Source organism: Emys orbicularis, chromosome 4 (assembly GCF_028017835.1).
Source record: "Emys orbicularis isolate rEmyOrb1 chromosome 4, rEmyOrb1.hap1, whole genome shotgun sequence".
Taxonomy (NCBI): Eukaryota; Metazoa; Chordata; order Testudines; family Emydidae; genus Emys; species Emys orbicularis.
In genome coordinates this window covers 98,780,452-98,902,347 of record NC_088686.1, presented here as the reverse complement: position 1 = coordinate 98,902,347, position 121,896 = coordinate 98,780,452, and the positions used below count along the sequence as shown (strand labels likewise).

General features: G+C 40.5%; 1 protein-coding gene across 1 annotated transcript; it reads left to right on the top strand.

Annotated features, from left to right (window-relative positions):
• Positions 1 to 2,533: 2,533 nt before the first annotated feature.
• On the top strand, positions 2,534 to 87,462 carry PARVA (parvin alpha). Its single transcript, XM_065402394.1, has 13 exons — positions 2,534 to 2,672; positions 60,557 to 60,646; positions 60,745 to 60,815; positions 61,968 to 62,070; positions 64,690 to 64,830; positions 67,126 to 67,241; positions 74,177 to 74,235; positions 75,332 to 75,351; positions 76,769 to 76,830; positions 77,759 to 77,827; positions 79,997 to 80,098; positions 80,946 to 81,018; positions 87,386 to 87,462. Exons 1-13 carry the CDS (start codon positions 2,534 to 2,536, stop codon positions 87,460 to 87,462), a joined length of 1,122 nt encoding a protein of 373 aa, XP_065258466.1.
• The last annotated feature ends 34,434 nt before the right edge of the window (positions 87,463 to 121,896 follow it).

The following is a 121,896-nucleotide window of genomic DNA, read 5'->3' as shown; positions in this document are numbered from 1 at the left end:
GTCTTTAAGATGGAATCTGGTGGCAGAAAGGCAGCCAGACCTGCACTTGAAAAAAATCTTTTTAATCTCCTGTGCCCATAAGATTTACATCCATAAGCATGTATTTACATGCATAAATTAGGTATAAATGGGAATCTAGCTGTGTAATTATGTGTAAATATCCAGTCCTCCTTTGTGTGCTCATATGAAGGTCTTGAGGCTATATTTATTTCTCTCTCCTCTTTTAGAAAAGTCTCTAACTACATCCTTAAAAAAAAATATTTAAAGCACTTGCTGACCTGATCCACACAGTGTCTGAGTAAACAAAACATCTGAAAAATAGAGTTGATTTTAGTAGCATGTGAAACCCTGTAGAATATGCAGATAACTGTTCAAAAATACGATAAATGTTATGAGTCAGAGAGAGCAAACATAAGGAAATGTGATATCCTGCCAACCCTCAAGCCAATGCCACTTTTAGAACAATGGCACTGTATGGCTGTATAATGTTGTTCTCTAGGGCATGTGCAAACAGTATACAGTAAATACTCATTTATGTCTGTCTCTTATCGGATACTCACCGTTACTGACTTGTAAACACAATTATTAACTGATTTAGCAATATCCTCATGGTAATTTCATTTCACTTATTATGACTAATGGATAGCCAGATATTTGCATGAAGTGTGTGTGGCTTTTTGCCTAAATTGTTAATCAAGTGATTAAGTGGTAAGTGAAAGTAGCACATCCAGATGACACTAATGCTGTCCCACTCCTGGGCCTCTCCTGAACAGACTGCCAATCATGGTAAACTGTGTGGTTTTTATTATACTTTTCTTCCAGGCTACTTGTTTACAAATCAATTAAGAAAACAGGGACCCAGTGCTTCTCCTTAATGGGAAATATACTAGAAAGCGGTGTGTTTTTTTCATATACATATATTTGTCACATTACTGACTTTTCTAGTTTTGTTCTTTTTCTTACTGTATATGTAATACATGTTGCAGTTTTATGTTTCTTTCTTATCAGTGAAGTATATTGTACCCACATGCTATGGTGATGGATGCAACAGAGGGGAGTGTGTGGAGAAATATAGTTTACGATAGGGCTAGGCAACCTAGGGTGAGCTGATTTTCAGTGGCACTTACACTTCCTGGGTCCTGGCCACCGGTCCGGGGGCCTCTGCATTTTAATTTAATTTTAAATGAAGCTTCTTAAACATTTTAAAAACCTTATTTACTTTACATACAACAATAGTTTCGTTATATATTATAGACTTACAGAAAGAGACCACCTAAAAACGTTAAAATGTATTACTGGCACGTGAAACTTTAAATTAGAGTGAATAAATGAAGACTTGGCACACCACTTCTGAAAGGTTGCCAACCCTTGGTTTATGAGATGAAAGCTCATTTGGAAACTTGAGTATTAACTTGCAGAAAGCTTGATAGTGTTTTCTTATTAGCTTGTTGTCTTTCTTGGTCAGATATCGTGGAAACATTCACCTTAAACTGTAAGCTTTTCCACCTACTTTCAGAATTTAGGAATACTTAGAGTAGCATTTAGTAATCTGGACCATGACCCTGCAACCACTTCAAGCAGCTGAGTAGTTCTTTTGGTTTAAATGGGACTAATCTCATGTCATCTGTAAAGTTAAGCACGTGTATATGTTTGAAGGATAAGGGTCTGTTTGTGGCCCAAATCCCAACCTGATGAGCACAGTATAAGGATCTAAATAGGCGGAGGAGTACTTGGTGCACCTTTGAGTAGGAAAGAAGGGCATGTCAAGGTGGCTTTTAGCTAACATTTTGTGCCCACCAGCCTTGGGGCCATGTGGGTACTGGCCCGGACCAAGTGTTAAATTAGAGAAACCTGGCCTGATCTTGCTTTGAAAGATCAGAATCTGATCCCTTGGGGATTGTCATAAATTTATTATTCATAGTGTCAACATCTCTACAGAGAAGCAAAAGTAAGTCCCCTGCCCGTAGGGTGACCAGATGTCCCTATTTTATAGGGACAGTCCCGATTTTGGGGTCTTTTTCTTATATAGGCTCCTATTACCCCCCACCCCCTGTGCCGATTTTTCACATTTGCTGGCTGGTCACGCTACCTGCCCGGCTGCGGGCACAGTTCATGCACTTAATATCAGCCGGGTCCATCTCAAGTAGGATGCACCTGCCTGGAAGAGAGGGGTGTGGTAGATCTTCCCCTCTTCTGAAAGCTAAGCTCCTCGTGCAGAGCCTGGAATCCCTACTGTAGTAAACAAGCCAACAGCCCGGCCCGGCCCGGCCTGCTGCCCCCAGGAGCTGGGTTGGCATGTGGCAGTACACGGCGGGTAGAGGCTGAAGTTCCTGGCGTGCCGCAGGGGCTGAGTGAGCGGGGAGCGCACAGAGCGGCCTTCCGTGGCGCAGTGCGGGAGGGCGGGAGGGAAGGAGAGAGCAGGAGCTGCTTGAAATGCTTGAAATAATTCCGCTTCCGTTTGGAGCAGGGAGCAGCCTCTCGCTCCAGCTGGGTTTCAAACCTGCCTCCCCTCAGCCCTGAACTCGGGCGCGGCATGGCAACCTCTCCCCCGAAATCCCCCACCACCCCCAAGTCCCCCACCACCCCCAAGTCGCCCCCGTCGCGGAAGAAAGATGACTCCTTCTTGGGCAAACTTGGCGGGACCCTGGCCCGGAGGAAAAAAGCCAAAGAAGGTAAAAGGGCCAGGTTGGCCCGGCTCCTGGCAGCGCCCTGGCTGGGCGGCCCTGGGGAGGGGAGAGGGGCTGACTCGGAGGGCTCGCTGGGGTGGGGTGGGGTGTGGAGGAGAAGCAGGAGGGAGTGGCCGCGCCCCCCACCCACCTCCCCGCGCGCTTTGCCCTGCGCTCCCCTTGGAGCGGAAGCGGGGCGGACGGGACCGTGGCGCTCGGCGGGCTCTGCCCCGCAGCGGGGCGGGAGGCTGCGGCCGGGCCAGGGGGCTGAGGGGCTGGGTGCGCCCGGGCTGCGGCTCGCGCTGTTTTTTCCTGTGGAACACGTCACGCTCCAGAAAAATGCTGGAGCCCCAAGCGGGGGCGGGGGATCGGCTCCTCTAGGGCTCATCCTCCCCCCCCCCACCTGAGCGCGCTCCGAGTGCCCTCCCCCCACGCCAATGCCCCCTCCCTGCTCCTGCCTTCTGCACCTCCGAGCGCATCATCGGCTCCTTAACTATGCGTAGCCTCTGCCTTGCTTTGCTCGCCCTAAGCCGCTGGGGCCGGGCGGTCTGGTTTGGCGGAGGCTGGCAAGCCGGTTAAACTCGTGCTCTGGCTAGTAAGACAAGGGTTGTCTTTAATGCAGACTCTGGGGTGACAGGGCCTCTTTGCGCGCTCCTCGGTGGTGCTGTGCTGGGAGGAATTTCTTCCCAGAATGGGTATAAAGCAATGAGTGTGTGTGTGTGCGCGTGCATCTCAATTTATGTTCCCTGGGAAAATGTGCAGTTGGCAGCTGGACAAGGCAAGCCTAGAGGGCGATTTGTGTGTTTACATTGCTGGAGCTGCTTGCGGCGTTCAGGGAGTGGAATTTGTAGAGTTTTTGAAACGTACCTTAAGCTTCATTTTTATCTTCATTTCAGAGCTGATTGGAGAATCTAGCGATTACAATTACGAAAGAATAAGGAGCCAAAGGGGATTGTGTGAGGGGATAATGTATTTGGGCTGAATAACCAGTTTCCTATAAAAACAGAAGTAAAAATCATGAAAAGGATGGCAAGGACTTCTCACTGAGCTTTCTTACTAATATTCTAATGAAATGATTCCTAAGTGGCTGTTTGGGAGATGCACAAATTAAAGACTTGGGGGTGGCGGGGTTTTCCAGGAATGTAGGATCAGATTTAGGTGGAGCAAGGGAAGATGTTGGATGAACACTTAGGGAATTTATGCCATTTCACTAAAAGAGATGAAGTGCCAAAATAAAAATAACATACACATAATGGGTCTGAATCAGGTATATGGCCACATTCTGCTATGCCACCAGTGTGAAATGGCCCTAAAGCTGTCTTTACTAGTGCATGGAGGATACCTTTCTCTGCAGATCTGTCCTGTTTATGCAGCTATCCAGCTTATACAACTCTTCTCACTGTAGTTCTTGTATCTACTCTGGTATAAGGGTGATCCCCCCATGGCTTAGAATTAGTTTTGCTGGAGGAAAAGGTGCATTGGCAGGTTGCCCCGGGCCACACCAAATCTCTGCTTTTGGTTTTGTTCCCTTGTAGCAATCTGGCATAAGCTGGAGCAGACCTTAGGCATCTCTAACTTCTTGCAGGGCCCCAGCAGGAATAGTGCAAAAGTCAGTTTTGAGCACCCGTGCCCTGAACTGTGCTCTGTGCAAATCAGCCACAAACCAGAATCTGGACCAGTATATTTAAAATGTAGGTTGTAACACTAACTGAAAAAAGCAAGTTCAACACTAAGGATGATCATACCCTCCTTGACTTGCCCTGTTATGGCAAGATGTGGCAGCACAGATTACTTTATGTACAGTTGCATGTTGATCTGAGAGGTTGGTGGAGTATCGAAGCATAACAGGAGGAAATAACAGTGTTATACTTAACATTTCTTTGTTTCTGTTGCTTTATGTCAACAAAATTATACAGTTAATTTCCTTTATTTTTCTCATTTATTAAAGAAAAATATTTAAAGAAATGCATGAGATTAAAGGACCTACATATATTTGTGGTATATATTGTACACACGAATGATTCTTACTACAGTGGGGATTTTTTGTCTGAATCATATTTTTCACTGTTTACAGCTTTACAAATGATTTCATTTGACATAGTGCACATTTTACTAAACATGTTTGATAATACTGATCTCAAAACAAAGTAAAATATTTTTCTCTCTCTAAAGTTTTCTTGTAGTCTGTGACCCTCTCTCAAAGTAACTCATGATTAGACTGTTTTTTAAAAAGTCTAGAATATTAAAAGAAGAGACCACCTTTTCCACTGTCAGATTTTGTATGAGCCTGGTATAGTGATTAAAGCAGGGGTCTGGGAGTTTTGAGTTCTATTTCTGACTTTACTGATGAGTCACTTTAGCCCAGATCCACAAATGGATTCAGGTACCTACCTCCCCACTTGGGAACCGAAGCCCAAAATTTACGTTCCATTGAGATCCTCAAAACCCCTGCTTGGCTGTAAACCTGGGATGTGGGAAACTGAGATTCAGTTTTGCCCTTTGCCTGATGAGGAGAAAGAATTTAAACAGGGGTCTCCCACCTCTCATGAGAGTGCCGTAACCACTGGCCTATGGGATATTCTGATGCAGGTCTCTCTGTTTCTCCTATTGAAGCTGTTCCACTTTTGCTAAATAATTAAATAGTCATTGGAGTAGGGGAACTGGACTCTGGGTCTTCCACCTTCTAAGTAAGTACCCTAAACACCAGGCTGTAGAGTCATTCTCACTCTTTCTTTCTGTTAGTTAATGTTGGAATAGGAAATATTTCACCCTCAATATATGACATGAATACGATATCCAGCTTTGTTCCAAATACATCTTCGAAATATGTACTGAATTTTCCCTCACCATTATGGGCAATTTTACCATCTGCATCTGTACAGTTAAGACTCCCCTTTTTCCTGATAATTTTTTTATAATTCCTTATTTTCAGTAACCCTACTGGCCATAGATGTTTAGCTGTTACATTTAGCTTCCCTTATCAATTGCCCACATTTCTTACTTTCTGACTTGTTACTTGCCATTAACTGCAACTTTTTTTCCCCATTTGTTATATATTGATTTGTAAGTGTTCTGAAACGATTGCTAATTTTCTGTTTAGATTTTTTATCTCAATCAATTCTGCTCATAATTATTTTTAGCTTTAGTAATTGGACCCCTTTAAACCTCCAAGTATTTATATTACTGGCTGGGACTGTATTCTGTTTGCACAAAACAAATGTAATTAGGTTACAATCACTTGCACCTAAGCCATCACTTTTATTTACTTGATCAAGTCATCTTTGTCAGTCAAAATGAGGTGTAATATTGAAATACCCTTTGTTGGGTGCAATACTACTTGTATTAGAAAATTCCCTATAATTTATAGAAAATCCAATGATTTTTTTTACTGCTGGCAGCATGAGACCTCCAGCATATGTCCCCTAAGTTGAAGTTCCCTTTGATTACATGTTTTTTCTTTCTACACATTTGAAGTAGATTCTTAAGAAGCCATTTGTCCTGTTCTCTAGTCTGATTTAGTGGTCTGTCAAACACTCACCAATATCTCATTTTGTACCTTATCATTTAAAACATTGATCCATAAACATTTAAGATCCTGTGATTCCAAGATGTCAATCATCTAAAACAAGTAATGGTATCTTTGCTGGAGAGCGCCACCCATCTCCCCTTTTACCCTCTCTAAACAGTGATTTTAACATTCCAGTCATGCAAATTCTCCCACCAGATTTCTGTAATATCAACCGTGTCAGTTTATTCTCATGATTTAACAGTTCTTCCACTTTATTATCCAGGCTTCTAGCACTAGGATACAGCAGTTAAAGAAAGAGTTTATTCTCTTTAAGTGTCAATGGGACTTCTGCTCACATAGATGCTTTTGAAAATCACACCCTTTATCTTTCTTGTTACATAATATGTTTATATCTTTGTATACATCATATTGTTACATCTAGGGCAAGACATTTTAAATTATTTCCCCTGGCTCTTCACAATAAAGATTAAAAATGAGCAGTAGTTCTGAATGATTAAAGAAAATATATTTTACCTATTGTAGGTATTATGATAGGCTGTTACATATTAAGACTTTTTGTATTAAGTGTTTAGATAACGATTGTAAATAATACATCATACATATCCAAATGTGACTACACAATTGTGTCATCAAAAAGTCCTTTGACACAGTCAAGACAATATTGAACTCTTTTACAAATTATAACAATAAAGGCAATGCTCAAATAGTCTGCCAAATTAAAGTCCAGTTGGCATTTAAAATGTCTGTACGGTGAAGAGTTATATAAAAATAAACTAAGGAAACTGCTTGTGAAAGCAATAGTAAAACCTACATCATTCCAAATGCAGGAAAATAATTTGTTTAGAATACCAATATAAAATTCCTTTATATGAATATTTTGCATTTAGTGAACTTTTCCTTCAAGGACTCGAAAGCTCTTTGCAAAGGTTGGTATTATCCCTATTTTATAGATGAGGAAACTGAATGAACTAAACAAGTTAAGTGGCTTCTCCAAAGCTACACTGCAAGTTCAGTGGCAGAGCAAGGAATAATACACGTTATTCAAAATAAAGAAATACTTGACAGACTATAAAGTACCATGCCAGGATCAAAATCAAGAGAATAACCTGAGATGATCCTACCTAATAAAGCTGATTTCAGCTATGGTCTGAACAGATGTTAGTGCCGCAATAAGGAAATGTTTATATGTAAAATATATTGTCACTGAAATAATTTTTAAAACAATTTTACAGCACCTAAATTTTGGAGATGAGAAATGCAGTTTGCTTTATACAATGTGTTAACATCATTTCCTCTCACATGGGCTCTTGTACTATATTTGACTGGCAATTTGTCATTGGCCATTGGTGTAGCTTAAGGATGGATAACTAAACTCTTAATGTTGGAGCTAAAAAGGCTGCTTCTCTGATAAGATAAAAAGGTTATACTTTCTGTTAACTGTTGTATCCAGTGACATAAAAATCAAATGCCTAAATCTGTGTAAAATGTATTATAACTTGTTCTTGTAACATAAGGATAATATTTTAATACATGCTTACAGGTGAAATAACTAATTTTCACTTAATACAAGAAATAATATGATCCTGTCCAGTTTAGGTTAATTGGAGCAGAATCAAGCCCTTAAATAAATATTTAAAAGTTTAATTCATCCCATATATGAAACTGGAGCAGGTTCAATTGTATAACAGATGGATAAATACCTTAGCTGGCCTATAAAACCCATTTTACTTGCAGTAATGCTTTTTACCAATTAGAAACACTTTTGTAAGCTCTTCATAGTGTTCAAGACTACTTTCTAGCAAATCTTTAAGGTAGTGGAAGAAGAGAACAAAATGATCTCTTCCTTTTTTATTTTCTGGTGTATTCCATTATTATCTTATGAGTATTTCATGGTGAGTTCAGTAAGGTCACATATGATTGTTCTTCCTGAATGTTCCTGGCCTGGGCTGATGGACATCAAAATTTCACACCTCATAATAGCCTACCTTAGTGGAGAATCTTAAAAATTGGACCCTGACAGTCTAATAAATCTGTGATACATTCAGCAAGGCAGAGCAAAGTTCAAAATTGCTTAAATTGGCATAGGAGCAGATGCAAAACAGACAGTTTGGGCCCATGAATTGGATGGAGAGCAATTACGGTTCAATGTATGGGCTCAGTCAGACTTCCAGTTGATATGGCATCAATTTTAAGTAATTTGGCCTCTCTTCTATCTAGCTTATTTGGTGCTGATGGTGTAAGAGTTAGAATGAATTTTCCTGCAGCTTCCACTTTTGTGACATTATCTCCCTCATTTTTCTGTATTTTTTATTTTGTTTTCACTTCAGTGCTAGGGGTCAGAGGAGCTTGTATTTCTACTGACTTCTAAGGGAAGTTAATGATGTTAGAGTATATGTTTTAGATTTTCCTATTTCTTGCTAACATCCCCAAAATTCCCAGCCTTTAAGTTGATATCAGGTTGGGTTCCTGAGTGTAATGTAGTTAGAAATAAAAAAATAAAATTGACTGGAAGCATGCGGTGGTGTGAGCTTTTCAGATATTTTAAATTATCTGAAATGTATACCTTTAATAAAAAGTCAGTAACTAAAATGCCGTGTCATATGGCTGATTGAAGGACAAAGGAATGCTCTGCTCTTGCTATATATGTCCCGTCATGGAAGAAATTTATTCTTTAGAGTACAAACAATTTTCTGTTTCTTTTTGAGACCTGAGTACTACTTTTTATTAACCCAATTCTGCAATCCTCTTCAAGTTAAATACACATTTAGTACTCATGCAAGCGGTCTTAGTGTAGTTAGTGGGCCTATTTGCATGACTAAGTACTATTTAGCATGAGCAAGGGTTGCAGAATCTGTCCCCATTTTTGTAAATTCTACAGAAATATGGGATTGAGGTTTGTTCATCTCTACTTTGTGCTTCATTTGAAGGGAGTGAGTAGGGATTCTAAGAAAGTTTAAATGGGTTTTTACTTCTACTCTTGGCTAATGTTAGATTTGAAATGGGATACACACTGGGAAGAGGAATAGGTACGTATCAAGACCTTCTTATTCTGTATGGGAAAGTAGTTAAAGTTTGTGAATGAAACATCAGTATTTTGTCTCTAGGCCTTATTATCGCATTAGAATTGCAGTATGCTTGTGTTTCAGAGATCTGACATGGTATATTTCCTCAGGATATTGAAGTTAATGCATAGCATTTGAAGTGTAGTATGTGATTATAACCTTCCTCTCCCTGGTGTACTACATTTATGCACATTCTCTTCTTCCTTATGTACAGCCAGATGTCGTCCTGGGTGTCAGGCGATATCACGTCTGAAAAATGAAATGGGTTGGAGCAGGCACTGAGAAATGGAAAATACAGTGAGTTGATTAAGTAGCAGGAACAACTGAAAATAAGGAGGAAAGAAATGATGAGAAGAATAGTGAAAGAGGAGAATCCAGATTGCCTCACCCCTAAGAGTTAAATTACTTTTATTTCTTGTCTCTTTGCTCCTATAGACCTTTCTGAACATATCTACAGTATTTATAAGGAAAAGAAATTCTACCCAGATAAAGACTTCAGTCTGTGAGTTTGTCTCAGAAAATATGTATCAACTGTTTATAAGGGCTGGTCTACACTAGGGGGGGGATCGATCCAAGATACGCAACTTCAGCTACGCGAATAGCGTAGCTGAAGTCTAAGTATCTTGGATCAAATTACCTGGGGTCCACACGGCGCGGGATCAACGGCCGCGGCTCCCCCGTCGACTGCGCTACCGCCGCTCGCTCTGGTGGAGTTCCGGAGTCGACGGTGAGCACGTTCGGGGATCAATATATCGCGTCTTAACGAGACGCGATATATTGATTGATTGCTACTCGCCGATACGGCGGGTAGTGAAGATGTACCCTAAGTGACAGCCACCACTATACCTTTAATGTCAGGGAGTACCAGGTATGTGCTGCTTGCATTGAAGCAATTGTTCAGCACAAGACAGCAAAACTGCAGAAGTAATTATTCTGTGCTAGTGTGGACAGGAAATACAAGTGCAGCACCTGCAATGGTGCCACTTGCCCTTCCGGTGCAGTCTCACATTGCTCCTGCCCACCGTCGGTGACAACTCTGACAGTTTGGAATGCTGGCGCTGTCTCCCGCCAAGCTGTTTCCCACTAGTTGCAGGTAGTTCCAAGAGGAGCTGAAGTGGTATTTGGATGTTTTCTGCTCTGCCTTCACTTCCTGCCCTGTTTGCACTAGTACTGCTCTCAGCAATAAACAGGACACTGTTAAATAGAACTTCTGTTTTTAATTATTTAATAAAAAGTTTAAAAAACACATTATCATTTGTATTTGTGCTAAGCACTGTAAACACACGCACACAGTGAATACAGTCCCTGCCCCAGGGAATTTATAATCTCAGATTCTTCAACATTATCTTCTAAGTATTTAAATATCTTTCTATCTTTTACTCCCCTCTCTGAGGCTTTGTAAAATTTAAATTAGAATATTTCTGACATTTCAGCACCTTTTAGTCTCAGTATTGCCAACTCTTCAAAATTTTATTGTGAATCTAGCAATATTTGGTGTTCTCTTGCAGCTTCAGCTCCTGGAGTCTTGTGGTTATAAGAGATTCTCACCTTTCATTTTTGTAAAGTATATTTCTAGCTCCGATGATTGCAGACAAAAGCTTGAAAGAGTGACCTGAAAGTGCACCCTAGATGTTCAGAAACCAGAAGGCCAATAAAAAGAACCCTTCATTATTTGACTTAAAAATCATGACATTTAAAAATAATCTCCTAGTTTTTTGGCACCTGGCTTGTGATTTTTGATCAGTTGGTGTTGACAGTACTGCAGTCTTTTAAAAGTATTTGCTTACTATTTAAAAAAAAACCCCACCAAAAACTCAGTAACATTATTTAACTTTTAGAATCCTGATTCTTTCCCTCAAGTTGTTGTCTAACCCTATAAAAAAAGAGACAGTATGTGAAGAAACAAAAGTAAAAAAAAAGGTTAGAAATTGGGACAGTCCCCTAAGGCTCATATGTGAGAGATGCTACCCCTATGAAATAAGCATACGTCTGTACCTTGCTATGTCCTTACTAAGGCAGCCAGTGAAGCAGCATCTGCTGGATACCAGAGACTTGAAACTGACGAGGAAAGGTTAGTACAAAAACAGCAAATTATACATGGAATCACTAGTGGAGAAACACCCTCCTCCTGTCCTTTTGAGATCTTACCATCTAGCTGTCCTACACCCACAATTTGCATGCTATAGTCCATAGTCCCCCTAAGTCCAAGGGAACCATTGCTACCAATGTGATGGGTGTGGGTAGGGGTCTAATTCTGGGTGCAGGGGGTGCCTTTGAGGATTGTGCTTGGACCTGGTCAGATGTCTCTGGATCCTAAGGAGCAAATAGTACCAGTGCAGTTTGAAAACAACACACTTGGAAAGCCACAGACAAGAACAATTCACTTACTTCCTTGACCATTGCCACTCATCATCAAAGTATCCCTGCGTGTCCTACTGAGGGAGAATCACCCAACCCAGGTACAGTACATTCTTCTTCTAAGGGCAGCATCAGGAATTTGACACATGCATGGAACTGCCTATTGAGGTATCTCAGGACTAAGATGCTTGTGGGATACGTGAGCTGCCTTTTCAAACAGAATGTGATTTCCCCATACCACATTTGTATTTATTTATTTATTTTTGTCCGATTTACCTTTTGATTCAGAGTCTTTTTCATGCATTGAACTGTTTTTGCATAAGTCCCGGTTTAATCCCTCTTGACTTCTCAATAAGTCTCTTTTGTGGAAAAGAGTTCCTGGAATCTTGTGCTTGTGTTTTCTATGAAAATTGGCATGCAGGCTCAGAGCCGCTAAATTCTTTTTGGAACTGAGTCAGTCCCAGGTTAACTGGGCAAGTTGCTTGCTGCAAAAAATGTCCTTTTCCCACTTTTTTTTTTTTAACCCTGAAATAATTTCTTCATCTTCTGTTCTTATTGCTGCCAAAACAGAATAAAACAGAAATTTCCATAGAGTAGATTAAAGGAAGTGTAAATATACAGTTTTTTAAAGCATTCTGTGTTAGGTGCTGAATTCAGCAGAGCCCTATTATTACTAAGTATGGTTAAAATTACACATGGTAAAATTAGTATTGTGAAAGCCTGAGTTAAGAAGGATTCAGCATTCTTGGGAGCATCATTCACTTGTGCCAGATACTACCTTCAAGGACTGTCTTTTTGTTCTGAGTTTTCTAGCACCTAGCATAATGGGGGCCTGGTCCATGACTAGGGGTCCTAGGTGCTACAGTAATACAAATAATAAATAATTATTATTTAAACAGCAACTGTCCACAAATTATAGATCTGATCTTGCAAATGCTGCCAGTCATAGTGCAATGGGAATAGCAATGTTGTGTTATATGCATTGGCAGGCCCGAGCCCTATGTCTGAAGATACAAACATCTCAGAACAGGGAAGGCACTGTGATCAACAATGAAAATAGGTCAGGCCATATTTGGCTGTGGCCAGATATGACAAAGGGCACACCTCCTGATCACTCCAACTAATTTCACCTCAGTCCCAGGTGAAAGGAACTAGATACATAGCAATTATCCAGATGAAAGGTAGAAAGGATTAGCCTAAAGTGTTGTTTAACATCATCATTAATCAAATGGGGGAACAGCCTCCAACAGTTTAAAATTAACATTGATGTTTCAAAATTAAAAGTCAAAGCAATAATCGGAAGGAAAGGCACAGCCAAAAAACAGCTCAGACTCTTGTGTTTTTATTTCAGTGTGAGTTTTCATTCATTCCTTTGGATTTAGCAGTATTGCTATCCCAGAACTATTTGACAAAAGATACACATCTGGACCTCAAGGATTAATGTAAATCTAGCTGAATAAAACCACCCCAACATAATAAATAGAAAATTATCTTCGTTTCATTACAGTCTTTCCTCAATACAATGAGCCCCTGTAGTCAGGATAACCTTTAATTTTAGATTCAGAGCAAAAGAAAATACCACTACAGTTTTCTTATAGTTTCAGGAATCTGTCTTGAAGGTGAGGAATCCTTGAGGTTTTCTCATCTTCAGCTTTATCAATGGAAAAGATCTCCAGGGCTCTAGAATGAATGAATGAATAATACATTGGGAGGCCCTAAATCCTCAAGAAACTCCCCAGCCTCCCAAGTCTACTACAGATGCCCCCCGACTTACGTAATCGTTCCGTTCCGGAAAGCCTTGCGTAACTCGCATTTTGCATAAGTTGGAAACATATACCCCTACGTTACGCAAAAATGTCCGCAACTTGAAAATCCTATTTCTGACTTATGGAACTTTTTCCGTAAGTGCAAATTTGCATAATTCGGGTCTTGCGTAACCCGGGGAGCATCTGTAGTCTAAAGTTTTGAGAGTCCCACTAGGCCAGTATCCCTGAAAGGCATCTTATTTTTTGTGTGGTTCTTTACTTTGTTTGATGACTTTGAAGACAATGTAATACCATGCAGGGTAACCCCCTTTTCTCACCCTGCCCTGGCAAAGCAGTTTAATTAGTGTCAGGCCTCCTAAATTTCTCACCAATGGATGGCAGAGTTGCCTGAAGTTTAGATAGACAAACCTTTTATTTATTATTTCATTTGTTCTGGCATGTTGGACCCTGGGTTCTGAGACCCTTCTGGAGCCCCACAAGCCCGAGTCAGCTGACGTGGGCCAGCTGGGAGTGTTAAATTGCAGAATAGACATACCCATTGAGTCAAGGCTGCACTGTTAAGCTTAGTGTCTTCCCCTAGTGGACCCAGGAACCAAAAATGCCCACAGGAACTGGAACTATTTAGGGCTAAATCATGGATTTAGCTGCAGCTCTGCACTGGAGCACTATTGTACCATCCTGTTCCAGTATGAAAACCAGAAGGCAAATACTTCCCAGGGCTTCCCATCTTACAGATGCTCCTGGCCTGAATTTAGTGGGAGAGGGGAAGCTTTTTGGGCTACTCTCTGCCTACTCTCTGTCCCATTTCCCAACTCAGAGCCATCCCTGTGCTCCTTTGAGTGCAAGGGCTGTAATTTATGTATCTGTATAAGATAGCAGAGGTTCCTCACTCCTTTCCCACTATGTGTAAAGGGGGAAACTGACTAGCCCTTAATGAATAAAGTACAACCTTTTCTATTTAATGTCTCAACTAATACTTATTAGTGGATTGTGTTACTTGATTTAGTGTCCTTATCTCTTTTGAGAAGGGAAGAGGGAAGGGGTAGGTAAGAGAGTGAATTAACTCACCTTGACTGACTCAAATGTGAGTTGGACTATAAGCCAAATCTGATCAGTGGTCTTAAGCAAGTCCCTAGTTCACCACACAACTTGGCACAGTTGCACATGGTTGGCAACCTGTGCTCAGGCCAGGGGAATCATAGGAGCAGAAAAACAAGGATGCTGTAGGTCAAGAGTGGGTTGTATTTGGCAAAACTGTGTTGGGAAGATTACACAGCATCTGCTTGCATTATTCCTGCACCTGATTCTAGGCTCAGACAACTGCTAAATTCACTCAAAATATTAAAGAAATAAAAATTAGACAAGGAGCTGTAAGGCCAAAATTGGGTTGAATAAGACACTTCAATGTCCTAAATGTTCTGCTCTCCTGTTAATTGTGTAGTACTGTTAACTATATTTAGGAAATGACATTGTGAAATAATAGTATATGTGCTCATGAAACATTGATGTTAAATGTGAAATTCAAGAAAACACGTTTGTCATGAGCAATGATATTGTTTAGCTCTAATATTTGATTTTTCCTTTTTAGACTTCTTATTAATGTTCACAGTAGGTGTTTTATAGTGTTTCAATGGCAGTCAAACATCCCCTATTTTCAGTGTTCTTAGATAATTGTTTTTAAGAAGGAAAATGGAACACCTGTGATTCTAATACCATGACATTTAGGTGAATCATTTTGGGCATTTTTAAGCCAAGTTAAGCCCTAGTGATTTATTTGATGTCTGCTTACATAGGCCTGACTCTGCCATTTTCAGCGTGCATTGAATGGTAGTGTACTCTGCAAGTAGTTCCGTTGGGTAGGATTAACCCTCTTGGATCTATCTGTTAAGGCAACTTTATGCCCTCTCACATGGAAATAAAGAAGTGTTTAGTAAGGGTGTAGGGGGCATGTTAGACACTTCAAAGGCGCCATTTCCCACCCTGGGACATTAGGTTCAGAGTGGTGAGCAGAGACAGGGTGGGCTGGGGGAGTAGCTATACACTTTTCAGTCCAGTGGGGATTTATTAGAGAAGGATACAATCTGATGCTGTAATATCTCTTTTTATAGAACTCCCAGGGGGTAACATGGCTCTGCTGGAACTGTTCTGGCCGGGAACTGGGCAAGGTGCACTCAGAGATGCTGTGGAGGCACAGTCTGTGTTTAGAAGATCCTGCCTGGCTTCTGATCCCCACCCTTCCCAGAAGCACACAGTTTGTGACATGCCCCATGACCTGTTCCAGGGTGAGGGGGGGATCCCTGTCCCTCACAAAGGAACAATTAGGGAGGAACGCATAGAGACTTCCTACTACAACGTCTTTCTGCAGGGTATACATGCAGAGTTAGCTATTGTCAGTCCCAGCAAGCAGAGCAGGAGCAGGTAATTAAAAAACAGTGATCCAGTTTCAACGTTCTGCTTTATGATGATCAGGTGAGGTGGCTGCAGGGTTGTCAGAAATTATTAGAGCCTCTTCAATGCAGAAGAGCCAATATGGTATTGTTTAAATGGATTTTTTCTAATAGTGCAGTTTAGGGCTGAAATTTTATGTACAGCACTTTATCATGGGTGCAAAGAATATCTTCTGGATTCTATATTATAGTGGTTGTTGTAGAGAGCACTGTGGTTAAAACTGCATAACAGTTTCCATTCTGACCACCTGAAGAAGAGCTCTGTGTAAGCGCAAAAGCTTGTCTCTCTCAAAAACAGAAGTTGGTCCAATAAAAGTGTAACCCTTCTGCCAGTGGAGTCGGTAGCAACGAGGGCTGGGTTCAATATCTAGGGGTTCCTTTTCAACAGTACAACACAGAACCGGATTTAGGGAGGGAAATTTAAAGTGGTTGAGAAAAAAATTACACACCACCGCTGAGCACCTCTGAGAGGCAAAACTTCCTCGCTCACAAGTACAGAGTCTGAGTATAAAAAAGAAACTTGTAATGAAAGGAGGGAAGTCACCCGACATTAATTAGGGAAAATGACACAAGCAGGATTCATAATCGTAAAGCTGTGAGCAGGACACTCACCCCCAGAGTGCGTGGGGCAGAGCCTTCTGCCTTAGGTTCTTGAGTTCTACAAGCAAAAGTTCCTTTTCAGTGCCCCTCTCTGGTTCCCTCACCATACCCCACTCACAGTGGTTGTCCTTGGTCAGTGAGGATCCAGGGTTCAGAGGTGCATCTGTGAGTTCACCTCCCACCCGGAGAACAAAGCACCTTGCTTGTTCTGCCATCTGAGCAGTTGCTCGCTCTGGCTGGCTGCTCCCGCCGGCCGACTGCTTCTCTCCGCTGGCCGGGCAGAAACGCTGTCCCACCACAAGTGATTTCAGCTCTCATTTAAACGTTTAAATAACAAAGCCTCCTAATGGAGCCTATTTAGCTCTACCTTTGAACTGTGGGGAGGAACAGGTTAAACCAGACTGGGGACCCTTAGGGAGAGTCCACACCTCCTGTCTGGGACACCTGTCCCCATCCCTCTTACAGTCACAGGAGTCTGGCATTTGAGCCCCTGGCTTAACGAGGTCCTTTAAGTTGAGGGTAACCCCCTCATTTGGGGTTAAGCTCAGTTCTACTCCACTTTATTCATGCAATAAAAACAACAACATTGATAACATTTCATCACCCCTGCATTCAGAACTAAAGTCATTTGTAACCTAACACCAGCCAAAGTTGATCACTTTGAGCAACACAGCTCTATCTGCTGGATATCTTGGCAGAGTAGGTGTGTTCATGTAAATACAGTTTGCTCCTGAAGTCTCTCCCACTCCCAGCTAGCTGTCAAGGGAGAACTCATTCTGACCCTGCTTACAAAAGATACCACACCCACCTTCTCTCTCTCTAATATCCTGGTAACAACATAGCTAAAACAACACTGCATATGCGTGTTTTCAGTCACTTAAAACTCTCTGAAACATACACCTTTCTGAACTTTTTTCAGTCCTTGGTCCCTCCTATTCTCTTCCCTCGGTCCTCCTATTTTCTCTGCCTGTGGCACATCATAGTCTAGTCTTCTGTGGGCTGTCATACTTTGGCCTCATGTCAGTTTTTGGGTTTACTGTGTGGGTGCTGGCTAGTGTTGGTGGCCTGTGATATACAGGAGGTAAGCCTAGATGATCTGGTGGTCCCTTCTGGAATAAAACTATAAAACTCTGCGAAAAAGTAAATTTATCTGGAAAGACTGACAATCAGCTCAAACATTTTTAAGAATAAAGAGACTGTTGATAAGTTCTCTCTCTCAATCATGTATAAATAACTTTAATGCTAAAAGTGTTAGTATAAATAACATTGAAATTTGTTATGAAAATAGCTCTCATTGAGGTGAAGTGCCTTGACAAAACAGGGCATGTGAAAGCCATCCATATAAAAAAAGCACATAGTAAACTGTTTTTACACAATATGCTACAGATTAAGCATAACAACACAAAATAATAGTAAACATTTGCCATTATAACCAACCCACTTATTTTTAGCCAAGTTAATTTCATTGTGAATGTCCTCACTCCCTGACTTCCACTACGGCAGGCTGTGGTGTTGGTTGAAAATGAAATGAATAATACATGTGTCTAACTACATTATTAAAATCTGATAAATATCTGTCAATAGAGAGATACTGGATATTTATGACAATCAACAGTGCAAGTAACTTATACAAGAATGCAAAAAATTACATAGTATTGCCCAGGCACATATAATGTTTCACAAAGAAAATGTTATACTGTGCTAGAAACAGCATGTGATCACGTAATTAAAGCTTGTATGTCATGCATACAAAAAGGGAGCAGAGTTAAGGTTACGCATACAACCGTAAGATTATAATTTCCTGACTTTTTAAGTGTTTAAACATGCAACTGAAAAAGTTCTCTTAACATATTTTTTTTAATGGAAAATGCATGTAAAATGAGAAAAGTACATTGCTAAATCTCTGGCATTCATACACAAACAATATAAGCCTCCCTCTGCTGCCTCTACAGTGAGAGAGACCTTTTGATTACTATTCTCAAATCCATCTTGATGACATCAGTGATCGTGTCAATGCACAAAGACGTACACAAAACAGATTTATGTGCATGTCGACTGCATTAGAAACATGGAATGGGGGAATCAGTGTAATCTAAACTGCAGAGACATATTTTGCTGTATTACTCTTGGAAGTCTGAGACCGTGCATTTCAGCACTATTTTCTTGACTGCTTATGAGCAAGTAGTATTTTCCCATATGTCAGCTGTAGAAAAAATAGCAGTGCACACCAGAGACATTGAATGGACTCAACATAGAATAGAATACAGATATTGACCTGTGGGCTCTTGGATGTAGGACTTAACACTCCAGCAGCCCATACATCTTAGGGGAAACATGCAGGTTTCTTCCCAGTGCCTGGCAAGTTGCTGATGTTTGAAAGTCACTGTATCAGTCTAATTATGTCAATGGAAAAACTGAAGCAGTCGTATCTTCTGTGCTTCTTTTACCCTTGGCTATTTCTACAGAGTATGTAGCTTGTCTGTATAACCCAGCTCTAGCTCACTTATGTCCAAAAGCCCCACTGCTCTGGTTAGCCAAATGAACAGGCTTCATGCCATGAAAATAGATGGACATGAGTGTAGGCAGCCAAGAGACCATGTATGTGCATCAAGCGTGAATGTTAAAGTCAGAATTTCTCACACAGAAATGTCTAAATTGCTCTGCCATTACTAATGCAGCTCTGAGTTGGATTAACGAAAGAGAATGTTTGGTGCTTCATTGAATTGGGCATAGAAGCACCTTGGATACATGTAGTGTGGAAGGGGAGAGAAATTTCTCTTTTGTATCTCTGCCTCTTTGGAGTTAGCCAAAATAAGCTTCCACACCTGCGTAACGGGCTGAATAGGTTGGTAGGGCGAGAGTCCATTTTTCCATGGGTTTATGTGTGTGTAAGAAAAGCATAACATTTTGTCAAAGTACGTGTGTTTTTTCTTAAGTTTCTTGTCCAGCTTTAGAGTTAAGCCTAATAATGTTTTTTCTGGACCTAAGTCAGCAAATATTAATAGTGGAATATAGATGCAAAAGAGCACTAATATACAGGAGATGCTAGACTCTGGAGCAAATGAGGCAATGCTGTCAATGCTTCAGAGTGTTATTAATTAAAATAATGACATTACAGGAGCTACAGTTACTATCAGGCAAAAAAATGATAATGTTTGAGTGCCAGGACAAATGCAGTATAATATATTTCAGCATTGGATTCAAACAATGATTTGTCCAACCTGTTTTCAGACTGCATGAATATGACAAATTAGGTGGCCAGGGAGCCTTTTGTTGCAAGTAGTTCTATTTTTATGGTCTCTACTTTTTAGGCTTCTCTGACAACACATGCTTCAGGTACTATGAATTTTAATAATCCCATATGAATTTTACCAGTGGGAGTGACTATTTCTCCTTTTTGATGCCAATAGGAATAGAAAGTATGATCCTTGCAATGGGAAAGGGAGGGAAATTTAACATGGTTCAGAAAAAAAGTACAATTGCTATTTCAAAAGAGCTAAATAAAATAAAGGAAACACAAGTATGGTAAAGGTGGCTCAGAACCAAAACTTCAGATCCCAACGCTCCTGGAGAGTAGGTCAGATCCTTTTTATGCATATGACCCATATTTTATAATGAGTCAAACTAAAATCGCAACACTTTTTGGTGTGGGGATGTCTGAAATCTAGATCTGAATTCTGTAGTTGGAGTCCAAGGCTAAGCAGTAGTACATAAAATGTAACCATTTTAAGGCTCCGTGCTGTGCATCAGACTCAGGTTAGATGCTATAGATTCAGGAAGGAGCCTTTCATGTGTTGGATGGGGAATGTTTAGTACAGTGCTACATGTTTATTATGTAGTAATGTGGCTTATAGTCTCAAAGTCCTACCAGTTTTGTTGTAGTTTTGAATACTAAGATCCCCAGCGAGTGTGAACTGGAAATCAGTGAAGCTATGACAACTTACAGCAGCTAAGGATCTGGCCCAAACTCTCTCAAGTTATCTTTTTCTTAGACACTTTCCTAAATTCAGATTTATGGATTGGCTTGGAAAAAAAAAAAATCAAAATGACTCCTTTCTTATTTTTTGTATCTTCTCTCTCTTAAGCAGCTTTAAAAATAATAAACATAAATGAAATAGCTTATCATGTAGCATCTGAATAAATGTTTTCATAGAGATTGTTTTTGATGCATACCATACTGGAATATATACTGGGCTTTATGAACAAATTCCCTACAAGGATTGCAGGATGCAGGTGCTTAGTAGGGCACAAGGTGGCTCCAGTAGCCAGATCACAAGGAAGGCTGGGATGAATTGGAATAAGTTCCAGGAATGAGTTCACAGATATTGACCAAGAGTGTGTCTGAACAGAGGACTGCATTTCTTTCTAATGCAGATATGGTGTTTTTTTAATTTGGATTTGATTTTAATGGGTTTTTTTTGGAAGTACAGTACATCCAGTCCAAAAGAGAGAGTGGGGCTGGTAAATTTGCACTGTATTTCATTTCGGGGATCCTCATATTTCATTGTTAAGGGAACGATTCCTGTGTTCCATAAAATATTATGCGCTGATCTAGTTCTTCTGAATAAAAGGTGATTGCTAAATGTAAAGAATAGAATCTCAGTGGATACTGTAGAAACTACAGAACAGAACTCTACAGAATTGGAGCAGGAGTGTGGAATGAATTTGATAGGTGGGTAAAGCTCTGATGCAAACAATTGTGAAGAGGATTAGTGCAGACTGTAGTTCTGTTTAGATGAGTGTTATTTTGCAAGGGTTCAAACTTGTTTTTCTTCCAAAAGTTCAAATTTTGTAAAAATAGAATAAAACAGTTTGAGTGAGAAAATAGAATAGCTTAGCAAATTTAGCCAAAAGTATCAACTCAGTATTATTGGTCCAGCATGCCAAAATATTTACAGTATTTTGTTTTCAATGTCTTTTGAGAGATGAACTAGTTTCCTGTTATCTCTATTTTAGAAAATTTTATTCTAGGCATCTCAAAACACTTTAAAATGGCTAGTGGGGTGGTAAGTATTATTTCCATTTTGTAAATGGAGAAACTGAGGCAGAAAGAGGTGCAGTGACCTGGCTTCCTGTCTGACCTCAGGCAGTGATATAGCTGGGAATAGAATTCTAGTCTCCTGACTACCACCTGGCTTCTAGTTAATGCTGCCTGTCACTTTCACTGTTTTTCATTTTTTTAAATTATCTGTTTTATTTGTTCCATTTGCTGGAGGTTGTATCCATACAGGAAACTGAATTTAACTATGTTTATTCCTGAATTGTTAATTTTTTTAATAAGAGCTGGGCTGCAATTTTTTTCTGGCATTCCATTTCCTTGTGTGACTCAGTCAGAAAGAAAAAAATGTAGTTTAGGGTACTGCTTTGTGACAGGCATTGTGCTAAATAAGAAAAAATAATAACTAAAGAGTATTTCTTTGTTAAGATGCTGTTTGCCTTGCACAGCCATCACAAAGGAGAATTAAGATACAAATTTTGAGATGACTTATTTAGTGAAGATCCTGAAATTTAAAAGCGGATTCTTTTGTTGATGATGGTGGTTTTTTTTTAAAAATTGATGAAACTAGTTTAATCATTTATTTATGTGTTTGTTTATTTTAGAAACATGAAACAGTTCATATTTGTTCACCTTGAAAATCTATTATAAAGACATATGCATAAGAAAGAAAAAGAAATATCAGAAATTGAGACTAAAAACAAAAAGCACATGCACCACTTAGACTTTCAATATTCTTTGTAGACACATTTTGGTATGTTAATTTTATCAAAAGTTAACTTTTGAGGTTAAAACAATAACACATGACCCTGAAATACGGGCCTAATCCTCTTGTCTCTTGCTCAGGCAGAACTCCCATTGACTTCAGAAGGAGTTTTGTGTGAATAAAGACTGTAAGAAGTGGTCCACTAACGTTAAAATATAAACAGGGTCAGATCATCAGGTGGTGTAAGTGGGCACAGCTCCATTGAATTAAATGGAATTAAATATCTTGTGCATGGTAGGTAAAACCTTCAGAATACTCTGATGGTACTTTATTAATATTAATTTGTCAAATTTGAAAAAAAATCTGGCCTTTTTTGGTCGCTTAAGTTCTTATTAGCATGTCTTAGTGTTTTGTGTTCAGGAACTGAAAATATGCAAATATGTATTCAAAAACATTTCACTGTTTTCATGAGAGAGAGAAGAAAATAGAAGTTGTGACGGGTTGGATCACAGAAACCCCCTTGGGAGCTGCCACCTAATGTGCAAAGACTACCCCTGCTTCTGTTTTCCCTGCCAGCTCAGGACTCCAGCACCCTGTTTTGCTGAGCCAGACACTCCAGTCTGCTCTAACAAAGACTCAGGGTCTGAATCACTTGTCCCAAAGCTGCAAGTTTACCTGAAACCAGCTCACAGGAGTGTGCTTGTCTTTAGCACTCAGATGCCCAACTCCCAATGGGGTCTAAACCCAGATAAATCCGTTTTACCCTGCATAAAGCTTATGCAGGGCAAACTCATAAATTGTTCGCCCTCTATAACACTGATAGAGAGATATGCACAGTTGTTTGCTCCCCCAGGTATTAATACATACTCTGAGTAAATTACTAAATAAAAAGTGATTTTATTAAATACAGACAGTAGGATTTAAGTGATTCAAAGTAGTAACAGACAGAACAAAGTAAGTCACAAGCAAAATAAAATAAAATGCGCAAATCTATGCCTAATCAAACTAAATACAGATAATCTCACCCTCAGAGATGCTTCAGTAAGTTTTTCTCAGACTGGACACCTTCCAGGCCTGGGCACAATTCTTTCCCCTGGTACAGCTCTTGTTCCAGCTTAGGTGTTAGCTAGGGGTTTCTCCATGATGGCTCCTCCCCTTCTCTGTTCTCTTCCACCCCTTTATATATCTTTTGCATAAGGCGGGAACCCTTTGTCCCTCTGGGTTTCCACCCACCCCCACTGGAAAAGCACCAGGTTAAAGATGGATTCCAGTTCAGGTGACATGATCACATGTCACTGCAAGACTTCATTACTCACTTGCCAGCACACACATATACAGGGAGACTCACAGGTAAACAGCCATCTGCAGACAATGGGAGTCATCAAGATTCCAAACCATCATTAATGGCCCACACTTTACATAATTACAATAGGCCCTCAGAGTTACATTTTATATTTCTAGTTTTAGATACAAGAGTGGTACATTTCTACAAATAGGATGATCACACTCAGTAGATTATGAGCTTTGTAATGATACCTTACAAGAGACCTTTTGCACAAAGCATATCCCATTTGCATTATAGTCACTTATTATCAAATTTTTTATAAAACTATCCCAGTTACATTATATTCACTTATCATGTTTTTATAAAACCATGTAGACTGCACAACGTCACAGAAGTAATCAAAAATTGGAATTAAATACTTTGATAGTTTGACCAATTAATAGATCTGCAGTTGCAGAATAGGAGGTCTGTGGGTTGGAACTGGCTCTTAACTTAATGTTAACTTACATTTAATTAGCCAGACCAGATGGAAGGTGGCTAAGCTTTGCATGAAGGCTTGTGGGAAAAAGACATAATCTTCCATTTTGTCAAAGGAACTAATACCACAGATTAAAGGTCAGTGTTCTTTTCAGAATTTAAAGCGTGGATGCATAGTGTCTGACAGCAAGAAACAGCAAGGGCACTAGCAAATTAACTTAACCCCTAGATGCCTAGTATACAGGCTCTGCTTCATTTGATCCTACAATTCAAGTCCTAGCACTCCTGTTTGAGTAATAAATCCCTAGTAGATAAGGATTTGTGAATTTCAGTCTTGTATAAGCAAGTAAGGTCACTTCTGGGAAGTTTGTGCTTAGGGGAAGGAAAACAGAGAGAATTCCCTACATAGCTGAGAAATGACTCAATCCTGTAAATGCTAAGCACCCTGGCTCAATTCAGCAAAGCATTTAATTCCATGCTTAATAATAAGCATGTGAGTAGGCAAATCAATGGAACTATTCATGTGCTTAAGTACTTCTCTGGCCTGATCCAGCATGCTCAGCACTTTCAGGATTGAGCCATAAATATGTACCATGTTAGAGCATGAGAATGTAGTAAGAGGAGTAGAGTAGTAAGCGTTGCAGCAAGACATTACACATGTTTAAAAAGAGAGGAAATTAAAGTATAAATAAAAATAATTGTAATGAGAATTAAGGAAAGAAGTAGGTCATGGCTCTGATTTCTCCCTGAGCGTTCAGTCACTCTTGGCGCTGCTTCCTATACTCACTCAAGTCAGTGGCAAAACTGCCGTTGACTTCAGTGGTGCAGGAATGAGTCCTTTCTGAACTGCTGAAGAACAATTTGCTCAACAAGAAATTAGCCAAAACACAGCACTGTCATGAAACTTATAGGCCACATTGTTTTAGCAGCAAAGAATGTTGTGCTCTAATGAAGCTATGAATTCTTTTTAAGGGCCTGATTCTGCCATCCTTGCATGCATTGATTTCTGTGGAATTACTTGCACCAGGCCTACTCCAAATCCTGATGCTCTGAAGTCAGTGAAAAGGATCCTGTTGACTTCAGTGGGTTTTGTATCAGGCCTATGATAAGGTACTACTTTACATGAGTAATGGTGGGAGAAATGGGTCCCAGGAAGATTTTTGATGTGATTAGTATTCAATAGAGTTGAGCAAATGTTCTGAAAGTGTTCTCTCAAACTTTTCTCTCAAACATTTAAAAATAATTTGCTTTAGCTATGCTCTCACTCTCTGTAAACAGGTTTTACCGGCATAAATGCCTGAAAATAGAAAATTTCTAAGTCATGTGCATGGGTAACGACGAGATGGCCTGGATTTTAAACTTCACCTGAAGTACTTGCATAACCATTTGATCAAGAAACAGAAAAGGGTATACTATATGACTTGTCAGGCCAGTCATAACTAAACAACATAGCCTGATTGTAAAATACTTGCAGAGAACTGATTACAAACAATCCATAGATGGAAAAAAAAAAGTCAAGTAATTTTAAATAACATAAAAACTCAATTCTACCTTTTTGCTCGTACCAATTTTTAAATGTCCCATGAAACCAATAGGATTACTTCTTTAGAACTCTGATTTTGATTTACTGAACATGAGTGAGGATGGCAGAATCAGGCCCTAATTCCTGATGAAATTACATTCTTTGATAGAATAAATTAATCTAATGTATTATTATTTGAAAATTATTTTTTCACTTCTTGTTTTAAGGTTAACTCACCATAGAAATCAGTATTAGATAAGATGAGGTCTATTTTCTTTCAGAGATATTAAATCTGGTGGTGACTGAGAATCCAAATCGATATTTGAATTCACATTTATTACAGAAAATAATTAATAGTAATGTGGATTTTGCCATAATTTCATTCGAAATACGAAGCCAGCAGAAGTTAATGTTTACTACTAATGTTCACATTGTTTAACCTCAAAGCTTAATAACTCAAGATATTCAAATATACTTCTTCCATTTCACCTAGAAAATAAAATAAGACTCTTTAAAGCAGCTTTGGGCTTTATTTGCTGTAAAAAAAAAAAAAAACCCCACACATTTTCATTAAGTGCTATCTGGTACAGGGGATAACTTAGGGAATATAGCACATTGTGCCTATAGGTTGTCAGTTCTAACCTGGCCATAGTAACTAAAACCATCTGAGGTCTGTATTTTTTGTTTGTATTAAATTAGTATGATGGTATTGGGTTAGCCCCTATCAGATACATCATAGAACTTTAATAAGCTTCAGTAATTGGCCCCCTGGTACTGAATGAGCATGGAAACCTCATCCTATTTGACCTTCTTGAAAGTCAAGGTTGCAGCATATTAAGATAAGGGAACTTGTTCTGTTGCTCTCCATGCTATTCCTAGATTGTGGATAAACGGAGGATTCCAGTCTCCATAGCTGCTATTCTGGCACATTGCAAGGCACACACATTCAATAAAATAATTTAAAGGAAAAACTCTTTTGATTGTGCCAGCTGGCATCAGGGCACACATGTTTTTGAAGTCACCCCAGGACTTTAGAAAGTTCTTTTGTTGTAAAAGCTTTGTGTACACTGAATACATATAACTGCTGATGCTTACACTAAAACATTGTTTTCTTATTGTTAAATAACTTTATCTTGTGGATGGTAGAAGCGGAATTATAGCGGTCACTATTAAAAAGTCAGCATTTACGCACAATTACCATACAGTGGTACTGGAGATGCCACAGTTATTTTCTATTTTGAATATAGGGAAATACTGGCACATGTCAGACACCACTCTGTGGTAACTCTGGGCAAACATTCACAGGAAACTGGAAGTTAACAAATAGCAACAGCTGCAAGTGACAAACAGTAGCCTTTACTTATCGCATGGCTATTTTCAGCCAATCTGAAACCAGGAAAGTCTAAGTCTATATAATATGGTTTATTGAGAAGTGTAAATATTTTCACATTTTTACAGTTGAATTACACTTATGCTGCACATTAGGGACCAAATTCTGCCCTCTGCTATGTTCTTGCCACGGCAGTAGGATTGTTTAGGGGTGACCTACAGTAGGATTTAGCCCTACAAATTCATTTGAGGAGAACATTTAAGAACAGAATGAAACAGATTCTGCCCTGGGTTATGGTACATAGGACAAATTCAGTGAGAAATTGGAGAAATCTAAGAGCATAAGTTGGATCAGTATCTATAAATTCTATCCTGATCAAAGTTGTGCCACAAAAGGCATTGTTAAAAACATAAGAGTTTGAGAACTGCCTTTTTGATGGAAGTACTGTGCAACATGAACCTTGCCAAAAACTAATGTATCGTTTACAGGAAATTAGAAGTTTAGAGAGGATGAGTCAGTCTACTTCAAGGCTGAACAGTTTCCATTTAACTTAAATAACGAATGCCAAGACCTAGAGACAAAACAGTCAGCTTCAACAGTTTTCCCTTCTTCAATTGTGTCTTCCATTCAGTCCATGCCATTCTCTCTTTAGGGGAGTCCTCTGTCCCTTTTACTTCACCAAGCATTAGGAGTGGTAAACATAGATCATTGTAACCTTTGGAGGAAAAAATAACATTCTATATATTGCTTTAGTGCCAATTATCACAGAGTGCAGGTCAGCATGTGCAATTTTTGCCTCCAGGGAGCTCTTTTACAGGAACTTGCCACCCATTTTTGTAACATCAGTCTCCATAAAAGGACAGGAATAAATAAGTAATCTGCTTTAGCTTCACACTTAATTCTGAAAGGGCACAGGTCGTTTATTTCCAGGCATGTACAAAGATTGTGACATAATTGCTGAATTATAAAGCAACCAATGAGAATGGTGTGTTTATACCAAGAAAATAAATCTGAATAGTTCCTATTTGTAACAGTTTCTACATCTGAATACCAGAACATGTTTATGAAATGAACACTTTTAGTGGTGTACAGTATTATGTTAATCTAACTCATGATAGAAACTAGAGAGAAAATGGGTTTTTATATAAACAAATTTTTTTAGATTCTTTTAATGCTGATTATTCACTTGGTGTACAGAGTGGTTCCATGGCCTTGTGAATAATGCTTTGTATTGTCATAGACAAGACAGAGATTTGGAAAGAGGCTTGTGAGCATTGTGTGAAGGTGATAATCTCAGCCTCCAGGGAAGGAGAGGAAGAAAGGGTGGCTGCTTGTATTATGGTCTTATATTCCTCCCTGGCCAGTCCTTGAACAGAGCTGCATTTCCTGAAATGAAAAGGGACTTAATTATTTAGGGCTCCTAGTCAAACTACTTTTTATATCTGTATTGGGGCCTCCTGTGGCATTTTTCAACCCGATATAACTGTACATGTTCTAAAGATTAGGCCCTTGATGCTTCCAAGATCATACATACAATACTCCAGGGGGCATTCTGCACCAAAAAATTAAAAATTCTGCGCACAATATTTTAAAATTCTGCAAAATTCTGCACATTTTATTTCTCAATAAATAAATGCAGAGGCTCCAGCATGGCAGTGGGGAGCACAGGCCACTGGCTGTATGAAGGTGGGAGATCACCCTGCAGCCTCCCCACACCCGGGACATGGACTCAGTGGTGAGGCTGCACACGACCCTGACACAACATGAGACCTGGGTGTGCCCCAGAAACACCTTGAGGCCCTGCTCCTCTGCGCCAGCTGCACCAGGTGTGGGGCAGGCCGGCTCAACCAGGCAGAATCCAAGTGTGGAGGGGCTCAGTGTGGGGGGAGCCAGGTGTGTGGGACAATCTGGGTGCAGGCAGCTCAGTGGGGGTCTAGGTCTGGGGGGATCTGGATGCACAGAGGCTCATGGTGGGTGTGTTCCAGGTGCAGGGGCAATGGGACTCTGCAGGGGCTTCTAGCTGAAAGTGGTTGGGGCTCAGACTCAGTGGGGCTTGATGGGGTGGGAGTCTTGGTGCAGCTAATTGGGGATCAGTGGTGTGGGGGGTCTGCATGTGGGGGCTCAGGGTGGTGCAGGAGGGTGGAGCTCATCAGGGTGGGGGTTTGAGTGAAGGTAGCTCAGTGGGGGGGGTGATCTGGGTGCAGGGGGGTGGGTCTGGAGGCAGGGGGTCTGGGTGCAGGAGGGCTCCAGATGCAGGGGTTGAAGTTCAGCAGGATGGGGTTTGGGTATGGAGGGCTGGGGGGTTCTGGGTATACGGGGTGAGGCTTGGCAGGGGTGTCTGGGTATGGAGGTCCAGATGCATGGGTGTTGGGCGGATGGGGAGCAGCTCCCTGTACATTGACCCCTCCCGCTGCAGCTGAGAAGCAATGGGGGCAGGAAGCAGGGGAGGATGCTGAGCTTCCTGCAGCTGTGGGAAGTTTCTGGGGGTGGGTCTGACACAGCCCCAGCCACTCCTTGCAGGGGAAGAGGAAGTCCTGTCTTCTCCTGTCTCCAGCCCAGCCGGGACTAGCAGCTGATCCCAGCTCAGGGTAGGAGTCACTGACTGGCGGTGTCCCCAGCCCTGTGGTGATTTACCTCTCCACTGGCTGCTCCACGTGCCTGAAATGATGTACCTGCACAGCTAGGGAGTGGTGTTTGACTGCTCTTGCAGCTTCCCTTTGCTTCCCAGTCAGAAAGTCATTTTTCTGCCAGGAAGCAAAGAAACCTATGGGGGACATGAATTCTGCGCATGCACAGTGGCACAGAATTCCCCCAAGTGTAATACAAGGAGCAGGGCTAGATGTGGGTGGTGTGTGAGAGAGAGAGAGAGCAAGAGAGAGCAGACCCACAACTTTGAAGCTACTTCCGGCTATTCTGTGATTGAGTTTATGAAGCTCTAAGCAAATCTTGTGTACACTGCAGGGTTGTGTTTTGTGAAGTTGGCCATAGCTTTATGTGAGATTTGGGTTGAATAATCTTAATTTAATTTAAAAGAGAAGTTCAGAGCTTTCTTAAATAGAGAGCAGCCAGCCCTGGATTTGAGATCCTCAGGGGAAAGAAGCTTTATTATTTATTTTATTGTATGAAAACACTATGATTGACATTTTCAAAGCCAGCTAGGGGGTTTAGCCACATTAATTTTAATGGGACTTGGATCTGAAAATTCCCATCTATATTTCTAAAAATATGAGCCCATTTTATAGACCCTGCTAACTAACAGCTCCATACTGGGCCAGATTCACTCCCAGGGATGCAGATTGCAACCTCCTGTGCCGACAGGGGAAGCATCCCCCTGCAAATTCCACTTGAGAAGGCGGCCTTCAATTCTAGCCAAAGCTCCATAGGAGTCTCATTGGCAGAAGTGTCCTTGAAAGAGTAATTGAATAAATACATCTCTCAGTTGCTCTGGCCCTGTCCACTTTGTGGGGTGGGTCAGCAAGCTCCAGACAGAATCAGAGTAGGGGTTGCTGGAGGTGTGTCCCAGAAACAGCTTGAGGCCCTGCTCCTCTGCGCCAGCTGCACCAGGTGTGGGGCGGGCCGGCTCAACCAGGCAGAATCGAAGTGTGGGGGGATCCAGGTGTGGGGTGAGAGGGTTTTGTGTGGGACAATCTGGGTGCAGGCAGCTCAGTGGGGGTCTAGGTCTGGGGGGATCTGGATGCACAGAGGCTCGTGGGGGGGGGGGTTCCAGGTGCAGGGGCAATGGGACTCTGCAGGGGCTTCTAGCTGAAAGTGTGGTTGGGGCTCAGACTCAGTGGGTCTGGGTGCTGGTGAGTGGGGCTTGATGGGGTGGGAGTCTGGGTGCAGCTAATTGGGGGTCAGTGGCATGGGGGTCTGCATGTGGGGGCTCAGGGTGGTGCAGGAGGGTGGAGCTCGTCAGGGTGGGGGTTTGAGTGAAGGGAGCTCAGTGGGGGGGGGTGATCTGGGTGCAGGGGGGTGGGTCTGGAAGCTCCAGACAGAGTCAGAGTAGGAGTTGCTGGAGGCTTGTGATACTTCCCCCTCCAGCCATACTTTCGGCCATCAGACATAGAATTGGGACCGTGAATTGGGCCAACTGGCTACTTTTGTCAGAAGAATCTTTTATAATATGCAACAGCACTCATTGGAGAGCAATAATTATTAGTGAGAACTATTGTCATGGTTGGAATATTTTCACAGGAAAGAATACTCATTTCTGTCTCTAAAGTAAAAAGGCTGGTCACATGCTCACAATTCAGTTTAAGTCAATCGTTATTCTAACAGCCGCCAGTTTTCACTGGAGTCTTTCACCAGCAGCACAACTTGGGTATCAAATCTATTTGTCACTTGAATTTTTACAGTACGTAACAATTGAGGGTTAAACTCATTAACATAAACTTTAAACTTTTTATATATATAAGTTAATATATAACATTCCTTTTGTGCCATACAGTATCTAATTAGTCAGATTACACTATGATTTACATTTCTTGGTATTAAATTAATCTTTCGCTTTAGTGCAGTGAGTATCTTTCTGATTTCAGATAGTTTGAGGTAATGGGGTAGTGAGGAGGACATTAGTCCAGCATAGAGACACGAGGCCTGGAATGAGGTTCTGCATTCTATTGTTGGCTCTGCCACTAAATTGTGTAATTGTGGGCACTTAACCAGTCTGTGTCTCAGTTTCCAGATGTATAATATGGAGATGATAATGCTTATTCACCTTTGTGAAGCACTTTCGGCTCTACAGATGAAAAATGCTAAATATTATTGCAAGAGGATTGTTCTAGAATTAAAGAGTGGAAGTGGCTCAAGAAATGCTTTGTAAATCCAGGAATTTAGTTTTGGGCCAAATTGAAAATGGTAACCTTAACACCCAGTGTTAGTGTCTGCCAGGATTTAAGTCTAAAGAGTTTGAGTATGTAAGTTAAGGCTTTGTAGAATGCTGTTAGAGTGTCTGAACTTGTCATTCAGAATGTGTTTGCATTATTCCAGTGGAATGGTCTTAACTAAAATTCAGCAGTTGTCTGTTGTGTATGTAATGGTTTTTATCATTGAATTTTACCTTCCAGAGAATGAAGGCAGATTACTAGAAAATAAGTTTTAAACAATTCTTTCTCTCAGAGATACAGAATTATTAGTATGTTTTTGAACTTCTGTTATGTACATGATGCTATTCTACCAGGAGATGATGTAAGAGAATCCTTGCTGATTTAGAGAGAATGAGTTCTACTCTTCATTCCCCAAAATCGATGTTAGCTATGAGCTGAGAGGAGGGGTTCAAATTAAGTACAACAAGTAATTAGGATGCCTTCATTGTGTTATCAAGAAAGGCATAATAAGTATATTGCTATACTGTAACATTTTGTACTTTAAAACTAGAATAACTCTGAAAAAGTTCATCCTGGTAAATCTTATGTTCCATAGGAGGAATTTTATCCTTTTGGCGAGTGACCTACAGTGACTGTTTTGTAATGAAATACTGTTTATATTGTAAATCTCTTAAATTTTGCTGGGTCTGTAAATAGTTTTATAATTGATGCTTACCAGCTAGGCTTAATTGTTTCAATGTGACAAACCTAAGTTTTAAATGTGAATCTAACTTTTTAACCCTATTAATCATAAAACTGTCTGACACAGCTTGTGTACAGTAACTCCTGTTTTTTTCCCCCTATGGTGAGTCATGAGCATACGCTAAGTGATTTCTAAAGGGAAAAATAAATAAATAAAACCCAATACTTCCTCCCTCTAACAATTTTTTGGAAACCAAAAATCTAGCAAAGTCCAATGGTCTTTTATATAATGGCGTCAATGAAAATGAGACTCAGATCATAGTAACGTTTAAAAGGAGTTTATGAACACATGCTGCATTGTGGGGGTGGAAGAATTTGTTGGAGCGGTGGGTTTGGAAATGTGTGTGCTCTACCTAGAAATTAGATATAGCAATGCTTCTGTTTAAAGTGCTCATGGAATTAAAAACAGAAACCAAAGGAATATGAAAATCTCCTTTTGTGTTGTTTACTCTCAAAGAAAAACTCCAACTCTGCTTAGTCTTTTTTTGCTTAATCTTTTTTCCTTCCAAAAAATATTTTTAGAATGAAATTTAAAAAAGACTGAAAAAGAAGTATTTAAATTTTCTAGTTCAATAAACTATTTTTTTCACTCTGTCATTAAAATTTGAAGGGGGGGGAGAGGGGAGAGAGGAACCTATGGAGCCAAATCCTGTTCTCAGTTACAGTCAGGCAACAGGGGATTGCACAGCTGTAACGGAGACCAATATTTAACCCACTCCATGCACAGTTACTGTAAATTATGCCTTGTGAAAAGAAGCCACTCCGTACTGGTGAGTGTCAGTTTACAAAAGTATATTTTGGCTTTGATGTAACACACACAGCATCTGTTGTGTTGTTTGCAGAAGGCAAATGGGCACATTTAACACATGTAAACTGGCCATATGTAATACCATTTAACTCTCACATGACTCTGGGTTGTGCCTGTTCTACTCTGAAGCTAATGTTCAGTAGACTTCCACTGAAGTCAATGTTGGCTAGCACAGCCTTGGGTCTTACATCTTCAAAGTACTTTACAGACTTTTAATTATTTGTAACAATACCTTTGTGATGTGTATAAGTATTATTGCCATTTTACATGTGGGGAAGCTGAAACACAGTGACCTGTTTATTGTGACACCACTTAAGTCTATGAAAGAGCCAGCCCTAGAACTCAGGTGTTTCTAGAGCTGAGTATGTCTCTACACGGTAGGTGTGATTGCAGCATGTTGGCACACCTGAGCCAGCTTTGATCAAGCTAGCTCGCTAAAAATAGCAGCCAAGCTGCAGCAGCACAGGCAGTGGCTCAAGTACATCCCCAGGGTCCCAGGCAGGCTTGTACTCAGACTGCTAGCCAGTACTGCTGCCCATGCCTCCATAGCTATTTTTAGAGAGCTAGCTTGATCAATGCTAGCTAAGGGCATTCCTACATGTAGTGTAATCACAGTTGCAATATAGGCATACCCTCAGTCCTGTGTTCAATATGCTAGATTACACTGCCTCTTGAATATTTAAAGTACTATCTCTCTCTCCCCTTTTGTTACCTTCTTCCTCCATTCTGTTCTCCCAAGTCATTTTAATTCTTGCTTTGCTCCTTTTCCTGTGGGGCGCTTTTCTTGTTGACGTGCACATCCATCTAATGCCAAAAGAACAAAGGGCTGATGGATTTTGAAAAGGTAAGGAATTGTAGATACCACAGCAAAAGACTGGGCTGGGATTTATATTACTTTTTTTTTCTTTCTTTCTTGTGACCCTACTTTGCCTTATTACTTTTATTTTTTTAAAATCATTTAGTTTTTCAAGGCCTGTTTCTTTATTGACTGAAGCATATAATTTTACTCACATGGGTAAAAGCTGTGTGCTTAAACCTTTGCAGGATCAGGTCTTTAGTTTTTAAGTGGATTACGAGACCAAAAAAAACAACAACCCACCCCCAAAAACCAAATGTAGAACTGATTGACAGAAGCTTACACAAGAGCCTTGAGACTTTTTGTAGAAAATGTTACATATAAATGTTGCTCGCTAGCCCAGATTACAGCATATGAAAGATCTATGGAGTATAAAAAGAGAGACTGAATTTCCCTGCACGCTGAATCTGTTGTGTCTCAGAAGCTCTAACATTTATCAGTTTAAAAATGAATTGTGTATAGACAAATGCATGCTACATGATTCCCCATTTTACTCAAGGAGTTAACAGTCTGGAGCTGTGCTTGATGAACCAGATGGTCTTTAACAGTAACATTGTTCATATTGTTTAGATTATCCTGTTGCAAGTACAGTGCCTCGTTTACCTTTTATGGAAGAAAGTGTGGAAAATTGACCACAGATGTAAGTAACCAAGAATGATGGCTGAGGCAATTCTTACCAGGCCTCCCTCTCTAACACGCCTGATCCTGCAGATAAAAATAAATAGAGAAATGTGAGGCAGCATCAGAAATATCTAGTGTTACCTATTTATGTATTTAATTTGAGCTCTGTGAGCTACTAAAATCTTTATTTTTTTTAAACTGAGACTTCTTCATATTGGATTAGTTTCAGTCATACAATGTAGGCAGCCTGAATGTATATTTTATCCAGGTACTAAATAGCACATAATTATATTTTTTTCCCCATCCTGTTTAAAAAGGGAGGAGGAGAAGTCAAATACGCTGACCTCAAACACAGTTTCTGACCCAAAAATCTTCCTGAAGAGATTGGCACCCATTTTGTGCTGTAATGAGAGAGTGTGCACTCCCCCTTAATATTGATTTGATTGGTATCATAAGCAAAGGCTGTGCCAAGTTAATTAGAGCTAGTCCATTGTTACTCCTAATAATGTATTACTGAGTTTGTGCCATGTCTTGAAAGGCAATCCCAGATAGAAATAAACTTTTTTTAGACAAGTATCTCTTTTGTGCTGTATCTGGAATTGGAAGGTACAGTGCTTTAAACAGAACAAAGGAAAATCGCCACAAATGAAAGCAATAAACCCCTTTTTATAAAGTCCTTTTATTTCCTATCACTTTTCTCTCTCTCCCTCATTTCCTTCCTCTTATTAGGAGCTGCTGTCAAACGGCATTTACTTCTGGCAAGTGGTTCCCTTCGGAGCTCTAAAGCTGACACCACTGCATTTGCATGCAGGTGCTACTGCAACAGAGTGCAGCCCCTCTTGCCGCATGCCCCCCTGGGAGCAGAGAGGGCCATAAACCCATTCATCACTTGTAGGCCCAGAAACTGAAAAACTCCAATTTGTTTTTATAAATTAAATGTCTTGGCTTGTATCCCTTTAGCCTATGGTTGAAAACAAGATGGCAGCTTTCTTTGACCTTGTTGACAGCAACACTCTCCTTTATTACACCTAGACTTAAATAAAAGATCTTAGAAGTGTTTCCTATCTCAGTCAGTGCTTTTGATCTTCATTCTGAGAACACATTGAGCCTTTGTTACATAAGTGAAACTTCAATGACTTCCAGATGCGTGGAGTAGCCGAGCGTGGAACTTGGCCCCATAGCTCTAACACTGTGAAATGGACACATACATAATTAATACAAATTGTATTTAAAAATTGTTCTGCAGGAGAAATATCCATTACACTGAAGGAATCTCAGGAAGTTTGAGATTAAACTCCAGACTATGCAATATATGTTACTAACATAAAAACAAAAGAGTTAGCAATTTTCCCTGTGGAGAAGAAAATAGGTTTTTACTTTTCAGATAGAAAATACAGCAATAAATACATATTTAAAATCGGGCTAAATTGCGGACTATAGAGAGTTAGTATGCCCGTCTCTAATACTTGGATTAAGTTCTTGTAGATCACAAGTAAAAATAAGTTTTAGACTTGAATGGCAGCATGGTTTAGTGGACTAAAGCATGGGTCTGGGATCCAGGAACTCCTAAATTCTAATCCTTGCTCTGATGTGGGGTTCTGGGAAAATCCTCTCTTTGTCTGTTGTCCTCATCTGTAAAATGGGGGTTGTGACAAATCCATACCTCAAAGTGATATTGGGAGGCTTAGATTGTAGTTCTACTCTGAAAAGTGACCCGGCTGCTACTCTGAAACTTGTAAAAGTGGTGTTTTCATACACAACGGATCTGCTGCTCTGAGAGTCATATCTGCTTACTTCAGTGACAAAAATGATGTTTTACTTTTCTACTTCTGCTAGCACTGCAGCTCTGGGAGAAGGAGTTTGATGCTATTCTGGCTAATATATCATCAACAGACTTCTTTACTAAATTAATATTGCAGGGCAAAATTCTACCCTCTGTTATCTGTGAAACCCTTTTGGGATTGCTGAAGTGAAATTGAGGGCAGGATATGGCTGGCAGATTCTTTATTACTGCTAAAGATGGACAAGCCAGAATGAAAACAGCTAGCTTTAGTGATCCCTGGTTGAGTTTGGAGAGCTGGCCATTAAAAAAACTAAAATCAGCTAGTTTATATGTATGCAACATTTTGCAATAGTACATTGTAAAATCTGATAAGCAGTGACGGTTTCAAAACAAAACCCCAGATTTGACCATATTGTCATAATTACCAGAGAAAAGTACAGACAACTGGATTTTGTGCTTGGACTGGGTATTTTTCATGACAGTTGTGCAAGGCTGATATCTTTCTCCTGCTTTTTAACTTGTTCAAACTAGTGTTGTCAGAAAAGATTGGAATCACTCCAGGGTTTTGGGTGTTCTGGTTTTAATTTCTTAGACCTGGAAGTGTAGTGAATTTTAAAGCAGGGTTTTGCAAGGGTTGGCACAAAGTTTCTGTAGTTTAATCTGGATGCCTGTTAGGTAATTGATTTTTTTTTAAAAATCATGTAGCTCCAGAAGGATGGCACCAGGAGAGAAATTTTCTGTTACACCCAGCCCATAGGAGTCTCCGGCTGGTCCATTGGGTGCAGGAAAGTTTTAGTGGACTACAGACCTAAGAAAATAAATCACCTTCGTTATCTAGAGCTGATAGGTGAGAGGATGAACAGAGAATTACTGTAGTTAGTGCTGCCTTATAGAGCCATTGCTATAGTACACCAAACTTTCTCAGATATTTGGTAGTATGCCAGGGATACTACAAGCTCAGGGGCAAGTGCTGAAGGTGTGTTAGCTTCTAGGCCATGTAGACACTAGCAATTGGTGGGTTCACAATAAGTATCATCACACAGCTTAATAGAAAGGAATTTAATATACTAGGACTGGCAGAAGAGAAAGGGGAAAGATATACCCTCAGTATGATGGCTTAGTCCAGGGGTTCTCAAACTGGGAGTCGGGACCCCTTGGGAGGTCACGAGGTTATTACATGGGGGGTTGCAAGCTGTCAGCCTCCACCCCAAACCCCGCTTTGCCTCCAGCATTTATAATGGTGTTAAATATATTAAAAAGTGTTTTTAATTTATAAGGGGGGTCGCATTCAGAGACTATGTGAAAGGGGTCACCAGTACAAAAGTTTGAGAACTACTGGCTTAGTCAGTAACAACCAGGGCTTTGGAACTGTGCTCTGGCTCCTCCCCAGCTCCAGGCAAAAACCGGCAGCTCCACTGCTCTGGAGCTGCTCCGCGCTCCAGCTCCGGGGTCCTCTCCAAAGCCCTGGTTACAACTGAAGATCAACACAGTAATTACTTACTCTGTCGCTAGAGAAATGTTCAATTAGAGGGGTAGAAAGATAATAACCTGCACAGCAGTCATAGTAAAGGGAATTTAATTTTTTCCCTTGTTCTGTGGTGTCCTGCTTCCCTCATGCCTAGTCCACAAAGGAAAGGGAATGATGTTAAAACTAGAGATGGGCCCAAACTGGTAACATTTCTCCCCACCCTTATATTAGACTTTGATGGTTTAAATAAAATAGAACTCAGGAGCTGAACCGTACCAGGTCTGGCAAAACCTATGACTGAGACTTTCCAAAACAAAGAATACCTGCTTTGCTTTTTATGGGTGATAAAAGCATCATACTTTTTTAGAATTTCTCACCTCCTCCTCTCTAAACATGGTGGTTCAGACCAAATGGAAATAGATCTGAATCTGCCCCTGGTTTTACAAAATCAAACCCCAGCTTATAAGATTTAGAAAAAACACGACTTTCTTAGCTCAGCTCTCTACAAAACATGTTCATTTTTGCCTTTATACGGCCTTTGAGGTTCCAGAACTGAATCATTCACTTTTTCAATAAACTAAATGTACCTATTGATCTTTAAAAGGGCTCTGTGCTCTGAACCCTGGTATAAAACTTTTGGGGGTTAGAGTTCAGTATTCAAATACTTAGGACAAGTATAAGTTTTATACTGTGTGTCATAGGGTCATCCTTCTATCTCCCCAATCCCAAATGTACATGGCATCAGTTAAAAAGCATGATAAACTTATGAAATCAGCCAAACTGGCTCCATAAAGCATCTATATAACTCTCCAAAAGTCAAGGTAATCCTTGATTCAGAGTTGCCTTAGTGAGAGTTAACCACTAGGTCTGGTAGAAAGGAAAGCAGCATTATATATATTTACCACATAATCTAAAAAGCCACTTGTGCTTATTTTTGCTCGAACTGGTAACAAAATATTCTCTCTGCACGTGACTTGAGAGAGACTTTGTTTGACTAGTTTCTATCTTGTATTCTGCTGGTTTTTCTTCTTCAAAAGTTCTGCGACTCTAAATTTAAGCTTGGGAATGAAAGCCCTCCTGGAGAGGCACTGTGGCCTTATGACTAACGGACTGGACTGGGACTCAAAAGGAGACCTGGGTTCTATTTCTATCTCTGCCGCTTGCCTGCTGGGTGTTATTGGCCAAGGTACTTCACTGCTTAGTCAGTTTTCCTATCTGTAAAAGGGGGATAATAATACTTACCTTCCTTTGTAAAGTGCTTTGAGATCTGCTGATGATAAGAGCTATTCGGTAGTATTATTTTATTTTTAAAATATTGTAGAATAGAGGAAAGAGAGACTTTTTATTTTTGGTACCCTGTAAAAATGAAAAGATTTTTTTTTCCTTTCAGAATTACCTTTTCACAAACTATGCCACTATTGGTAGAAGCCTGTTTCCATGACTAAGACTATAATGAAAGCATCCACCAGCTAGGGTTCCAGGAATATCCTACACATCTGCTGCAATCAGCCAAAAACATAGAGACTGTTATTGAGATGAGTGGTTTTGGTTAATATGCATCATGAAGCAGAAAAAATTATGCCTATATATTTCAGGGCAGAGGTAATTATCAAGAAATTGTTTGTAGAGAGAAATAATGTATGGTTAGGGAATAAAAATGTAAGCCTTGAACTTCCTATCCTGAATATATAAATCACTGCAAGTTTTAAAGCTCTTGCATGACTCATATAGAGAGGTCATTGACCAAATTTGCTGATGCAGGCAGGATGAAACAAATTTGGCTACATTTTTATGATTTTTTTTCCTGCTGCTGTTAGCTTTTTTTATTTACCCAAAGTAATACAATTTTCCAGAAAACTGTAGCAACTCTGACATATGGAACTGCTAACCAATTCACTGTCTAGGTGCATAACTGTATGGGAACAGTGGTTGTCAGTAAATTGCTTACTGTGTGACAGGAAAGTAGTCTCTCACAGGAAACTTATTGCCAGCTAGGTAATATTCTAGAGAGAGAGTGAGAGAGAACAAAAAAGAAGTGGAGTATATAATGCAGTTTAGCAGATAGGATCCTGAGATGAAGGAAATTGGAGTCCAAGTTAAGTAACAAAGAGACAAAGGGAAGGCAGAGAGAAAGTAACAAGAAAGGGACAAGAAAGGAAAGATGGTCTTGTTCAAGTACAAGTCTGAGGGTCAAGAGGCTTAGGCTCTATTCCTGGCTGCGTCACACAGACCTTGAGCCTGATTCTGACCTCACTCGCACCAGTGTAAATCAGGAGTAATTACACTGCAATTTTTCATAATCTCGAACACTGAGCAAATTACCTAGTGCCAGATTCTGCTAGACATACTCTCACTGAATAGTACCTTACTTCGCAAGTGGCCCCATTGAAATCAATAGGAACGGTAACACTGGAGGAAGATACTGCTTATTTGAGTAAGGGTGGCAGTATCTGGCAGTTAATCTCTTTAGGACTGATTCTGATCTCCATACTAGTTTTACACCATTGGAACTCTGTTGACTTCAGTGTAGTTTCTCTCCCTTTCCACTGGCATTAGTAAGGTCAGAGTCAAGCCCTTTGTGCCTCAATTTCCTTACCTATGAAACAGTGATAATTCTAAACTACTTCATTTCTCAATATAAGTATATCTGGTTAGTCAAGCTTTAGACCAGCATATGGCCTGATTTAATAGCAGGCAATGGGAGATACTGAATTGGAGTGGGGAGTTATATTGTTGAGCATTTCAAGTTGAAAAGCTTATGAGCAGATTTTTTGGTAAGGACTGGGAGTATCTCTATGGATGTAAGGCACCTGGAGACGTGAATATAAATATAATAACAAATGAGATTCTTTCATCCTGTGTGTTTAGACTCCCCAAGCTGCTTGCAAGATGAAAGTTGGTGGTCTTGTCATATATTTATTCACACGTGGACCTTTGCAAGAGGCACAACAAATAACAATTGCATAGCTGTGGGTCTGTCAACCCACTGAGAGTCTGTCTCTTAATCTGAAGTCATTTTTGATATGAGTGAATCATGTTGTGTTAGTGGTAATTTATTTCAGTAGACAATATAATGATAAATTAAAGAGTAAAAAGTCACCAGAACCAGATGGTATTCACCCAAGAGTTCTGAAGGAACTCAAATATGAAAGAACTCAAATATGAGAACTACTAACAGGTATGTAACCTGTTCCTTAAATCAGCCTCTGTACCAGATGGGTGGTGAATAGCTAATGTAATGCCAGTTTTTTAAAAAGGCTCCAGAGATGATCCTGGCAGCTACCAGTTGTTAAGTCTAACTTCAGTACCAAGCAGATTGGTTGAAACTACAGTATAGAACAGAATTATCAGACACATAGATGAACGGGCTGTGTTGGGGAAGAGTCAACACAGCTTTTGTAAAGGGAAATCATGCATCACCAAACTATTAGAATTCTTTGAGAGGGTCAACAAACGTAGATAAGAGTGATCCAGTGAATATAGTGTACTTGGACTTTTTCAGAAAGCCTTTGACAAGGTCTCTCACCAAAGGCTCTTAAGCAGAGTAAGCAATCATGGGATAAGGTACTGTCATGGATCAGTAACTGGTTACAAGATAGGAAACAAAGGGTAGGAATAATTGGTCAGTTTTCATAGGGGTAAACAGTAAGGTGGCTAAGTTTGCAGACGATATAAAATTAGTCAAGATAGTTAAGTCCAAAGCTGACTGCAAAGTGTTACAAAGGGAGCTCACTGTGTGACTGGACAACAAAATGGCAAATGAAATTCAATGTTGATAAATATAAAGTGGAAAACGTAATCCCAACTACACATGCAAAATCAACTTTTACCACTCAAGGAAGAGATTTAGGAGTCATTGCGGATAGTTCTCTGAAAACATCTGCTCAGTGAGCTAATAGAATGTTAGGAACCATTAAGAAAGGGATAGATAATAAAACACAAAATATCGTAATGCCACTATATAAATCCATGGTATGGCCACACCTTGAATACTGCATGGAGTTCTGATTGCCCCATCTCTAAAAAAATATATTAGAATTGGAAAAACAAACAGAGAAGGGCAACAAAAATGAATAGGGGTATGGAACAGCTTCTATATGAGGAGAGATTAAAAAGACTGGGACCGTTCATCTTAGAAAAGAGATGAATAAGGGGACATATGATAAAGGTCTATAAAACCATGACTGATGTGGAGAAAGTGAATAAGGAAGTGTTATTTACTCCTTCACATAACACAAGAATGAAGGGGGTCACCCAATGAAATGAATAGGCAGCAGCTGTTTAAAATAAAAAAAACACACAAGAAATTACTCCTGCAAGAGTGCGCAGTCAACCTGTGGAACTTGTTGGCAGGGGATGTTGAGAAGGCCAAAAGTATAACTGGGTTCAAAAATAATTAGGTAAGTTCATGGAGAATAGCTCCATCAATGGCTAATAGTTAAGATGGTCAGGGACGCAACCCGTTGTCCTTTAACTGTTGACTGCCAGAAACCAGGTCTGGACGATAGGGGATGGATCACTCTATAAATTGCCCTGTTTTGTTCATTCCCTCTGAAGTATCTGGCATCAGCCACTGTTGGAAGACAGGATACTGGGCTAGATGGACGCTGGTCTGACCCAGTATGGCCAATCTGTTGTTCTTAATGTTTTGCTGTCCTGGGCTTCAGTCCTCTAGAATTGCTGAGCTTGAATGATACTTGCCAATGTAACACTTGCCATTTTCCCTAAATTTTCTTTGAAGATTTGTTATATTTGCACTTCTAAAAATACAACCCTGACAATTGTCCACTCCTTTTTGCAAAATGCTAATCTGTTTCGGTATGATTCATGCGTGGATTTGACCCCCTCTTAAGATTCCCGGTGAAAATGGGTTTTTCCAAAGCCCTCAATGTTGGCCTGACTTTTATCCCATTGAAATCTGAGTTTTGTTGAGAGCTTTTGAAAATGCTACCCTATCCTTTCACTCTTAGCTATTGCGAAGAGCATTCTGAATATCTAGTGCATTGTGTTTTCTAGGCCAGATTCTTGACCGTGCTTAAGGGCCCTTTGCACTGGCTGCTAGAATGGTGCAAAATAACTTTAAACCAACCCTACTGGAACTCATAAAACCACCATGGCAGGTTTTACACCATCTGCTCCCCCACCCTCCCTGGGAGAGGGGATATGTTAGCAGCAAGAAGAGATATTCCAGGGTGTGGAGCTAGAGGGCACAACACTCTACTGTCAGCAGAGCAGGGTCTATGAGACCACTGAGGCAGCTTTCTTTATGAAAGGGTCATTTTAGCCTCTTGCTTCTCCTTATTTATACAGTGTGTGTTCTTTTTTCCCCTTTGACAAGATTCCTGTCTTTTTCCATTCAAGTAGATTAGATTCAGATATTTTTAAGTGAATCTGCATCTTTTTGTGATCTACGCACCCTTAAAATCCCTGAAGGGGAGTTTGACAGACACAATACAGGGGACTTAGAGACTATAAGAAATACAGACACAATACAGAGGACTTAGAGACTATAAGAAATAGCCTGACTGGCTTTTAGTTTAAAAACAACAGCAGCTTCTCTTATATTATTCTGTTGCGTTTTAAATACCACACTTCGTAATACTATAGTGTTAAGGAAAGTATCGTCCTCCAGGGTGCAGCAGTAGGGATGCCTGGGAGTGGTAGAGTATGGGGGACTTTCCATCAGTTTTTCACCCTTCAGTCCTGATGGCAAGTTGCAGGGCTCCTAATAAAAATTAGAGACACCTCAAGGCTTCTTAACGTTCACTTGCAGTAACTTCCATGAAATAGTGAGACAGATAGTGTGGCCTAGTGGAGAGGGCAATGGATTGGGGTTCAGTTCCTGCCTGTACCAGTGGTGTTTTGGGTGGCCTTGGGCAAGTCCTTTCACCACTCTGTGTCTCAGTTTCCCCATCTTAAAATGGCAATAATGGTACTTTGACCTTCTTTGAGATCTATGGATGAAAAAGTGCTGTATAACAGCTACGTATAGATCAGGGGTGGCCAACCTGAGTCTGAGAAGGAGCCAAAATTTACCAATGTACATTGCCCAAAGAGCCACAGTAACACATCAGCAGTGCCCCCACCATCTCCCCCTCACCTCCCCACTCCCAGCACCTCCCACCCACCGGCAGCCCCGCCGATCTGTACCTCCCCCTCCCTCCCCGCACCTCCCAATCAGCTGTTTTGTGGCGTGCAGGAGGCTCTGGGAAGGAGGGGGGAGGAGTGAGCATGGCAGGCTCAGGGGAGGGGGCGGGAAGGGGTGGAGTGGGGGCAGGGCTTGTGGCAGAGCCAGGGGTTGAGCAGTGAGCATCCCCCAGCACATGGAAAGTTGGAGCCTGTAGCTCCAGCCCTGGAGTCGGTGCCTATACAAGGAGCCGCATATTAACTTCTGAAGAGCCACATGTGGCTCCGGAGCCACAGATTGGCCACCCCTGGTCTAGATGCTGATGCCTCTTATGCGTAGTGTGCAGGGAGAGGTGGTGATGCAGAGCTGACTACTCTGGCTTTGTTACCTGGGGATTTCCCTACACACAACTAGCTCACTGTCCATTTTGTACAGGGTAGAGCAAAGAAGAAAGAACAGCATCCAGGATCAGGCCCTGTAATTTTTTGATAGATTTTATTAATATAAACAGAAGGCCAAATTATTTACTGGTGCAAATTGATGTAACAGAATTTGGCTTAGTATTTTTAAAATATACTGGCATAACATCAAGTTTTTTAAACATAAATTTCTGAAGCCAAATGCTGGGTTTGTTGGCTTATCTGTTTAAATTGGAAGCACATCACTTCTCATATAATCAACAATTTAAAGATGGTCCATAAATCATCAAATTTTATGATATATGAGGTTAGACAAACATGCATTTTTTCTACTACTATCTGGATTTTCTCAGGACCTAGATAATTTTATCTCATTTACATCAAACATGCAGGTAACTTTAGAATTCTGTGTCTGTATTATTTCTAGGGAGGCATAATACAATTACAAATGACAGTAATTGACATTACATGCTTTAATTAAATTTCCTCCTCTCTGAACCAAAACCTTTTAACCAAGCATTGCAGTGCTATTTCTGTATTTATTTGTTACATGGGTTAATGTGCTATGTGGCAGATATGGTATTTATCCATTTTCACAAATTAAGCTATCAGTATCATGTTGACTTTAAATTGTTTTCTATATTGATGGCCAAAACCACTTGAAAAAAATTTCCCTCCTCCCTTTGCTATACTTCCTATTTTCATAAAGCTGAAAATTGTGGGGCTGAAAATCATCCCTTTATGACAGTTTGGGTAGCCTAGGCCCAAAGAATCTCACCAATATGCTGTTCTTTTCTGCAATGATTTCTGCTTAGGGCAAGCGGAAGCACATTTTCTGAATCTGAGACTAATAAAATGATTAATTTCTCCTAGATTACAGGAAGTAGAAGTGAAATCCTATTTGAAGTTGTTTGTGGGAAGCGAAAATGGATTGACAGGAGGGTGTGCTTACAAAACTTTGCTCCCCACCCCCAAGCATGTGCTTCAGACCATGAATTCTAAACTTCCTAACTAACTAGACTCCTGCAAATGTTATCCCACTCAGAAAACAACCCCACTTCGGTTATTACAAAGCTCTCATTCTTGCCCACTGAATAGTACTGTAACTACACCCAGGTACATTAGTTTAGTTAGACAGGGTTCTCCTGGAACTACAGTAGGTACAAGCAGTGTTTTAAAGATGAAAGACCAAGAAAACTTTTGGTATTTCATCCCATTTTTTCCACAATTAACTGGTGTTATTCAACATGGCAGCACTCCCACCTTCCTGCTCTGTGAGGAAGCGGGTGCTGATGCAGTATGCCAGGTGGATAGCCCTCATTATTGTAGAGGGCTACACAGCAGCAGGACTTCCAGGAGGGAGGCTGGAACTCAGTGAACAGCCCATCAACCACAGTGTTTTCATTAAGGAACATATGTGAGTTAAATGCCCCACCTAAAGCTCCCCCATGGCTACACCGTGATGGGTGCAATGCAAGAGCCTTTTATAGAGTACATTGTATTTTTTCTATGATGGGTCACTTCAGAACCAGGACCAAGGGTGAGTGGTGGTTTGTAGCACAGCCGAATAACCCTGAGTAAGAAGCACTCCGCGGTGTCCACTTATGACTTTGGCAGTGGTAATTCTTATGAAGTTTAAATGGAAACTAGAAAGGTAACCACTTTCTGCTGCTCAGGATGGAGCCAGTCATTTGTCATTTCCTCCTTGTGCTCCAAGTGGAAACAGGCGTTCAGGAACTTTTACAGCTCCTTTTTTAATATCTTCATAGCAATTCAGTTTTGACACCAAGTCAAAACTGATTATTATTTCATCTGGTCCTCTACTAAGCCACAATCACCCTAGAGGGGAAGAGAGTTATATGTTTTCCTTTCCCAGTTGTTTTACTGTCCTGTTGATGTCTCATGCATTCTCACTCCTTGCCTTCCAACTTTCTGTATGTGATTGTTTCCATTTTAGGGCCTGATCCTCCTCCTGTTGGAGTTTTGCCATCTATTTCAGTGGGAGTAGGACCTATAGATGGAGAAGAGGCACAGTGGGTAGGAGTGGAATTTGAACTTCCCTTGTACCATATTACACTTGCATCGCAATTCTGGAAATATATTTTAATGATTTGGCTGCTTATGTTGATTTTCACTCTTCAACCATTTTTAGTTTTTTATCATTCTGTACCTCTGATTTTTCAAAACCAATGCAGGCAAAAAACAAGATGTTTCATTTCCTGTTGCCATGTCTCCATTCTGCTCTACCCCATCCTTTTAGGATAACCATGGTTCTATCCCAAATTGTATGGGGGATATAATACCAGTTATTCAGCATTAGAACTTGACTCTGAGATTGCATGAAATTACATGCCTTACAGACGCCATTCGAGTCTTTCATTCGATCATATGACAGGTAACAAAAGATACAGTCAAAGCTGCATCTTAGCTCTCCAGACAACAACTTGCCAAGCTGCGAAAGGCAGATTTAGTTTGTTTTGCAGATGGTCTATGAGTCTCATGTGGCATCATATTAAATTATATAGGCAGTCAGTCATTTGTTCTGAAGTGATGCACTGAGCTGAGAGATGTATCAGGAGCGTTCTGTTGGAAAACAAGCTCTACAGCTACGAATACAGCTTCACAGAACAGCAACAAAAAGGGGGCCTACAAGGAAAGGGACTTGAAATACCTTACAGACAGCTAGTTCTCCTTGTGCAGATAAAATGAGGGTGACTTGGACAGTGTACAATGGGCTGTGGAGCCCTTTGCCCTAAAGGTAGGAGTTCCTACACTACTCGTCATTGTTTTTCATGTTGATTTCTATGGTGTCTGAGTATTACTTTCTGCGCTTATATTTTTGTAAGGGGTGTTAATTTTTGTTTTCTAATATTTTAAAATTGAGGGCGGGTGATTAGTGTCCTGTTGCCTTGGTCAGACTTTGCATTGTGAAGCTCCCACCAGTTAACAGTGGAAGACAATATTGTAGTTTGTTCATTTCAAATGTTATTCTGGGTCTAAAATATTTCTGCAATATGAGATATTAACTAGGGCATGATTCTAGACCCACTGATGGTCAATGCAAGTGTTACTATTAACTTCAGTGAGTGCAGGATCAGGCTCTTAGTAACATCTGAACCAATGTGAAATAAACTTCAGAGTCTGAATTTCTACATGGGGATAAATTGTTTAGTTTAGTCAAAAGCATGTTTCAAATGAGGATTTTCAGATGGGTTGTGTGGAAAAGGGTACTTTAGTTTTTTGTATTATTTTCACTTTACTAAATATTTCTTAATACGAATAGCTGTAAGTAATTGTTGTTTTCAATCCACAAGCCCTTTTGGTACATAAAGCAGTTTAAATAAGCTGCTATTGAAATTAAATCAATATTTATGGCTTTAACATCTGCAGGTTGAAAATTATGTTCGGAAACCTCTGAATTTGTGTTAATGCTGTACAGGAAAATCCATTTAAGATTATTTACTCAGATTTCAATGTGCATCCAATGCAAAGTGGCAAAACTTTGAATCTGCACCAGAGTTACTATGAGTCTCAATATTCTGGATGTTGAAAAAAGTAGCTGGATATTGAGGCAAGTGAGTGAAGTACATTTAACAGACAGTATGTTGTAGGTAGCTATTTCTAGTGCTATAGCCCTGCTGGATGGGTGGTAGCAAGTGATTGTATGAGCTACTTCTTGTTCAAAGTATCTTGGAAAGAACAACAGCAAAGTATGTGCAGTTCACAATACAGTTTATTCCTATAATGCTGTTGCTGATATTGTGTACCACTTGTTTTCTAATTTAACAACATGCTAATACTGTACTCAAACAAATAACACCAGTACACCACTTCCCTGGGAAGAGGCAACTGGAGGCTAGAGCAGGCGGTTGGGTTTAGAAAGAAATGACTGCCGATTGGGAATGCACAAGAGGATTTATGAAGGGTTTATGAAGAGCGATTCATAGGGCATGATGAAAATTCCCAGAGCTGAGATGTAGGAGGTAGGATGGTCTCGTGATTATGGCATAGGACCGGGATGGGAATCAAGAGGTTTGGGTGCTATTCCTGTGTCACTAGGGATAGATTTTTAAATGCCCAGCTTTCCTTCTACGGGTACAGATTATCTCCCCAGACAGGGAGGCTGAGTCTTGACCCAACTCAAAATGTATCTCTTAATCTCTTTGTGCATCACTTTCTCCCATCTGTAAAAGGGGCATAGTAATAATTTCCTACTTCCCTGGGATGTTGAAGCTAAATTAATTAACTTTTTGGTAAAGTGTGTTGAGAGGTTAAAATGGGAAGTGCTGGCTCATTCACTCTATTAATTGAAGAGTAACTCAGTTTCCCCAGGCCAGGGTCCTGGACTCTTGTATTGGTTTCCCAGCTGTACCACTTGCACCTTGCTCTGCCTCCAAGTTTTCTGAGAACATCTTCTTTTTAAATTTTCAGTTTAATTTTAAAAGCAAAGCATAAAAACCTTATTACTGATTGAAAAGAGTAACAATGGTCCAGACCAGTGGTTCTCAAATTATTACACATTGTGGGCCGCATATGCAGCCCACAATGTGTTACGTGGGCTGCAGGGGCTGGGTGGCAGGGCAGTGGCAACCTGACCCCGGACCCGTGCCATGCGAGCGTGTCTGGCTGTCCGCCCCGGACCTGCGGGGCCGACTGGGAGCCCTGGATCCCGTGGGGAGGGCTAGTTGCCATGACCCCGGGCCTCCACTCCTGCGGGATGGGCTGGCTGCCCTGACCCTTGGCCCCTGCCCCCGCCAGGTGGGCCGGCTGCCCCAGACTCCGGGTCCCTGACTGTGCCGCGCCAGGCAGCCAGGAACCTGGCGAACCCTAGCACGTGGGCCAGCCTTTAGCACACAGCTGAGCTGGGCTGCAGCTGTGTGCTAATTGTGCCACATGTGGCCCGTGGGTTGAGAACTGCTGGCCCAGAGTCTCAGCTGTGGCTAGTACACATTAGGTATAGCTGTGAAGGAGGGGGACACAAAAGATCTAGCTGCAGCTCCCTGATTTCTGGAGCTGGTTCTACAGCTGGGGCATAAATTAGAGAGCATCTTGGCTGTTCTAATCTATGTCATATGACTAGGGCCCTCAAGGGGCTTTCCACTAGCCAGGAATTGCCAGAGCCCTAATGTGCTCCTGCCATGCCCTTCCAATCCCTGAAATGCTCCTTAGCTTGTGGACTACAAGGGTGGGAGCTATGCTGGATGAGGGCTCCTTTGTGCCAGGGAAATTCCCAGCTAATGAGATTCTAGCTTGGTTCTGACATGCTGCTTTCTCTTATGAGTTTTTACAAACTTCGGATTTCTTCACAAAGTGCACCAAAAAGGCAACTGAAAATGAGGCATTCTTGGCCTTGTCAGGTGTATAAAGTAATTGAGTCCTTAGTAGAGGTATTTCTGTATCATCATCTTTTAACACATGCTCCAACATTTTTTACATTTTAAGTTACATACTTTCTGTATACTACTCTTAACAACATCTTGCACTAATGCAGCACCCTTCATTAAAGGAACTGAATGCTCTAACTATACACACATTAACTGAGCCACTGTGCCAAAGGTAAGTAGTATTATGCCTCTTCTGCGGAAGAGTAAAGATGTCCAATGCTGCAAAGAAGAATAGAGCCCAGAATACCTGACTCCCTGTACACTGTTCTAACCACTAGGCAGCATGGCCTCTCAACAATGAAGCTACCGTAATAATTGCTTATAATCTGTCTTTGGTTTATCAACATGCAGGTTTCCAATGGCTTTCCTATCTAAAAGGACACTGTCAAGGTTTCTGGGCCTTAAGATGAACATACTTTGATAGACACTACATGTTATCTCTCTCACATTAAAACATGTAGACATGTACTTTTCTTGTAAATTACAAAACAGAATCCTAAAGTCTAGTTGATTCAGAAAGTGTTAATGGGTTATAGAACCTGCTGGCTGTAAGAAAATAAAAAATCAAATTGGGAATTCCTGAAGCACTTAGGCTATGTAAATAAGAATAAATGGCAGTGGCAGTGAGGTGGAAGAAAAGTCACCAGTTGCCTGAACTAAGAATTTTGAAACAGGAACTAACTTGTTAGGCAGGATCTCATATTGAATTACCCTGAGAAGGATGAGAAGGAAGAGACCAATACATATATTCTTCCCATCAGCACACGGCAGTTAATTCAGTATCTTCAAACATAGTGGCTTGTCTGAGATCATGATTCCCAAACTGTAGGTCCTGACTCTCCAGAGAATTGTAGAGAGCAGGCAGGTCACAGGAGATTACACAAAAATATTACATTTTACAAAAATTAAATGCATGTAAAGTGATTTTTAAAACTTGGTGCACAACGTAAGTCCACTAATGGGTGCCCATTTAAGGGGATCATATTGCTGAAACGTGAGACCCCAGTTAGATGTTCAACTAGACGAAGGACGAGTGAAGGATATGAGCATGTGTAGCAGGCTACTAATAATAAATCACACCTGTCTGCTGTATCCTTCTCTGTTCTAATCTCTCCAGGTCACATTGATCCTCTCTTCCTTTGTGTTTGAGACTCCTCCAGTTTGGTATCATCCACCTGTTTTATCATGGTTAACTTTATACCAAAGAAATCACAAAGGAGAAGAACTTGAAGACCCTCATGGCAGAAAAGTGTGTTTGTTTTGTTCCCATTGGTTGTAAAAATATCTGGAAGTTCTACATAACTCCTGGTCTTCTGTCAAGAAGATGTTTCTTGAACACCACCAGATGTTTGTCCATTATGATAGAAGCAGCTCCAGGAGCTGCAATTTCAGAACTACAGTCCTGTTTTGTGCAAACACTATGTATTTGTCTTGGAAAAGGAACTTTAGTTCCCTTGCAAATGTAACATATATGCAATCATTTCCCTAAATCCACTTGAAAAAAAAGTGAGGCAGATGATGGGAATATAGTAGGGTTAACATTACTTTTTCTCTTTCAGAAAACGAGGCTTGTGTACACAAGGAGAAATGAGCAATAGATTCAGCAAATCATTGTCACGCTACTAGTAGAACAAATGTGTGCCCTTACATTCCTGAGAACTATTTTTGTGATTTCTCTGAGGAATAGACAGAACTTTTTGAACTGGAAAAGACTTCTTGGAACAAATCTTTGGTTTTGTCTTTTCTGCATGAACGCTTCTTGTTGATGTTGGATAAATTGCTTGGTAATTCAGAGAACATTAGGGGAAAATCAATCCCATAAAATAAACTTTCCCCACCCCCCCAATTTAACTCAGTTTTTGGAAACCAAATAGTGTAAGTGTAATGAACTGGCTGCCTTCTATTGGCTGCTCCTGACTCTGTTTATGACTCTATACTGCAGGCGGCTACCTGAGATTTTCTTTTAGCTCAAGTGGTAGAAGCCTTTGCTTTTGGGGAGCGGATGTGAGTTCTATCATTGCTGTCACCATGAAGTTCTGAGTGGATGTGGCGTGCAGCATAGTGAGAACTATAAGTCCTACTTGGCAATAGATTTGTCTCGATTATGACATTAATTTTTCATGCAGTGGTATCACTAGCAGACCAAATAATAACTTACATCTGTCCCCTGCCACTGCTGAATTGCGTAAGAGCCAACAAGGCATTAAAAATTGAGGCTATTTCCAGGAGCTTCCATCTAGACCAGACACTTTATTAGTCATGGTATGTTCTGATAGAAATCTGGAGCAGTCGTAAAATTTCTGATTGGTACTATTTGTCCTTCGGGGGCGGGGGGGAGGGGGATTAAAAAGTAATTTGGATTCTTATCTACCTGTCTTCCCTACCCCACCTCACGTTTTTTTCAAGCATATTGAAAACCCGTACATGAGATGACATGTTTTAATAGATGTGTTGAGAGACTCCAAAGGAATGAATGGAATCATTGGCACCTACATTAGATTGACACTGCATCATTTCTTACCTGTTATAAATCACAAGGGAATGCTGAGAAGGGTCCTTTATCCCAAACAGAAATTTGGAAGCATGCAAAGTTTAGTGGGGCTGAGTGTCACATGGTTAAGGAAAAGTACAAGTGATTTTGTAAGGAGTCCTTTGATCCTTCATAAATTCTCTTATTCATGATGTGTAATCTGTGTTTTTTCTATTTATTGCATGGGGGAAGTCAGATACCATCGAACAAAGTATTTAAGTACCACTGAATAGCTTTAGACATCTAAGAAAAGTTCAATTAATTTGTACTATATACAAGAGAATTAAATTGTAGGATTCCCTCCCCCACCACCCACACGTCTTTTCTGCTAGGTTTTGTTTAATGGAGAAATTAAACATCCAAAGAAAATGGATCCTTTTTAGAGAGTGGTTATTAATGCAGGAACATTAAAGTGAGACACGTTGTAGCCCAGTTTGCATATTTACTTTTACAAATGGTTGGCTTGGAGTCAGCAGTTAATGGAATGAGAATGATATTCCTGTGCAGATCATTTCCTGAAAAACATTTTCAACTGCAAGTATATCTCTGCTTTTCTTCCCTCATTTGTTATGTCTTTGAGAATGAATGGGGAGTAACATTTACAACTTAAGGTTTATGTTCTGAAAACACTTTTGACCATGATCCCCATATAAAAAGGCCCCTTTGTGTATGCTTATGCTGTTTTCTGCTGTGAATATCAAATTTCTGGTGGATGCCATGTCATACTCTGCTAACATGTAAACATCTACATATTCACTGCATCATTTCAGTACCATATGTAATGTGGATTCATTGTACACTTGCTGTCTTTTGTGTGGGTTTCTTTTGTCTCCAAATTAAGGTTGAGCTGCCAAAATATATATCAAGTGAATTATCCATGCAAGAAATTTAGGTGCTAACATTTTAGGTTGTTCTTTTCTTTTCCCTGTGTGGGTAGATAACGTGTCCCTGTACTGGTAGGATGTAATGTTTTGAATGATCCACAAAAAAGTTATACCAGTTTGCTTGAACAAATGGTATAATTTGTAAATATTAATTTTGTCATTTTGAAAATATGCTGTCTCTCTCTCTCCTACCCCACTAGTGAGTCTAGATCTTCTCTCACACCACTGTAAGTCAGGGGTAACTCTTCAGTAGAATCACATCAGTGTAAAACTAGAGTACGTGAGAGGAAAATTAGGCCTCTGTTGGGCTAGGCCCTCACTTGATGTAAATCAGTGAACCCTCATAGACTTCAGTGGAGCTATGTTGATTTACACCAGATGAGGATCTGACCCAGACTGTTTATCACTTGTTAGTCTTCAACAAAAAACATTAAAACTGCATTCTTAGTGCCTGATCCAGCAAAGACTTTGAAGTCAATGGAATGGCTCAGATAAGCAAAGCTGTTCCCATGCACAGGTGTTTACAGGATCGAGCCCCTAGGGCCATAGATGCTCCCCAGAAAATCTGCACATCAGCAGGGAGAATAGGAGGGCAAAGTGAGCCATTTAATTTTGGCTCTCCTGAAAACTTTGGGGATTTTCTGGGGGTGGTTTTCTCACCCTTCTCTCCCTTTATTAATTTAAGAGTGGAGAAGGTTTTTAAAAAAGAAACTATGAGAAAGTGGGGGGGAAACCAAGTTTTTTACTTTTGCTGTTTTTCAACTGGAAAAAAAATCAGAAAACATTGAGAAAATAGGTTTCCCTCCCATTTTCCCCTACTTTCTTACTTTTTTCCAAACCAAAAAAGAGAGGAAAAGGGGATAAGGAGGAAACTCCAAACATGGAAAACAAAATGTTTTTGGTTTCCAAAAACCAAAGCAAAATGACATTTTAAGTTGAAATGAAACTAACATTTTCATTTTGATTTATTTGCATCTTTCCCATGAAAAGCTGAAATTACTTGACTGGTTTTCTGACCATCTCTAGTTTAAGGACGGAGCTTAGGGCACAGGGTATATATTTGGTACATACGTGTTTGGTATGTGGGTGTGTATGCAACCCTGAGTCTGGCAGTGGCAACTGTGCAGCTAACTGTTTTTGAATTATTTCTACAACAAGCAAGAATAGTTTGAGATAGGCATGCTGCATATGAGGCCCATAACCAGCCTGAGTATGAATGAACTCTGACAGTGTTGCCAACTCTCATGATTACTGCTGGGGTATTTTTTCGTAAAGCCCCAGTTCCTGGAATCATGTGAAGGCAGCCGAATCTCAGCTTTTGTCAAGGAAAAAAAAGTACATTTCTAGCCCTCATAATTATAGAGGGAAGCTTGAAACTGTGAACCCTAAAAGCTCAAACCCTAGAGAGCAAATACAAAGAACCCCAATTTTATTTTATTTTTAAGCTAAATAAAACACCCTCATGACTGTTTGAGACCTGACCTATGATTTTGAACACTTGAGGTTGGCAATGTTGTACTAACCCTTCCAACTTTAGCTCTTCGAACATTAGAGTCCAAACCTACTCCCAGCGAAGTCAGTGGCACACTCCCAGAATCCAGCCTTTGTTCTTGTGACACTTGATTTAATTTTGTAAGTGCAGAATCGGTAACACTGGAAAGAAAGAGCTGCAGCATACAGAGGAGAACACTTTTAATGCTACCTCATGACATATTTGTTCTGTGATTCTTTTGTAGCATGTACTGTATATCAAACCACAGAGAGCATATCAAATGACATCGCATTTCTGAGCTCAGTTATATTATATTGTAAGGGAAGTTTGACTTCAAGTCTGAATACCATAAAACCCTTCATACTAAACAGAACAGTGTAATACTTTCGACAGAGAAAATAAATACATAAAACTCCAAATGAAACTGTCTAATAAATGCTGTGTGGAGCAACAGGGTGCATGTATTAGAGGAATTAAGCCAATTTAAACTGTGCGGGGAGTACTCCACTTTCATATGTGCTCATCAGCTTCCACTGATTTCAATGGCAGTTGGATACATGCATCAAAGGATAAAATTTGGCTCATAGCACTCACGTGGATTTGTTAACATAGGTTTATGACCTTCTAATGCTAGATTTTCTAAACTGTTAAGAACTCTATCCAGCTGTAAATAGCTGCGATGGCTGCTGTTGATCTAAGCCATTGAGCTCCACAGCTCTGGGGCCAAAATCACTGTGGGCATAATTGGAGGCAACTGATTGACCACTGATATCTGTAGAGCAGTGCCTACTTACTCTAGCAATGAATTTGGCATATGGGGGATAATCAGAAGTCTGAGGAGGAAACTATCCATTCCTTAGCAGGAGTTTTAACTGGGAATTGCAAACTGTCAGTATGAGAAGAGATTTCTCTGGGCCAAGTGTAACTCCACTGACTTCAGTGATCTCACAGCAGCAGTATATTCAACCCTGACCTCCACCCAGCACAATGACCATATAAGCAACTTTGTGAATATAGGGACTGACTCTCCTCCTAGTTACACAAGCATAAAACTGGCATAAATCCATTGAAGTCAGTAGAGTTACTCCTGATTTTACATTAATGTAACTGAGAGGAGAATTAGCCCATGATAGCCTAGATCCTTGGCTGCAGTTGGGCAGCAATCACCACAGCAGAGGAGGCAGCGTTGTAGATGTACATTTTGCACTCATGCCCTGATGCTGATCCAATGACTCAGCCAGTCTTCAATGTAAAATAGCAGAGCCTGGTGGATGTGTTCTACTTTAGCCCAGCTGTCAAAGATCCCAATGGGCTATTCTGGCATCTGGGGATTGCTGCAGAGCAGGATGCCTTAGTTATGTTCTCTTTTCTTCAGCCAGGCCTCCTTTGCCATGGGACTGGGAGGAGTGGGTGCAGAAATCTTCCAGTGGTCAGATCCAGTGGCTTTAGAGCAGTGTTGCACCACTAGGGTGGCATAACTCAGCTGTTTTGTGTCAGAGAATCAGGTCTGTGTATTTAAGAATGTAATAAAAATCTTTACACTTTAAAAGAAACAAAAACCTCACTGTTCATAAGCAGCATCTCATTTCTAAACCCCAGTCTCTCCTCTGGTTTAATTTCTTCCTCACAATACTACAGGACATTGGGCTAATTTATGTCTCGTTCACTTGTGAAATGTCACTATTAAATCACAAAAGTTCCCTCAAGCCTGTGTGCCTCTGTTTTTATTAAAGTACTAGAGCTACTTTAGTGATTCTTTATGAAAATTAATTAAAACACATAAATTAATAAAATACAATTTTAAAATGGACTCCTCCACTGAAATGTTATGTGGTATGCAAAGCCATAACCTAAATCGAATTCTTGTGTTGAGTTATAATCTCCTAAACATATAGTAGTGGTCTGTAATGGAAATTCTTAGAAACCCCATTGCTATATTATGCAATACATTTCGCTCTCAGCACACACAACCTGACAGGATATGTACTTTTTTGAATGGTCATTTCAATATTAATTCTATATGTTTGTGTATGTGTGTGCGCACAAAATAAGAAGTAACTTCGTTGTCATTGGAATTACACTTGTGTATAACCAATACAAGTGAGAGACGAGTCACATTTCATGTGCGGGTATACACTATAGCCTCAAGATTGCAAATTTACAACATATCTGAGTAATTTTAGCATGTGAATAGTGTCATTGAGTTCAATGGATTACTCACTTGTATATGCAGGATCAGTGCCTATCAGTGAAATCCTGTCTTTATTGAAGTTAATTACCAAACCATACAGATTTTATTCATAATTAAATTGGTTAGACATCAGCCATATGACTAACATTAGCTGGGTTTTTTTGTTTGTTTGAGTGGGGGTTGCTCTTACCTTCCTGAGACTCTGATACCATATTGCAGTGCAACACTGAACATATAGATGTTAAAAAGTCTGCCTCATATGGCTCTAGTGCAGTGGCTTTCAAACTTCTTTACTGGTGACCCCTTTCACATAGCAAGCCTCTGAGTGCGACCCCTCTTATAAATTAAAAACACTTTTAAATATATTTAACACCATTATAAATGCTGGAGCAAAGCGGGGTTTGGGGTGGAGGTTGACAACTTGCGACCCCCCATGTAATAACCTTGTGACCCCCTGACCCCAGCTTGAGAACCCCTGCACTAGTGTACCCAATCTCCTGGTTGAGGAATCAGCCAGCTCTGCCAATGTCTCCTGATGGGGAGAGGACTGCTCGACTGTTTCCCCGTCTGTGTCCTGCTAGGAAGAAAAACTAGCTGCTTCCTCTCATATGTCCTGCCCAAGTAGGGCTCATTGGTTGGTCTGACCCTGCTAGTCAACCAGCTCCTCTGGGAGGGGAAGCCAGGGATCAGCGGAGCCAGCTGGCTTTAGCAGATTTTATTCACTATACTCCCTTATCAGAATGTATGTGAATAAAGTTTTCTACCTAGAAACCGGTGTGCTGAAATCCTTCATGGGCATAAAGATTTCAGTACACAGAGGTCTCTGTGTGGAAGTCTTTTATTCACTGAAGTTTTTATGCCCATAAAGACCTTAGAACATAAAAATCAAATGGGATAATAAAATCAATAGTGATTGTCTCCAGGGGGACATGAGCAGTTAAAAAAAACAATTGCCTTTATGTATAAACAATTACTGAGATTGTGCATGCTGTGTCAAAATCAGCCTTGGTGTAATTCTTCTAAATTCAGTGGAGTCACATGAGAAATTAGATTGCTCCATTGTTCTCAGCCTTCAGTTTCGGACAATATCCAATAATCCAAGGAACTATTATTGTCAGCATTATTTTACTGTTAAAATAGCCACTCAGAGCCACTCTATATTTGTGTAAAATATAACACACATACTCACACACAAGCAGGGTAAGAGTATGGAGTAAAGTTATTATTTTAATATTAAAGATGTCTTCTTCTTCTAAGTTCCTTTTGTGCACTTTAGAGTAATAAGCATTACAACAGTATCAGAGGGGTAGCCGTGTTAGTCTGAATCTGTAAAAAGCAACAGAGGGTCCTGTGGCACCTTTAAGACTAACAGAAGTATTGGGAGCATAAGCTTTCGTGGGTAAGAACTTCACTTCTTCAGATGCAAGTAATGGAAATTTCCAGAGGCAGGTATAAATCAGTATGGAGATAACGAGGTTAGTTCAATCAGGGAGGGTGAGGTGCTCTGCTAGCAGTTGAGGTGTGAACACCAAGGGAGGAGAAACTGCTTCTGTAGTTGGATAGCCATTCACAGTCTTTGTTTAATCCTGATCTGATGGTGTCAAATTTGCAAATGAACTGGAGCTCAGCAGTTTCTCTTTGGAGTCTGGTCCTGAAGTTTTTTTGCTGTAAGATGGCTACCTTTACATCTGCTATTGTGTGGCCAGGGAGGTTGAAGTGTTCTCCTACAGGTTTTTGTATATTGCCATTCCTGATATCTGACTTGTGTCCATTTATCCTCTTGCGTAGTGACTGTCCAGTTTGGCCAATGTACATAGCAGAGGGGCATTGCTGGCACATGATGGCATATATAACATTGGTGGACGTGCAGGTGAATGAGCCGGTGATGTTGTAGCTGATCTGGTTAGGTCCTGTGATGGTGTTGCTGGTGTAGATATGTGGGCAGAGTTGGCATCGAGGTTTGTTGCATGGGTTGGTTCCTGAGTTAGAGTTGTTATGGTGCGGTGCGTGGTTGCTGGTGAGAATATGCTTAATGTTGGCGGGTTGTCTGTGGGCGAGGACTGGCCTGCCTCCCAAGGTCTGTGAAAGTGAGGGATCATTGTCCAGGATGGGTTGTAGATCACTGATGATGCGTTGGAGAGGTTTAAGCTGAGGACTGTAGGTGCATTGCATTGCAACAGTCATCATTGCTATGGCCTTAATAGTATCGTCCTATGCATACAGTACCATTCCTCCAAAGGGCCCCAAAACATTTCCCAAATGATAGAGCAATAATAATACTTGCACTTTATAAATGTTTTCAAATCAATGCTCACAATCTCCCTGTGAAGTCACCTCTGAAGTGGAAGATGGCAACTCTGTCTGCGAACATAAATTCTACGCATTGGTTTAGGATAGGGATTGGCAACCTATGGCACGCGGCCTACCAGGGTAAGCACCCTGGTGGGCTGGGCCGGTTTGTTTACCTGCCGTGTCCACAGGTTCGGCTGATTGCGGCTCCCACTCGGCCCGCGCTGCTTCCCGCAGCCCCCATTGGCCTGGGACAGTGAACCGCAGCTTACCCTGGCGGGCCGCGAGCCAAAGGTTGCCGATCCCTGGTTTAGGACGAGGAATACTGTGTCCAGTTGAAACTTCAGGAGGAATTTAGGCAGGTAGAATTAAGTTAGCCAGATTAAACTCTGGCCAGGAGAACCGGGTAACAACCTGTTCTTGTGAAAGTGCATTGGAAAGTTAATGACCACAGGTGCTGATGACTTTGTTACTTCTCATCCAAAAGACAGTGGGCCTAGTTCTTAAATCTAATCTGATTTGCAGTGGTCCCCAGGAGCTAAGCAGACTTAAATCTGGCTGATTCAGCAGGTGGATGATTCCTTCAGTGTTGAGGGAATCCTCCAGTGGATTCGGATTGTTATAGTGCTCCTTTATGATCTCTGTGCCCTGGCATAGGAGCATGTATGGGGAAAAGGGGATCTTGACATGAGCATTGTGGCAACCTGGTGATCTCTGGCTGGTAAAACAGCCCCTAGAGGTATGTTGGCAACAGACCTGTTCAAAACTGTGCTGGTGACCAGGCCAGCCCTAGGACCAGGGCTGCAAAGGGGTCATTTGCTGTTTCTCCCCTAGTTGTGTCCAGTGCTCTTTGGGTACATCTCAGAAACTGGGCCAACACCTTTAGCAGCACAGTGTTGGGGCACTATATCAGTACTGATTCAGGGAGAAAAGTGCCATCCCCCATTTCTTAATGGACTGTGAGTGTACCTTCAGGAGCACCCTGTCCTGATTCTGCTTCATCATCAGACTGGAAAAGATCACAGATCAAAGTAGTGTAGCTGGTGGAAATGATTATTTCATTTAGCCCAAATCGTTTGTTAGTGTTAAGTACCAGGTCGTTAACCATAAGAAATGTAAGCTGAGCCTTTTCAAACTTGACAAGGAGTGAACCTGATCCTGCAAACTCTTCTTGGTAGTTCCACTGACCTCAGTGTAATTACTCATGTAAGAACTACTCATGTGAGTAAGATTTTGTTGGGTTGTGCCTCTTATTTTTGTTGCCCTGAGGCTTAGGCAATGGGTTCATGTTCTTACAAATAAATTAATATAATTAAAGTAGCTGTTAACAGGAGAGAAATAGTAAGTAAAAGTGGACTGAAATTTGACCAAGCTATTCTTTTTCATTTTCTAGTGTCTGAACTACAGGAAGAAGGAATAAATGCCATTAATTTACCTCTCAGTCCAATTCCATTTGAACTAGATCCTGAGGACACGATGCTGGGTAATTCACAATAATTTTACATCTTAACATAAGAGCCTGATGTAAACTATAATGTTATAAATGTATAATGTTTGTAATAACTTTTTTTAAACTCATAGAGGAAAATGAAGTCCGAACAATGATTGATCCAAATTCAAGAAGTGACCCCAAATTACAAGAGCTAATAAAGGTAATGGAAAGCATGCACACACTTTCAGATTTCACTGTAAAAAGAAAGCTAAACTATTTTTTCCTTTGACCTGACTTCTTTCATCTGAACACTTCAGAATACTGTACGAGCAATTAACAGCGCACATGTGATATTCTGGGGTTCAATCCAAACCAGTGAGGGCTTGTGTCACCGCCTGCCTTGTATCTCTGGGTGCTTAAATGCTTTGCTGCTGTGGCTCGCAGCCCTGACACCAACAGCCAGTAGACAAATGCAGGAGACCAAGCAGGCAGTTTTGGTGAAATTTGGGACTGGGAGTGTGTTGGGGCCACCCTGCAAGTAGTAACCCAGGTTGGTAGAAGTCAGGGTGGGACTGCTTTGTTGTAGGCAGGTTGCTGGGGTCAAAGCACTAAACCAGGACTTCACAGTACACAGACACTCAGGGAAGTGTCTGCTGGCTGTTGGTGTCTGGGCTGTGAGCCACAGCAGCACAGCATTTAAGGCACCCAGAGTTACAGGGCAGGTGGTGACACAAGTTCTTGCTGGTTTGGGTTGAACCTCAAAATACGACAGCACGTGTTCTAATTCAGTAGGTAAAGTATCAATTTTTAGATGAGGTACAAAGCGGTTAAGTGATTTACCCAATGGTACAAAGCTAGTAGCAGAGTCTAGGATAGAACCCAGGAGTCCTGAATCCCAATCCCCCTCTAATCATAAGACTGCTCTGATTTCCTCTGTAGCTCCTTTCTCTATCTTATGCCAGGAGCATCAGTAGGTAGCTTTTTTAGAGGCTGACTTCAGTAACTTTCTCCTCTCACTAGGGGCCTGGTACAAAGCCCATTGAAATCAATGAAAAGGCATTGGCCTAAAAGGGCTTGCATTAGTCCCATACTCAGAGCTCTGTGCTACCCTGACCCTTCCTTCCAAGAAGGGTTAGATCAATATCTCCTCTGTGTCATGCACTCAATCACCATTGGTGTAACCAGCAAAAATTTCTTATCCCCTTCTATGCCTGAGTCTCTCCTATTTGCTCCTGTTGGAACTCCACACCATTTGCCATTGCAGCACTGGTGCTCTTTGCTGAGTGTTTGCTGTCGTTGTATAAAATGACATACGTTTTACATTGTAAATACACAATGCAGAATCCTGACAAATTTTGTGTTCCTCATATAGGTATTAATTGACTGGATTAATGATGTATTGGTAGGAGAAAGGATCATTGTGAAAGACCTTGCTGAAGACATGTATGATGGACAAGTATTACAGAAATTATTTGGTAAGAAACTATATATGTATATATATGCATGCTGTTGGTGCACTTTCAAGAAGTGGGCCACTCATTCCTAGTTAGAAGAGGCTTGGTATCATTTTACATTTGTTGCACTAAAATGATATAAAAATAGCCCAGTGTTCTAAGACCCTTGAGCAATAGGCTGTATCCTGTAGTATAGAGAAAGCACAGTTTTCGCAACTACATTGTACTGTGTGTTACACTATAGTTGATAAAAAGAATATAATGCATACCTGGGGTGCTGGAGGCAGGGTTCTAGTCTTGGCAGCAAATCTCTCTCCAATTAAATGTATTATCTGCATGTGTTCTGTAGAAACTCAACTATGTGACAAGTGGAAACCAAGTTTGAAAGCTAGGGTATTTCCATTACAATGGTGGATGTTTTTAATCTGTGCTGGTTCCATAGTTTAGTTTATTCAAATCTCAAAGTCCCTCTGGAAAGTTGAAGTTTCTATCTGATTTGAGGTCTGATTTAATGTTAGTGAGGTAATGATACCCAGTGGGCTGCAAACTGAGCTACAACTGAGAAAGGGAGAAAGAAAAGACTATGAAAGCAGAGCTGGCATGTAACTTAACTGTTGGCTTGGAAGCCACTTTCTTGGTGATTACAGTAAAATCCAGTATCTGAAACTTATCTTGAAACATTCTATGAGCAGTTCTAGTAATGGTCAGGCAGACCAGGTCCATAAAGAGATTTTGCTTCTATGAATGATTAAGAAATTGAACACATTGTGATTCAATTAATATAGCTCTGTTCCTGTATTGGATCCATGTGGGCAGAGCCCCACTGACTTCTGTGCAACCCAAAAACATACATCAGACACAATCTAATTAATTTACTATAGATATTAATATTTCATTTACCTGGGCTTGATCCAGAGCCTGTTGAAGTCAATAGGAATCCTTCCACCAACTTTAACAGGCTTTGGATCAGCCCTATGAAGATTTAAGGCCCGGATCTCCTGGTGCTCATGCAAGAGGCCCATTGACTTCATGTGGATCCTTGCAGGAGTGGGCTGTTAGGCTCCATGCCTTCTCCCATTGGAAGATTTGCCATTTACGTCAATGGACGCAAGTTAAACTCACAAGCTGAATATTTCTTTTGTGAAACTAAACTGATGGGCGATTAAGTGTTTTATTTGTGGTGGTGGTATCAGGGTGGTTTTATTGCTAAATTATCTTTAACTGTTAATCAGTGGTTGGGAGGAGCCTGGCAGTTTAACAAAAACATTATCAAGCATTGTCTTTGCTAATAATGGTAATGGAGCCTGATTCTGCTCTTACTTTCACCTGTGCAGTTCCACTGACATCAGTACAGTTATTCCTGAATTCGGACAATTGGGCCCATTGGATTTTTTCCCATTGCTTACTATCAATTTCAAAAGCACCTTCAATAAGTTTGTTTTGAAATTACATCTCCATTGATAATACAATGTGAGAGTTTAGGATGAAACATTCAGAGCAATGACTGGGAGTCAGAAGCTCCTGGGTTATAATTTTTGCTCTTGGTCAAGCCACTTATTTTCTCTGTACTTAATTTCACTGTATCAGTTTCTAAAACTGTAAAATGTGGATAATTATACTTGCCTACTTCACAGGAATGTTGTGAGGATTAATCAATTAATGTTGATAAAGCAATTTGCACATGAAAAGAACTACAGCATAGGAGTGATAAATATTATTAATAGCAATATTTATCTTTTTTTTAAATAACAATTGCTTCTGACAAAATTCTGCTCAGTAAAAACTTTGCATTCAGATATTCCAGGATTGGAAATTATATTTATGGATGGAAATCATACAGTCATCTAAACCCTTATGCACATCCAAATTATTAGATAATTTCATAAATTATGGATGAAAGAACACTATTTAAATTAACCAATACATTTTGTTAAAATTGGGTTGATAAAATATCTTTAATCATCACTAAACTTGAAAATATGTTTGTGCCATTTTCTCATTACACAGACCTACTGTGCATTAAATTAATTAAAGTCCTTGTCTATACAAATAACTTGCAATAGTTTCCAAAATTAGTTTTAAAAATTGATTTACTTAAACCACTGCAAATCCCTGTATGGACTCACTTCCATTGGTTCACACCTGGCTTTTATTCATATTTCTTAAGGCAATAATTCACTGAGGGAGAAGCTGTTGGTCTGGAGTGGACGAATCAAACCTTTTTAAGCATGATATTTGTCTCTATCGGGCTTGTTGCTCTGTAGCGCAATTCACTTCTGTGCAGAAGATCCCTCGTGGTAGAGCTGTGGAGGCAGCATCAGCATGTTTAACCCTGAGATGTGTTCTAGAAGGAGTTGCATCCAACCCTTCACTACTTTAGACTAAAAAGTTAGGGGAAATAAGGGGAAAATGTGGGTGATATTGTTAGGATTCCAAAATGAGACTGGAAATCCCCTTAAGGGAAAAAGAGTATCCTTCGCTGAACAGGCTGAAAAATCAAGGGTTAATTTTAAAACTATGATGCCTGATATCTTCCAAAAATCCATTGGAACAGAATGTCTTCACATATATTACTCATGGTACCTAGGATTAAGGAGTAGACTGGCTGTTGTTGTTTTTTTTCTTCCATTATCACTTCAGAGAAACTTGAGAGTGAAAAACTGAATGTTGCTGAAGTCACACAGTCTGAAATTGCTCAGAAGCAGAAGTTACAGACAGTTCTTGAAAAGATTAATGAAACCCTTAAACTTCCTCCAAGGAGCATCAAGTGGACTGTTGACTGTGAGTTGCACGTTTCACAATGGAATGCTCGTTTGTTGATAGTATAGATAGTATAGTTCCCCACTGCAATTCATGAACATAGAATAGTACTTCCACCAATTCCTGACTTCCTGGTGGTAGCTGCACAGTAAGGGGAGGATGACAGTGAATTCAGCAATTTCTCTCTTCATTCTCTACTGATGCTCAACCTTTCAGAGCCAGATTTTCAAAACATGACATCTGTGCACTGAAATGTGCCTGCCTACCTGTTTGCATCTGCATTTACCATATGTATGCATGCAGCATGCATAATGGCAATATTTAGGCACACAGATATCCTTTTGCATGTTATGTGCAGGTAATGTGCTTGCATACAGATTGCATACAGCTAGATTGGATCAAAGCCCACTGAATATATTTAGGGTGAAAATTTGGCTCTACTGAAGTCAATTGCAAAAACTTCTATTGATGTTAGTGGGGTCAGGATTTCACCCCCAGCCTTTAATGTATTAAAAAAAAAAAAAGCCATATTAACAGCTAGCAATGCAGGAGGGGGCCACAGGATGATTTTGCCCATCCTGTGATCCTTTAAAGGGGCCTGTATTTCAGCTCAGCTCTTTCTGAAAACCAGGCCCCTTTAAAGTGTCTCAAGGTGGGCACCCAGAATCACAAGGTCATTCTTAAAAATCTTGGCCAATAGGTTTATAGCAGGTTTTTTTCTATCTTCTTCCCCCACCCTGAGCCACGTTCCCTTTCATCCCCAAAGTCCCATTGTCAGCACAGATCTATGGAGGTAAAAGAGGTAGGTATGAGGAGGCAGGGTGAACATTAAGCATAGCTGCCTTTCCCGCTCATCCTATCATACTTTTTGCCCTATAGTTTTCTTCCATTCCCTCCTGGCTCCTATACAGGGCCGGCTCCAGGCACCAGCCCAGCAAGCAGGTGCTTGGGGCGGCCAAGGGGAAGGGGCGGCACGTCGGGCTGTTTGGCGGCAATTCGGCAGCGGGTCCTGCCGCCGAATTCCCGCCGAAGAAGAAAGCGGTGCGGTGGAGCTGCCGCCGGAGTGCCGCCGATCGCAATTGCGACAGCAGCTTTTTTTTTTTTTTTTTTCCCCCCATCGCCGCTTGGGGCGGCAAAAACCCTGGAGCCGGTCCTGCTCCTATACTGCAGGATGTAGGGGGTGGGGGCAGGGTGGCCCTGTGATTGACTTGTCTTTGTTTGAATGTGTTACGGGTGTTTGTGAGTTTTAGTGCTAAGGTAGGAGATTGACAGCAGTGGCTCAGGCCAATTGTAGTGCAAGTAGATGCAAGTCAGTCTTCCCTCTCCAGCTCTGCCAAAGCACCTCATTCTTGACAGTAGTATCCCCAACAAAGTTTGCCTTCTGTGCCAAATCATGTGGTGTTTTTGCAGAGAAATCTCTGGCACATGTTTGTGACTTAGATTAGAAATGACGGAGGAGAACATTTCATTGACTCTCTTACCATTTTACTTGTGTAATAACTTAGTAGTTATTGGTCAGTTTATGTATGGAAAATGTACAGCATTGTTTTGTAGCTGTCAACCATCATTTTAGAGCATTGCCCTAAGGAAGCCTAAAAATGCAGTGCAAATCTGGACACAAGCAAAAATAATAAGAAAGGAAGTACTAAAGTTAGAAATAGATTCCCCTTTGATGTCAGTCGGTTGATACTTGATTACAGCTTACCTACAGTAAGTCCTTTGATATCTTGTAATTCTTGCTAGTGTTAACTACCCATATGAAACCTGCTGAGAAAAAGCTAAAATAACAAGAACTATAACAAGTTCATGAGGAATGTTTGAGTCACTGAGTTTAGTAAGTTATTGCTTCAAGGCTTCAGCCAAAATAGGCTCATTTATCATCCTGCAGACATTGTGACACTTAAAAATGAATAAAGTGCATGTTATGAATACAAAAATATCTTTCTGATAGTTCATAAATTCATATTGAAATAAAGAGGATAAAGGACCAGCAAAGGAGTGCATAGACAGCTGTTTAAGCGGCCGTACATAAAATCTGGCTTTTGGATCAGGTTTAGATTTCCACCTTCCCAGGCCAATGGCATCCAGACATATTGCAAAAGCAAAAATTTTTTTTTGCACTGCATTTCTACCACTAGCTGATTTATGGAAAGCAGGAAGGCAGTTGAAGAAAAGGTACCCTGATAGCAGCCTCCAGTGAGTCCAGATGCCAAGGGGAAAAGTATCCCATATTCCCTGGTGTTCCTGCAAGCAAAAATAAATATTTTCCTTAGTTACTTTTCCTTATGTAACTTGTGTTTTTAATATCTATTTCAGCTGTTCATGCAAAAAGTCTTGTAGCAATACTTCGTCTTTTGGTTGCATTGTCACAATATTTTCGGGCACCAATCAGACTCCCAGACCATGTGTCCATTCAGGTTGTTGTTGTCCAGGTAAGAGAAACATAACTCAGCTCCTGGAAATGATTTTGAAATTGATTGGTGAGTTTGTTGAAGAATGAACCTAATACACGTATGTGCAAGTGCATGTATGTGTGCACACGTGTGTTTTGCTGGCTGACAGTGCTTTAAGCAAAAGGCAAAAGAACGAATGTTATACCAGATTGAGCCGTGCCTCAGAATATCTTATTTTGATTGCAAAGTGGCCAGATTATGACATTAAGATGTATTAAATATTATTGTTGGAATGTATTTGTCTGTTTATCACACAGTATGATCTCTAGAGTTAATATTTATCTCATTTCTGACGATCTTCTCACTGCCCCTTCCTAGTGCAGATATTTAAATCAGCCCTTGCACTGAGTGATGAATTGTCACCCTTTATTAAATCCAAATCCATGTTAGGTGAATAAATATTCTTTTTCAGCCTTATATACACTAATCTAGTCTGATTACAAGTTTTGGCTCTTTCATAAAGAAACCATCAACTGGATTTTTCTGTGCCAATCACACTCCATATTAGAGCCCAATCTGCCTAAACTTTCCAGGCTCTTCTGTTTGTTATTTTTTTCCTACTAGACTCAATTCTATTTGTGCTTGCTATATTTTGTTCTGCTTCTTGCCATTGTCTACAAATCAGTTCTGCCTTTATTTTTCACAGCTTAGTAGCCTTTACCTTTTTTGTTTGTTTGTTTATGTTGCTTGCCTAGGTATCTCTTTGCAAGAAGGCATTATTTAGGCTCTCTTCAAATATGCATGACTTGAAGATCTATTAGGCAAATCTAAAAAATTAACAGCTCTTATTTCCACCATTCACATGTCAGAAAAGTTTTCAAATTTTGTAATTTACTAATAAAGAAAGCTCAGGGGGAACTTCTGGCAGATATATCGCTGAAGGCTGCTAATCCTGCTCGTTGGCTTTAAAATTCCAGTTGGTGGGCTTTCTCCAAATATGATCAAAGTGACCCATGGTGAGACTGCACTGATGAGTGTAAGGCTTCAGAGGAAAATTACTTTCAATCAAACACTTTCCCTTCCTGATTTGGATGTTATACAAATATTAAAAGGATGAGTTTATCTCAAAGTGCTAATAACCACCATCCAAGAAGCCAAGAATGTATCTATCAGGTCATCCTTAGGAAAAGGACCAAATGGGGAGAGGGAAAAAATGTGAAAAATATATCCATAAGGAGCCAAATCTTGCATTCCTCTTTATTCTGACAAAACTCCCATTGAAGTCAGTGGGCTTGTTTCTCCTCTTATGTAGCACAATGATGTAAATGAGGAGTAATTCTACTCAAGTCAATGGAGCTACATGACTATAAGGGTATGTCTTTTCTGCTCACAGCTGATTCATGCAAAAAGCCTTGTAGCGATACTTCATCTCTTTTGGTTGCATTCATAATAATTTTGAGCACCAGACTCCCTGACCATGTGTCCATTCAAATTGTTGTCCAGGTAAAGATAAACATAACTTAACTCCCGGAAATGTTTTTGAAATTGATTGATGAGTTTCTTGAAAAGTGAACCTAATACATGTATGTGTGCATGCTAGCTTTAATCTACCTCGCTTGGATCCCAGAGCAGTGAAGCAGCAGCTGCAACACGGGCTTCAGTTCAGGCTGTATAAGCCTGCATAGAGCCCTGGGTAATTACTCAGGGAGCTAGCTCATGCTGAAGTACATGCTACTGTGGCTTCGCTGCTCTGGTACCTGAGTATCCCTACACACGCTTTAATCATACGCTGTGACTGCACTCTAGACATACCCTGAAAAGCATTGTTAAGTAGGGGACAGAATGAGAACCAGGTTTTGTTCCAGCACAGACCAAGCAGGACTCGGTCAATGTGCATGTTTCTCCTCTCTTACACTGCTGTAAATCAGGAGTAAGTGCACTGTGGCCAGTGGAGTTTCACTGGGATAGAATCAGTGCAATGTGGGAGGAGATTTAGCCCCACTGAGCCAGATCCAGTGTAAATCAGTGTAATTCCACTGAAGTCAATGCAGCTGCATCGATTTACAGCAGCTAAGGATCTGGCCCAGTATTTTTAGAATAATTCATCTTTGTTTTTTTATCCATGTGGTTATTTTATACACAGTGGGCCTGATTCTAAATTCCTTATGGACCTGCAATGCCCATTTGAGTGAAATGGAAGTTTCAAGGAACAATAAATGCAGCCTTAGGCCTTTTTTCACTGTTTACATTAGAAAGCCTAGTAGCTTCAAACCCTGATATATTCTGTAAAATAAGGTCATGGCAAGGAAAGCTCAATAGGCTATAAGAGGCCTGTTTTTTAAATGCCACTGTTTGCAGTTTGATAAAGATAGAGGGAATGTGTGTGAGTGGAGGTGGGAGGGGGAATTGGAGAAAAAATACATTAAAAAGCCTTGAATGTGTTTCAGGTTTTTGTTATCGATTTTATACACACAACATGTGAAGGTTGCAGTGTTGGCTGGGGTTAGTTTACTGAAATACAAATTTGTTTCTGACATAAATAACATGATAAAACCCAACAGGTAATCAGGACAGTGCTTATGAAAGAGTAATTTTAACCTAGATTTCCTTCCTTTGTTTTGCACAAAAGCTGTTAGCAATTAGAGTAATTAAAAATCTAGGTTATAAGCCGGTTTCTGAAAAATGATGCACTTGGATCTTCCCTGGTTCATTTCTGTATATTATTCTCCTTTCTCTCCTGTAGATTTTTTTTATTGACAGTATAGGTATCTTTTTTTTTACATGCAGTGAGAGTACTGTTAAATTTCCACTGAAGGGAGTGGGAGTGTTCAGGAAGAGCTGGATCATGCCTTAATTTTGCATTTCTTTACTCTGTATAATATTCAAATGATTATGGGGCAGATTGGCCTAGCTTGCATGCAAGGGTTGTGGGAAGAGCATAAGAAACCTGGCGCCCATGCATAGTGCCCAAGCACATTAGTGGCTCTGCATTCCCCTTAGTGCAGGAACTGCTCCATTCTAGAACCCTATGGGACATGGTCTGGGCACAAAGAGCAGAGAGTATTGCACCATCCTAAACATGGTGCATTGAGTGCTTGGAAGCTCTACCAACTCTGAAACTCTGGGAAGGAATGAAGAGTTTTAAAGCAGCGTTGCCTACAGGCTCTCATTAAATCACTTGGACCCAAGAGCACTTCCAAAGATATATTCATTCTCTGAGGCTGCAGAATGGTTCCATACTTCAGCGTCATGGGGCAGATTATAAGAGCAAACATCACCAAGTTAAATTTATGGGGCCTAATCCTGCAGTTCTTGCATAGGCAAAACTCCTATTGACTTAGTGGGAGTTTTGTCTGAGTATGCACTGCAGCCTTGGGCCATAGTAAAGAAAACACTGCCAAAATGCTCAGTCAGGGAAAGGGGAAAACAGCAAATGATAGACAACACAACCACTTTTATTTTCAGATATCTTCTCCCCCACCCTCCAAGATATGTTTTAATACAGAAATGGCTTTTATAACAAGAAGGATCTGTGACTAGCTGGAGCTTGCATAGCCTGGAATGCAACCTTACAGTTATTACTGATTAGCGCCAGCAGAACTGTAAATGCATTAACTTCCAAAGGGTAGCTTGTATGTTAAAATTCATTGGTGTGAACACACATCCCTATTTGAAGGGAAGTCTCTGAACTGATACCTAATTCCCTGTGTCTTCAATAGAAGAGGATGAACTTTGGCCTTCATTTCAGCAATAAACTGTGATAAAAAATGTATGAGTTGATATCACGGGTACAAGCTTATTTCTGTTTTATGTCAAATAACGGAGTATTGTAGAACTCAGAATGTTCAGTGGGAATGTATCGATTTTGATGGGAGAATGGCAAAAATATTTTGATTCAACAAAGTTGAAATGTTTCAATTAATTTAATTTGACTTATATTAAATATTAATTTTAATATTATATTTAGACATCATTGTATATGTATGTTATACATATACATACATATAACATATTTTACAGTATTTTAATATAATTTAAAAGTCAAAATTAAATTAATCAAAACAATAATGTCAAAATTAAAACTTTCAACACTATTGATATTAACTTTTTTGATGATCCCTAATCAAAATATTTTTAAAATTTTGTTTTGCTGATAATTTCAAATTTTGGGGGTTTTGTTCCCATTTGAAACAATTTCTTTAAATCGTCAGAATATAATGTGCAATGGAAATTCCAAAGCCCAACCAGCTCTATTTATATGGAAGAGCTGACAGGTCACATCCGTCAAAGGCAGCACAGAGTTTGAAAACAAGTTTTTTTTTAAATTTTGTGTCATCCTGTCGAATTCGTAGTAGCCTTTTTAATGGCGTTACTGGGAAATGGGGGTAGGTTTTGAAACATCTTTGTTTATTTGAAATACCATTTTGGATGGTTAACTCTGAGTCAATAACATTGCTCCTGCTACCATTTTTTTTTAAATATTGTGTCACTTTCCATTTAATTCAAAGCAATCTACACAATGACAAATAACTTCTCCATCAGGATCAGCTATTAATGTACACAAGTGCTATATAAGGAGTCTACATGTTTAAAGTTCTTAAATTACTTTTTCAGAGGTCCATTCTCCAATTGCTACATTTGTAGGGTTGCCAACTTTGGTTGGATGAATTCCTGGAGATTGCCTGATGTCTCTTTTCCCATTAGTTAACGGGGGATTTAGGTTCAGAACTCCCATTAACATTAATAGAAATTTTCTAGTTAGCGAAGTACTTGTTCTTAAACTATACTAGAGAATGTTGTTTGGTCATGTCTTAGATTATTTTGCATACCTGCACAGAGAGTACAAGGACCCTGATTATCCCCCTGCATCACCATCCTACAGAGTGGGGTGAACAACTGCCATCTTTTATGCTGCTACTCCCCTCAGGTGCAGACACTGGGCAAAGCCTGCACTCCGTTCCCCCTCTCCCCTCATAATGCACCACTGCACCTCAGCTCTAGCACAGAGAGGGCCATAAATTGTGCCAGCAAAAAAGGTTGTTTTCTGCCCTGGAGCAAGGGTGAGGAGCCAGATTGCAACTGCATCACAGTCATGTTCCTCTTCAGTTCCTGGGGCAATACAGCCATATACTGCCCCTTACTCGGGCTGCATTTTAAGGTTTCAACCCAGCCCTAAATAATTGGGGCATTACACAGAAAAAATGTGGTTTTTCAGTAATTTACACAGTGCTGCATGTCTCAGCAGCCATTATCTGAGCCATGTTTAATTAAGAGACATATACAAGCATCACTACAGTTTGTTTCTTTGTTTGCAGTTTTTTAATGTGTAACAACTCTTCCCCCAATATGAAGTTTTTAGCTAAGTGCAATTGGTACTTTCAACCAGAAATTAGAACTTATTTAGTACTTATTTAAATCTATAGTTACAAAACAAACAAACCTGGAGCATACAAACCTGGGGGAGGGATATCTCAGTGGTTTGAGCATTGGCCTGCTAAACCCAGGGTTGTGAGTTCAATCCTTGAGGGGGCCATTTAGGGATCTGAGGCAAAAATCTGTCTGGGGATTGGTCCTGCTTTGAGCAGGGGGTTGGATTAGATGACCTCTTGAGGTCCCTTCCAATCCTGATATTCTATGATATATGACTTTCTCCACAAAACTAAATTTTATATATTTGTATAATGTCAGTTGATAGTAATATAACCAAACCAAGGCAAATCCTCATCCCACCATGCAGTCTGAGCAGCAGGACTCTGCATTGGGATTGCCCATGCATCTCTTCTCTTCAAGCAAGGGAATAGTAGCACACCTGCTTCACAGATACCACTGCCTCATTCCTAAGTAGCCACCATGACCACTGTACCCCTCTTTTTAGAGGGGGAATAATCAGTGTTCTTTGAAGTTGTTCTCCTCTAGACTCTTTCATGTAGTGGTCATGTGTGTGATCTTAGGACAAGTATAAAATTACTTTGACACTGCCTTGTGTGATGGAGAGTGGAGAATGGTGTAACACTCAGAGCTTGCCTGATTTTTCTTTTTGTACTACAAAATTTGACGACCGCCATTGATTAAAGTTAACAAAGAGAACACCGAGAGAGGCAATACATTCCTGAAATGTGTACTCCAAGGCCAAAATGGCAGTGATCAATGTAAGGGAAGGAACTGAGGAGACTGAGGCTGCTTCCTTTGCCAACTAACTCAGACTCTCTGACAGTCAGTCAACTCCTTAGCCAGTGTACAGCATTGACCACTAATTAGCACATGCAAGGGTCTTCCTGTATATTGGCCTGATCCATAAAACACTGAAGTAAAACTAACACTGACTTGGAATTTGGATCAGGCCCTGTATATTGTCCTTCATTTTGGAGTTTCTTCCCAAACAAACACAGCCTCTAAGGCAGAGAGAAGCGAAAAATGGCAAGTTTGAAATAAAAATAATAATAAGGATGAAGAAAGAGAACAGGGAAAGAAAGGATAGCTAGAATGGGAGTAAAGGATTGCAAAAACTGGGACTGCGTGGGCACCCTTTGCCTGGACTGCTTTTTCAACATAGGCTGCAATTCAGCACACCGGCTCTCTTCAGCAAACCTCCTATTTGTGTGCTTAAGCTGTTTAATGTGCTTTGCTGAACTGGAGCCTTAGACAGAAAAGTGAGGGAAGAAAAATGGAGAAAGGGGAAGAAACAGATCGTTTAGTCCTTAGGTTCTCTGTTACACAAGGTGACATTTCAAGTCTCTTAGTATTATACCATTGGTGGCCATTCTTAACTTTTTATTTTAACAAGTGAGTTATCTGGACTAAATTCTGTGGAATACATACAAATGGAAATAAAATAATACAGTCAAGTTTGAAAAAAAATGTAGATTTTTATTTTTATGTTTATCTGATGATATTTGTAGATCATAGATAATTTTTATAGTACCCTAAACATTAAACTGTACTAAACTAAACAAAAACCAATTCTTTTTTTCCAGAAACGAGAAGGAATCCTCCAATCCCGACAAATCCTAGAGGAAATAACTGGTAACACTGAGTATGTCAACACCACTGTTGCCAGCAGTTCAGTAATTGAACACAGATGTGTCTCAAAAATTCAACCATTTGGTGATATTTAGATTTCATTATTGGGGTTCCAGGAGGGATCATGCTTCAGCTAGTGATTATAGTTTAGTCTTTACAAGGCTTTCAAACATGCCTCTCAAAATGTAACATTACCGAGTTGGAATTACTAATGACAAAGTAACGGCAAATCTCCAAAAGACTGAGACCAAAGGAAAGGTAGAGCAAATATGTATGAAATTTGTGCATTTCAAGAAATCTATATTGCATCCTGTTTCAAATACTATACATTCAAAATTGTCTGAATACGTTTTTCAAACAGACAAGAAGAGGGGTATGTCTTATGCTTTCACCTTTCACAGTTTAGTTGATGAAGTGCTAAATTATCTCAGAAAAGAAAAAAACTGTTCCCCAATATTTCATTCGCCATTAGGCTCTGAAGAAGCATAAGTGACCATGGTAAAACATTTACATGTAATCTCACAGTGCAATGTATAGTGGAAACATTATTCAAGTCCAGCAAGAAGCAACAGCAGAAAATTCTACTTTCTAATAGAGTGAGGAGTGTTCAGGCTAATGACTCAGTATTAATTCTCATTATTATGGGTTTATTACAAGTGTGATATTTATATGAAGGATCAAATGAAACAAAACTCTGCAGTCCTTAAGAACCTAGTCTAGGCATTGTTGTTTTGGCTAGCACTCTATTGTAGTGGCCATGACAACTGGATATTTGGGGCAAAGGGAAAAGAGTTCATGAAATAAACATAACAAAAACCTTCTCCACAAGAGAAGGCTGTTGATTTGGCTCAGCAGTAGGAAGTGTACTATTTGGTATCACCATGAACCTTTATTGAAGCCAACAAGACTATGTTAGTTGATTCAAGATGCTATGAGCCAGAGTCTCAAGTGGGTAAATTGGTGGCGCTCCATTGAACTCTATTAACCTACTCCAGTTTCCACAGAGCTAAGGATCTGGCCATATATGCAGTTTTCTTGTCCATCTTAAAGAAAAGCATGAAGTAAAGTAAATGAGATACATAATAATTTTGTTTTGCTTTTTACTATAGGGCATTATCAGGAAGGTATGGTAAGTTTCATTTGATTATTATCATTTTCTTGAGGCTACCAAAGTGTACATGAATTAATTCTCCTGCAGCTGATCCGTTCATTCAAACCATAAGTCAGGCCAGGATTTGCAGCTGCCTTGATAAATATATAAATAAATGTGTTGTAGATTGGGATGGCAGTTAACAAATAAGAGAAACATTGATGTCAGCCTAGCCATTTTTAAAACAAATTATTTCTTATGCCTTTCAGCAAATGCTATTTTACAGGTGATTGGTGATTTCACCCTAGAACTTCAATATAAAAACATTAATGATTAGAGGTTCCCAACATGAATGAAAGATGATGTTCCATAATACAACTGCCATTCCTTTTAGAGCATTTGATGCTATGCTCCTCTTTGCTTGCAATGGAGAGGCTTAGTCTCTTTTAATTGAAAGAGTTGTTATGATTTTATCCTGAAATTGCACCTTTAATGTCACTGAGACTAAAACCAGAACAATGTTAATCTGGTTTACATAATTTATTCACAGCTGAGTTCAAAAACGCTGGTCATGGAGATGCTTTTTGGGTCAGACTGTGATACTCTTACTCATATTGAGTAGAACCTTACTCCACGTGAAATCACCATTGAAGTCAATGGGACTGAGTAAAGTTATCATTCTAGCTCTTTCTGTTTAGGGAGGGCAAAAGCAGCTCTCTGTGGAGTCATTTTGTGCCACCCCAATTACTAGCCAAAATGGAGTAACTTGGGGGTGATTCAAGGTCTCTTTTTCTTTTCAGAAGGTGAGTCCACTGTTACCTCAGTCTTCCCACCTCTGGTAGGTTGGCTATCTGTCCTGGTCTTTAAGAGATTACGCTAATTTCAGTGGGGTTGTCCTGCAACCTGGGACATTAAAATGTCACAGGACACATTTCACGGTGGCACAAAATCATCTGTACCAAGCATCATTTTACAACTGTGACATGAGGACTTGTTATAATGTGGTAATGAACCAAGATCACAATGTAATGCAAGCATCCCATGCACTTTGTTACAAATGTTGCTCTCTCAGTGACTGAAGGTGCAAGTTCACATTGTTCATGAATTAATTTGGTTCACTATCTACCTATGCCTAGTTATCAAGGTTTTTATACAGGTAGATATTGATCGTTGTTAATTCTCAGGGAGAAAGTTACAGTTCATTGTTCAGATCACTTCATTAAGCAGCCCAAATCCCAGCGAAAATCTATGTTACTGGCAAAAGACAGTAATAGTTTCTAGGAGATTATAGAAAGAGACGAACAATCAGAATATACAGTAATTGCAGTAAAAAGAAACTACATTAAAAGATTCTGCTGATGCTGTTGGTCTCATCATTCATGCTCTTTAATTAGTGTTTATTATGCACTTGGATAGCTGTTGCTTGCTATGTTAACAGATTTGACTATTTTTTCAGAACGGGATGCATTTGACACTTTATTTGACCATGCTCCAGACAAGCTCAATGTTGTAAAAAAGGTTGGAAAGTGTTTTATTTCTGAAATACAATTAAGTAGCACATTAACATATTTAATGTAATAAAACTTAAACTTTACACTGAAAATGAAAGTCATAATCCTGTGATTACAAATTCTGAGGGTTACATTTATTGCTTTCATCAACATTAATTTTGCTTCAGAAGGTAGAACAGGAGAGATATATAGATGTCTCCATTGTAAAGAACTTTGTCATGTAACTCTGGGTATGTCTACACTGCAGTTAGACACCCGCAACCGGCCAGTGCCAGCTGACTTGAGCTCATGGCTAAAGGGCTGTTTAATTGTTGTGTAGACATTTGGTTTTGGGCTGCAGCCCGAGCTCTGGGACCCTCCTACCTTGCAGGGTCCTACAGCCTGGGCTCCAGGCCGAGCCCAAATGTCTTCACTGCAATTAAACAGCCCCTTACCCTGAGCCCTGCAAGCCCAAGTTAGCTGGCATGGGTCAGCCAGGGGTTTTTAATTGCAGCGTAAACGTACCCTGTATGTAATGTAAAAGAAAACTCAATAGGTCGATCCTTATCTCCGCTGAAGCCAATTGAGAAATGCCAATTTACATCAGCGGATTATCTGCCCCCATGTATTTCAGCTGCTATCAAATTGAAGCCTAGTCTAATAACACAACTCTCTAGACTGCTACAAAGCTTTTTTTTTAAGCTTTCTGAAGAAGAATCACATTATAACAATGTGTTTTAATTATCTGATTAGTGTTCATGTCAGTTCTGTTCCTCTCTCAGAAAACCAATCAATCTAGGAGTAAAATACTTTAAAAATCGCAGGTTTCTGTTTGTAACTTTAAAACATTTAGAAATCAGCTCTAAACACTGTGCACGTGCAAGTCTAACTTATGGGAAAAGTTGAAACTGCTGCTTTAAAAAGTGTGCCTTGATTGACATGTTCTTATTTTTCAGACCCTCATCACTTTTGTGAACAAGCACCTGAATAAACTGAATTTGGAGGTTACAGAACTGGAAACCCAGGTAAAAATTCATAGCCATGGGAGGACAATTGCACCATACTATACACGTATCATAACTTGTTCAAAAGTTTCACTGGAGTCTTATTAAGCCATCTTCAAAGAAATTATTTCACCCAGGAACCCCTCTGGATTGCTTAATTTTATATAGGTCTTTCATGTGAAGATAAAAACTATACTGCAAAGACAATGAGCTATTCTAGTAGTAACTGAATTTCTGGAGCACATTCCCTCAAAAGATTTGTACTTCCTTTACCATTAATGTTAGCTGTACACTATATAAGGAGGGTCCAGAACAATTTTGGTCATTAGAGATTCCATAGCAGTTTTTGCAGTAAGAATCTTCGCCCTGGTATTCTGATCAAATTCCAACTTGGGCAATTGCATTCCAGCTATCTTTACTTAACTCAAATGAATAATCTCATGGGACTGCTGTGACACTTCTCACAGAGACTGCTTACACACATAAAGTTATTGAGTGTATAAGCAGTTGCATCACTGGGTTCTAAGCCTGAGAGCTCCACAGTGTGACATGGTGCTGGCTCCTCCTCCTTGTTTCCAGTCGCTAGAATGCATTGAAAGAAGCTAAAAATACATTAAATACTTCCCTAGTATTCTTTTTCTATATAAACAATTGCTGCAGTTGCCACAAGGAAGTTACATGATGAGATAGGAAGGAAGGTGGTCTGCATGATCACCAGTGAGAGGGGAGATGTCCATAGGGCATTTTTTCCTTTAAGACATGATTCTTTTTACGAAAAAGTCTCAGAACCCCTCGTATAACTGACTACAAGTCTCTAATAGGTATGGATTTTGCACAGGTGAAATTAAGAACTAGATGGGAGGAGACATATAAAGGCTTTCAGAAATATGGCTTTGTTTCTAAGTGTGTTTGTTTATTCCATTGTTTTCTTACTGAAGAACCCTCATTAATCAATGTCCCTAGAGACCCCTAAAAAGTTCATTGAAACTGGATTTCGCTAAGCTGAAAGGTTGATTGTATTTCCAACAGCAGAGAGATGATGAGCAGCTTCAGGGAGACACTGAGCTGCTTCAGATAACCTGGGGAATTGGATAAACAGAATTTGATTAAGTGAGGCTATGTTCTAGCACTGATAGTTGTGATGTATAGATAAGATTGAGATGGCCATTCTATTCTAAACCTCTCTTCACAGTCATTCATGACTTTCTCTGAAATGTTGCCTTTGGGCAAAAATTTGCTCATGCCTGGTCTCAGCCCAGGTTCAGAAAAAAATCCATTAATCTGCTTTTGTGTTACACAAGTGTGAAAAGAATACATTTCTTTTTTTTAAAATACAGAATTCGTGTCATCTCAAGGAACTCAAAACCATGTTTTTAAAAAGCTTGACATGCTTATTGTTCTTTGAGGAATGTGATCTTGTTCTGAAATTTTTGAGAAACATGTTTTAAAATTTAAAAGTAACGTGTATGAAAACCATGTGCATAATGTGTGAAGTTATAGTTCATAATGAAATAAGGATGCACCATAGCAGTTAGATGGATGCCATCTACCTATAATTGTGTACACTGAAAAATAGGTTAATATGGACTTTACTGAACTCTGGACAACCCTTTCGTTTCTTTATTCCCCTCCTCTTTTTCCAATATATTGAGATTTCTTGTGCAATCATTAGATGACATTCATTTCTAGTTTCTTCTGCTCTGGGGCTATGTGCCATGTCACAAACAGTTTGGAAGAGATGGCTGTGCCTCTGCCACAGGGCCAGCAGAATCTGAATTGAAGGTGTGTTCCATAGACCAGCCATCCCAAGGCTCCCACACTACAGAAATGGGCTCACAACCCCCTGTTCCTCCAGTGATGAATCCACTTCCCAGTTACCAAATCTTCTCAGCCTTCAATGACAAGACACCCATAACTGCAGGTCTCTGCTGGCCACAACCTCTTTCCAGGGTGTTTATATGCCCACTTGTTTATGTCAGTCTCAGATCAGTTTAGCCATGAAGGCATAACAGTGTAATACCTGATATAAGCATAAGAAGTCACATAAATTAAATCTTTTGATGCAATTAAAAATGGTTAGGGTAGTAGTGTCGCCAGCATGCTGTATTAGGCAAAGGGTATCTTGCTTATCAGGCAAAATAATTATACGGTTTTAGAATATATACTCAGACATATCATGGTCTCTTACAGTTTGCAGACGGTGTGTACCTAGTGCTGCTAATGGGTCTCCTGGAGGGCTATTTTGTGCCTCTGCACAGCTTTTTCTTGACTCCTGATAGTTTTGAACAAAAGGTAATTCTGTTGTTGGATTTTAAATTTTTATATAAAGAAAAACACTTCCTGTAATACACCGTTCAAACCTTTTTATGTAAGACTGATGTACTCTACCTAGGTTAAAAAAAAAAAGGAACTACAGTGGTCACCATTAAAAATTCAGCATTTGCCAGCATTTACTACACAGTAGTATTTGAGATACTATGGTTATTGCCTCATCTGAGTAGAGGAGGAAATTGTGTTAACTGTCTGGTTTCTAGGAAATATTAACTGTTTGTGGGCAGCCACTGCAGTGCTGCCATTGAGCAATACTCAGTATTACCACTGACTTAAATAGGACATCTGTGCCTGAGTGCTGGCGGAATCAAATTATGAACAACAAAAACTGGACATTTGCAAGATTTCACATAGTTTAAAAATATGAAGGCATATTCCCTTATATGCACAATATACAATTTTAAGACCAAACACTGCCCTTAGTCTTCACACACAATCTCTATTGTCATCCAAGGCAATTCAGCTGTCTATTTGTACCTGGACTATATAGTGTTCATTTTGACTATTTTATTTTTGTTAATTTTTAAGTAATTTACCAAGCTAACTTGTCTCTCAGTGGACAGTTGAGCCCAAATCCTATTCAGATCAGGACAATCCCATTTGCAAATATTTTGATTTCTGACCAAAAAATACTTGGAATAATGATTAGTTCCCTGGTTTCTATGGACTAGATCCTCTGATGTATGGACCCATGACAACTTACACCATCTGAGGATTTGGCTCTGTAGCCTTAAATGCAGCCTATGCTGACCATGTACACTGGGCAGGAAATAATGTACAATAATGAATGTGTTCATTATATTACCAGGTCATTAATGTGTCCTTTTCATTTGAGCTAATGCAAGATGGAGGGTTGGAAAAACCAAAACCAAGGCCAGAAGGTATCCTACTTTATTTATTATTAATCTTTTTATCAGTTTAAGGATGAAATCCTATCCTGTGCTGTGGTGTTGCGGGTGGGATGAGGGTACAAGGAACCTCTTAATCCACAAAAGTAGAGAGGCAAGTCTGTCTGTAGTGCTCAGGCAATCTGTGGTTAGGGTATGTGTCTAGCTCTCTTTCAATCAGCATCAAGTGCTACCTGGGGGTGTATGCTGATCCTCAGAGAAGCAGCATAGTCCTTTCAGCATGTGTTCCTCAGCCCCTCCTTGACAATTCCTGCCTTTGCCAGTAAAAGTGCTTCTGCAAAGGACACAACGGGTGATAATTCTGCTCTGGCCAGGGTAGGACTTATCCATCATGAACACCTGTACTGAACAGATTATGATATTAATAATATGAAAAATTATTTGTGAATTGTATTGCCCACACATCTGGATAACCCTACTCCCTCCCATTTCACCTTCGCCTGCTAAACCCTCCAAAATGTGCAACATAATTCATAAGGGTTGTGTCGAAGACTTATTCATTGTGGTAGGAAAAGACAAATATCAAATGTTCATTGAGTTGCCTTTGAACACAGTATCTAACTGTGAAAATTCAAAATATTTTGCATTTATCTGATCCAATGTTCCCTCGTCTTCATGAGATGACTTTTTATACTGGTGAATTTTCAGACTTGCGTCTTATGTATGTCTGCTGCTAAATTTATAGGCAAGAGGTTGAGACTTGGGGGGAAAGCTGAGCCCCACTGAAGATTGTGAGAGTTTCGCCATTGATTTTAGTAGAACCAGAATTTCACCCTTGCACTCTCATATAAAAACATGGGTTTAAGTCCCACTCACAAGGCTGGATTGAGGCAATCCAGAGCCTGAGGCACCCCATGATATGACATGGAGTGCCTCTGTGGCGCCACTCCAGTAGCCCCGCCCCAGCCATGGTTCCATCTCCCAGTTTGAGTAGTGGTGGCAGGGACTTCCTCTCCCTTCCCAGAGAAACAGGGACAGCAACTTGGGCCCCTCTTATCCTCTCAGGAGTGGCAGCTCCCTTCTCCCCCTTCCCACCCCTCACTGCTTATATACACACATGCTTCCCTTGGAAGAGCAAGGGTCCCTCAAAAAGGCTGTTGGGGTACCTGTTTGCTGGGCTTACTGCACTCTGCCGACACACACGCAATCCTTTTCTGGGTGGTGTTGGCTGGACATTTCCAGCACAGTATGGTGTGGAAGTAACACGCCATAGAGATGAATGGGACAGTTCGGACTTTTCACACCTATCATTGCAGGTTGTCTGCAGACTAAGGCTGACATCACTAGAGCATCTATGCTATGGTCACCTTTTCAACTATTTCTTTGTAATGATAACAGCTAGAGGCTTAGTCCTAGTCTACACTAAAAAGTTAGGTCGACCCAGCTACATTGCTCAGGGGTGTGAAAAATCCACACCCCTGACTACCGTAGTTAAGCCAGTCTAACTCCCACTGTAGACAGTGTTAGGTTGACAGAAGAAATCTTCCATTGACCTAGCTACCATCTCTCAGGGAGGTGGATTACCTACGCTGACCGGAGAAACCCTCGTGTCAGCATAGGTACTGTTTATACTGAAGCACAACATTGGAACAGCTGCAGCTGTGCCGCGGTAGCATTTCAACTATAGACAAGCCCTTACTTTACAAAACAAACAAACAAACAAAAAAGCTGAAATTCTGACATAATCATAGGCCTCAGGAGCTGGGGCCTATGCCTTAATCTGGCAATATTGATCCTAGTTTTTCACTTCGTGTGATGGCTGGGACTATTGCGTGCAGGCCTACTTTAGCTAACTTGACGGTGACTATATCACAAGGCCTTATGTTTGGGCAATCAAAGTAAGGTGGTGGAAATAGTGAAATACAGGGTTTCATGTAAAACAGAGAGTAGCTGTGATCTCCCACTCCTGGTGGAGGTTTAAAATTCTTATGGCATTTTAATTTTTCAGGTATTTACTGCTCTAGGGGACAGCTAATTTTTCCAGTATAAATCAAGCCATAGGGACATTTCAGTGTATATATATATATGTGCCATTTCTTGTGCAATTATTGAAATGCTTAATATGAAACTTCCTGCCCAATGTGAATGGAAAAATGCATCTGTTTTATGTGTTGTTACATTGGGCACAATGCCCATGCCTAAAATTTCCAGAGAGCAAAAGAGCATTGGAAAGTATCTTACTATAAATGTGTATACTAAATAGTCTTAAAATTCCTACACAGCTTCTATGAAATTTCTGATGAATAAATGCTGCAGAATATGAAAAACATATGTAGAAAAAAATAGTGAATATGGTAAATAAATTAGCATATCTGCATGGTATTAACTTTTTCAGGGCCAACCATTTATTTGTTATTTGCAATATATTATTTGCAATTATATACAATGAAAGGGCTTAAAAGGGCCCCATTAATTTTATCTTTTACTACTACTATTTTGTATTCAAGAGATGTCTACAGATATGATGCTAAATGTCATCAGCCAACATTTTCAGAAAGAAAAGCCTAAAGTTAGACTCTGAAGTCCATGTTTACGTACCTAAGGATGGGATTTTCAAAAGCACCTAAATGATTTAGGAGCACAGCTTGCATTGAAGTGAATATGGACCGAAGAGCCTAAATTTAGGTTCCCAATTTTGGCCATCATTGTTTTCTTTACTAGTCATTATGATTTTCTTTCTAAAATGGCCCTAACTGCATACAGCAGAAGTGATTTCATAAACTCTGTTCATCAGTCTTTAATGAAAGCCTTGAGCTTGCAAGTTCTTGCACGGTGCTAGGCTGTTGGCGTTCGGTTACAGCACAAATGCAGGCAGAGACTTGGTGCGGGTGTAATTTAAACTGTGAACACAAACACAATTAAATTGTTGGTTTCAGAGTAGCAGCCGTGTTAGTCTGTATCCGCAAAAAGAACAGGAGTACTTGTGGCACCTTAGAGACTAACAAATTTATTAGAGCATAAGCTTTCGTGGGCTACAACCCACTTCTTCGGATGCATATAGAGTGAAACATATATTGAGGAGATATATATACACACACATACAGAGAGCATGAACAGGTGGGAGTTGTCTTACCAACTCCGAGAGGCCAATTAAGTAAGAGAAAAAAAACTTTTGAAGTGATAATCAAGATGGCTCAGTACAGACAGTTTGATAAGAAGCATTGTGGTCTCCAGAATGCAGCCAGCTTTTCAGACCATCCAACTCTAATATTTAAGGGGCATACTCCGGCAGAAGATAGACTCCATGGCTCATAGTCCAGATCCTGGTTGGACTTCCATCAGTTCTGCTAGGACTCATAGGAATCTTTGCACTCAGCCTGTGTCTCCTCATCCATGACTGAGTGAAGAAGAATTTTAAAGCATTGTCGAGTGCAAGCTCCTTCTGGGTGACACTCCATTTTAGAAGCCTGCCATGGAAATGAGCTATTATGAGAAGAATTTGATAAAATTATGTTTCTATAGAAATGTAATAGAGTTCTATAAAAAAATAATAGAATTCAGTGTTATGGAAGTGAATAGAAATGATTAGTCTTTCTAGAGGTTTTTTTTTAACCATCCTGTACTCCTGGGGGAATTCTGCACCACTGCACATGTGCAGAATCATATCCCCCACAGATTTCTTTGCTTCCCCGCAGAAAAATGACTTTCTGAAAGGGGAGCAAAGAGAAGCTGCAAGAGCAGTCACACACCACTCTCTAGCAGAGCAGGTACATCATTTCATGCACCCGAAGCAGCTGGTGGAGAGGCAAATCACCATGGGGCTAGGGACACCCCAGCCAGTGGCTCCTAACCTGAGCTGGGGTCAGCTGCTAGACCCGGCTGGGCTGGAGGCAGGAGAGGACACGACTTCCTCTTCCCCTGCAAGGAGTGTCTGGGGCTGCCTCAGACCCACCCCCGGAAATCTCCCCTAGCTGCAGGAAGCTCAGCATCCTCACCTGCTTCCTGCCCCCATCGCTCCTTAACTGTGGTGGGAGGGGTCACTGTACCGGGAGCTGCTCCCCCATCCACCCTACACCCATGCATCCGGACCTCCCATACTCAGACACCCCTGCCAAGCCTCACTGTGTACTTCCAGAACTCCCCTAGCCCTCCATACCCAAACCTCACCCCACTGAACCACAATCCCTGCATCTGGAGCCCTCCTGCCTCAGGACCCCCTGTCTCCAGACCCCAACCCCTGCACCCAGACCACCATCCACTGAGCTCCCTTCACTTAAACCCCCTCCCTGATGCCCCACCCCCTGCACCAGCCTGAGCCCCCACATCCAGACACCCAACTAGATGCACCCAGACCCACACCCCAACAAGCCCCATTCCCCCAGCATCCAGACCCCTCCGCTGAGCCCCAACCACCTTCACTTGGAAGCCGCTGCAGAGTCCCATTGCCCCTGCTCCTGGAACTCCCCCAACAAGCCTGTGTGCATCCAGATCCCCCCACACGTAGACCCCCCACTGCACTGCCTGCACCCAGATTGTCCCACACAGAATCCTCTCACCCCACAGCTGGATCCCCCCACACTGAGCCCCTCCACACTTGGATCCTGCCTGGTTGAGCCTGCCTGCTCCACACCTGGTACGCCTGGTGCAGAGAGGCAGGGCCCCAGGGTGTTTCTGGGGCAGACCCAGGCCTTGTGCTGCATCAGGGTAGGGTGTAGCCTCACCGCTGAGTCCGTGTCCCGGGGGTGGGAGGTCTGCAGGGTGATCTCCCACCTTCATGCAGCCAGCGCCCTGTGCTCCCCACTGCCATGCTGGAGCCTCTGCATTTATTTATTGACAAACAAAACATGCAGAATTTTAAAATATTGTGTGCAGAATTTTTAAATTTTTGGTGCAGAATGCCCTCAGGAGTAATCCTGTAGAATTCCATAGAGATTATGAAATTTTCAGATACATTTTATGGGGTAGTTTGAAAATATTTGTGCAAAGTTTTCCATTAAGTTCTGTAGGACTCCTCTATAAGGGAATAAAGGGGGTCATGTGACTCCAAGATTCCCAGCTCCAGGCTTGATGGGGGAACCTCCCCTTTTTAGAGGTAGAAAGGCAGACCATAACTGTAGCAATCTGGGCTGTGTAGAAATGCCCTTTCCTTGATTCCCAGCAGCTTTGGGATTTTTTACATTTTATAGCCTTGCCTATTAGCTCCTGGAACCTATCTGTGTCTTCCAAGGGGCCACAAAGTGAAGGGGCCTAGGGATTCATTAATTCCATTAGGTGGAATAGTCCCTTCATGAAACACAGGAGGCTCCATAATTACTCAACTCTGGAAATGAAGCTTTTTTTTGTATGGCTTCTGCAGCTGCCTTGCCATGTAGCCAATGTCCACAGCCTTCTACAGCTTGCATAGCTTGGGAAACCATGCATGGGTTTGGCTGGATTGGACCATTAGAGCGTAGACATTTGTTGTGTAATCTTCAGAATCACATAAAAGACTGCAATATAACTACTAGAATGGCAATATTATTTTGATAATTACATAATTTGCTAGGACTGCCTGCATGCTTTGAAGATAACTTGTTTACACGGACCAGAGCAGTGATTCGGGTCATTTAATTTGATATATATTCTGTCGCAATAACATTGACATTCTCAACAACCTCTCTCGGATACAGAGTGGACATTCATTAGCTCTCTTGTTTCGCAAAGGTGGGGTTTTTTTAAGCTTAGATATATATCGTTTGAGGCTCCGATTCAGCCATCTACTTGACCATGTTCCTAACTTTTTAAGGATTGGGGATGTGAGATCTTCAGCAACAACTTTCAGAGGCATTTGTACACCGAACTCCCAAGGTGCTTTAGAAAAATCTCACCTTAAGAATGTCGAAGTGCTTTAATTTCCTTGCTAAATAAAAATCTAACAGAATATGTTTTATTCAGTATGGACCCAATCCTGCAGCCCCTCCATATCTGAACAGTCCCACTGGAAGATCAGGCCCTGAGTGTCAATTAAAAAAAAAAAAACTGCTTCCAGATTTGTACCTGCAACTTTTCACCCACAATCAAATGTGGGTGCAATTTTGTAGGTACAAATAATCACGGGTGCTAATTTTTTGCATGTAGACATCTAACTAGCTGACAGTATTTGCAAATCAGGAAGTTGTGTGTTCTGTATTCATCTGCACCTACAATTTCGTGTGGCTGTAAAATTGATGGCCTGGTCACAAATTGTTCTTATATTTGTCCATCTTCCATACCCGTGCTTCCTACGTTTGTGGTTGTGTATTTGGGGAAGAGACTGAGGAGAGAAGAATGTACTTGCATGCAAGAAGGATGGGCATTTTTTCTGGGGCTTCCTGGATGTCATGAAAAGAGCTGATTTTCCCTTTTTCCCTCCTTTTTCTAGATATTGTAAATTGTGACTTGAAGTCCACACTGAGAGTGCTGTACAATTTGTTTACCAAATACCGGAATGTGGAGTGAGGAATTTATTTGGGACAGATGAACATCTGTTAACAAAGCAACCCATCACAACAAACAATCATATACTTCACGGTCATCCCTTTGCATTTGTATTTTTTAAAGGAGCTGAATCATTTCTCAGAAGTGTTTTGAACTGATTATTCTTGCTACGCTTATTATACCATATGCTTAAAATTAGGGCTACATTAAACCAAGTGAAATGATGAAGTAAAAAGTCTGAAGGAAGATAACTAGGTACCTTCTGGGGAATTCCATCTCTGATTAATATTTCTCTAGTCTGTTTTAAAATACTCAGAGCAACAAGCAATAGACTTGATAGCTTTAATTAAACTGGACTTTGGAACCAATTGTAGGAGGTTATCTTCAGCTGTATATTAAATATTAATTTGGAAAAAAAATCAGTTATTTTTCTAATCTGAGAGAAGACAATATCTTCTATCCATAATAAGATGGATGCATCAGGGGATCCTGCTAACTTACTGAATGTGTATGGAAGGATAAGTAAGATGTGATGTTTCACACTGGAGCTAAGAAGAAGAGATCTGTAAAAGGCACTAAACCCGGTTAACTATTTTATGTTGTATAAATCAAGGCTTAAATTTTCTGGGTACTAACTGATATGACTACTTATTCCTTCAGACTCGTAATGATGTGATGTTCTGATTTAAATGTGCATTGTCTATCAATCGGAACAGCACTCTTTACAGCTTGTATGCTTGATTCTGTGCAATGAGAAGACCTTTACTGCAAAGTACAAAATTCAGTACAGTGTCAAAACCTTATAATACAGCCTCTTCATAAGTATAGGATCTATCCTACAAAGACACCCAGGGACAGTAGAAACTGAAGTAAAGGAATTGTTTTTACTTAAAATGAACAGTTTAGAAAAATATAATTAGTATAAATTATGCAGTATGTTGGAAGGGCACAAGGAATTAATAATTAAAGCCTACATTTAAAAAAAAGTGGGTTCCCAACTAAAGGCCTTAAAGATGCCTGATTTTCAGAAAGTGGGTGCTCAATACTTACTGAAAATCAGACCTCTTTAGGGTGCTTCAAGTTAGGCACCCAAAAATGGAAGCACGCAAGATCACTATTCACTTTGGAAAAATTAGGCCAAAAGCCTAATATCGTGTAAGAGTAGTGAGGCGTGTTTGAGCATACACATTTTAATAAAAGTGGTAAAGAGTGATCAAGAAAAGTAAAGTTTGTAGTGTGTCATACTGTAATATTTGTAAAACTATTAGATGGGATAGCACTTAAATACTGTAGCCTAAAAAATACGGGATAAACAACTTATTTTTTTTACCTTGATATTTTGCCTTTACTTTAGAAAGAAATTATATAAATTAAATAGAAAATAAAATAGTGCCTGTTTTTCTCTATAGTCTATTTTATACATTGAGCTGCAGGCCTTCTGTGTTGCTAGTTTAGATTTATTTACATAAAAGGCGGCAGTGTCTATCCCCTTGGTTAGTTCATGATTGAATTGTTTTGTTGTACAATGTACATCACGCAAAAGTATGATTGTTATTTTCTGGAAACAGTCCTCCACCCTTCACATTCTAATGCATTTTTTGGCATTAACTCAGACTTGCTGAGATTGTTACAATACAAGATTCTGTGGAAGTTTTAGATGAACAAGAATTATTTTTCCGCTCTAATCATGACACACATGAGCTGTGATGATTTTACATTTTCAGTTGTAAGACACACAGGAGACATGGGGCCTGCTTCTCCTCTCGCACCTCTATCAGGCCTCAATTGGATAGGCATAGGTGTCCATGCTAGTAGATCACATTGCATGAGTCTAAATCAGGAACAGTGCCATTGAAACCAGTGGTTACCAAGGAGAGTAGTAAATTAATAATTACTTAGAGTTTTTTAAAATCAAGATTTAGATGTCTTTCTAAGAGAGATCCTCCGACTCAGCCACACGTTATTGGGCTCAATAGTGTTCACTTAAATAGATGAAAAGAAAAAAAAAATTCTATTAGGGCTGGAATTACCGGGTAAAATTTTTGGCCTGTGTTATGCTGCAGGTCAGACTCGATGGCCATAGTGGTCCCTTCTGGCCTCAAACTCTATGAATTACACCAGTGTAAAATTAGTATAGGTGAAAGGAGAACCATGCCTGTGGTCTCTTGAATCAGTTTATCTGAAGAAATGCAATGCTGGTAAGAATTATTCATAACAGGTTTATGTTACTCATTATCTAAAGCGCTAAATATTTTATTTTGCAGTTTTTGCTTATTTGTTTTTCAGTGCGGTCATTAGTGTTAAATCAAGCAATGATGTTCTTCCATGGATACTAAGTGATGTTAAATAATAAGCTGATATTAACTTCAGTTGAGGTGCTTATTGAGATTCATTACTCTGAGAGGTAAATATTGACTGAGGCAAAGATAACGTCAATATTTAATTCAAGGAACAATAAACCAGGATGTTCACTGAACCAAGTATTCAATATCTGTATTGTTACTTACTTTCTGAATGTCCAAAGACTATCTGGATATCCCTACATTTTAGTAATGGTTTTCAAATGCATGGCAGCTTTTCCTTTTAAACGGAGTTTCTAAAGGGCTTATGAAGTTAGAGGTTTAGAAAAGAAAAATATTTTCTTTTTTTTAAAGAGGTAAATAATTGGACTTTTTGCTCCCAGTCAAAATGCTCTAATTTGTATATGTTATCTGATTAGTTAATGTCGTTCTACATCTCAGTATTATTGACCTTTTGAGGAGATAAACAATAGGAACTCATCCTGCGGTGGGTTTTTTTGAAAGTCAGCCAGAAGTGTTCTCCTGTACATACCCATAGTTACAGTATGTTTTCATACTTTGCCAGGAAGTTTCAGATTTCCCTCCTTTGGTTATTTGGCATTTATTTGTCCATCTACAAGTCTATAGGCTAGTAACTGCTAGAATGCCACAGCTCAGTTCTTTATTTTATTTTTTACAGATTTTATTCAGCTGGAAAGACATGACACTCTCACACACACTGAACATATTATATGAGCAAAGCATATATTTTTAACTGCCTTTGTTTTCAGGAGAGCGCTTTTTTAGGAAGACAGTTAGCTCTCTGTGCACAGAAGAAAGATTATGGACAGCAAAACTAGTCGTTTCCTGCATCTGTGCATTCGTCCTAATTCTTATTATGGATTGCTCTGCTAATGAAGTAATTGGCAAATTTTTTGTGTCAGTAAATTCCATCTAAAACAAATCAATGGACAGAATTGTGAAATACTTACAGTACAGTAATTGTTGGACACTTAAGACTATAAAATCTCATTGTTTTTCAAAACAAAATTTAAACTTTTATATGAACATCTGTTTTATAGCAAGAATTTTTGTAAACTAAAATCTTATATAACTATATGAGAACACAAGTATTATAAACCTAGAACAGTATAATAGTTTACACACACACACACACACACACACACACACACACACACACACACATATATTACAGGCCAGTGGATTACTGCTTATATTTCTGATTATATAGATTTAAATAGCCTATAAAATGAATATGAAATCTAATCTATAGATATCTAATATTTATTGCTTTTAATATAGAAAAAATAGAATATTACTGTAGTCAGTTTTCTCTTTATCAAGTAATATTTGGCCTGCACCTTACTTATGTGAAGCTAATTGGGTAAAATTTTGCTCTTAGTTAACAGTGCAGTTACTCCTGATTTACAGCAGTGTAACTGAACTTGAATTTGTCCCATTGGCTTAGAGGTGATTTAAGTTTTAGGTCAATTATGGCTTTATTTATAATTCTTGTAAATGATTAAATATTTCCACATCAATGGTAGCAATTTTAAAGGACAATGTTTTAAAATTACATTGAAATTCAGTGGGCCCGATCCAGCAAAATAATCTCTGGCTTTCTGTGACATGAAAGTCCACAGGTTTCTAGGACCACAGAAGGCTGAGAGATTATTGATGTGCCATGAGGGATCAAAAAAGAAAAAAAAGAAAGAAAGAAAAATCTTTACCATGGGTGTTAACAAATGCTAGGAGAGCAGAGAGTGCTCTGCTTCCCAATTCTTAATTCATCTATCTCCCATCACAGCCATGCAGCAGTGCTGTGTGGGTCTTCCCCATCCCCATAATGACCATCGGGTTGTTTGTACGGGGGAGCCCTCTGCAATAGGCAGAGTCCTGGTGGAGCCTCCCCTCCCCAGTTACTTTTTGTCTGACAATGAGGAAGGGCAAGTGTCTAGGCCAAGTAGTCTCTATTTCTCAGAAGAGACCTCCAAAATGGAGTTGTCACCAACTGAGGTTCTAAGAGCTTAAGGCTATGGCTCCTCCAAATTTTTTTTCCATCTGACTGACATTCAGTCAGCCAGGGAAGAATGATCCTGTGAAAAGATGTCAGGGCTGAGTGAGTTCGTCTGTTTCTCCAATATCATGTCCATAGAGATGGGTTGCAATATATTGCAAATGGACTGTCCATGAAAAGGGGTGCTCACAGAATGCCTAATCCTCAGCATTCCTTAGTTGCTAGGTACTTCTCTCTCAAAAGAGGGAGCAGCAGCCTGTACATCTTCATAGCTCAGGAAAGCTCATGGAACTTCTGTGGACCAGCAACTGCTGGATACGGCCCTAACATTCTAAGTAAAATCTACTTATGTTTACTCTTTGGAACAAATTCTCTGCTGGTGTATCTCCACTGAAGTAATTGGAGTTGTACCAGCAGAGCATTGGTCCCTTCTTTTTTTACAGGAGGGTCTCAAGATAGGCTTTGGGTATTTTTTATGTTCAGACAAGCTGTATTAATTAAGACAAATGATGTTTGATCAGTGTGACTGACCTTTGCATTGTCCATTGATTTTGCAGGGACATGTTTTTAAATTCATATTTCAGATTCACTTAGCAGATACTACTCCAAGCCACAAATGTTGTTAAACGGAATGGCTTTAAAATGTGATGGGTTTTATTTCATTAGGCAGAAATATGTATGAATATTAGATATAGTACATATTAGCTTTAGACCTTTTTTATTTGTTTATTTTTGATTTCCTCTCATAATGTTGTCTTCACTCAAAGCCTCTGAATGTGCTGCACATCCCAGAGTAGAATAGTGCCTTGAATAATACTTGTAGCCTTCTCTACAGCATTACCTAGTGGTCTTTTATCATCTTATCGTGAGAACTATTGTTGCATTTTTCTAAAGTTAATGCAGTCACAGATTAAATGTTTCATGTAAAGTGAAAATTAGGTTAGAATACGATTTTTAAAAAATTTGTTCACATGCAAAATAGTCTATTGTAAGTAGATATTGGAGCCAAAATAATAAATATATCAGAATCACAAATGTTCTACTTTCTAAAGCCCTCTGATCATTTAACATTTGTGAGGGCTAAATTCTTTGTATCTGAGTCTAAATCTGTGATTGTTTGCCCTGAATCTATTAGTTAAAAACAACGTTGTCATATTCAACCTGTCTGCAGTCTAATAGTTTTAATAATTCTATGCTTTCCGGTATTATTAATCCCATTTCATTGTTTGGTTATAAAATTCAAGATCACAATAATTAAATGTGCAACACACAAAAAAAGAGTTGCAATTCTTGCTTCATAAAATATATATCTAATTGTGCTGGTTTATATAAATTAACCCACATGCCTTCAACTGCAGATTTAATGGCTTTTATAAACATGTATTTTATGTACTCTGTAAATAAGAGAGACACTACATTACCAATATTTCTTGTGCTTTTTCTGAAAGATCTGTTAAGATACACAATAAAAATCACACCTGAAAATCAGAATTGCATGTTACTGTCTGTGCTAAAGATGATTTATGAAGCAAAAAGTAGCAAGGTTACGTGGTTGTATATTCCTGGAACTCCAAGCCCTCTGTGTGCATTTTCCCCACTCCCAATTATCTCCTTGTGGGTGTGCTTGGTGTTTATTATTATTATCTGTGAAGGTTGGTGACAGCTGAAAGTGGATTGATAAAACAGACATGTAAACATATGCTTGAGCCTATTAGCAGCAGCGGGTACAGAAAAGGCTGTACCTGACTCAAAATAGTGTAGGCAAAGCACACCCTGCCTCTCCTGGTTATTGTTGGCATATTAGACACTTTCACAGTGAAGTATTATATCATATTCTGTGAAATATTTCAGTTGTGTTATTCAATAGTGTGTCAGCAACGTATGTAAACTATTGCAGTTAAACCTTTCCAGTACATAAAGTAACTGTAGTTGGTTAATGCATTGTTGTTGTAGCTGGATTGGTCCCAGGATATTAGCGAGACAAGGTGAGTGAGGTAATATCTTTTATTGGAACAACTCTGGTGGTGAGACAAGCTTTTGAGCTTACACAGAGCTCTTCTTCAGCATTGTTAAGAAAGCTTTGGGGACCTAATTTTTGTAATGAAACTTTGTTGTGATACTTATATATACACAGTAGTTTTAATGCAGCATTGTTTACCATTTGCATGCTGTTATATTAAATTGCTTTCTCAATAAAGTAGGTCATTTTAATGCTAACATATCTGTACCACAGTCAAGCAATTAAACTGTATCTGAATTGCATGACTTAGAAGTGTTTGTGAAAGGACTGCAGGATTGTGGTTTTAGCCACAAGGGTGAATACAGAGTGATAGTAACAAAATCACAAATCTGTATGGCCTTTTCCTAAAGTCTTTGCAAAGAAACTGGTGGTGGGAAATTCTTATAAAGTCACTTATTCCATCCACCAGTCAGTGCAGGATTTGTCCCTCCATTCTGTTTCCAAACCAAATTTAAAGGAATCCAACGATGGGCTTGTGCTACCTCCCTTATGAAACTATGCCACATTCTAACAGACCTCAGGTTAGAAATGTCCTGATATTCAGTCTAATTTTTACCTGATTCAATTGATTTCACACTGAATACCTGATGTCTTCTTTCTTTGATACTTGCACCACTCAAATTTGGTGAAAATTAATACCACACTATTGTGTGCTACCACAATTATTTTTTTAAAAATATACTATTTTATTACATTTTGAGACTCAAAAGTTTTCAGCTGTCACTAATAAACACAATTCACTGCTCAGAACTTCTGATGCTTAGAATAACTAACTGCACCAATGATAGTCATTTTGCTGATTTATTAGGCAAAGTATTATATTAGGTGAACATATTATTCTATTAAATTACATAAGGAAAAAACCCTGCGACTAAGATGTTCATGCAATATTTTTTCTAAAAACAAACCTCATTGTTTTTTTCCATCAGATACAAACACAGTTCCTCTGGTACAAGAGAATAGCAGATAATTTTGTGTATGGGCTCAATCTTGCAAGGTGCTGAGCATTCTCACCCCAATCCAGAAAAGCATGTAAGCACATGCTTAACTTTAAACATTTGAGTAGTCCCTTTGATTTATTTGCAGGATTGAACCCTGTATAAGTAAGATCCCATGTTACACAGAAATATGTATGTTAGCAAGAGATGTGGTATGTGGATTTTCACCTTATATATAGGATTTAAGGCCCTAATGTGGCCATCACAGCATCATACTTACTGGGTACTGGGTTACCTTTAAGACCTGCTTCCTTCAAAGTATCCTCAATAGTTATTTCATAAATTAGCTCAGAGGGATACATACCATCTGTATTATTTTTACCCAACCCTGAAGTCATTCAGGGGAAGTGATTTGAAGTCATTAGGAGTTTTGTCTGCATGCTGGCTGAAGAAACAGGGCAAAGGATGCTTTCTGTGTGTGAGGCTCTTTGATCCAGATTCTCAAAGATACTTAGGTGCCTAAGTCCTATTTAGGATCTGGGATTTAGTGATCAAGAGAGCAAATCATCTGCATAGTAACAGAATGTTGGCACACACCTTCAACTTTAATATTAAGTTTTAGGCAGATATGATTCACTCTGTGTGGTTGACTGGTGAGCTGTTTGTTTGGTGTGTGCATATTAATATTTGTTTTATGGTGGTGCCTAGAGGCCTCATTGTGTTAGCCACTCCACAAACGTAGAGACAGTCCCTGCCTTGAAGGGCTTATAATCTTAAAGAAGGTGTGGGAGGAGAAAAGAAGCAAAGTAACTTCCCTAACATCACCCAGCAGGTCAGTGGAAGAGCTGGGAACAGAATCCAGGTCTCCAGAGGCCTAGTCCAGTGCAATAGCCATTGGACCTCCCTGTGCTGTGGTGGATACATCCGTGCAAAACGGGAAACTGGAGAGAGGAAAATACCAAGGTTCCTGTGAAATTCTAGTCCCCATGGAAAAGCAGAGGGTTGGCAATGCTGCTGACTTGAGGGAACGTCCCTGGGGTTCTCATTGGTACTCTATGCTGCCCAACATAAGGAGCTGGGGAGACAATGCATCCAGCCAGCAACGCAGATGTGCACCCAGATGACCAGGTTGCTTTGGGATAGTGGGGAGTGTCAATGCTACCTATAGAAGGTAGAGAAGTTGCCATGCAGCTGGCTCAGTGGAAATCCCCAGCAACGTGGGGATCACTGTGGGGTTCTACACTTGCATGGGAAAGAGGCTGGGGTGCATTGTAGCAGCTTGGGGGATGTCTAATACTGCCACTGCACTCGTGATGATGCCCTGGTGGGTTCTATTCAGATTGGTGCTGGAACTGCACCTACATGCATGAATGTCTAAGAGATCAAAACAATTTAATAATATCGTTTAAAAAAGCATATTAAAGCTATTAAGTTATTAACTTCTGGTGTCTCAAGCCTTCTAAACCTCCAGATACTTCTGAACCGGTGTTTTAAATGGCACTTGAGGACAGAGAAAGGACAAAATTAAAGCAGCTGTGGACTCTTAATTACATAATAGGAATCTACTGTGTCGGGAGCAAGTGCTCAGCTCAGACAGTGTCATAATGTCTAGCTTCATTTTTTCCTCCACAATAGCAGCTTTACTTCATTATTGACAAATTAACCCCTTATTTTCATATACATTATTGTAAATCAGAGTCTACCACATTACCATTCTGGTTTTAATTTACTTGGTCTCCACACCAACGCTCTTCACGAGTGAAATATAGTATATCAGTTATAGCCTACAATAAATTTTTATGAGATCATGTTACAAAAACTGATTCCCAGAAAGACCGGGGGTGGGGAGGCGGGGAAGGAGCTGCAACAGTTTGCCTTCAGAATTGATTGTCCTTACATGTCAGTGAGTTTGAGTTAAACCAGTATAATTAATTCCCATTTTCTAGGTTTACGAAACAAAAGCAGGGGTAAGGTCATTAATATTCATAAAATAAAGAAATGCATTTTCTCTGCATAATTTCAGTACATTGGATCAAGCCTTATGGTCTTGACTCAGGAAAAATTCCTGTTGAAACCCATGGGATTTTTGATAGAGTGTGGACTGTAGAATTTGGCTTATTAGAATTTAGTTTTTTCTTGTCTTTTATACACAATACAACATCTTGTATTTATAGAGAACAAATGTAGAAAATCTTATAGTATACCTGTTGCAAAAAATAAAAAGGCTATGTCAGATAGGCAGAACTGTTTTTCACCTAGCATCCCTTGAAAGAACAATTATTATTATTCCAGGTGCTTATTAGCCTGGAAGTTCCTGCAGTGTCCTTTAAAGGAACCTAAACTTTGTTGGCATATGGAAAAAAAGGTCCTTAGGAGTGACATTTCCATAGAGGAGTCAAAAAGCAAAAACCACCGTTTTAGCCAGGTAACAATTATCATCACACTTCTTATAACAAAGTTGCTCTGGAATTTAGGCTGCTTTCATAAATAGCTATATCTTTCTTTTTAAAGATGGGCTGAAAAGATTTAAGAGGACAGGATGTTGCTAAAATAAATCCCTATTGTGGCATTGAACTGGGTGAGAATGCACTCTCCTAAAAAGACAATACTGTACCACTAACATCTGAAACCCAAGCAAACTCATCAAATGTGAAGATGGAAATCTAAAACATAACTGACCATAATTTGTCAACAGAATTAAGACTAATAGAACTAAAGAACTAATAGAATTAAGGAGGTCATTTTTAACAAAGGACAATTAACTAACTCACAGACCTTAGCACTTTCGGAGCAAATTGCAAAACCCAAGGCCTGAATCCTTTTACTCTATATCCCCTTTATGTCCCTCTAGCAGTGTAAAGGGGCCCTAAAGTAGGCATAAATTATATTTCTACTCCCAGAGCAGGCCTCGCTATAAATGAGAACCAGGCCCACAGATACTTGACTGAGGCTTCCCACAGTAACACCATCTGTAAAGAAAAATATTTAGAACAATCCCGAAAACATTTAAAATAAACATAGTCCAGGAAAAGAGAGAGAAATATATCTGTGTGTATGCTTTATAATTAGTGAAGTGCTCATATATCACAGTGAAGGTACGCTCATCGTCTAGAAAAGAACCTAGATAGCTCAATTAGCTAGAACTACATCATGTTTACAATTAGCTATCTTGTGAACAATAACACAAGAAAGTCTTCCACTTGGGCAGGTTTCATGTCTTAATTGTATTAGGATGAGTGGCACTGAAGAAGGGGAGGTCAAGTTTTAAGAGGGACTTAATTTGGTATAGCCCCAAAGAGCTCAGGAATAAAGCTTGGCAGCATTTTTCAGTTGAATTTTTTTTTCAATGAAAAATGCAGATTTGGTAACACCAAAACATTTCACAAATTCATGTTGGTTTTGCTGAATTATTCATATTTTTAAAAAATCTGAAAAAGTCAAAATGTTGAATTTTGACATTTTCTATAAAAAACATAAACAACCCACAAAACCTAAACGGAATGGTTAATTTTGAGTTAACCCAAACACAATTTTTTTCAAAAGTTTTGGCAAATCAAAAAACAAAACAAAACATTTTGCTTGACCCGAAACAATTTTATTTGTATTTATTCATTTATTTATTTTTTACTTTTCAACTTACCAAAAATTTTGAAAAAATTCATTTTCGGGTCAGCCAAAAATGGGGGTTATTCACACAGCTCGACTAAGGAATGCAAGCTGAGTGCAGGCCCTTAGCTCTCAAAATCGAGAGCCCTTGCATGTAACACTGGCCATGCAGAATAGTAAATCAAGATCTCTTTCCTAGAACTCTGCCTGCCTGCTTCTAATAAAACATTAACTACCTCCCCACTGCCTAATTAATGACATTACAGATCTTTCATCAAAACAAAAAAATTAGAGGTGCATATCAGAATTTAGCATCATTCCTTTGGAGAGTTTCCAAGCGCTTCTCTTCAGAGACTTTGTGTCTCAGAGCCAGGATCTCTCTAGTCCTCCAGTGTATACGTGAAAGCCTAGCTGTCGGTCAGCATTGACTACAGTTAGAGTTTCACAGTCACCACCAAAAGTAGCAGAGTCATTCATCCAGAGGCAAGACCCAGATATCTGTGCAGTGGGGGCCATGTGTGCAGTGGTCTCTCGAACACTTGCACTGATTTTGAGGTACGTGTACTTTGATTATGTTAATGTTAATTTCTGAAGTTCCTTTTGCTGCTAACTAGACTGTGCATTTCATTCTCTATTAATTGCAGTGGATTTTTCCCCCCTGAGCTGTTTAAGGCTTGCTTGTCTAAGTTGCCCAGAAATCATGCTGATATTTTATTTTATATTTTAAAGAATGGCCAACCTATGAATTGGGCCTGAGGGAAGTGGTTCCCTATGTAATGTATAGTTTGCAGAGCACTATGTGAAGGGCACTATGTAAATAGAAGATAATGATGTATGGGTTTGTCTGAGACAGCTCTGCCTCCTTATAGGCCACAGGCAAACCTCTCATCCAGCCCCTCAGGTGTTTTTCTGGTAGCGTGCACTTAATAACAAGGGCACTTTCTGATTCTGTCCTCTCCTCGCTGGTCATAGAGGTCCCACGTGATCACACTTTAAGGCAGGAGCTAGGATTAGGGAGACCACAAAGAAGGTTCACGCCCCCAGGTACAGCACAGTGCCTTGCTCTAGGTGGGCCTGGCAGGGATGGCAGGGACTCAGAGGATCTATCACTCTTCAGATCCTTTTAGGAGTCTGCCTCCTAGAGAAGACATATTAAGGGGCAATTTCAGCCAATATGCCGAACTAGTCTCTAGCCTGCCCCCACAGCTGCTCCATGCACTTGGATCCCACTAGGATTCATAGATTTGTAAAGTTTGAAAGGATCACTGTGATCATCTAGTCTGACCTCCTGCCTAACACAGGCCAAAGAACCTCACCCAGTAATTTCCACATCAAGCCCCTAACTTCTGCCCCCGTCCCACACGTACGCAGCCTCGTTCGTTTTCTCAGTACCCAGCTTCTTGTGCTGGCTGCTGGTATGAGGATTTAAACCACAACCAACAATGAAAACTGCGAAACACCTAGGGCCAAATCCTTCTATCCTTCTTTAGGCAAAATTTTCCATTAAATGAATTCCTTTGAGTGAGAAGTACAAGATTTGTCCCAGGGAATAGAGACATCCCTGTTATTTCAAACACAGCATCTCTTTTATTAATCTTTTGCCACATTGTCATTTGATAGCACTTACCTTTCTCTATTAGTCCAGTATTACTCAGCATTTTCTAATTAACATGACATTGTATTAGATTGTCTTAGGATTCAGTAACATGCCTGCACTAGCATACCCAGTACATGGTATCCTGTTACCTTCAATCTAGCGTCGCTATTGATAGAATATGCAGGATGTACTGCATACCATCATTCCTTTCAGGGAGTATTCTGACACTCGGCCTTGATCTTGGCTTTCACTCTGGCAGAGTCCTGTTGTATGTTTATTTATAACTTCTTGCTTTGGGGATAGTAGTGGCTGCCTGAGACACTTTCTTGTTATGCCATAATTCTCAGGGTGAGGCTCTGTGAATTACAGTAAAGAGGGCTTTGCCCATTTGGAAATAAAAAATCTGTAAATTAATCAGAATGCAATTTTAGCAAACCAGCAGTTTAACCAGCCAGTCCAATTATGGTGTGGGTTGCAGCAGGTCTGTGTGTTCAGGACTCCCTTGAGTTGTTTTCAGTTATGAAGTAAAAATAAGAAATTAGGTCAGTTATACTCGAATGACTCCTCCTAATCACACAGATTGCAAGTGCATATAGCAGTATAGCTTTACCTAAATTAATATTTCCTATTTTATCACTATGACTACCATTTACCATCCTTTCCAAGCTACATGCAGAACACTGATTTCAAATGACAAATTAAATATTTATTGGCTCGGGGATGGTTTTAACCCCTACAGAGAGCTATACTCAACCCCAGGATGACAGAGTTGCCTAAATCTTCCCATTGCCTTCTGAGTGATGGTCCCCACTCCCTAGCTGCCAAGACCCACCTGCTACCCCCTGACTCTTCCCACCTCTCACCTGGCTAGCCCTCCTGCTAACTCTGGGAGCAACTCCACCAAACCTCTCCTGTTTGCTTTCAGCACCTCCTCCCCCAAACAAACCCTGTTTCCAAACCCTCTACAGGCTCAAACCTTCCTATTGCCACTCTGGTCTGCCTCACTTTCTAGAGGCCTGGAGAAGTGCCCAACCACGTTCCTCACTGTCAAAACCATACAGCGATGCCCACCCTCCCAAAAAAGGGTCTCAATCAGATCCCAGCAAAAGACATTACTGCTACGCTTTTTCAAGTGACATTAAAACCTTTCCACTGCCTCCCTAACTTGCTACACATCCGAGCTGGCAGCCCTCCTTTTGCCATCATCCACCTCCCAGCTGTCACAACCCTACAGACAAGCCAGTGACATTCCCCCACTGTTTTCCATACCACCATTTCTAAAGACATAATTAAATTATTGTATTCCTACTACAAGCACCACTCTCTGCAACATAATTTTCATGATGATTTTCTTCTCCTTAGGCTTATTTAAGAAAAGGGCAAAATTCTAGCCTACTATACATTGTGAGACCCCAAGTTAGTCAGTATTTGGCCAAACATTTGTACCCTCGCTCCCAGGAAGATACGCAAGCTAGGGACTGCCCAATCTCTAGAAATGATTGCTTCATCTTTCTTCCCTTTATACCCTTGAACAATTTCAAACCAGACTAGTGTTGGAAAAAACCTCAAAAGTGCGAGAATTTGGCTGCATTTCAAAGGGTTTGATCACTTAAGTGCACTCCATTCCTTTCTCATTTCTCAATGTTGCATCCTTCTCCCTCTCACCCTTCTTAATTCTTTCTCAATTCAACCAACTTTCTCCCTTTCCCTGGGCCTATCTTTCCCTTTATGTGAGCCAGCTCCCTCTCACTCATCTTCAACGAACCCCTGGCCGGCCATGCCATCTTGCTGAGCTTGCCTCATCTTTCCCCGACTCCCAGAATGTGCTTCAGATTCATTAGGAATTTAAAGGGCAGGGTATAAAGACCTCACTTTCATATGGCTGTAGAAACAAAAAAAATAGGTGACATTTCAAAATGGGGGTTTGAAAATTTACTTGAACTTTTTATGTAGGTTAGCTCGAAGACATGGATCACTGTCGAGGTTAAAATTTTGCACACTCAAAAATTAGGCAATGCAGACATTAAGGGTATCATAGTAATGTAACTCACCTACATATATGGCCATATCATGTCACTGACAGGACCAAGTTTTGCCCTCTGTGATGCTCCCCAACCCCCAAAGCAATAGGGGTTGATCATATGTATCTGGAATTAGAATTGAGCCCTTTGATGAACCCAACTCTTCCGCCTGCTTGGCCAGCCATGTCCCCATCCCAACCGGCCCTTCCTCACAAGGGACCTGATCCAACGTGCACTGAAGTCAGTGGGAGTCTTTCCACTGACTTCAGTGGGCTTTGGATCAGGCCCAGAGTGTAGTATGCAGTAGAACTTAAAAAAACCAGAAGTGTTGGACATTTTATAAAAAGTGCTTCTCTGAGGTGGGTAGGGGATATGGCCTATAGTATTAAAGAAGTCAGAGAGAATAAAATAACATGGTAAAATGAAACTATAGGTAAAACATATTTTGCCTATTGTAAGACTGTAGATCTTCACATTTGATCGTGATCTGAATACTTGGGGAAACTGCATGCATTTTCAGCCTGATTTTTTAAGTGTGACACATACATTCAGCTCAGCAACAAGATATCTATACCTATTTTACCTTTCTTGAGACTGTCTTGTTAAAAGTAAAATCCCAGTTTAGTTACTATATAATTTGATTCACTTTTTAAAAAATGAAAGCCTGGTGACTCTCACATTTTTGGCACATGTGGAAGCAAAACAGTTAAACTGCTAACCAATAATGTTTTGTAGTTCATATGAGAGCCAAGAAGATTAATGAAATGTTCATGAGAAAGGCTGGCAAAAGGCCACATTCCTATGGGAACATTGCTGCAGTGAGGTTTAATGGATCACGATGGACATTAAGAAACAAATGTGTGGGAGTTTTAGGGTGAACTGTAAATGATCAAGAATCTAGTAAAAATATAGGATACAGTGTATCTGTAACATGCTCATCTCTTTATCTAAAATCAGTGATGAAGATGGCAGTTTGCATCCAAAGAACAGCTGTTAAGTTATTGAGTTCTGCTGGCTTCTTTGAAAGTTACAGCAGATGCAACTTCATTAAAGGAACTTCTGCAACAAACTACAATATCTCAGCCTGACCAGCAGCTTTCCCCCCTTTTTACTGTGCAAGAACTCCCTATCAAGGCTTAATCCACCACCCTTCCCAAATCCTGCATATGCTTTTAATTCCATGCAATTGCATTATTTTTATTCTTTTTAACTAACCAGTGAGAAACTGCACAGGTACAATGTGATTTCTGTTTTTGCTGTCTAACCACCTCCCTTTTGCATAGTTGTGTTTTTGAAATACATCCATGAGACCATGTGAATCCACTAACATTCTGTATTTAAATTTAGATCAGTGGATTAGTGAATGCTATATTTTATCAAAGAGAGGAGGACAAGCTAAGTTTCTGCAGTTTGAGATGACAAACTGCATGTCAGTTAGTTTCCAAAAAACACTTTTTCTATAACCATACTGAGAAATAGACTTGGGACTATTGATTTCCATTAGAAAAGAGCAAGGTAACCATTAGGAGATTTATTAATTTTACAATATGTCTTTCAAAGGTGTCCTAATTATCTAAAATAATCATCATTGACAATCATGGATGATAAGTTTTATTCATTAAATTAAAGGAAACCTGTGTTCTTACTTACCTTTCCACTAGATGGCAATAGTACATGGTAGTTACATGTATTTTAGACTGTTTAGTAAATCATTTAAGAGGTGAATGTTTTTATAAGTTTGGATATCTCATTAAACCAGGACATTAGCAATACTACAGCATGCTGATAGCTGTCTCAGTAGAGAGCTATCTTGAATAGTAGAATGAATTTTCTTTCTTTGCATAATATAAATGCAATATATAGATTTAAATGTACCAATATGCAGAATAAGAAGAATCCATACTTCTCAGTGACGGCTGGCACATTTAACAACAATAATATGTATGACACTTACTATTTCATACTGGATAAGGGACTTCAATTATATTAAATTCAAGGGACAAATCAATCCCGATGTCATTCTGTGGACTTCAATGGAATTTGCTAGGGGTGGATTTGGCTCCAGGGTTTTGGATCACAAAATAAAAGAAAAAAGGAACACATGCTACTGAATGAGAAGGGGAACAGAGTAATCTTTCCAGGGTGAGTCAGAACATCAGCTGAAATGGGACTCCGCAGTATGAGCCTGTAGCAGACTCGTTCTGGGCAGTGTGCCCTAAAAAGGTAAGGTTAAGAATAACAGGAGGAAAGAAGCAAGAGAAAATAAAACTTTACAAACATGTCTAGGGAGAACAGATACATGTTGATAGGCATTTAAACAGATGGAATATTAGAATCCGGTTACTGGGTGACTTGGCATCTTGTGGTGACCATTTGACAGCTGGCTTTTTTGCAGTCTATACTCTAGTATATTTGCTAAGGCATGACAATGTGTTGTAATGCAGATTATACTGTTTTGCTGTGAGATACCCTGGAGACCATTCAAACCTCAAGGTTATCAGTGCAGCCCTTTATCAGTGTGTATATAGATGTGCAGGTATTCACAGACACAAATGGCTTGGTTTAAGAAAAATCCTGGACATGATCACTATTGCCCTATGTATCCGCACGGAACACTTGCCCTCTCTTGTTCATATTTTTCAGACAAGAAGCCTTTCTGATCTACGGGGTTTTCAGTTACTGAGACAAACCTGTGCATCAGAAACTCAACGTACATGAGACACCCGCCTCTACAAAGTTCTGCTCCCTCCTACCCAGACTATTAAAACTAGCAAGACTAATTAGCCAAACCTGCATCATTAGACTGTGCTCCACATTTAATTACAGCACCAATCTTATTTTATAGTGTCAATCAGCTCAGATATTTTTCTCATTCAGGTTTGTTCCTGGTTTCAGAATTGAGAAGTCAAGTCAGTTAATATCACTGAAATGTTTAGAAATAAGTTTGGTTGGTTAAGTCCAGTCAGTTGTAATTGATGGTGGTTTTAGAGAGGAAGGATGGAGCAGTGGTTAGAGCACTAGCTTGGGACTCTGGGAGGTAAATGCAATTCCCTTCTCTGCCATAGACTTCTTCTGTGACTTTGGGCATGTCACTTAGGGCTGAACGCTCAAAAGGAGTTAGTCTGCTAACTTCCATTGATTTCAATCTTCCATCTTTAAAATAGGGATAAATGGGGATATTTCCCTACCTCAGAGGGATGCTGTAGGACATTAGTGTATATAATAAGTATCTTAGACAGATTTTTGTGTTGAAGGCGGAGTCGTTTCCATTAAAAGTCACATTTCCCAACAGTTACTACATAAAGGTGTCAAGTAACATGGTTTTTCCATATACCATTATGTGGTAATTTGGCAAATGTTAACATTTAATGGCAACCACCCAAATGTTGCCACAATACACAAATGCCATCACAATTGCTAGTAATTAATTAGAACTGTATGGACATGGAAACTAAGCTACTTTTGCACACCTAGATGTGGTCCCCCTGGGTGAGGGTTGAGGCACATAGGTTGGACAATGTGGAGAAGCTTATACAACCACTTCCCATTTCTTATGGACATAAATGTCCACAGCTATTAAAAGGCAACTTCCACAACCACCAATTTCACAGCAACTAATGAGGGGGGGGACCACAGGATTCAAAATTAGGAAGTCTTGAGTTTCAATCCTAAATTTGCCATTGACAAGCTCTGTAGCCTTGGATGATTCTATGCAGTGGAGATTGTAACATTTACTTCCCTGCCTTTTGGGGTATCGTGAGGACTAATTAGATAAGGTTTGTAAAGTGTTTTGAAGATGAAAAGTTATCTATATGCTCATTGCTATTATATGAAAGAAGGAGAGGACTCAGACTTTATTTTCTGTGCAGTAACAATTCTGGTAATTGTATTTTTGTTAGTTTCTTCATGGTCTCAAGTGACTTTTTCCTTTCTTTTGGTCAAGACTGGATAAAGTTACAGAGCCTGGCTCAGCTGCCAAAGCCCCCAGTTTCATACTGTTTTTAAACTGAGTCAGACTCGATAAAGGTTTTATTTCCTTGTTTATTTTAATAAATGTTTAATTGATGAAGTAACTTTAAAGTATATATGCCTTTTTGGCCTATAACATTTTCTGTATCCCTTAAATTGCTTTATCTGATGCTATCAGTCCTGGTGACTTGGTAACAAGAAGCATATTAATGTAAAATGAGAACATAAGTGGATTGTTCAGATTAAAATGCTGAGTGTTTTCTTTCAGTTGCTATACGTCTCTTACCCGTAATGCCTGCTTCTTTTTGATACATCACTTTGGGATGGATTGCCGTTTGTCAGTTAATTGCATACACAGGATAATCTGAATGTTCATACATTGCCTTCATTTCTCAGCAATTTGGCTTAGCACATTATTATTTATTTTTGTTCGTTATATATTATTACTATTATTTGGGTACCCAAAGTGCGATTAGTATTGTACAAAATACAGAAAACAAACCCAGCTGTGCCAAGCAGATTGAGACCACTGAGTGTATAGTGAGTGTAAAATGCTACCTAATCAGAATTCTCCACTCCCTGATGGTAGCTTTTTATACTCACTTGCACTTATTTTATACAGGTGTAAATGACTACACAAGGTGCCCAGGCAGTGGGGAATCAGGCACCATATATTTTAATACTCTTGGAAAATCTGGGCCCTTTACCAGTATGAGAGAGTCCTCTTTGGCTCATCCGGGCTACAGCAAGCACATCTGGCTCTTATCCTCTTATTCCACCCAGTGCTTCCGGACCTAGCATGTAGGGAACACTGCTGCAGTCCAGTTATTCTCACAGTGTATACAGCATAGTGGAGGGGTATATGAACAGAGCTATCTAGCATGTTTTAGAGCAACCCTAAGGCTGATCTAAGTACAGCAGGACCAGAGGTAGCATAGAACCAGGCCCAGAATCAGGAAGCTGCAACTGGCTGTATTGAGTAAACCATGTGGATAGCTAATAAGCTAACCCTGATCCTGTGAGCTTCACTAGTCCAAATGTCTGTCCTGCTGATTCATGGCTGAGCTTCAGACAAGCGTTAGAGGTAGTGACTCCTGGCCACCCACTTCCCATGAGCTCCACTCTGACCTACTCAGAACACCTATCCTATCCAGAATAGGATCTGGATCAGAATCACCATGAAGCCTACAAATTCCCTGGGAGCAGAAGATGGCTTCCTGGGCCACTGCCATTGTACATGGGTTGAAGGGATTGGTCCGTAGGTTGAAATTGGGGTGTGGAGCATCTTCCTTGAAGTGCCAGATAGGCCTACGTAATCCCCAAGGTTTTGTCAGTCTCTTCACAAGTCTCACAGCTACAACTGTGTGAAAACAATCGCTGCAGCTAGTGAAAATGACAACATGTCATCCTGTGAGAGAACTACAGGGAGTTTTGCAGAGTTCTGCTTCAGTATGGGTACCTCTGCAAGGGGTCTGGAGCATTTCTGGGAGTGGGGAGGACATTTAAAATGATGTAACAAGTTTCATAAAGAGTTGTGAACAGTACAAATGAACACTGAAGGCCTAATTTTGTTCTCAGACAACTGGTTATCATTAACTGCAGCTGGACTTGATCCATCTAAGTGAAAACGTTGGCCCTAATCTAAGAACTATATTGTTAATTCTTTATATCAGTATAACTGTGACATCAGTGAAAGCCTTGAGTTGCCCAGAGGGAAACCACATTTTTAATAACAGATACCCTGACAGCACTGAAAAGAGTATATATATTTTGACATGGTGAAATCCTCTTTCAGTGTTTGTCACCAAGGTTTAGACCCTTGGCTAAACAAGGAAATGAATCTTTCACCATCAGAAGGCAGAAATACATGCAATGAAGCAATAGCTTCCTTCATCAGCACCAGCTTAAAACTTCTTGCTGCACCTGAGTGTATGTTTCATGTTCTCCATTTCCCTCTAAAACATTGTGCTGAAATTCATGGTAAGTGTGCAGGGTTGGAGCATGATACTACAAATACGTGAGCTGGTAGGTTCATTGGACTTGCTACTCCTAGCAATCCTGCTAACGTAGTTGTACCTGGCTCTTAGCATGCATATGGCTATTGCTTTCACAAGCAGTTAGCAATGGTGTCATGACCTCAGGGATCAGCCAATGAGCTAGTTGTTCTGATGATGAGTTTGTAATTTGATATGCTGCTGAAGAGCTTTGCTGGCGGGCTGCAATCCTGGGAACCACAGAACTCCCTCTTTAGTTTCTGTGTAACTTAGTCTGATTAATCCCTTGCTCTTCATAAAGTCTGTTGTTATTTTTTAAATTGAAATCCTGAGACTCTTAAACAGCTTTGCTCCAAACACAGCAAAGCAAATGAAGAATTGGAAGAATATTCATCAGGCCATATTCTCTACCCTTGGTCCAAATGCAAAACTCCCACACATATCACTAGACCACAGCCGCTCCTGTACTGTACTGGACACAAACTCCAGGGGCAATCCTCATTGAGGTCAAGGGAAGTTTTGCAATGTTGCCAACTCCCATTATATTATTGCATGTCTCACTTTTTTGTTTGTTTGGTTTGGTTGTTAAATGCCCAGCTGATGGAATCTAAAGACTACTTGGGAATCTCAACTTTCAATTGTTTTAAAAAGTACATTTCTAGCCCTCATGGTTTCAGAGAAAAGCTTGGAAACATGAAGCAAGTGCATCCTAAAGGTTCAGAAACCGGAAGGCAGAGAAAAAGAATCCCACGTAGACTATTTTTTTTTTTTTTTAAATCATGAGTTTTAAGCCAAGCTCATGATTTTTTTGGGCCTGACTCAGTATTTTTGTACCCTGTGGGTCAGCAATGCTGGTTTTGCATTAATAAGGATTGTAGATTCAAGCCAGTTCTCTTGATTCAGGGAAATTGACCTGACTGCACATTGTTCAAATACTCACAGAAGCCCACGGTGGATTCATAATGCAGTGCATAAGGAAAACCTTGAAGGATGCAAGGCTTTGTTCTTTGATTTTAACTTTTAACTTCTTTGAAATTGGCTCAAATTAAGGAGGGGACTTTTAAATGTATTTGTCATGATATAACAGGAGTATCCATACCTGTTTACTCACTAATGGTTTTTATAGGTTTAAATAAAGAAGTTTACAATTATAACTCTTAAGAATGATTATCTAAGTAATTCTTAGCAATAGAAAGACAGATTGTGCCTGGCCTTAATACAGGGAGGGAAGGGGATAAAAAAAACCATCTCCATAACCCCTGCAGAGCTACATTAGGCAGGTATTGGGGAGAGCAGGGGCTCCATGTTTGGTACTGCTCTGCCCACAAGGTGGAGAGAAGCAGGGAGTGGGCAGGGTCTTGGCTAAGGTGCCTCATGCACACCAGTGAGACAGATGGGGGAACATGCTACACTTGGCAAAGGTGTATAGCAGGTGCTTGGACAGTCACTATGGTGATGAGGGTGGTGAAAGAGCTGATATGGAATGGAATGGAATAGAATAGAATAGCTAATAATACCCCCACCTAACCATGAGCAAGAGTAACAGGTCAAATCCTGGCTCTACTGAACTCAACAGGAGTTTTGTCATTGACTTCAATAGGGTCAGGATTTCACCCACAATTCCTCCCAGGGGAAACTCATGTGATAGTGCACCTACATGCTACTCCCTACTCAGAACACTGAGCAAAGGCACAGTCTAGCTATTAATAGCCACACTAAGACAAGGCGAGTGTTAGTCTACTAAGGTTGCTAGAAGTCATTATCACTAATTGAGCAAGAAAAGAACAAGAAGTATGTCCCTTTCCCCAGCATGCTGTATTTCCACTAGGCTGAGATGTGTTAGCCAATCCCATAGAAGAAAATGTGGGTTGGGTTTTTTTTGTTTGTTTTTTGTTTTTGTTTTTTGAAGCAGTCCTTGGGGCAAAATTACAGCCTCAAGAATAAGAAGCAACAAGGGGGAGGAGGGAATAAAGGCCCCTTTTCATTTTTATTTTTGGAATAAGTATTAAAGAAGAGTTTTTGCTCCTGAGTCAAGTTCCCATGCTTTTTCATTATGTTCTTTGGCTGAAGTGGTCTTTAGATAACAAATGTGTCAAGCTGTTCTGTCTCGCTAAGTTAGAATTAGGTTATGTCTGTGTAGAAGAAAGTTTTGGATTAGCTGCAAAACAATTACAACCCTGCTTGAATCACTGGTGATGTTCATTGTAAATCCATATTAATCTGAGCTTGGTCTGGAGTTGACAGAAGGATTCATTTTCCATATACAATAACGGGCACTTGTCCCTCTTGCTGTTTCCCGGGGCCTGTGTCTTTAGCTGTCTCAGAAAATTCGGAAAGCAGATACAGTAGCCTTAAGTATAGTACAGTTGACATGAAAGTTGCAATAGCTGAATATAAATCTTATATAATTGCATCTCTCGTAAAAATAGCTTATAATATTTGAATCATATTTTGGAAGTCCTTGTTCAAATATGTAATGAGATATTTTACGAATAGCCAGGTTTTGAGTTAGGAGAACTCAAGGTGGGTGTTCATTTGTTCCTACTTGACATGACTCTCAACAAACCAAGGCTCAGATATGGGAAACAATCTGGGCCTGAGGCCCAACAATGAAAGACACAAAGTTGGGAATCTCGGCTTTCCAATGGGATAAGGCTCCTCTTTCTATTCCTGATGGATCATGAGATATCAAAGCTTAACTCTATCACTGAGCTAGAGCTGAATATTGCTCAACTTGCACCTTAGAACAATGTAATTGGGGGGGGGGGGAGGGGAGTCCTCATTTGGAAGGTGCATTTTTAGGCAGCTTGGGGCTTGTGTATTTAATGGCAGCTGTTTGAAGCTGCTCAGAGAATGTTAAAAATAGCCATGGTGGTTGAAGGTGCTTGAAAAATGCCATTTATCACTTGGATATGCAATTTATCACATGGTCTGGCAATTTATCACATGGTATCAGCAATAGATATGTGATGTACATAGAGAAGACATGAAGGTATGGTAAGGTATGCAAATTTTAATGGCATAATTTTAGTATGGCCACATTACTCTAAGGGCAAATCCACAAATGAGTTATGCAGGTTGCTCAAATGAATGGAGAGTACAGGGAATATGGTCTGTAATTCAGCCAAGTCCTCCTTGCGAAGAAAACTGCAGAGTAAGAGGCAGTTGCAGGTAGGTCCCAGCAAGGCAGGGAGACAAAATGTTAGGTGCCTGGCAGCAGCGAAATGGCAAGTTCCACAGAAAAAATGCTAAATTCTGTGGCACTTTGAAAAATGGCTAAATCCAGGACTCCGAGGCCATGGGGATGAGAAATGAGATGAAAGGAGCAGTTCACACTTAGAACCATTTTTTCAAGCTGTCTGCAGACTCAGGAGGATGACATTGCTTCAGTTTACATTCAGTTCTGGTTTTGAGTGGGATTTTGAGCACTAGATTTATTTATTTTTTAATGAAAGCTGAGATTCTGAAACACAGTTCTGCAACAGTTGGAATCGCAGAACATCAGAGGTCCTCTCTGTAAGCATGCAAGTGTATGGGAATTAGGGTTTTGTATAATTGTTTCTGAGCTACAGATACATACAGTGCAGCACATGGAAGAGTCCTAACCATAAATTTGTTCTTAGCTAAATGCAATTATGAAAAATGACTGGTACAAGCTATTTGGCACAGCAGTTGGCAGTTCATTCATAACTTAGGGCTTTCTCCATGAATAACTTACAACTTGCTTAGTTTCTGTAAAAGATGCACAGAGAAATCAAGTATAAATCACTCTCAGATGATTGTAATATTTTTGTAACTCTTCCTGCACAGTTTGTGCAATGCACTAGCCACAATCACAGGGTCCATATCCTCTGATCTGGTTGAGAGCAAGACTGGAAGGGGTGGTGAAAAGATTTAAGCCAACTTTATGCTGCCTGGATCCTAGAACCAGACAGGTGCTGGTCTGGTCTCCAGCATAAATTAAAGCATCCCCAGCAGGCCCCTCCAGCAGCCAGTGGATTCCTGGGAATAGGGATGTGCCCCTGTATATGGGGGGTGGCATAGGGAACCACTATGGTGGCTCTGCATCACCCATGGATTCCCCTGCTCAAAGGGGAGCTAGATCTCCTGGTTCTATGGCTGCAAAGTTGGCACACAGCTGCCAGACCAGGCCCATGGATCTGGGCCATAATGTCATTCCATATCTAGTATTCATGGCTTATATTTTCTCAAATTTTTTGTCAAGGAAATCTAATGTATTTGCACTAAGTAATCCTAGGAAAACCCCGCTGTTCTTTAATGTTTCAACTTCTTCATTCCCCTTCTAAGTATCCAGGATGTAAAATGTTCCCCACCTTCCCTCCTCCCCCCCAAAAAACCCCATGTTCCTTTAAGTGCAGAGAGCACATGAGGGTCACTACATACGCTTTTATCAGTCACTGTCTGACTCCTGCATTAGCAGCACACCAGGAGTGTAATTCAATAGTTCTGCCAAAAACTATGCAGCATGGGCAATTTCATTTCAGTATCTTTAGTTTTCCATAGTCAGCAAGTTAAAGAAGTATGGGCTGGATGAATGGACTATAAGGTGGATAGAAAGCTGGCTAGATCGTCAGGCTCAACGGGTAGTGATCAATGGCTCCATGTCTAGTTGGCAGCTGGTATCAAGTGGAGTGCCCCAAGGGTCGGTCCTGGGGCCGGTTTTGTTCAATATCTTCATTAATGATCCGGAGGATGGCATGGACTGCACCTTCAGCAAGTTTGCAGATGACACTAAACTGAGAGGAGTGGTAGATAGGCTAGAGGGTAAGGATAGGATACAGAGGGACCTAGACAAATTAGAAGATTGGGCCAAGAGAAATCTGATGAGGTTCAAGAAGGACAAGTGCAGAGTCCTGCACTTAGGATGGAAGAATCCCATGCACTGCTTAAGACTAGGGACCGAGTGGCTAGGCAACAGTTCTGCAGAAAAGGACCTAGGGGTTACAGTGGGCGAGAAGCTGGATATGAGACAACAGTATGCCCTTGTTGCCAAGAAGGCTAACAGCATTTTGGGCTGTATAAGTAGGAGCATTTCCAGCAGATCGAGGGATGTGATCATTCCCCTCTATTCGGCATTGGTGAGGCCTCATCTGGAGTAGTGTGTCCAGTTTTGGGCCCCACACTACAAGAAGGATGTGGAAAAATTGGAAAGAGTCCAGCAGAGGGCAACAAAAATGATTAGGGGGCTGGAGCACATGACTTATGAGGAGAAGCTGAGGGCACTGGGATTATTTAGTCTACAGAAGAGAAGAATGAGGGGGGATTTGATAGCTGCTTTCAACTACCTGAAAGGGGGTTCCAAAGATGATGGATCTAGACTGTTCTCAGTGGTAGCAGATGAAAGAACAAGGAGTAATGGTCTCAAGTTGTAGTGGGGGAGGTTTAGGTTGGATATTAGGAAAAGCTTTTTCACTAGGAGGGTGGTGAAGCACTGGAATGGGTACCTAGGTTGGTGGTGGAATCTCCTTCCTTAGAGGTTTTTAAGATCAGGCTTGACAAAGCCCTGGCTGGGATGATTTAGTTGGGGATTGGTCCTGCTTTGAGCAGGGGATTGGACTAGATGACCTCCTGAGGTCCCTTCCAACCCTGATATTCTATGATAGCCCAAAACAGTGTATGCCCAAGTTATCTAAAAGACCACCTCTCCATCTCCAACCCATTGAGCAGCCTCTGCTCCTCTGGACTTGGCTGTTCAAGTGTGACACTCATGGAAGCTGAAGGGAGGGTGTCATGATATCTTACCCCTGCTGGCATTATGTTCATGTACAAACCTGCCCACATTTAGAAAGAGTTGCAAGGCTTTCGGCTGATTATGAACATCCTTCTCCATTCTCAGTTTGAAAGGTACGGGAAGCACTGTGTTCCTGTTCTTTTAATTAAGGACTCAATTTAAACCAAGTTAACTGTATTTAGATATCACTGTGATGGGTGTCATAATAATAAAATAGTTCTCCAATGGCGAGTACGGTGTAAATGAGGACTTCTGCAGTTACCTTATGTCTTAGAGATGGTAGTTTCTAAAGCCAGACTTGAAACACACACTGAAAATATGTATTGCGCTAAAAGCCACATGACCACGTACTTATGACTTTTTAAAATAAACCCTATACAGTCAATACAACTGTCCTGCCACCTAGATGAGTCATATAAAAATGAAAATAAACCAAATTTTACCTAAGGAGTTGTCAGGGTTTCCCCCCCACACACACACACTCTGAAATCTGGGTTACAGATGTGGGGACCAACATGAAAGACCCCCTAAACTTATATTCTACCAGCTTAGGTTAAAACTTCTCTAAGGCACTAATTTCTTAGACTGATATTACTGCCACCACCAAGTGATTTACACAAAATATTCAGGGAAGGGTCACTTGGAATCCCTATCCCTAACCCCCAAAATATCCCCCCAAGCTCCTTCACCCCCTTTCCTTGGGAGGCTTGAAAATAAAATACCATTTGCCTTAGCAATGTGTGCACAGATCTGATCCTTTGTCTTCAGGACACTGAAATCAATCAGGTTCTTAAAAGAAGGACTTTATTTATAAAGAAAAAAGTAAAAGAATCACACCTGCAAAATCAGGATGGAAGGTAACTTTTACGGGGTAATAAAGAGATTTAAAACACAGAGGATTCTCCTCTGAGCTCAGGTTCACAGTTACAAAACAGGAATGAAACTACCTCTTTAGCATAGGAAAATTCACAAGTCAAAACAAAAAATAACCTAACGCATTTCCTTGCTCTACTTACAGGTTCTATGGTTTTAGTTGAATTATTTCAGGTATGGTTTTGGGGAGATAGTGTACCTGCTGGCTTTTCCCTCCGTCCGGACAGAGAACAACCCACAGAACAACAAAACAAATCCTTCTCCCTCATTGGTCCTTCTGGTCAGGTGCCAACTAGGTTATTTGAACTGCTTAACCCTTTACAGATAAGGCAATCCAGTACAGATGCCAGGCATACATAAAGGTTGCTACCCTTCCCCCTATATTCATGACAGGAGTTTATGTTTTTCATTATCTTTTGTTGAAGTACCTCATATGTGAAAAAGGCCTTCTCCCCATGGATAACTGCTTACACTTTAGCTAAACAATATTTTTTACAACATAGAATTGTATTGCTTTTCTTTACAGTAACTGCAGTAACAACAACATTATAAAAAAGACATTTTTGTTTAGAGAATTGAGTGCTGGTGAAAGGATTGACAGCCATGGCCAGGCCTGGCCTTAGACCAAATGGTGCCCCAGGCAAGAAGCATCTTCGGCGCCTCCCTGCTCCACTTGTTAAACATTTGAATACCTTATTTTTCATTGCATATGTAGCCCATTTTGCAACTTTGATGCACGATTTGCATGCATGATTTATCCCTGTCACAGAAGTTGATAAATTTGCATACAAGGATCTGAAAATCTGTATTATTCATGCCATATATAAGCAAATAAAAAAATTGTTTTCTCTAAGTTTATAGAAACTTTTTAATTTTAAGAATAACTGGAACATACTAACATCAAGAAATTGAACTGTTCACCAACATTGGGTGGGCCATTATTAAATCATGTTACAGTAGGTGACAGCCTTAGAATGTTAATCCTAGTCCTTTAGTTCAAAAGGTCGCTTTTCTCGTCTTTGCCCGCGCAAACTGAAGCATGGCATCAGAGAGATCCAAAGACTGGCCAATTGGCATTTTCAAGTGATAAAAAAGCAAGCGATGTCAGTCTCTCATTGGCCATCATCGATCGAAGATATATTTTAATGAGCCTGAGCTTCGAAAAACTGCGCTCACCACTCACGACTGTGACCAGCAGTGTAAGCAGAATCCTCAACACTATCCACATATTACAAAAAGTGTCCTTCAGCTCTGCATCATGAATGAATTGCAGAACTTGGAGTAGAGAGTGCTTCCCATGTTGCAAAATGTGTTGGATGTTGTCCATTTCAACATAGAGGTTTTATCATTGACATCCAAACATTCCCCATGTGTCAGCATCCGGTGAAGGTCCGTACATTTGTTCAAGAGTGTTTTCCTGTCTACTGGCAGCTTACTAAGATCATATAAACCCCCAAGATCTTTTCATGGTGCTTCATTTGTCCAAACCTTTAGTTGATGGACACTCAAGCAGTGTCAATGAGCGAGCAAAAAAACCTCCCTTTTGAATTTTTCTTCCAACTGCGGGAAGTGAAGGGAGAGGTTACTGTGGGTAGGTAGAATGCATCTGTTGGGATGGGGAATGGATAAGTTGACTTTGAAACCAGTCTGGGGAGAGATCCATTCACCAAAATCCCATTCGGGCCACAACTGGCCAAAATATGTGGCACTTATATTTTGTTGCCAAATTGGCAGCCCGTTTTTTTTTTTAACTATAACCTATTTTTAAGGCTGTTTTCTGTCACTGTGAATTAAATAAACCAGTTTTGCAATCTGTTACAGGCCCTGTCCTGCCCAGCCCCCTCACCAGTTACAGATAGCAAACCAGTTTATTTGAGTCACACCTAAGAAAACATCCTTAAAACGTGGTTTTTAGTTAATAATAAATCATAAATTGTCAATTATGCTGCAAAATAGACACATATGTCACACTGTTCATTCATTTGCCACACATTTTTGATGGCTTATGTCGCACATTGGCAGGTTTGGATGTTGAAAGGTGTGTAGCTAAGGGCAAAACTCTCTTGTATGTGCTGCACTCTGGATGCCTATCCATATATCGAATTCATATTTATGTCACCATAACTCCTGTGCAGGGCCGGCTCTGGCTTTTTTGCTGCCCCAGGCAAAAAAGCCTCCGCCCGCCCGCCCGCCCCCCCCCCCCTCGCGGGGGGGGGGAACCGGGGGGAGGGCGGCCGGAACCCCGGGGCGAGGGCGCCGGAGGGGAGGGCGGCCGGAGCCCTGGGAGGAGCCCGGGGGGAGGGCTCCGCTCTCCCCCCGGCGGCCGGGGGCAGGGCGCCGGGGGGGAGGGCGGCGAGCCCCGGCGGGGGCTCCGCTCTCCCCCCGGCGGCCGGGGGCAGGGCGCCGGGGGGGAGGGCGGCGAGCCCCGGCGGGGGCTCCGCTCTCCCCCCGGCGGCCGGGGGCAGGGCGCCGGGGGGGAGGGCGGCGAGCCCCGGCGGGGGCTCCGCGAGCCCCCCGGCGGCCGGGGGGAGGGCGCCGGAGGGGAGGGCGGCCGGAGCCCTGGGAGGAGGGCGGCGAGCCCCGGCGGGGGCTCGGCTCTCCCCCCGGCGGCCAGAGCGCCGGGGGCAGGGTGGCGAGAGGGCGGCGAGCCCCGGCTGGGGCTCGGCTCTCCCCCCGGCGGCCAGAGCGCAGGGCGGCGAGCCGCTCTCCCCCCGGCAGCCGGGGGGAGGGCGCGGGGGGGGAGGGCGGCCAGAGCGCCGGGGGGAGGGCGGCGAGCCCGGCTGTGGCCCCGCTCTCCCCGGCGGCCCGAGCGCCGTGCCGCCCCCCTCCAGGTGCCGCCCCAAGCACCAGCTTGGTTGCCTGGTGCCTGGAGCCGGCCCTGCTCCTGTGGCACAATATCTACAGAACATCCAACAGAGAACTGTACTGCTGAAAAAGAGGTATCAGCTGTGCAGACTGGAAAAAAGACCATTACATAGTTCTCTACACTCCTAAGAAAAAAAATTGACTCCACGTGACAACTGATACACTGCTAAAATGTATTGCAAATCAATATTAAGAATAAGAGCAAGGGTGAATTAAGAAAATATTAGGTAACATTTTCAAAAGCACCCCCTAAGTGATTTAGGATTCTAAGTCTTATTTTCAAAAGTGTCTGAGACACTTAGGCTGGGATTTTCAAAGAAACCTAAAGAAGTCTAGTTGCTCAAGGAGCTGAGCAATAACTCTTAAGTTCAATTGAAAATCACAGCTTTAGGGGCCTAAATCTCACTGAAAGTTGATGAAATTTAGGCTCATAAAGGCCTACATCACTTTTGAAAATGGTACTTAGGCTTCTAAGTCACTTAGGTGCTTGAGAAACTATTACTCTTAGTCAAATTGCCTTCTCCCCAGATACAGCTAAAGTGACTTTATGTGAGTGAAGTGTGCTTGGCTGTCATGTTAGTAGTGGACTTTCCCATCCAATGGCTGGGCTGCCTATGGAATGAAACAACAGTTGCAGCTCCTCTGTGTTGCTCGTGTTGGGTGTTAGTGACATTGGAACCACATAATTATGGATTCTCAAGGCCTTTCCCTTGGCTCTCACCCATCACTTCCCTCCAAGAATGATTTATGAAGGACCAGCATGGAGATGCCTTCTGCTGCTCTGCAGATTCCCACACAGCTGCTTTGCCAGTAAGTACACTGCTTGGACTCTCCACATTGGGGTGACTTTTCACCAGCCTACATTCCCAGCACATAGAGTACGTCCTGGATTTTTTTTTTATAATCATTAACAGTGTTAACGCTGGGATCAGTTAAACCACTTTGAGTAAAAAATATGGAAAAAGTTGGGGGTTGGGGGAAGCACTCTTCTCAGTGGAAACTTTATGCTGAGTTTTTACCAAGGTAAATCTTTGCATCTGAGTTCTAAACTCCTACAGAACAGGGGCTTCACTGGAATATTCACAAACCCAGAATTTGCAATGGTATTTAGCAGGTGTTGGTGCTGTGCCAGAGCTCATCCAATTGCCAAGACTAGATGAAGAAACACTGCCTAGGGAATACAGGTTACTGGTTTCTAATTTTGTCTAACTACAATCCAGTGTTTCTTCTTCTGCTTGCCTTTGGCAGCTAAAAGTGACTCGAAAGCCTTCACTTATCTATGACTGCATGTATGAGGCAATTATTATTAATAAATCAAACTACTGCCTATTATATGTACTAGGAATAATGTTCATGCTGATGAGTGCTCTATTGTAGCTAACAGTACAATCGTTCTAGGTTACAATTCTTTCCAACAGTCAGCGGTGTGGATTCTGAAATGGTTCTGTTCCACTAGACAATTGATTACAATAAAAATGCATCCATTTTGTTCTGTTCTGTTCAGGTTCTTGTACTGCGCTTATCACCATAGACTCAAGGCTCACTTAGGACCTGATTTTCAGTGATGATCGTTAATGAATTGAGCCTGCAAGTCTGCACCAACAATGAATCGAGGTGAATGAATGAACAGGACTTAGGTGAATAAATTAATAGGCAGCTAGATGTTTAAAGCTCCCGATTATGTTTGCAGTTCACTGTGGATGCAATGGTGTATGGTCAAAAAACTGCATCCACACAAGTAGAAGTTGTCTTGAGGTCTGGCTGGAAACTTCAAAGTGACAAGAAATGACAACAACTGCGTGAAGTGCTGTATATATTTGTGTTTAAATACAAATAAGACAAAAAGGACCTATGGGTATGGTAGTGTGGGAGGTGGGATGGTCGTAGGAAGGCAGGGTGGCCTGGAGAAATAAGCCCAGAGCCGGAAGTCAGTGCTGAGTTCTAATCCTGCCTCTGCTACTGATTTACTGTGAGGTCCTGGGAGGTCACTTCACCTTTCTGCATCAATCCCCATGCCCGTAAAATGGAGATGATAATCCATACCTCACAGGGATGTTGTGAGGATTCATTGGTTAATGCATGTTGTTCTTTGAGCAAAGAAAATCCCTCAGAAATGTTAAGTATTACTATATCAATGAGGGTCTATTGACAAATTTCAGTCTCATGGACTGGTGGTAAAACAATTACATATTAATTAATTAATTTCTCTAGGATTAAGAGAAAAACCAATCAACATATGAGGCTATGTATGTGATTGAGGTCTCACAGTCTAAGGTAGACATTTGTCCACTACTACATCACAAACCACCATACTATTTGATACAGCCCTACATGATTGTTTAGAAGCTTGAGATTCCTATCTTCACAGGTGTCATGATTACATGGAGCATTAGAAGCTGCCCAGAGGGTAGAAAATGTTGCACTATGCTATACTCCGGCAAAGGATAAAAATTATCCAGTAGTTCGAGTTGCAGTCATCACCATCCATCTTCTGGTACTGCCTCTTAGTAAAGCCTGTACTGCTATTAAAGAAAATTGGTGAGTTTGCTTCTCCCTGTCTGTTGGCAACATTGCTTTTCGTGATGCATATCTGTTAGGATCATTGGTTCGTCATCTGTGCGAGCCACTTCATAATCCGCCTTGGGGGAGGCTTGTGTTTCCACCTGTATATATACAGGATATAATGAATCATAGGCATATGAGCAAAAAAGCCAGTTTGCAATCAGTTGAGGCTTCATGGCAGCCAGTCCATTCACTGGAGCTTGCAGAGCCACATAATTCTGAGTTTTTGTTTAAAAGAGGCCCCATAGACTAAACAAATTGTTTTAAAAACAAGTGAGTGATAATGTAAATTCAAATGTAATGTGTTACTCTGTGATCAGAGGAGAAAATCAGTAGTAGAAGAGACCCTCATATTAAAATGAACAGGATAGCCCAGATTCTGATCAGTTACCTTTTTCTAAAGCTGGAATAACTCACCAGAATCTGGCCCACTCAGTTAGAGCCGGCTCCAGCTTTTTTGCCGCCCCAAGCGGCGAAGCGGGAAAAAAAAAAAAGATAAAGCCCTGATCGGCATCACTTCGGTGGCAGCTCTACCTCGCCGCTTCATTCTTTGGCAGTAATTCGGCGGCGGGTCCTTTGCTTCCAGAGGGACTGAGGGACCTGCCGCCGAATTGCCGCTGAAGACCCAGACGTGCCGCCCCTTTCTATTGGCAGCCCCAAGCACCTGCTTCCTTTGCTGGTGCCTGGAGCCAGCCCTGCCCACAGTGTCTCCAGAATCTTTTACACACTGATTTCCCCCCCCACAAACTTCCTTCCACAACACAGATCAGATCAGAACTATCTGTGAAATCTGGCTTATTAAGCAATGGCAGTGTATTCCTTTAAAGATCCTGCCAGGTGTTGTGCACCTCATGAAAGCTCAGCATCTCACAGGGTCAGAACCTAAACTTTTCAGGTGCCTGGAACAAATTAGTGTACAGTACTACAAACCTCAACTAACATCCTCTGAAAAATGATGGCCAGCAGAGCCTCGCTACTGGTTAGTAGACATCATTGTCTGAGTCTTTTAAGAGAAAGGGGTGATGAGAGTACATATCTTCCCTGACTTTTCACTTTCCTGTTGATGTCTCCTTCAACATTCTTACTTCTGGTTTCTCCCAACTTTATTTACTGTGTGTGGTTGCACCTGTGCTGTGCTGTGAATGGAGAATGCTATAAATAAAAGCAAAATAATACAGATCATATTCTAGCTAGGCCTCCAGTGTTCAATTTGTTCTATCTGCCTCTGTTATGTGTTTGATATAATTTCATATACACAGTAAGGGTTTTGTGTGTGTATCTAGATGTCTAATGTAACTTTGACCTCTGCATGGAACAGGATTAAAAATCTTTCCTTCTTTGGTTTTTACTTTCCAGTCAACTGGTTCTGCAGAACACAGAATACTTGTCTCCACTGATGCTGACTTCCTTGGGTCAGTAGTTTTGGGTAGCCTTTCCCAATACCTGGGTAAGTTCTGCCATCAGCATGTGACTTTATGGGAGCTGGGTGTAACAGGAACCATTAGAGTCAATATATACTGACCTCAGCCTTGTGATAGGGGAATTAACCTTTGGAATCCTGACCTGGGTCAGATAAGTAGCAGCTGGAAATAAAGTTCAATCCTTTACCAGCATTTCTGTGTCACACTCTTATTACACTGAGTGCACGCATCCAAACTAAGTAGGGTATAAACAAATAGTCCCAAATTCTGTACTACTTTATGCCCCAGGTGATCGCTCTGAAGTCAATTACAAGTGCAGAATTTGGTTCAGTAAAGAGGGAGCTGGTTGTGACATCTATACTTAGGTTACCTAACACTTTCCAGTTCTTGCAACCTTTTTCTGAAAAGGTGTAACACCTCCATTATTTGCAACAGGCCTTTGAAATTGGGCAGGGGTAAAGCTGTCTGGTTAGAACATTTAATTATTTCTGTCAATTTAAATAATAATAAAAAGATACCT

Bases quoted from the DNA above. Each gene is read 5' to 3' on its own strand.
- PARVA (XM_065402394.1), top strand. From the start codon at position 2,534: ATGGCAACCTCTCCCCCGAAATCCCCCACCACCCCCAAGTCCCCCACC. The intron at 2,673-60,556 runs GTAAAAGGGCCA...TTCATTTTCTAG, and splicing joins GAGGAAAAAAGCCAAAGAAG to TGTCTGAACTACAGGAAGAA. The intron at 64,831-67,125 runs GTGAGTTGCACG...TATCTATTTCAG, and splicing joins CATCAAGTGGACTGTTGACT to CTGTTCATGCAAAAAGTCTT.